The sequence below is a fragment of the Carettochelys insculpta genome, chromosome 2 (assembly GCF_033958435.1).
Source record: "Carettochelys insculpta isolate YL-2023 chromosome 2, ASM3395843v1, whole genome shotgun sequence".
Lineage (NCBI taxonomy): Eukaryota > Metazoa > Chordata > Testudines > Carettochelyidae > Carettochelys > Carettochelys insculpta.
Window position 1 is genome coordinate 128,501,389 of NC_134138.1, and position 121,896 is coordinate 128,623,284.

General features: G+C 54.2%; 21 non-coding genes across 21 annotated transcripts; all 21 read left to right on the forward strand.

Annotated features, from left to right (window-relative positions):
- The first annotated feature begins 42,186 nt into the window (after positions 1–42,186).
- Positions 42,187–42,275, forward strand: TRNAY-GUA (transfer RNA tyrosine (anticodon GUA)). The gene is given in 2 exon segments: positions 42,187–42,223; positions 42,240–42,275. It is a non-coding gene; the product is annotated as a tRNA-Tyr (tRNA).
- A 3,875-nt stretch (positions 42,276–46,150) lies between these two features.
- On the forward strand, positions 46,151–46,239 carry TRNAY-GUA (transfer RNA tyrosine (anticodon GUA)). The gene is given in 2 exon segments: positions 46,151–46,187; positions 46,204–46,239. It is a non-coding gene; the product is annotated as a tRNA-Tyr (tRNA).
- Positions 46,240–50,114: 3,875 nt separating this feature from the next.
- Positions 50,115–50,203, forward strand: TRNAY-GUA (transfer RNA tyrosine (anticodon GUA)). The gene is given in 2 exon segments: positions 50,115–50,151; positions 50,168–50,203. It is a non-coding gene; the product is annotated as a tRNA-Tyr (tRNA).
- A 3,875-nt stretch (positions 50,204–54,078) lies between these two features.
- Positions 54,079–54,167, forward strand: TRNAY-GUA (transfer RNA tyrosine (anticodon GUA)). The gene is given in 2 exon segments: positions 54,079–54,115; positions 54,132–54,167. It is a non-coding gene; the product is annotated as a tRNA-Tyr (tRNA).
- A 3,875-nt stretch (positions 54,168–58,042) lies between these two features.
- On the forward strand, positions 58,043–58,131 carry TRNAY-GUA (transfer RNA tyrosine (anticodon GUA)). The gene is given in 2 exon segments: positions 58,043–58,079; positions 58,096–58,131. It is a non-coding gene; the product is annotated as a tRNA-Tyr (tRNA).
- Positions 58,132–62,006: 3,875 nt separating this feature from the next.
- Positions 62,007–62,095, forward strand: TRNAY-GUA (transfer RNA tyrosine (anticodon GUA)). The gene is given in 2 exon segments: positions 62,007–62,043; positions 62,060–62,095. It is a non-coding gene; the product is annotated as a tRNA-Tyr (tRNA).
- Positions 62,096–65,970: 3,875 nt separating this feature from the next.
- Positions 65,971–66,059, forward strand: TRNAY-GUA (transfer RNA tyrosine (anticodon GUA)). Its single transcript is given in 2 exon segments — positions 65,971–66,007; positions 66,024–66,059. It is a non-coding gene; the product is annotated as a tRNA-Tyr (tRNA).
- Positions 66,060–69,934: 3,875 nt separating this feature from the next.
- Positions 69,935–70,023, forward strand: TRNAY-GUA (transfer RNA tyrosine (anticodon GUA)). Its single transcript is given in 2 exon segments — positions 69,935–69,971; positions 69,988–70,023. It is a non-coding gene; the product is annotated as a tRNA-Tyr (tRNA).
- A 3,875-nt stretch (positions 70,024–73,898) lies between these two features.
- Positions 73,899–73,987, forward strand: TRNAY-GUA (transfer RNA tyrosine (anticodon GUA)). Its single transcript is given in 2 exon segments — positions 73,899–73,935; positions 73,952–73,987. It is a non-coding gene; the product is annotated as a tRNA-Tyr (tRNA).
- Positions 73,988–77,862: 3,875 nt separating this feature from the next.
- TRNAY-GUA (transfer RNA tyrosine (anticodon GUA)) lies at positions 77,863–77,951 on the forward strand. Its single transcript is given in 2 exon segments — positions 77,863–77,899; positions 77,916–77,951. It is a non-coding gene; the product is annotated as a tRNA-Tyr (tRNA).
- Positions 77,952–81,809: 3,858 nt separating this feature from the next.
- Positions 81,810–81,898, forward strand: TRNAY-GUA (transfer RNA tyrosine (anticodon GUA)). Its single transcript is given in 2 exon segments — positions 81,810–81,846; positions 81,863–81,898. It is a non-coding gene; the product is annotated as a tRNA-Tyr (tRNA).
- Positions 81,899–85,756: 3,858 nt separating this feature from the next.
- On the forward strand, positions 85,757–85,845 carry TRNAY-GUA (transfer RNA tyrosine (anticodon GUA)). The gene is given in 2 exon segments: positions 85,757–85,793; positions 85,810–85,845. It is a non-coding gene; the product is annotated as a tRNA-Tyr (tRNA).
- A 3,858-nt stretch (positions 85,846–89,703) lies between these two features.
- TRNAY-GUA (transfer RNA tyrosine (anticodon GUA)) lies at positions 89,704–89,792 on the forward strand. The gene is given in 2 exon segments: positions 89,704–89,740; positions 89,757–89,792. It is a non-coding gene; the product is annotated as a tRNA-Tyr (tRNA).
- Positions 89,793–93,667: 3,875 nt separating this feature from the next.
- Positions 93,668–93,756, forward strand: TRNAY-GUA (transfer RNA tyrosine (anticodon GUA)). Its single transcript is given in 2 exon segments — positions 93,668–93,704; positions 93,721–93,756. It is a non-coding gene; the product is annotated as a tRNA-Tyr (tRNA).
- A 3,875-nt stretch (positions 93,757–97,631) lies between these two features.
- On the forward strand, positions 97,632–97,720 carry TRNAY-GUA (transfer RNA tyrosine (anticodon GUA)). Its single transcript is given in 2 exon segments — positions 97,632–97,668; positions 97,685–97,720. It is a non-coding gene; the product is annotated as a tRNA-Tyr (tRNA).
- Positions 97,721–101,595: 3,875 nt separating this feature from the next.
- TRNAY-GUA (transfer RNA tyrosine (anticodon GUA)) lies at positions 101,596–101,684 on the forward strand. The gene is given in 2 exon segments: positions 101,596–101,632; positions 101,649–101,684. It is a non-coding gene; the product is annotated as a tRNA-Tyr (tRNA).
- Positions 101,685–105,559: 3,875 nt separating this feature from the next.
- TRNAY-GUA (transfer RNA tyrosine (anticodon GUA)) lies at positions 105,560–105,648 on the forward strand. The gene is given in 2 exon segments: positions 105,560–105,596; positions 105,613–105,648. It is a non-coding gene; the product is annotated as a tRNA-Tyr (tRNA).
- Positions 105,649–109,523: 3,875 nt separating this feature from the next.
- TRNAY-GUA (transfer RNA tyrosine (anticodon GUA)) lies at positions 109,524–109,612 on the forward strand. The gene is given in 2 exon segments: positions 109,524–109,560; positions 109,577–109,612. It is a non-coding gene; the product is annotated as a tRNA-Tyr (tRNA).
- A 3,875-nt stretch (positions 109,613–113,487) lies between these two features.
- Positions 113,488–113,576, forward strand: TRNAY-GUA (transfer RNA tyrosine (anticodon GUA)). Its single transcript is given in 2 exon segments — positions 113,488–113,524; positions 113,541–113,576. It is a non-coding gene; the product is annotated as a tRNA-Tyr (tRNA).
- A 3,875-nt stretch (positions 113,577–117,451) lies between these two features.
- On the forward strand, positions 117,452–117,540 carry TRNAY-GUA (transfer RNA tyrosine (anticodon GUA)). Its single transcript is given in 2 exon segments — positions 117,452–117,488; positions 117,505–117,540. It is a non-coding gene; the product is annotated as a tRNA-Tyr (tRNA).
- A 3,875-nt stretch (positions 117,541–121,415) lies between these two features.
- TRNAY-GUA (transfer RNA tyrosine (anticodon GUA)) lies at positions 121,416–121,504 on the forward strand. Its single transcript is given in 2 exon segments — positions 121,416–121,452; positions 121,469–121,504. It is a non-coding gene; the product is annotated as a tRNA-Tyr (tRNA).
- Positions 121,505–121,896: the final 392 nt, after the last annotated feature.

Sequence of the window (121,896 nt, forward strand, 5' to 3'; positions counted from 1 at the left end):
TGAAATGACTTATAACAAGGCAACTTATAACGGGAACCCCCTGTATATGGATACCTATATATTCTGACTAGGGAATCAAACGTTAGCATTCAGACATGAATTTTTATGGTTTTATCAGAAAAGTTTGTTTCATCACAGACAATTGCGATTCCTGAAAATTACTGTAAGAACTGCTACCAGTTCTTACCTATCAGTCTACTAAGGTGAAAAAGCAAAGACTAAGCAAAACAACACGAAAATGTGTATTTTCAACTGGACCCAAGATTCACTGTCTATCTGGAAGACTGTGCCCCATATACCTCTTTAGTACCTCTTGAGAATTAGATAAGAGTTCCAGATTTGAAATTACTTTTGATATTTGGATAATTAAATTAGTGTGTGAGAAATTTATGCTAACACTTGTAAATTTAGATGCTGATACATTACAGATTTAAACTGAAACATGAGAAACATTTATAGGCTTAGAAACACAAATTACAAGAGTACTGCATTTTCATTACAGTGGGGCCTGACCACAAGAGAACTGTTTCCTTCAATACCTAGTTCTGTTATGTAAAGCATAAGTGAGTAGAAGTACCTACAGTAATTTAAAAGTGTAATAATGGCCTTAGTTTATTACCAGTCTCAGTGAGGCATTCATGGATTCCCTTCTACCCCTTTATACTGTATGAATTCGAACTACAGTATCACAAGGGAATTTGCAGAATGAAATGCATTCTAATAAATGCCTCTGAAATCCTGTATGGAAGGCTGTCACTGGGTCCACTCACTACTAGTGACTACTCGCTACTGCTTCTAGATTCTCTGGAGATCAGCTCCTTCCAGGTGCTGCATCTTCCTCTTGTGTTCTCCCCATAGGTACGGACTTGCCCTCTAGCTGCTCAACCACCCTCCCTGACGAAGAGGGTCTTTACCCACGGAAACTTGTGCTCCAAAATATCTGTTAGTCTATAAGGTGCCACAGGACTTCTTGTTGTTCTTAAAGATACAGACTAACACAGCTACCTCTCTGATACAAGTCTGCTGTTGTTTCACTATAATATCACACATCTTGTTTGCAGTGCTGTTGTACCCACGCTGGTCCCAGGACATGAGAAAGACAAGTGGTAATAATATCTTTTATTGGATCACCATCTATTGGTGAAAGAGACAAGCTTTTTAGCTTCCCAGAGTTCTTAGCCAGTTACTTGAAGACAGCATCTTGTGGAGTTTGAAAGTTTCTCTCTTTCAGCAACAGAAGTTGGCCCAATAAAAGCTATTACATCACCCACCTTATATTCATAATATCAAAATAGTTTTAAAAGCAGTTATCTTGGTCACCGACTGAATTACATCTGTTAGAAGTCTTTCCTCATTACTTGAGCTGAGCCACAGTGTGGGTCAAGATCTGAGTTTGCCTCAAAAATCAGGGTAGTTTGGATCCAAGGTTCTGATTTAGATCCATGGTTGAAAGAGATCTTCTTCCCTGTGCAGCAGGTTTGCTTAAAACAAGGACTGTATCCACCATCCAATTTCCTGTATCAAGTTTCCATAGGAAACAGTTTCATATCTGAAGGGCTCTAACAGGCCAGAATCCATATCTATTGTTCCGTAGTAATTTTATATATTTCGTTTTTATTGGTACAGAAATCAATTAACTATCGGTTCCTACTGATCAATTGCGAATGATAAATGCTAGTTATGGAATATAAGAAAGCAAGAAAATGTCACGGTTGTGATGTACAGTTTTAAAAGTAAAAAGTATTCTGAGGAAGCTTGCCCAACACTTCCATTATAAAAGGATTTTTTGAATATTTTTGACATGCTCTGAAACCTCCATTGTTTGCAGCTGGCCTTTGAAATGTGCTGGGCAGAAAGCCTCCGGGCTAGAGAGCTGCCTTTCCTTTGTCACATTAAATTCTGTTCAGGTTTTGCTGAGATTTAAACTGTAGCAAATCGCAGCTCCCTTTTCTCCCTTTTGTGCTGCAGGACACACTCTAAGAGCCTGGGCATGCACTGCCACTGGCAAAACCGCAGCAGGATCCATAGGCACCAACTTCTCTTCTTGCTGGGGAGGATGGCCCGTATCTGAGACATTACGGAGGCGTTGTTGAGGATTATCAGGCCCTCTGACTACCATCCCATACTTCTCATCCATATGGGCACTAATGATACTGTGAGGTATGATGCTGAGCAGGTCAAGAGTGACTTCAGGGCTCTGGGGGCACTGGTGAAGGAGTTTGGGGCGCAGGTGGTATTCTCCTCAATCCTGCCTGTCAGTGGTAGGGGCGCAGGCAGAGACAGGTGCATCCTAGAGGTGAATGCCTGACTTCATAGATGGTGTCGCCAGAAAGGCTTTGGCTTCCTTGACCACGGGATGCTATTCCAGGAAGCACTGCTGGGCAGAGATGGCATTCACCTTTTGAGGAGGGGAAAGACCGTATTTGGACACAGACTGGCTAACCTAGTGAGGAGGGCTTTAAACTAAGGTCGACGGGGGCAGGGGAGCAAAGCCCACAGGTAAGTGGAGAACATGGAAACCTGGGTGAAGGGTCAGAAATGGGAGGCAGCATGGGCAACAATGTCAGAGTAAAAAGAGGGTCAGGGCAAAACAGGGAGGCAAGATCAAATCAATATCTTAGATGCCTATATACAAATGCAAGAAGTATGAGTAATAAGCAGGAAGAACTGGAAGTGCTAGTAAATAAATACAACGATGACATCGTTGGCATCACAGAAACTTGGTGGGATAATACACATGATTGGAATGTTGGTATTGAAGGGTACAGCCTGCTTAGGAAGTATAGACAGGGGAGAAAGGGGGGAGGTGTTGCTTTATATTTTAAAAATGTACACACTTGGACTGAGGTGGAGATGGACGTAGGAGATGGACGTGTTGAGAGTCTCTGGGTTAGACTAAGAGGGGTAAAAAACAAGGGTGATATCCTGCGAGGCGTCTACTACAGGCCACCTAGCCAGGTGGAAGAGGTGGATGAGGCTTTTTTTAAACAACTAACACAGTCAAGCAGGGCCCCAGATTTGGTGGTGATGGGGGACTTCAACTATCCAGATATATGTTGGGAAATTAATACAGCAGGGCACAGACTATCCAGCAAGTTCTTGGAGTGTATTGGAGACAATTTTTTATTCCAAAAGGTTGAAAAAGCTACCGGGGGGAAGCTGTTTTAGATTTAATTTTAACAAATAGGGAGGAATTGGTAGAGAACTTGAAGGTGGAAGGCAGCTTGGGTGAAAGTGATCATGAAATCATAGAGTTCACAATCCTGAGGAAGGGTAGAACAGAAAACAGCAAAATAGAGATAATGGCTTTCAGGAGGGCAGATTTTGGTAAACTCAGAGAGCTGGTAGGTAAGGTCCCATGGGAAGCAAAACTGAGGGGAAAAACAACTGAGGAGAGTTGGCAGTTTTTCAAAGGGACATTATTAAGGACCCAAAAGCAAGCTATCCTGCTGTGTAGGAAGGATAGAAAATATGGAAAAAGACTGCCTTGACTTAACCAGGAGATCTTGCATGATCTCAAAATAAAAAAGGAATTGTATAAAAAATGGAAACAAGGAAAAATTACAAAGGATGAATATAGGCAAACAACACAAGAATGCAGGAGAAAGATTAGAAAGGCTAAGGCACAAAATGAGCTCAAACTAGCTACAGGCATAAAGGGAAACAAGAAGGCTTTTTATAAATATATTAGAAACAAGAGGAAGACCAGGGACAGAGTAGGGCCATTGCTCAGTGAGGAGGGAGAAACAGTAACAGGGAACTTGGAAATGGCAGAGATGCTTAATGACTTCTTTGTTTCAGTCTTCACTGAGAAGTCTGATGAAGGAATGCCCAACATAGTGAATGCTAGTGGGAAACGGGTAGGGTTAGAAGTTGAAATAAAAAAAGAACAAGTTAAAAATCACTTAGGAAAATTAGATGTCTGCAAGTCACCAGGGCCTGATGAAATGCATCCTAGAATACTCAAGGAGCTGATAGAGGAAGTATCTGAGCCTCTATCTATCATCTTTGGAAAATCATGGGAGACGGGAGAGATTCCAGAAGACTGAAAAAGGGCAAATATAGTGCCCATCTATAAAAAGGGGAATAAGAATAACCCAGGAAACTACAGGCCAGTCAGCTTAACTTCAGTGCCAGGAAAGATAATGGAGCAGTTAATTAAAGAAATCATCTGCCAGCACTTGGAAGGTGATAAGGTAATAGGAAACAGCCAGCATGGGTTTGTAAAGCATAAATCTTGTCAAACGAAACTGATAGCTTTCTTTGATAGGATAACGAGCCTTGTGGATAGGGGAGAAGCGGTAGATGTGGTATACCTAAACTTTAGTAAAGCATTTGATACAGTCTCGCATGATATTCTTATAAAAAAAACTAGGCAAATACAATTTAGATGAGGCTACTATAAGGTGGGTGAATAACTGGCTGGATAACCGTACCCAGAGAGTAGTTCTTAATGGTTCTCAATCCTTCTGGAAAAGTATAACTAGTGGGGTTGCGCAGGGGTCTGTGTTAGGACCGGTTCTGTTCAATGTCTTCATCAATGATTTAGATATTGGCATAGAAAGTACGCTTATTAAGTTTGCAGATGATGCCAAGTTGGGAGAGGTTGCAACTGCTTTGGAGGATAGGGTCATAACTCAAAATGATCTGGATAAATTGGAGAAATGGTCTGAGGTAAACAGGATGAAGTTTAATGAGGACAAATGCAAAGTGCTCCAGTTGGGAAGGAACAATCAGTTTCACACATACAGAATGGGGAGAGACTGTCTAGGAACGACTACAGCAGAAAGGGATCTAGGGATTATAGTGGACCACAAGTTAAATATGAGTCAACAGTGTGATGCTGTTGCAAAAAAAGCAAACATGATTCTGGGAAGCATTAACAGGTGTGTTGTGAACAAGACACGAGAAGTCATTCTTCCACTCTACTCTGCGCTGGTTAGGCCTCAGCTGGAGTATTGTGTCCAGTTCTGGGCACTGCAGTTCAAAAAAGATGTGGAGAAACTAGAGAGGGTCCAGAAAAGAGCTACAAGAATGATTAAAGGTGTAGGGAATGTGACCTATGAAAAAAGGTTGAAAGAATTGGGCTTGTTTAGTTTGGAAAAGAGAAGATTGAGGGGAGACATGATAGCGGTTTTCAGGTATCTAAAAGGGAGTCATAAGGAGGAAGGAGAAAACTTGTTCTTCTTGGCCTCTGAGGATAGAACAAGAGGCAACAGGCTCACACTGCAGCAAGGGAGGTTTAGGTTGGACATTAGGAAAAAGTTCCTAACTGCCAGGGTGGTCAAACAGTGGAATAAATTGCCAAGGGAGGTTGTAGAATCTCCATCGCTGGAGATATTTAAGAACAGGTTAGATAGATGTCTATCACGGATGGTTAAGACAGTACTTGGTCTTGCCATTGGGGCAGGGGGCTGTACTCGATGGCCTCTCGAGGTCCCTTCCAGTCCTAGTTTTCTATGATTCTATGATTCTATGATGTTCACACACCCCTCCAGGCCCCACCCTAGTCCACCCCTTCCCCCAAACTCCTCCCCCCACCCTGCCTCTTCCTTGCCTTCCCCTCCAAGCATGCCCTGTTCTGGCTCCTCCCCTTCCCTCCGGGAACTGGAATGATGCGAATCAACTGTTTGTGGTGCACCAAAGGCACTGGGAGGCAAGAGGATAAGCTGATCAGCAGGGCTGCCAGTGTGTGACAGGCACAGGGAAGTTGAGAGGAAGTGCTTTGCAACCAGTATATTTCCCTGTGAGTGCGTCACTTCTAGAGTATCTACAGTCAATGCCAATGGCAGGGCCAATTGAATCAACAGGGAGGGGCAGATGCAGCCTTGCGTACATCTAAAGTGCCCCCCTCAGCCCAAGGGAGAGAGTCACTGGACCTAGGTGTCAAAAGAGTCAGGAAGGCAACAAATGTTAAAACAGGCATAGGAGCATGGCCGTAAGGTCAAAATCAGGAAACTAGAGGGCAGTGTCAAGCAAAGAACCCCAAACAGCTCCTCTGCTGCTCCTCAAAGGCCGCCAGGGAGCCAGTGGACCTGGACCAGAGGGACTCTGCTCAGAGACATGACCAAAGGGAGGATAGGTAATATGCCCCAAAGTCAACAGCAGAACTTTGCATAGCAAAACCTACAGGCCCACCAATGGGGGAAAGGAGGAGCAAAGAGGGCGGTTGCACTGGGGCCCTGCACCTGGCCCTGTTGATTTGGTTTTTTACTTCTCCCGGTGGGTAATTACAACAAGATCCATTGTTTACAGTCAAGTCCTTAGATACAATCGCATTTGCTCTGATCCTACTGACAGAGACCAAAAACTACAAGATTTCTACCAAATATTCATAAACCTGACTTATCTACCGGGAGAAATAAAAAAACAAATCGACAGGGCCAGATGAATACCCAGAGACCAGCTACTCCAAGATAGGCCCAAAAAAGCCAAGAACAGAACACTACGGGTCATTACGTTCAACCCCCAACTTCAACCACTGCAACGAATTATTAAAGACCTACAACCTATCCTAAATCAGGATGCCACACTCCAAAAGGCCCTAGGTGACAGGCCTGTTCTCTCCTACAGACAACCTCCCAACCTTGTGAGGATTCTCAGCAACAGCCACAGTCTATACTGCAGGAACATCAATCCTGGAACTTTTCCTTGCAACAAAGCCTGTTGCCAGCTTTGTCCATGTATCTATTCTGGAGATACCATCACTGGACCTAACCAGTAACAGAGAGTAAGCCGTGCTAGTCTAGACACTATCAAAACAAAAAGCAGTCAAGTAGCACTTTAAAGACTAGCAAAATAGTTTATTAGGTGAGCTTTCGTGGGACAGACCCACTTCTTCAGACCAACCAGGTTATTCACAGAATCAAGGGCACATTCTCATGCTCCTCAACTAACATTATATATGCCAGCATGTGCCACAATGCCCAGTTGCTTTATACATTGGACAGACTTCAAACTCTCTTAGACAAAGAATTAATGGGCATAAAACAGATGTAAAAACACTCCTGATTCACAAACTTGTCAGCCACCACTTTAATGGAGTGGGCCATTCCGTTAATAACCTGAAAGTCTGTGTTTTACTGAAGAAGAATTTTCACAACAGCTTGGAAAGAGAGACTGCTGAACTATCTTTTATATTCAAATTTGATACATTAACATGTGGTTTGAACCAGGATGGGAATTTTCTAGCTCATTATAGGGGCTCTTTTGCATATTTTGCTTTATCTAATTCTTGACTCCCTTCCCCCCCCACCGATGCCTCTGCTCTCTGATTTGCTCACCTTGATAACATTTTTCTGATTTGTCAAACTTGATTACTGTTTTTGGTTCTCTGTGCTTAAATATTGAGTCTGTTCTGGTATGGTTATGATCTGAAGAAGTGGGTCTGTCCCACAAAACCTCATCACCTAATAAATTATTTTGTTAGTCTTTAAAGTGCTAGTGGACTGCTTGTTTGTTTTGATAGTATATAGACTAGCACGGCTATCTCTCTGTTACTATCAAACTCTCAGGACAAGATTATTATTAATTTACCAAATTAATTTGGTAAATTACCAAATTTACCAAATAGATTATGGCTGCAAAAAAGCATGCACTTATGAAAAGAACAGATTTTTTCCTCCTTTGCTTAAAATAAATACATTTCATTATTCAGATATAATCTGAAGTTACAATCAAAAGAATTTCTTAAACAAGAAAAATTAGGTATAGGTATAGAAAGTGACTACAAGGGCAGGACATTAAGGCCAAGTCTACACGTGCACATGACTTCGAAGTAGCGGCGCCAACTCCGAAATAGCGCCCGTCACGGCTACACATGTTGGGCGCTATTTCGAAGTTGAAATCGACGTTAGGCGGCGAGACATCGAAGCCGCTAACCCCGTGAGGGGATGGGAATAGCTCCCTACTTCGAAGTTGAACGTCGAAGTAGGGCACATGTAGACGATCCGCGTCCCGCAACATCGAAATAGCGGGGTCCTCCATGGAAGCCATCAGCTGAGGGGTTGAGAGACGCTCTCTCTCCAGCCCCTGCGGGGCTCTATGGTCACCGTGTGCAGCAGCCCTTAGCCCAGGGCTTCTGGCTGCTGCTGCGGCAGCTGGGGATCCATGCTGCAGGCACAGGGTCTGCAACCAGTTGTCGGCTCTGTGGATCTTGTGTTGTTTAGTGCAAGTGTGTCTGGGAGGGGCCCTTTAAGGGAGCGGCTTGCTGTTGAGTCCGCCCTGTGACCCTGTCTGCAGCTGTGCCTGGCACCCTTATTTCGATGTGTGCTACTTTGGCGTGTAGACGTACCCTCGCAGCGCCTATTTCGATGTGGTGCCGCGCAACGTCGAAGTTGAACATCGACGTTGCCAGCCCTGGAGGACGTGTAGACGTTATTCATCGAAATAGCCTATTTCGATGTTGCTACATCGAAATAAGCTATTTCGATGTTGGCTTCACGTGTAGACGTAGCCTAAAAGTTGTAATTATAGTAATGAACAAGATCCTTTTCATTGAAGTATTTTTGTTTAAGTTATGTAATGTGGGGGGATAATTTGGAAAGGAAGTGGGGTTGTTTTCCCCCCCCCCTTCCAATAAATATAACACACATCACTACTACTTGTTGTTAAACAGACATCATTACAGAACCTGATTAATGCCTGTATCAGCAGGCACTGCCACTGAGTAGCATGAAATTAATACTCTCACCAGAGAGGTTAAGGCTACGTCTACACTATGAGATAAACTGGAATTTTGATAAATTAAATTTTTTAACCTCGCTCTTATGAGTTTGAATTTAAGTGTCCACAAACCTTCATGAATTTTGACCCATCATTTTTCTGTGTCAAGTTTCTGCATCTCCATTACCCTATGCAAGTTTGACAGCATGAGCAGTGCATTGTGGTACCTGCCACACAGTGCCTTAGCTCTGGTTGCTTGTCGGTCTTTCATGTTAGAATCCCAGAATGCAAAGCACTGTCCCAGAATTCAGAGCACCCAGTAACAGAATTCAGACTTCCCCCTAATCCGCCCAGGTTCCCTGTGCCGTGTGTCCTCTGTGGATGTTGGCGTAGTGGCGGGCACCCCCTGTCACCCGATTCCATCAGCTGCACGTCCAGACCTTTATATTTGCAGGTCTGGGCACTGCAGAATTCAAATTCAAATTCTAATTCAATAAAAAATTCACAGGTTTCCCGTGACCTTCTTCCTGTGCACCTGGATGGAGAGCAGCAGAGAAGGAAGAGGCCATACATGGAGGGTCACCATGTAGATTTGTGGGATACATATGGAACACTTCTGGAGGCTAATAAATTTGAATTAAAGACTTGGCATTTCCACATTAGCTTTTATTCAAAAATTTAAATTTGAAATGGACACTATACCCATCCCGTAACACCGACATTTTGCTATCTGTATTAGGGCTTGCTAATTCGAGCTATTGGTATTTACAATGAAGACAGTGACATTTTAATATTGAGCTAACTCCTTTAAATTAGATTTTCTCTCATAGTGTAGACATGGCCTAAGTTTCTCACCTCTGAAGTAGAGCACAAAGGGGCGGAAATGCTCTGAGAATGGGAACAGTAGTTTTAAAAGCAATTCTGCAATGACAGTCCCCAACACCAGAGACTTTAAACTTCTAAGGGGGAGCGTTTCACTAGGATTGTACTTCTTTGGGTGAAAAATCTTTTGTTCCTTCAGTGACTTTATTAAAATTAGAATACCTGAGGAAGAACAAAATCAATTATTCCCTCCTTTCAGTCACGGCTTTGCAATGTGTAAGCAGGAACAAAACAAAACTGGCTTCCCTTGTTTCCCACGTTGCTTGCTCACATCACATCATATTTTGTGTGTCATGTGAAGCACTGTTCTTAATAGAGTTAATGGAGCAAAGAAGGCTGAACACACAAAAACTGAGATGAGATAGAGAGGCAGAGAGAGACAAAGCAGCTGTAAGGCCAAAGCACAGTGTGGCCATGGACAACAAGCTAGAGAGAGACCTTTTGGGTTTGCTGGTTAAAGAAGCTTTAACTATAAGCTAAGGCCTTGTCTACATTTACCAGAAGATTAGTGGTGCAGGGATCAATTCCCCAGGGGTCAATTTAGTGGGGCTAGTGCTAAATGGACTACTGATCGTACTCTTGTTGACTCTAGTACTCCAATGGAATGAGAAACATAAGGGGAGTTGATGGGAGAGTTTCTCCCATCGACTCCCTGCGGTGGAGATGCTGTGGTAACTCAGTCTAAGGTACACTGACTCCAGCTACACTCTTCATGTAGCTGGAGTTGCATATGTTCGTTATCTACTTAGTGTAAACTTGGCCTAAGAAACTGCTCCTTTCGTTCTTAGTTCCTCCTGAAGTTAGAGACACAGGGCTTTGTATTTTCTTTGTAAACAAAATTGCATCGAAAATATCCATCACCATTTGGATTTGCCATTGGGGATATCAAAAAGGAGCAACAGCACTACTAAATACTGTGCTGTATAATGAATTTGTGATGGTTATTTGCTCAATTTATTGTACATCAAGCAAAACCATTGTAGCTGTAGAACTATATACTCAGGGCCTATAATTATGTGTCTGAAAAGCAGTGCTTTTTTTCCAGACCAAATGGTGCTGGAACTCAAGTCTGATGACCCTCATAGGGATTAGGGTGTTCAGTTTTAAAACCCTGGTCCCCCTCCACTCACTGGAGCCAGGAAACTGACCAGGGCTGCTGCTGTCATCAGTTTCCTGGCTCCTCCGAGTTGCACACAAAATTTGACTCCTGTGGGGGTTGTGAGAACGCAACCCCACGTAAGTCAGAGGTCTACTGTAGTGTCCTTTGAATTTTCACTTTCCACACATTTTATGTGAAACAGTACATCTAGCTTTAGGGCTTGTTTATACCAACATTTATGTGAATATAAGTTATGTTGCTCAAGGGTATTAAAAAACATGTTCCTGAGTGACATAACTTACATCGACTTAAAGTGATGTCTACACTGTGGTATGTGGGCAGGAGATGCTCTCCTTTTGACATAGCTTCCGTCTCTCATTGAAGTGGAGTAATTGTGTTGATTAGTGAGCCCTCTACCATCTGCATAATGTGACTTCCCCAGACTGCTCTTGGGACGAAAACCACGGTGTGCACAACACTCCCTCTGTCACAGCCCCATCCCCATTCTTTATGAAAACTGGTTTCTGACAAGGTGAATATCTATAACTCAAAGATGCTTTATGTGAAGTACATCATGTGACATATTTTAAATGTTGTAATCTGCTGAATTTGTATATCCTACTTCTGTATATGTATGCGAAATTAGAAATATTAATTGGGAGCCTGTTTTATTAGTCCAGGCATGCTAGTAAAAGCCATTAGTGATACTGAATGGCTGGGTAATCAAGTTGGTCTGTGAATGGTTTTGTTTTTCCTGTAAGTGTGGTTGGTCCCAGAGAGACTTGTGGCCAGGCCACCTAATGTTAGATTCCATTTTGCATCTAGTACTTTTCCACTCAAGGTGAGAAAAATTTGAACTGAGCACAGATAATTCCAGCCTTGGGAAAAAGAGATAAATAAGGGAAAACCAAACAATAGGGGAGTGACCAGATGCCAGGAGACCCTCTCTGATCACCCAAGATGCCTGCTGGAAACAGATGCATCTGAGCAGCAGAGCTGGGTAGCTCAGTGGTTTGAGCATTGCCCTGCTAAATCCAGGGTTGTGTGCTCTATCTTCAATGGGGCCATTTAGGCATCAGGAGCCAGTAAATTGAAAGAGGGGGAAAAAAAACAAAATTGCCAGCATGGTAGCTCTTGCTGTGAGTGCAGGGAACTGACTCAGTGACCTCTTAAGGTCCCTTCCAGCTCTATGAGATGGGCATATCTCCTTATATTTACCGGGGGGAATGGACTAGACCCAAGCTAGGAGGCTGCCAAGCTGGTGGAAGAGATGATTAGAACAACTTCTAGGATAAGGTCATTTATGGAAAATGCCCATAGACCTCACACCCCAAGCATTCACAAAGATTTCTTCCATGCTCAGACTAGGGTGATCCACATTCAGGCACAAACATTTGTGAAGTGCCTTAAGTAGCACAGTCATATTACTGAACAAATGTGACAACATGACTTTAATGTTTTATGTAGGATGACACACTTAAATAGCATGTTAAGTTTGAAAAGAAGTTCTCCTTTTGCCATGTAAAATACAATACTACATAGACTTACCAGGAAGTTAATTAGCTGACCTCTGTCTAATTCCTAGTGAACAGGTGTCCAAATCATGTGTATTGTCATCACAATTTGTAATCCTCACTGGCAGTCTCAGTAGATTAGCAAAGTTTTGAACAGATCTGGAGAGTAAATGGTACACCCACCTCTACACAGGGGAAAGAGAAAGAGAAAGAGAAAGAGCTTCCGCTATTCAAAGAAAAGAAAAGAGGAGGAAAATGCTGAAAGGATGAGAGTTGAAAAGGTTAAGCTTTCAAGAGAGAGAGAAAAGGAATAATGAAAGAAGGGAATAAGCAAGAAAAGACTGAAAGTAATCCATTTATGTGCCTTTACCTTATGGGATTTCTTTGTTTTTGTTTTGTTTTGTTTTGTTTTGCCTGGTGCAGTATTTGCAATAAATTTAGTCTAGCACCTGCTTGAGTTTGTGTCATAAAGAAATATTATTTATTCATTTATTTTTTCTAAATAACTTGTTATCTGGCAATATATTTCAGACTCTTGGTGGCCTGAAAATGATTTGAAACAAACATTGCTTTGAATAGTTTGTGTTCATCGGTATGCTAGTCATGCTCTGTGATTGATCACCTTGTTACATGTGACTAAATGCTACATTATATAGCCAAACACTGCAATTAGTCCAAACTAGGACATAGAGGCATATTCTAACACCACCTATTTAAAGTGTTCTAAATGTCTAGTGTGGGCAAGACAATTTAGACTTTAACGTGTCGTCTAGTTGGAGCATTCCTTACTACATGTCAAAGTCTACACTGCTTTGTCTATACTTGACTGTTAGAATGCATTAGTTAAGAGGTGTTCTAACACCACATCTTTAACAAGACAAACATAGAGACAGAAGGGGCCTTTGTAGACTCCATCCCTCCATGTTTTGAGACATTTTACTTGAAATTAAATATAAATGTATATTTGTAACTTTTGATCAGATCTGAAGAAGTGGGTCTGTCCCACGAAAGTTCATCACCTAATAAATGATTTTGTTAGTCTTTAAAGTGCTACAAGACTGCTTTTTTGTTTTGCACATATATTTGTACCTGCGCATGGACCCCAGCACAAGCAGCTGGACTCCACTTACACTGCATTCGCTGAAGTAGATGGCTGCCTACAGTAATACTTAGTTCTTATATCGTGCTTTTCATCAGTAAATTTTGAAGTGCTTTAAGAGGAATGAATAAAGAAATAAATAAAATTGGTTAAATTTTGGAGACAGGAGCCTTGTCTAGACTTCCCTTTGCAGGTGGTGTGGGCCATCAACACGATCCTGCTCCAGAGGCTCATCCACATAACCAACTTGGATGCCCTCGTGGCCAGCTTTGATGCCCTCAGTTTCCCCAACTGTTTTGGGGCACTGGACAGGACACACATTTCCATCTGGGCCCTGGACCAAAGCACCAGACACTATATCAACCACAAGGGCTATCACTCTGTGGTCGTGCAGGCCCTGGTGGACCACTGCTGACAGTTCCTGGATGTCTATGTTGAGTGGTTGGGTCACACCCAAAACACCAGGGTTTTACAGAACTCCAGCCTGTGCCAGAGGATGGTGGCAGGAACCCTTGTCTCCTGCTGGGAAGTGGCCATTGGGGATGTGGACATGCCCTTGTGCATGGAGGGGGATGTGGCCTAACCACTGTTCCCGTGGCTCATGAGGCCCTACACTGGGTATCTGGACCCTACTCAAGAACCGTTTAACATCCACCTCACCTGGGCACAGAACCCAGTGGTATGCACCTTTGGGTGCTTGAAGGGGGAGGCTCCGATGTTTCCTGATGCAGCTGGACATGGGGGAGTGGAATGTCCTCCACATGGTGGGAGCATGCTGTGCTCTCTACAACCTAATAGAGCAGAAGAGGACTTTTGACAAGGGTGGGCAGTGGACAGCAGAGGTGCCTATGAGCAGCTGGGCATGGCTCCCATCTGCCAAGTGCACAGGGGTGGGGTGTGCATCTGGGATCCGTATGTGAGAGCTTCACCTGTGTCCCCCAATGAACACCCAGGGTACCCCTGGGGGGGCACCCCAGGCCCACAGCCCTACTCTTTCCCCACTGAGACCCCTTCCCTCACTCACTCACCCTCCTGATCCCCACCCAATAAGGAGGAATGGGAGGGGTGCTCCAAAAACCATTTGCTTAACAAAATATAAATGTATATAAAATACAGTTCTGAAAAACAAGTATTTACACTATGCTATTTGACTACGTATAAGGGGGCTTGGGACAGGAGTGGGGGGTATCTCAACCTGGAGAAGAAGGCTGGGGGGGCATTAGTCCAGTGAGAGGGTGGACGGCTGTGAGCCACATCAACTGTGGGATCCCCTCCTGCCCTGGGGTAGCAGTCCCCATCAGGGCTGGGATGGGACCAGGAGCATGGGGAGGTATGACAGTGGGAGGGGTATGGCGGGGTTAGGCTTGGCAGAGGGAGAAGGAGGGGCAGTGGGAGCAGTGGGAGAAGCAGAGATGGGGGCAGGGGAAACGGGGATAGGGGCATGGGGAGCAATGGTGGCGGGGGAAGGGGAGTGGCAGAGACCATGGGTGTGGTGGCCCAGGCCACTCTGGCTTCCAAGACGTCCAGGAGGCAGTCAATCTGGGCCACCCACTGGTCCAAGGCCTGCACCTGGTCCCAGTGTGACTCTTCCTCCAGCCATAGCCACTGCTTGGTGATTTCATTTTGCCACTGTAAAGCGTCTGCCACTGCTTGTTGGCTGTCATCATCCAGTCGACAATGGACCCTCCAGCTGAGGGCATGCCCTGGAGGTGGAGGGGTACACTTCCTCCATGGTGCTGCTCCTGGGTCACCCATCTCCAGCTCCTCTCTGGGGCTGCCTGGCTGGGTCGTGGGCCAGGCTAGGCCCTTGAAAAGTGCAGCTGTAAGGAGAGAAGGGGAGACGGTGAATACTTTCAGTGGCATGGCCCTCAAGTCCCACCCCCTGCCCCCAACAGTCCTCCTCTCAAGCCTTGAGTCCGGGTTGTCCTGCATATGTGCACCTGTCCCCCTGTACAGTGGACCTTGCCGCATGGGGACTCTATAGTGTCATGGGGACCAGGCTGGCTGCTGTACCTCCTTCCCCCCACCCAACAGGCTAGTGGCCCAGGGGGCACATCTGGCCATGGAGGGGTCCCTGCATGGGTGATGGGTGAGCCAGGTTCAGCCAGGCCTTCCCCGGCCCCCTCTCCCCCATGTACATGATTGTCAGCACAGTCTGCAGCAGCAGGTGATGCTTGTTGGCTGTGGGCATCCCCTCCAGCAGGTATTCCACAGTCCTCAGTAGTGTGTCCAGGGTTGGGTTATTGAATGTGCGACCGGCCCACTCCCAGCCTTGTCTGGGGCAGGGCCACTTTTCCCCAGGTCCCTGTGGCTCGTGTAGTCTCTGGTGGCACTGGCAGCAGGTCATGCTTGTGTCCAAGGGTCACCTGCAAGGTCCAGGTGGGACACATTGCCATGTACATGGGTGTATGTGTCAGGCCCATGGTGTGTGTTCCCAGCCAAGCCATCCTGATGAGGCCCACAACATGCCCAGTCTGCACCACCTTGACCTGGGGTGTGTGACCCATGTGGTACTCACCAGCGGGTCCCCTGAACAGGTCTGGACACACCATACTGAGGTCTTTGCACTGGACGGGCCTGATTCCAGGGCGATGATGAGGGTCCCCATGCTGGATTTGGGGTCCAAGGGCTGGTTCTCATGCGGCTCCAGAGGGGAGACCTTGGACACTGGCTGTGTTGGGGGGGACCTCCTCCCCAGTGTCCAAGGTCTTGCGGCTAGGGGGACTGTCACTGCCCCCCAGCAATTGGTCCAACTCCCTGTAATAGGAGCAGCTGGCCATTGATGCCCCCAACCTCTGCCATTCATCCTGGGCCCATGTGTAGCCATGGAGGAGCTCTTTCATTTTTGCCCACACCTGCTCCAGGGTGCGGTTGGGGTGGCCATGCTCCTCCAGGGGTGTGATGAGTTTATGTCACTTGGCTGTGGGGTTGAGGAGGATGGCCTCCTTTGTCCCAGAGGGCCAGGAGGTCCCAGATCTCCAGGCTAGAGCAAAAGCGGGATTTCTTCCTGGACCACCGGGGTGGACCCTGGGAGCCCTCCCCAGTGTCTCACAAGAGTCTGGGGGGGTCACGGGCAGCCTGCGACATTTTTTAAAACTCCTGGGTGTGGCTGCTGAAGTGTGGTGCTGCAAGCCTGCAGCCACACCCCCAACTTCCTGCCCTGGGGTTTCTGGGGCTGTCTGTGCTGTTAAAAGCAGCCGGCAGCAAGTATCATAGAGCCCTGCTTGTGGTGGAGAGGGCACCTCCCAGCTCCAGCTGGCCTGCGCCATGGAGGACCCCTCTGTTGACAAAGGGTCCCCGAAGCATCTACACAGCATTTTTGTTGACAAAACGCTGTCGACAAAGGCGGTACACGTGAACATGGAGAGGAATAATGCTGCTTGCAGATGTGCCGAGTTTTGTCGACAGACTGTCAACAAAGCACATTTTGCATGTAGACGCTCCACAGGTTTTTCTGACAAAAGCCCAGTTTTGCCAGAAACCCCCTCTCATCTAAACATAGCCCAAGTGATCCATCCCCCATTACCCATTCTTAGCTTCTTAGCATGTAGGCTATGGACACCATCCCTGCCCATCCTGTTTAATAGTCATTGTTGCACCTGTCCTCCATGAACTTATCTAATTCTTTTTTAATCCTGTTTTAGTCCTGGCCTTCATGACATCCTCTGGTAAGGAATTCCATATGTAGACTGTGTGCTGTATGAAGAAATACTTCCTTTTGTTTTACCTCTGTTGCTTATAAAATTCATGTGGTGACTCTTAGTTCTTGTCTTATGAGGAAGAGTAAATAACATTTCCACATTTACTTTCTCCACACCAGTCATGATTTTATATACCTCTATCTTGTCCTCCCTTAGTTGTCCCAGTGTTATTAATGTCTCCTCATATGAATAATATTCTATGCTCTTAATAATTTTTGTTGCCCTTTTCAACCTTTTACAATTCCGACATACAATTTTTGAGATGGGGCCACAACATCTGCATGCAATATTCAAGATGTGGGCATACTATGGATTGATACAGAGGCAGTATGTTATTTTCTTTCTTATTAGCTATTCCTTTCTTAATGATTCCCTATGGCTACGTCTACACTAGAAAGTTTTGCTGACAAAACCAAGGTTTTGTTGACAAAACTCATGGAGCTTTTACACACAAATTGCTACCCATTAGGCTTTGCCTGAAAGGTATCACACATGCACACCTTTGCGTTCTTATGCAAATGATCTCTGGGAGACACATTCCTCCCAGCCTCAGTATTGCACATGCACCCCTTTGCATTCTCATGCAAATGATCTCTGGGAGACACATTCTTCCCAGCCTTCAGCAGCATTGTGTTCCTGCTGCCACATTCCTTACATCAACATACTGTGACCAAAACTTGGCACTTCTTCTGACAACATTCTGCCTCTATGCAATGAGGAATAATGTCTTTGTTCACAATTTGTGTCAACAAAAAAAGTCATGTGGATGCTCCGGGGGGGGGGGGGGGGGAGGAGCCTCTGTCAACAGACAGAGCTTGCAGTTCACTGGGCAGCCTTGTTTGCTAAGCTTCTGGTTCATCATTGTGTTGAGAGAGTGGCCAGGCAGGTTGGCTGCTTTCTGTTGTGTGTGGACATGATTTGTCAAAAGAAGTTTTTCTGGAAGATCTCTTCCAACATTAACTTCTGTAGACAGATTGCAATAGTGTAGACATAGCCTGGGAATAATCATTTTTAAGCCTGTCACTCTCATTTCAATGGTGATAAGCCTCAAAATAGCAAAACAAAATGAAAAACAGATTGAGGCAAGTAGGTACATGCCAGATAATATAGAAATAGCCATGAATTAAAATGAGAGAAAATATGTATAAATATTAGAAAAATTAAACAAAGTTTATGGAAAAAGACATAGGAAACTATGAGAGGAAACAGCATAGTATAGTTTTCAATGTAGAGTTCAAAAGAGGCTGTGTCTATATAACCCATGCACCTAATAGGGAGCTGGCTCTTTAAGAGACCCCGGTTGGGGATGTAAGAGTGTTAGGCTGTGGCCACACTAGCCCCTCCCTTCAGAGGCTTTGGTAATGTGGCACTTCGAGATATGCTAATGAGGAGCTGCTATGAATATGCAGTGCCTCATTAGCATAATGGCTGCCGTGCGTGCTTGGAAACTGCCAGTTTCGAAATGCAGCTGCCTGTGTAGCTGGGGGGCTTTTCAAAACGACCCCCTGATTTTGAAAGCCCCTTATTCCCATCTGGTTTTGGAATAAGGGGCTTTTGAAATAAGGGGTCTGTTTCGAAAGGCCCCTGGCTACACGGGCAGTGTCGTTTTGAAATCAGCAGTTTTGAAGCACGTGCAGCTGCTGTAATGCTAATGAGGTTCTGCATATTCATAACAGCACCTCATTAGCATATCTCAAAGTGCCACATTAGAATAGCCGCTCTGAAAGGAGGGGACAGTGTGGCCACAGCCTTACTGTTGCTGGGCAGACTTACCACTCCATCCAGAAGTTTCTGGAGTTGGGTCCAATAATTTGGGATCAGATTTCATGAGCAAGCAGGCAGGGTAGAAGCTTTGCTAAGGCCTGTGTGAGTTGGGAGGGTGAGCCACAGCAGAGACCAGACTGTTTCTCATTCTGCAGCACTTTGCAGCAGGTTGTTAACCCTCTACCAGGGATCATGGGGAATGCTACTTAGGAGCAAGGAGAACCTGGGAGGAAAAATACTTTCTTCTGTGTTGATTGTCTGTTTGAATGATGTTTTGACTTTAGCCAAACTTTTAGTTACTTTTCTCAGTATGATTCTTCAGCTTTTCTGTAAATATAGTAATGGGGAAAGAATCCTTTCTACTTTGTTATTCTCAGGGGCTATGTCTACACTTGCATTCTTCTTTCAAAAGAGGCATAAAAATGAGGGAAATCAAAAATGCAAATGAGGTGCAGATTTACATACCTGATGCCTCATTTGCATGTTCTTCTTTTGAAAAGCTTCTTTCAAAAGAAGAAAAGCAGTGTATATGGAGCTCTTTCAGAAATAAACCCCATCTTCAAAAGAACCCTTCTTCTATTTTCTTTCAGTGTAATCACAGTGTAACCATAGCCCTATATTTAACACATCTTCATGCAGATGTAACTTGGGCAAACCAAAGTATGTAATGTAGACATGGTCTACTACTTTAAGAAGAACAAAAAAGCAGTCAAGTAGCACTTCAAAGACTAACAAAAATTCATTAGGTGAGCTTTCATGGAACAGACCCACTTCTTCAGACCATAGCCACACCAGAACAGACTCAATATTTAAGGCACAGAGAATCAAAAACAGTAATCAGGGAGGACAAATCAGAAAAAAAATGATCAAGGCGAGCAAATCAGAGAGTAGAGGGGAAGAAAGGGTGGTGGTCAAGAATTAGATTAAACCAGGTAGAATTAGATTAAGAATTAGATTAAGCCAACCTCCCCCGCCTTCTACCTCTCTACTCTCTGATTTGCCCACCTTGATCATTTTTTTCTGATTTGTCCTCCTTGATTACTGTTTTTGGTTCTCTGTGCCTTATATATTGAGCCTGTTCTGGTCTGGCTATGGTCTGAAAAAGTGGGTCTGTCCCACGAAAGCTCACCTAATAAATTATTTTGTTAGTCTTTAAAGTGCTACATGACTGCTTTTTTGTTTTGATAGTGTATAGACTAGCACGGCTCCCTCTCTGTTACTACTTTAGGAAGAAATGTGTAAGCAGATTGGTATATTTGGAAGAAGAAAAAAATCTGAAGATGTACCATATTGAAATAAATTAAATGGAGATGTACATGCAACAATTAAAAAAGAAGCTGGAAAAATACAACCATCTTTGACTCATCATTAACATAGAGTGGCAATAAAACTTTAGAGGAGGACATTGCCAAGTCATTTGGGACTTATCTGACAAATAATAAACCTAGGGCAACTTACCAAATGAGCTCAGGCTGGTCTCTCTAGACAGTCTTATAGCTTCATTACATCAGGGCTGACTGTCCTGCAACAGTGAACACTATATTAGTGTGTCATTATATTACGTTTCTCATGATCAAGTTGTTGGCTATTTCAGATTGTACCAGCTTTAAACTAGCTGTAACAACAGACTCCTATTTAACCAAAAAATTAATATCTTTGAACCAAAATCTCTACACATATGTGTGCTGAGGGCTCTTACTGGCTTCAAAGGAGAGCCTGCCATGCATATTAAAGGATAAAATTTGTCCTTGTGAATCCATGTGTTATTTTAGAGATCAAAAATCTGTCTCACAGTTTCATGTAAAAGCTGGTGACAAACTTTATGTTGCAGGCAGTGGAAACAAGATATATTTGATACAATTTTTCTATTGATTGTGTAAATGCTTACTATTATTTCTAACTTGATATTATTATAATAATTATTACACATTTTCAAGGGCTTGCAGAGGATTTATCTATACACCCCGTTATAGAAGTTGTGTAGCTGAATCCAATATAACTCATTATTTCAAAATTCAGCCAAAATTCTAAAGTCCTTAGGGAAAACTCCCACTGACTTCAATAGAATTATTCAAGTGATTAAATGCATTGTCAGATTACATCTACATCTTGCAGAATAGAGTCCAGAATTTATACCCTGATTTAACAAAGCATTTAAATACACTCATATAACACCATTCCTTTTAAACGAGATACTTGTTCATGTCCTTAAATTTAAACACATCAGTAATTCCATTAAAATTCAATGGGACAACTCACCTACGTACCATTAAACTGAGTTGTGCTTTCGCTGAACAAGGCTTTCAGGATTTAAAGCCTGATTCTGAGACTTGCAAAGTACTCACAACTTGCTCTCAGTCGTGGATGTGTGTACTCCTCACTTCTCAGAAACGAAGCTTTACTTAATAATGGGTGAAGTTCTACAGCTGAGTGGCAGCAGAAAATGCTTGAGTTCCAGCAAGAGCAAGCAGCAAAGCTCGTAATGGCAGTGAGTGATGAAACCAAGGTCCTGTGCTCCATGCTGCAGCTGCAGAGGGACTCCCAATGCAGCACTGCAGGTTCTGTTCAATGCTGCCTGGAGTCCCCTGAAAAGAGGTTGCCCACCCCCTCATCATCACAGTCCCTGAATGGGGAGGGAGGACAAGGCTATTCCACTACGCTTGACAACATTTCTTTTCTCTGACACTTAAACCTCTCTTCCCCACAAAATAAACTTATTCTTTTGAGCTCAGTGTGATTTTTTGGCATACACGAGCGATAGGGGGAACAAATCAATGCAGGGAATTGGGTGGGAGGTGAAGCAGGCTGAAAGCACAGGTGCCCACCGCTAAGTCAAGGTCTGCAGAGGACTCACATCAGATAGAAACAGGCATGGGGGGTGTTAGTGGGCTGAAAGAATAAGTGTCCTTTTTTAGGAAAATAACCCTCCTTCCACATCCGTTCTTCTTCCTGCAACTTGACTCCCTCCCACCAAGTAAAAGTATTCTTTCAGTAGGACATGGTCTGATTCATTGATTCACATTTGGTGGGGAGCACAAATCAGTTGGGGAGTGGGGCTCGGCTGGCATTACAACAGAGAAATACATCATTGTCATGAGTGTGACAGATCATTCTTGAAGCTATTGTTTAAAGCATCTTTGATTGCTGGTGCCTCGGCGTGGTAATTGATGAATGGCTGTGTACACAGCTGTAAGTAAGCCCTGCTCATGATCTCTGCCTCAGAATTCCAAGTAAACAGGCAATTCTCCTGCTTGGATTCACAAATGTTATGCAAAATAACACATGCTGTAATCACGGTGGGGACATTAGTTTCAGAAAGATCCAAACAAGTCAAAAGGCATCTGAACCTTGCTTTTCAATGGCCAAAGACACATTCCACCAGCATTCTGCACTTGCTGAGTCTGTGATTGAAATTTTCCTTGCTGCAGTCCAGGGGTCCTATGTAGGGCTTCATAAGACAAGGGAGCAGAGCGTAGGCAGGGTCACCCAATATTACAATATGCATCTCCTCATTGCCAATCCCCATCCAGAAGCTTTCTGTACAGACCAGAATTTCTGAAGATGCACGTGCTGTGAACCCTCAGTGATCATCCCACGTTGATGTCGGTGAAATGACATTTGTGATCTACCAGTGCCTGCAAAACCAACGAGAAGTATCCCTTTTGGTTTATATACTCAGAGACGAGGTGGTCTGGGGCCATGCTGGGGATGTGCATGCCATCTATTGCTCCATCTCTGTCAGGAAACCGCATGGCAAAAAAGCCATCCACAATGACCTGTAAATCTCCCAGGGTCACAGTCTACCTGACGAAATACTGACAGATTGCATGGGTCACCTGCATCACACGGACCCCACTGTAGATCTGCCCACCCCAAATTGATTTGCTACTGACTGGTTGTTGCAAACTTCCACAAAGTGATTGACACTCACTTCTGAACCATGAAAGCAAACCTCATTCTTGTGTTGCTGTGCTTCAGGGCAGGGGCCCACACATCACAAAATTCCTTAAAAGTGGACTTATACATGCAAAAGTTCTGCACCTACTGCTGGTCTTCCCAGGAGTCCAAAACAATATGGTCCCACCACTGCATGCTCGTCTCACGCATGCAAAATCACTGCTTCACTGTCATCAATGGATTCTGGGCAGCCAGCATTTCTGAGTTCTTGGACTGCAGTTCAAAACCATCATCTTCATCATCATACTGAACCATCACTGTGCTTTTTAAAAGAAAACAAAATTGCATGACAGTCTAGGAAGTTGCTGTAATGGTATATGAATTGACTTGAAGCATTTGGGGATTGATGTTTGTGCTAGCACTGTGCCAGAGAAAACGCTGCAGGAAATGGCATGATCTCCAGTTCGCTTTTGTGCAGTTACTGGGTGCTCTGAATTCTGGGACAGTGCTTTGCATTTTGGGATTCTGATATGAAACACCCACAAGCAACCAGGGCTAAGGCACTGTGGGATAGGCATCTGCAATGCATTGGTCCTGCAGTCAAACTTGTATGAGTAAAGGGGGACGTGGAAACTTGAAAGGGAACAACAGCGGGCAGAATTTCCAAAAGGTTTGCGGACACAAATTCAAATTGAGAAGAACAAGGTTAAAAAATCGAATTTATTAAATGTTGAATTTATCTCATCGTGTAGACTCAGCCTATTTGTCCAGACATGCTACTTTGAAATAGCTGCATGCTATTTCAAAATGCATTTTGGCTATATCTACACCACAGAGCTTTTGAAAGAAGCCCTTCTGTAAGAGTTCTTCTGAAAGAACTTCTTTCGAAAGAGTGCATCCACACACACAAAAAAATGAATTAAAAAGAGTGATCAGTTCTTTCTAAAGAGTGTCCACATAGCTCCTGCTCTTTGGAAAGAATGGGCCAAGGATCAAAAGATCAGGTGCTATGAGGACTGCTCTTTTGAAAAAAGGGCCAGTGGAGTGTCTGCATGTGTTTTCTTTCAAAAGAAACTTTCGAAAGAAGGTGTTCTTCCTGAAACAGAAATGGAAGAGTGTTTTCGAAAGGAGCACCACATTCTTTTGATTTACTTTTGAAAGAATGCTTTTTGTGCGTAGATGCTCCATGGGATCTTTTGAAAGAGCCCCCTTCTTTTGAAAAAGCTTTCAAGGGAATTTGCTAGTGTAGACACAGCCTTTGGCTATATCTACGCTACAGAGATCTTTTCAAAGAAGCCCTTCCGGAAGATCTCTTCTGAAAGAACTTCTTTCAAAAGAGTGGGTCCACACACAAAAAAGCAGCTGAAAGGAGTGATCTGCTCTTTCAAAAGAGAGTGTCCACAGAGCCCCCAATCTTTTGAAAGAACAAGCCAGGTATCAAAAAATCAGGCCGCGTGAGGACTGCTCTTTTGAAAAAAAGGGCCTGAGGAGCATCTACACACATTTTCTTTCAAAAGAAACTTTTGAAAGTGGTTGATCTTCCTGAAACAAGAAAGGAACAGTGATGTTGAAAGGAGTGCTGCATTCTTTCAATTTACTTTTAAAAGAATGTTTTTTCTGTGTAGACACTCCATGATATCTTTCAAATGAGCCCCCTTCTTTTGAAAAATCTTTCTAAAGAACTTGCTGCTGTAGACACAACCTTTGTGTGTAGCTGTGTTATTTTGAAATAAGATGTTTAAAAATAGCTGTTTCAAAACACATTATTTCAAAATAACTCTGCTCTGTAGAGGTAGCCATTATGAACCACTAGATTATACTTTATGCATCTGAAGTGTTATGTACAATTTTGGAAAACTTTAAAGATGTAGTTCCATATATTAGAGAAAACAGAGAAAATAGTTTCATAATTAATTAACAGTATCAAAGGGCAGTCTCATGAAGGAAAATTCAAAATTTTGAATATATTGAGTTTGAGAAGAGAAAGAGAGTCAGACAGAGAAACAGAGAGAGAGAGAAAGAGAGAGAGAGAGAGACATTTTAGCCATCACAATTTTCAAGTACCTAATGGAACACAAAAGTAATCTATTCTATCATCCAGGAAGAGTTAAAATGTATAGTCATGAGCTGAAGCTACAAGAAGAAAAGTTTAACAACAGATATTAAAACTTTTTTTCTCTTCAATTTATATTTTAAACTCTTTTATTGTTTGTTTACACTGTGGCAAGTACAGTGGGGCCTCAATCATTAGTAGGGGTCTACAGACACTATGGCTGGGTCTACAGTAGAGAGTTTTGTTGACAGAAGGGGGCTTCTGTTGACATAGCTCAGGGAGAGTCTACACACTTAAAGCATTCTGTTGACGGATTATCGACAGAACTCTGCATTTTCCTCGACAGTATTATCCCTCAAAAACTTGAGGCAAAACAAATTTATAAAACACACTTCCACTTTCTACAAAAAAGAAAAGAGAATAAATTTTCTACATTACTTCATACCTCAGGATACTTCAACCAGAATAACAACAGCTCAACTAACAATATTGTTGACCTGTCCAGCTACCAACTCCGCCCAGCAGAGGAGTCTCTCTTATCCCGGGGTCTTTCCTTCTGCCCTACTTCCTCCATGAACTTAATACAATTATGTGGTGACCTTGAAGCCTTCTTTCACTGCCTCCATCTAAAGGAATTTTTCCAGCACACCTATGAACAACAGTCTGACTCTCTCGACCCCCCCACCAACAACAAAAGAAGAAGAACTCTGTGTGGACTCCCTCTGAGGGTCATAGTGAAAGTCTGGATTTCTATGTACAATGCTTCCGCAACTATGCTCAGGCTGACATTATACACAAACAATGTCAAATGAGACACAATCTCAACTATGCTGAACGCCACGCTGTCCACAGTCTCAAAAATAACCCAGACATCATAATCAAACCAGCTGACAAAGGGAGTGCTGTTGTCATCATGAATAAGTCAGACTATGAACAGGCGGTAGGCAGACAACTCTCCAACACCACATTTTACAGACCTCTCTCCAATGAGCCCACTTTGAAATTCCAAAGGAAATTACAACAACTACTTAAAGAACTCCCTGCTGCTACTCGGGACCGCATTCACTCAGACACACCATCTGAGCCCCAGCCTGGATTATTCTATTTACTTCCCAAAATCCACAAACCTGGAAACCCTGGACACCCTATCATTTCGAGTATTGGCACCCTTACCACCAGACTATCCAGTTACGTGGAATCCCTCCTCAAACCCTATGCCACCAACACTCCCAGCTGTCTCCGAGATACCACCGACTTCCTGAGGAAATTACAAAAATTCAGAAAAGTTCCTGATAATGCCATCCTTGCCACAATGGATGTAGAGGCTCTGTACACTAATATTCCACATAAAAACGGATTACAAGCAATCAGGAATACCATCCCTGATGTCACCACAGCCAATCTGGTGTCTGACCTCTGTAATTTTTTCTGACACACAATTATTTCTGATGTGGGGACAATTTATACCTCCAAATTAGTGGAACTGCTATGGGCATCCGCATGGCCACACAATATGCTAATATATTTATGGCTGACCTGGAACAATGATTCCTCAGCTCTCGTCCCCTATTATCCGTCCTCTACTTAAGATACATTGATGACATCTTTATGATTTGGACCCATGGTATAGAAACTCTAGAAGAATTCCACAGAGACTTTAACAATCTACACCCCACCATCAACTTATGCCTCGATTACTCCACGCAAGAGATACATTTCCTGGACACTACGTACTAATCAAAGATGGCCTGATAAATACCACACTGAACCGAAAACCTACTGATCACTATACTTACCTACACCCTTCTAGCTTCCATCCTGCACACATAACTAGATCCATTGTATACAGTCAAGCTCTTAGATACAATCGCATTTGCTCTGATCCAGCTGACAGAGACCAAAAACAAGAAGATCTTTACCAAATATTCATAAACCTGAATTACCCACCAGGAGAAGTAAAAAAACAAATTGACAGGGCCAGACGAATACCCAGAGACCAGCTACTCCAAGATCGGCCCAAAAAAGCTAAGAACAGAACACCACTGGTCATCACCTACAGCACCCAACTCAAACCACTGCAACAAATTATTGAAGACCTACAACCTATCCTTAATCAGGATGCCACACTCCAGAAGGCCCTGGGTGACATGCCTGTTCTCTCCTACAGACAACCTCCCAACCTTATGAGGATCCTCAGGAACAGCCAGAGTCTTTACCCCAGGAATACCAGTCCTGGAACCTTTCCTTGCAACAAAGCCTGCTGCCCGCTTTGTCCACATATCTTCTCTGGAAATACCATCACTGGACCTAACCAGGTTATTCACAGAATCACGGGCACTTTCTTACGCTCCTCAACTAACATCATATCTGACATCATGTGCCAACAATGCCCAGATGCTTTGTATATTGGACAGACTTCTAACTCCCTTAGACAAAAGGTTAATGGGCACAAAACAGACATCAAAACACTCCAGATCCACAAACCAGTTAGTCAACATTTTAATGGCATGGACCATTCTGTTAATGACTTAAGAGCATGCGTGTTACTGAAAAAAAATTTTCACACTGCTATTCAAAGGGAAACGGCCGAGCTGTCTTTTATATTCAAATTCGGCACATTTACACATGGTTTGAACTGGGATGGGAATTTTCTGAGTCACTATAGGGGCTCGTCTGCATACTTGGCTTAAATCTAATTCTTGACTTCCCCCCCCCCACCCCTCCACTCTCTGATTTGCTCACTTTGGTCATTTTTTTCTGATTTGTCCTCCTTGATTACTGTTTTTGGTTCTCTGTGCCTTAAATATAGAGTCTGTTCTGGTATGGCTGTGGTCTGAAGAAGTGGGTCGCACTTTAAAGCTCACCTAATACATTATTTTGTTAGTCTTTAAAGTGCTACTTGACTGCTTTTTGTTTTGAAGCATCTGTCTACAGAGTACTGTCAACAGGGCTACATCTTCACTAGCTCCCTTTTCAAAAGGGGGATGCTAATGAGACACTTCAGGATATGCTGATGAAGCACTGCAATGAATATGCAGCATCTCACTAGCATTTGGTTACAGGAATGAGGGGATTTCAAAGTGTGTGAGTTCCTTTAGAAAAGGACCCTGTGCAGACGAGCCGTCATGATCGAAAGCGGCACTTTCAAAGTGTTACGGCTGCCATTATGCGAATGAGGCATTGCATATTTATTGCAGCACCTCGTCAGCATATCCCAAAGTGTCTCATTAGCATCCCCCTTTCGAAGATGGGGGGGCTAGTGTAGCCCCCGTGTAGCCAAGCTGCGCACGAACAAAATGTTACACTTTCAAAGTGCCGTGGCCAACTGCAGGCTAATGAGGCATTGAATATGTATTTCAGTGCCTCATTAGTATTCTTCGATTTGGTTATTAGCATGGCCATTTCTGAATTTTGGCCAAGTGTGACCACAGCCCAGTTCAGTGTAGACACTTTTGTCGACAGAGAGGGCTTCCAGTTGCCGGGCAGCCCTTTTTGCAGAGCTGCTATTCTGCTTTCTGGCACCAGAGGGCAGTGCAGTCTGGAAGTTCTCTGTCGACAGAGCAAATTGTGTGTGAAAGCAATTTGTTGGCAGGTGTTCTGTTGAGATTTCCCTCTCGACAGCAACTTCTGTCAACAGATGCTTCTAGTCCAGACATAGCCTATTGTAATAAAGATAGTTCACTTTGGCTACATGTACATAACAGTGATCTTTCAAAAGAAGTTCTTCTGGAAGATCTCTTCTGAAAAAACTTCTTTTGAAAGACTGTCTCCACACAAAAAAAAAAGCAGATAAAAAAATCATTCTGCTCTTTCAATACAGAGCATCCACACAGCCCCCACTCTTTCAAAAGCATGGGCTGGAGATTGAATATATGGCGCCATAAGGACTGCTCTTTTGAAAAACTGTTCCCTGTGGTATCCAAACGTGTGTTTTTTCCCAAAAGACTCTTTTGAAAAAAGGTGTTGTTCCTCATCTGGGAGAGAAGAGAGGCCGCTGGAAAAAGTGCTGCATTCTTTTGATTTCAGAATGAAAGAGCGCATTTTGTTTGCAGACACTCCGTGGGTTCTTTCAGAAAAGGCATTTTTTTTCAAAAGAACTTGCTAATGTAGATGCAGCCTATTATAATATTAAAGAATTATTGGAATATGAAAAACTGTGCCCTATGATCTGTCAGACAGACAGCATAAATGTGCTTAAGGTACAGTAAGTGCACTTTAAATAATGTAATGTATAGGTCATGAAATACTGCAACACGTTAAATGGACCACTACTTATTCTCCATTGGGGAATTCTGTTTATTTTTACATTCACAATTACTTTATACAACCATATCATCCCATACCTAAGCTTTTAGTAATACCCGCAGCATTAAAAACAAAACAAAACAAAACAAACAAAAACAAAAACGACAGCTGGCAGAATGCATTGCAGTTAGCACAATGTATACTTTTATGTTCTGCAAACCTATGCATTTTTAACAGAGGTCCCAGTTTCATTCTGCTCTCTGAGTAACAGCTTCTGCTCTTAGCTGTAGTATAGGTTGATGGGATTATGAACCAACGAGGCTGGTTCTTTAGTTAGATAATATGCTGATAAAAAGATGGGTTGAATTTTCATTCATTACTCATTCATTCCCTAATTGTTGATAAAGGTGAATTCTGTAACCCAGAAGTGTAGTTACCATTGGGAACTGAAAGATAATAGGTACCACTTGGAAATAATCATGCCATTATGTTCATGAAGCAGAAAAGGCAACTGAAAGCTTTCGTTCTCCTAAGATTAGATTATTTCATTGAAAGTATACCCACTCATTTTTTTGTTTGGGTAAAAAAAGACCTATTTTCATATTTCTGCCCTCTATTTATAGAACTGCACTGCCACAAGTGAGAGAAAAGATAAGAAAGATAATTTAGAAAAGAAAGCCTATGATGCCTTTGACTTCAGCAATATCCTGTGTGCATTTTATAGTGGTATCTGTATAATACTGCTCCAGATATGCAGACATTTCAAACAAGTGAAATTTGGCATTTGATATCTGTGGAATGCTGTTATTTCTTCTAGAGATGTAGCTGTTTTAATAAGTAAGTCAGTCATGTATTTTAGATGGGAGTGTAAATTTACTGTTTGACTTCTTCTATTTGTGGTAAAAACATTATTATAGTTCTTCACAGGGTACAAAAGCATGTTTGATGTTTGCTCAGACCCATCAAATATTTATCACTGTTCCTGCAAGACTACTTAAAATTATATTCAGGTGCTGCCTTTTCTCTAAATGTATTATCTCAAGGGAGGAGGAGTGGGGTTAGGGGAGGGAAATAACGCACACATATTGTTCTCTATTTAGTGCTGGAGAACCATATACGAACAGCAGACTCTTCAATTTTCTTCCTGTATAAATGTCTACATAATTAGTGTACTCCTCATTGTTCCCTTTACAGAACGAGAAACGTTTGAGACCTCATACATTTTCATAACTATGTATATTTATAGTTGGGAGTATATTGATAATTTTGCTAATTCATTTTTAGCCATGTGACTGTGATACATTACACTTGCAGTGCCATTCTACAGGGGATGCAAGACCCAGGGCAAATCGGTCTCTATGGATCCCTCTCTGTAAATATTTTTATACAAGTGATATCTTGTGTGGGGAGGAGGCACCAATGCTGGGGGGAATGAGGGACACAGGGTGGCACCTGTGCTAGAGTTGAGCGGGCACCCTGTGCTGGGAGGTCCCAGAAAATGGAGGGATCTGGGGCAGAAGGGAAATAGCTGGTGTCAGCCAGTCAGTGGCATGTCCTGCAGTGCTAGGATGCTAGCAGCCAATGTGGCACTGGGTGACACCAGGAGCCAGTGGAGCAGAGGAGTCCAGGGCTGGCTAGGGTTGTTGCAGCTGCTGCTGGAAACTGAGTCTGAGCCCCATACAGCACATACACACTGATGTGCAGGGGCCCTCAAAGCACTGTGGACTCTTCACCCAATTCAACATATTCTAGGAACAGCTCTGTATACTTTATCCATTGGATAAACATCCAAACAAAAAAGGCTTTAAAAAACCCCTCACACATTGCAAAATTTGAATGTATCCTTCTATATATTACCAGTCCTCTCTCTGCCCCCGTAAGCTGAGAACAGTAAAGGAGCAAGCTGTTGTCATATGTGGGAATGGAGGGACTTGAGAAATTCCACAGCTCCATCCCCTCAGAGTTTGGGGAAAGTATACGATGGAAAAAGTCATAAGAAAAGCCAGTGGCTGGAAGTTAAAGCCTGGCAAATTCAAGTTAGAAATAAAGGGCATGGTTTATCTGAGAGAGTGACTGATCACTGAAACAAACTACCAAGCAAAAAGATAAATTCTCCATCTCTTGATGTCTTCGGATCCAAACTAAATATTTTTCTATAAGATATGCTTTGTTCAAACACAAGTTATTGGACTCACCATGAGTATAACTGGATGGAATTCAAAGGCCTGTGTTGTAGAAGAGGTTAACTAAAAAATCTAGTGGTCTCTTTCTAAAATGCAGGAATTTATGTAGCCTGTGACTGGTTCAGTCAGAAAGATACCCTTAAGACTGTCACTTCATGTGCTGATTTACTACTGAGCCCACCCAGCTGCCCTCCAAGGTGACCCACTACCATGCCATGCTGAGTCAGACACTCCAGTCTCCTCCACCAAAAGGCACGGAGTCGGGGTCACAGCTGAACAAAATGGATACTGAGATCAGATCAGCGCTGAGAAGGCTCAGCCACAGGGACTTGATACAACACCAAGGTGCAGAGCCCCAGTGGGACCAAAACCCCAAATAAACCCATCTTACTATGTCTACATGAGAAGATTTTTCTGGCAAAGCTGGGCTTTTGTCAGAAATACCCATGGAGTATGTACACGCAAAGTGTGCTTTGTCAACAGTCTGTCGACAAAACTCAGCACAACCATCTACAGTGTTATATCTCTCTGCATTCAGGTTTAACACCTTTCTCTACAGTTTTCTGTTGACGAGAAAGCTGTGTAGATGCAACAGGGGCCCTCTGTCAACAGGCAGGGCTTCTGGTTCACTGGGTAGCCCTGTGCAATTTGCAGTTTCCAGTTGGCCATTCTGTCAAGAGAGGGATGGGCAGTATGGCTGCTCTCTGTCGACAGAGCGGATTGTTCTTTCGATCCACTTTTATGTGTAGACACAATCTGTCAACAGAAGTTTTGCCGGGAAATCCCTTCCAACAAGTCACTTCTGGCAACAGATGCTTCTTGTGTGGATGTAGCCACCGTGTATAAAAATGTTACAGAGAAAAAGCTCATAAATTGTTCATCTTCTTTAACTATGAAAGAGAGATATGCATAGCTGTTGCTCCCCACTGCCTGCCACTTTCCAAATAACAATTATTTACACTGGTTTTAATAATAAAAATGATTTTATTAAGTATAAGAAGTAGAATTTAAGTGATTACAAGTGATAGCAGACAGATCAAATGTCAGCGATGTCCTTTCTGAAATGGGTCCAGCTGTTCTACTGGCATCATTATTATCAACAACCATGGGCTCAGCGCCTGTTGGTGTCCAATGCCTCCCTCACTATTTCCTTCCATCCTTTCCTGTCCAGTGCAGGGTGGATTAGCTTCTGTAGACTAGCTCCCCACCAATCTACTACATCATGTTCTACTGTCATTACTGTTATTTTGTTTCCAGGTGTTTTCATGCATCCTCTCAGGTGGTGAGGCAGTCTGTAAAGCAAGCTGAGGGCAAGTATTGTTTATTTCTCTTGCATTATATAGAATATCCCTAGGGCAAGGGGTCTGTGTTCAATTCCCTAACACTTCTTTGGAAAAGTACAAAATTCAAGGTGGATTTCAGCATCAGGTGACATAGGCTACATCTACACTAGGACACTACGTCGAAGTAGTTTATTTAGAAGTAAGAACATCGAAATAGGCTACTTCAATGATTATCATCTACATGTCCTCCAGGGCTGGCAACGTAGACGTTCAACATCGAAGTAGCACCGGGGAATGTCGAAAAGAGCTGCCCCGGAAGGAAACGTGGACAGTCCACACATACCAGCCCCCTCTTTCAAAATGAGGGGCCAGGAAAGCCCGCGGACCGGGTCACAGAGCACACAAGCCCTTCTGGGGCAGCTGCAAGCTGTTCCCTTAAAGGGCCCCTCCCAGACACACTCGGCGTGCACCATATGAGCAGCCCTGCGTTGGTGATACAAGCCTCGCAGACCTCGAGCCTGCAGACATGGACGTCCAGCAGCAGCTGGAAGCCCTCCCAGCCGCCTCCCGTGGAGCAGGCACCCTCCTAGATGCTGCCTGGGCAGCCGCCCAGCAGCTTCTGGAATGGGAGCCCTCCCCAGGAGCACCAGGAGACACCCCGACCATCGGGCCCTCCTCCTCCCCCCATCCGCCGGGTGCCCTGCTGACTTTGGAGCTACCCCTCCAGCACCGAGTGGTGGGAGCACCTGGTTATGGGGGAATGGAATGATGACCAGTGGCTGCGGAACTTCCACATGAGCCGGCAGACCTTCCTGGAGCTCTGCCAGTGGCTCACCCCCGCACTCAGGCACCACAACACCCGGATGCGGCGCACCCTCCTCGTCGAGAAGAGGGTCGCAATAGCTATCTGGAAGCTGGGCACTCCAGACAGATACCAGTCCATGGGACAGCAGTTTGGAGTGGGAAAGGCCACAGTTGGGGCTGTCCTCATGGAGGTGAGGAGGCCTGGGGCTGAACCGCCTGGGGAGGGGGGCCTGGGTAGGGGGGCCTGGGTGAGGGGGGTCACACTCTGCAAATCCTCACAGGCACCCATGTTCCCTCCCCAAAGGTGGTGGGTGCACTCAGTGCCCTGCTGCTGAAGAGGGTTGTCCGAGTTGGGGACCTGGATGTGGCCGTCAAGGGATTCACCGCCATGGGATTCCCCAGCTGTTTGGAGCCCTTGATGGGACCCACATCCCCATCCATGCCCCAGACCACAGTGGTGGCCGCTACATCAACAGGAAGGGCTACCACTCTATGGTCCTGGAGGCCATGGTCGACAGCCGTGGCCGCTTCCAGGATATCTACGTGGGCTGGCCTGGCTCTACCCACGATGCCCATGTTTTCCGGAATTTGGGACTATGCCACTGACTGCAGGTGGGGACCTACATCGTACCCCTCTGCCTTGTGGGGGATGTGGCATACCCCCTCCAGCCCTGGCTTATGCGGCCCTATACAGGCCACCTCACTGATAGCCAGGAGCACTACAATGCCCGACTCAACCATGCCCGACAAGTGGTCGAGCGAGCCTTCAGGCACCTGAAAGGCCGCTGGCGTTGCCTCCTGGCACTCCTAGACCTGGGCCTCCCAAACATCCCCCAGGTTGTGGGGGCCTGCTGCACACTCCACAACCTGGTGGAAAGCAAGGGGGAGGCCTTCATGCAGGGCTGGGCACAGGAGGCCTCAATAGCCTACCCCCCAGCCAGCCGCCGCCTCGAGCTGCCAGGCCCACCAGGATGGGGTCTGGGTCTGGGAGGCCCTAAGGGAGTACTTTGACCAGGGGGCCCAGTGAGCGACCCCCTGGCCATCCCTGCACCCCACCCCAGCACCCACACGCCACCCTCGCCAAAAGCACATGGGGGACAGGTTTTTGGAAAAATAAAACTATAATTATTTACAGGAACAAAAATGTCACCTCTTTTCAGCATATAATATTAGCAAATAAAACAGATTAAATGAAAATAATAACTATATACAAGTGGGGACATCTCTAATAAACTATGTACAGGGGGGTCAACTATAAATAACTATATAAAGGGTGGGTACAACTATGTACAGGGGGGAGATGTGGGGAGGCCACACATCGGCCCATCATTCTGGGGCGGGGGTGGAAAGGAACGAGCCCCGCCGCGTTCAGCTGGCTGGTCCCCCTCTCAGCTGGGGTCCCCAGCGAGGCCGGCTGGGGGCCGGGAGGATGGGGAGGTATGGCTAAGGCGGGTTCTCGGCCCTGGGTGGCTTCTGCCCTGAGGAGCTGGTGGGTGGGGCAGCAGGTGGGACATCAGGTGGGGCAGCAGGCAGGACATCAGCAGGCGGGGTGGTGGGGAGGGCAGCAGGGAGGACATCGGGGAGGGCAGATGGGCCACCAGCTCCTCAAAGGTGTCAGCCACCCAGTTGAAGGTGGCCATAAACTCCCTCCAGGCCTCCCAGCACCAGGCGGCCTCCCGCTCCTCAAATTGGAGCCTCTGCTCCATGAGGTCTGCCTGGCACCAAAGGGCCGCAGCCACCTCGGGGTCATATGTGGTGTGGTGGTGGCCCCGGCAGGGGTGGGCCTGTCCCAGGGCAGGCGGTGACCCCCGGTGTTGGTGGTCCAGTGGTCTCGGAGGGCTGTCTGTGACCACGGATGGTGTGGCTGCAGAAATAGGGGGAAAGGGGGAAGGGAGGCTGTGAGTACCCAGCCTTGACCCGTGACCCACCCCCCCCATTCCCCCAAGGGCCTGTGTCCCCCCGCATCCATCCCCCATTGGTGCGTGCAGTGATCCTGTGGGTGGCCCCTTCCAGTGGTCTGCCCCACTCCCCTCCCACCGGGGGTGGGGCACGGCACTGTCCATGGGTGGAGGTGCTGCTGGGCACTGGTGGCTGTGGCACCGTCCCTGTGCCGTGGTGTGCCCGGGCCATGGCAGGCTGGGGTGTTGTGGGGATGTGTGGGGACGCCGGTCAAGTGGTGCCCTCGCCCCATGCTCAGGAGGTCTGTGCCCTGTGGGGTAAGTACCTGACTGTGCACTGCCAGGATCAGGAGATGCCCATCTAGCAGACACCCAGCTGGAGCTGTGGGATGGGATGTCCAGCATGAGTTCCCCCTCCTCATTGGACCACTCGGTGTCTGGGGTGGAGGGTCCCGGCTCTAGCCCTGCGGGGGGCAGGGCTGGCCTCCAGACCTGACCCTGGCTCCGAGGCCGGCTGGGGCTCGTCGGCCGTGGTGTCAAGGGTGGCTTGGGGATGGGGTGAGGAGGAGGTGCCCCGGGGGCCCAGGATAGCCCTGAGCTCCCGGTAATAGGGGCAAGCGGCAGGGGCAGCCCCAGACCGGCTGGCTGAGTCCTGGGCCCGGGCGTAACCCTGCCGCAACTCCTTGACCTTACTCCTGACATGGTCAGGCACGCGGGCAGGGTGATCCTGAGCAGCCAGGCCCTCAGCCAGCCGGGCGAACACCTCCACATTCCGCCGCTTGCTCCCCATGATGTACAGCACCTCCTCCTCACCCCAGAGCCCCAGCAGGTCACGGAGCTCAGGGTCAGTCCAGGAGGGGCCCCGCTTCCTACCCCGCTAGCTGGAGGCCTGGGATCCCTGGGACGGCCTGGAGGGGGAGCTCTGGGGGTGCTCAGGAGGCTGGCTGGTTGCCATGGTGTCCCTCTGGGCTGTGCAGGGACACCTCGTGGCACGGCTGCTGCGTCCACGCTGTCAGCTTCCTGCTACGGGGTTTCCGGGTAGCTTTAGGAAGCTTTAGGAGCCACTGGGCACAGAGATCATAGAGCCCCGCAGGGGATGACCAGCACATCTCAACCCCTCAGCTGATTTGCACCATGGTGGACCCTGCTATTTCAAAGTAGCGGGACGCGGATCGTCTACATACACCCTCCTTCGATGTTCAACGTCGAAGTAGGGCGCTATTCCCATCTTCTGATGGGAATAGCAATTTTGACATCTCGCTGCTTAATGTTGATTTGAACGTTGAAATAGCACACGGCGCGTGTAGACGCGACGCATGCTATTTCGGCGTTGTGCTGGCAACTTCAAAGTAGCCGGCTAGTGTAGGTGGAGCCATAGGCCGCATCTACACATGCATGCTACTTCGAAGTAGCAGCGCCAACTTCAAAATAGCGCCCGTCACGGCTACACATGTTGGGCGCTATTTCGAAGTTGAAATCGACGTTAGGCAGCAAGATGTCGAAGTCGCTAACCCCATGAGGGGATGGGAATAGTGCCCTACTTCAAAGCTGAACGTCGAAGTAGGGCATGTGTCGACAATCTGTGTCCCGCAACATCGAAATAGCGGGGTCTGCCATGGCAGCCATCAGCTGAGGGGTTGAGAGACGCTCTCTCTCCAGCCCCTGCGGGGCTCTATGGTCACCGTGTGCAGCAGCCCTTAGCCCAGGGCTTCTGGCTGCTGCTGTGGCAGGTGGGGATCCATGCTGCATGCACAGGGTCTGCAACCAGTTGTCGGCTCTGTGGATCTTGTGTTGTTTAGTGCAACTGTGTCTGGGAGGGGCCCTTTAAGGGAGCGGCTTACTGTTGAGTCCGCTCTGTGACCCTGTCTGCAGCTGTTCCTGGATCCCTTATTTCGATGTGTGCTACTCTGGCATGTAGACGTTCCCTCGCAGCGCCTATTTCGATGTGGTGCTGCCCAACGTCAAAGTTGAACGTCGACGTTGCCAGCCCTGGAGGACGTGTAGACGTTATTCATCGAAATAGACTATTTCGATGTCGCTACATCGAAATAAGATATTTCGATGTAGTGTGCACGTGTAGACGTAGCAACTGACACATATCTTTGTTGCATTCAGCAAGAAGACAGTTCTCCCCGCCCTCAATTTTCTCTTGCTAATGGGTTATTAGCTACATGTCTGGCTTCTTCATGGTTCTTGAGGAGCTGAAAATAGGTCATTCCCAACACGAATACATTGATAATAAAGAGTCAATATCACTTATTTCAGATACAGTAATGGTACACGTATACAAATAGAATATATACATTCAGTGGATTACAAGTTTTACAATAATGTTATATGAACTATTTTGCATAAAGCATATTACGTGATATTCACGGGTATATTTCTACAAAGAATGTGGGGTGTAAGTCACTTATCCGTTTCCACTTAAATCTCTCTAGAGCTGATCTGCTGTGATAGAACAGCATACACCTCTACAATCTTTGCTAAAGTCTTTGGCTATGTGTACATGAGAAGCATCTGTCCACGGAAATTACTGTCAGGAGAGATTTTCTGACAAACTTCTGTTGACATACTGTGAGTACACATAAAACTTGATAAATCTTTTGATCTGCTCTGTCAACAGAAGCGCCCCCACCCCCCACCCCCCAGTGTCTACACAGATTTTTTGGCAAAAGTTTCTGTCAACAAAATGCATTTTGTGTGTAAATGCTCCGTGAGTTTTAATCGACAAAGCCTGTTTGGGCTACAAAACTCTCAAGTGTAGGTGTAGCCTTTGTCAAGAGCTTATTGCCTTCCGAGATGAGTATACAGACAAATATATCAAAAATTTTCAGCCCAGGTGGTTCAAAATTTTACAAACAATGGCCTCTGTTGTTGGGTTCTTCCTCAAGATTTTTTAAAATTGTTTGCAGTGAAGGTGAAAGCTGAAGATTTTTTTCATTTTCCCTCCCTTCTCTGAAGTCACACTGGTTTTAGCTAACATAGAGATGCCATGTGCTTCCTTTAGTTTTTGGCCTGTCTCATAGACTTCATCCACAATTTTTCATGCCACAAAATGTTCAATCTTGTCTACACACCCATTCTCACAATTGCTACAACTTCTGAAGATGTTCCCATCATAATATAATGATGGAGAGCAACTAAAATTAATTGTGAGGCCAGATAATACGTAATTCTCTTAAATAAACATGAAAACTACTTGAATGTGAACCACTGAGTCCTCAAAAGATAATGGAACAAATAATCAAGAAATCAGTTTGAAAATACAAAGAAAATAGTAAAACAATATGGAAGAGTCCAGATAGATTTGTGAAGTACAAACCATGTCAAACAACCTAACCATATTTTTTGACAGGATAACATGGAACAAGCAGGGGGTTCCGTGGCACTTCTGTGGGAAGGCACTTGTGTGGGATAGCTGACATCCTCAAGGACCCACTGCCAACACTACAAAGAATAAACTAGAAAATCACCTTTCAAAAGAGTGAAACTGACATTTAAAGTCACTTTTATATTATTATCTATGCCAAATATTCAAAAATCATGCATTCCACCACCACAAGTAATGAGTTTGCCTTTAAAACCAGGTAATTATGGATCAGAGCACAGTAAAAGGAGCAGTGTGAGGGAGCAGTTCCATTTGTGTCAGTCTGGGGCTTTGATCCATCACATTTGGGCTATGTCTACACTACAGCAATTATTTGAAAGAAGATCTTCGAGAAAATCTCTTCTGAAAAAGCTTCTTTCAATATTGTAGCCACACACAAAAAGTGGGTTGAAAAGGCAATCTGTTCTTTTGATAGAGAGTGGCCACACAGCCTTGGCTGCTCTTTCGAAAGAATGGGCCAGGAGACTTCATGGATGGGGTTGCATAGGCAGCCAGCCCTTCCAGGAACTCCCAGCCAGGTGCTCCCTTAAAAGGCCCTTCCCAAACGCCCGCTCCCTGCACTTGCTGAGGCCAGCCTTGCTGCACAAAGCACAGTAGAGCTGGTGCAGGGACCAGAAGCTGTGAGCTATAGACCCACAATAGCTCCCAGGCTGGCACCAGACCCACACTGTGATCAGACTGCTGGCAATGGTGATTTCAGATGCCCTCCATCTCCTCTGATTGCAGAGACCTCCCACTGGTGCCAAGGAGCCCAACCCCCGCTCCCAGGGCCCTGGCTGCACCCCACCCACCTCCCCAGGAGATCAGGCACTTTTGGAGCAACCCTACCAGTTCTGAATGGTGGGACTGGTGATGGGTGAGTGGGACAACATGCAGATGGGTGAGTGGGACAACTCCAGAACTTCTGCATAAGGAAGGAGACATTTCTGGAGCTCTGCACCTGGTTCATCCCTGCCTTCCAACACCAGGACACCTGCATGTGGCCCACTCCACCCCAACGAAAAGTGGGTTGCCATCACAATGTGGAAGCTGGCATCCATGGACAGCTGCCACTCTTTGAGACAACAATTCAAGGTGGGCAAGTCGACAGTCAGGGCTGTCCTCATGGAGGTATGGCACACTGGGCTCACAGTCCCAGCAAAAAGAGAGGAGAGGAGGCTCCTGAGCAAGGGGGACCCTCAGGGCCAGGGTTGGAGGTGCAAGGGGTTAGGTCAAGGGTCAGAGCCAGGCCTATCCTACAGAGAACAAACTGCCCCAACCCCACACAAGCCTCTTGCTTGGGGGACAGCCTCATGGTTGGAGGAAAAGGGGGCCAGGAGAGCTTGCTGGGGCAAGGGACACTGCTTCATCCACTCATGAGTGTGTTCACCCTCCACCCCATGCAGGTGGTGAGCGTAATCAACAAAATCCTCTTCTGGAGGGTCATCCTTGTTGGAGACCTGGATGAGTCTGTCACCTGGTTCACTGGCCCTGCCTTCCCTACTTTTTTGGCACCATTGACAGCACCTATATGAGCATCTGTGCACTGGGTCGTAGAGCAGACTTCCATATTAACAAGAAGAGCTAGGAACTGAACATGCTGCAGCCCCTGGTGGACCATTGGGAATACTTAATGGACATCTACATGAACTGGTTGGGAAAGCCCAATAACACACTGGCCTTCCACAACACCACACTCTGCCACTGGAAGGAGGCAAGAACTTACATTCTCCCAATAGGAGCCTGAGGTCGAGGACATCAAAATTCCGCTGTCTATGGTGGTGAATGTGGCCTACTACTGCCAACACCAGTTCATAAGTCTGCACACTTTCGACCAGAATCAAACCCAGGTATTGGTACATCACATTTGCAGATCTGGGATTTCCTGGACCTCCCTGCCCCACCATCAGCCTTGCACACTCACCCCCATCATCATCCACAGGAGACCCCACCTTTCACCGCTGCTGGACGGGCAGCTGCAAAGCAAGCATGAGGCCAGCATTAGGACTCACGTGTACACATGGAAGGGGAGAGACAGAAAATACAGGGCAAGTTGGGACACCCGCAGGAGGGCTCACATACAAGACCGACCCTTTCAAAACGCGATATCTGGTCACCCTAGCTAAAACACAGTGTCCGCACGTAACGCCCAAAGCTCCCTTTGCAGGAGCGGATGCTAGGGGGCAGATGCGCCGGGGAGGACTTTCTTTCAGGTGGCAAGCAGGAGGGGAACACAGGGGGAGTAGAAACGGCCCTTCCGTCCCTGACAGTCCCTTCTCCTTCGAGGTCAAACGAGCGTCTCCGGTGCTGATGGCGGGCTCTTATGTTTGACGGAGAAGCAACGTCCGCGTTTCTGCGGTTTGCTCACTTTTCGGCCGTCCTTCCTCAGCGTCGTAGAGCACAGTTCAAGGAGCAGCGTGAGTGAGCAGTTCCATTTCTGTCACCTTGGGCCTTTGGTCCATCACATTTGGAGAGCTGCGATTTCTTTAGGCAAGCGTGACTGCACATAGCACGTAACAGGCTTCTGGCGCAGAACTGCTACCATCCGAATCTGGTGGAATTTCTCAGAAGGACCTGCAGGGTTCTCTGCAGACAGCGTGAACCTTTGCTTTTCTTAGCCCGCGCCCCCAACAGGCGGGCAGGGAGGCGACGCGTCCCCTTTACTTGCCTGCTTTTCTTCTTCTTGCGGTCACGATATCAGGCGCTAGGGATGTGTGGGTCCGCAAGGCAGGGGGCATGTTTGAATTTCTCTGCTGGGCTCAGGAAAGATGTATTTTGTTTACACAAAAGAAACGGAGAAGGGTAGTTTGCCACGTCACCTGTCCGCGTTGGGTGCAGGTCATGTCCCAAGTGCTCTGCAAGGCCAAAGGTAATCTTTTTAGGGGTGCGAAGAGATGTGCGGACAGGGGTTTGCGCTGAGTTCACAGTTTGTGTCTGAGAGGGGAAGGAAGCAACAGAAAAGGCATGGGGGATGAGCTCAAATGCTACTGTGCTCGCTGTGCATGTGAGAAGTAGCAGGATGGATGCCTGCATCCTCCAAACAGCCGTGTCTTTCTTCTCCACCCACATCCGTCACAGACTTATGACTGTGCAGAACGGGGCGCTGCCGGACGCTTTAGGGTGAGGATTCTGCTCGGAGGGAGTAAAAGGAGCAGCTTCCCTTCCAGGAGAGCGCAAGCCTGAGTTCTTATCATTTCAAAGGCTCCTTGTGTGTGTTGTCCTCAGGTAGAGGCCTGGGAAGCCGAGTCAGCTGTGAAAGCAGGAATGTGTCGGTCACACAGGAAGGCGAAGGGCAATGGACTGAAAAAATGTCATGACTTCAAGCGTCCTTTCGAGCCGGGCAGAAGGATCCGGCGTCAGACACGTTTGCCGTTGCTCCTACTTCCCTCTTCTGCGCCAGAATGGGGGGCGCGGAGGGGTGGGGCGGTGCGTACAGTGTGCTGCGCCTGCTCGAGACGATCTCAGGGCCCTTGCGGGTCAGCGAGGGCCGGGGCAAGAAGTTGCGGTATCCCAGCCAGCAGGCAGGGCTGGCGTCACCCACCCTTGGCTTCCCTTCTTCCTAGGCAGCTGCCCACAGCTGAGGCAGCCATGAGGATGGGAGAGCTACGTGTCTGTGGCTCGTTCCTGTCCGAGGGCGGGGCACAGGCAAGCCTATAATTAGCTCTTAGTGCCAGAGGGACTTCTTCCTCCCTGGCACTTTGAGTCACTTGGACAGCCTCCTTGCTGGGCTCCTTCGATAGCTCAGCTGGTAGAGCGGAGGACTGTAGTCTTCTTTCCTTGGCTATCCTTAGGTCGCTGGTTCAACTCCGGCTCGAAGGAGTGGGCTTTTGTTTCCGTCAGTACAGCCTCTTCTTTAGGCCTTCTCTTCATCGCGCGGTGGATCAACGCTGCAGCGATCGCTCTGCCGGCGCTGGATTTATCCCGTTTCCTTAGGCGCGATAAATTGATCTCCGAGCGCTCTCCCGTCGCCTCCGATACTCCACCAGGGTGAGAAAACTAGCCAGAGTCAATGGGAGAGCAGCCCCCGCTGGCCTTACTGCACACACCATAGGGCGGCAAGTACGCCGACCTCAGCTACGCCATTTGCGCAGCTGAGCTTCCGTAGGTTCCATTGGAGGTGGGGACTGAGCGTGGACAAGGCCTTAGAGCTCCCCTGCTGGCCACTGCCATGTTTGACTCCGCGCGTGCAAGGCTGGCCGCTGGTAATGTGCTCTATTGGAAGCACCACTTCCTACTACTTTCATCCACCACACCTGCTTCCAAATACCAAGGCCACTGTTTATCGCTTGATCGGCACACTTCCTTTTCTTCACCTCCCGCGCTCCCTGCCTACGCATCCAGCTGTCGACCTCGGGCCTCACAAGTACCATTTAGCCCCCTGCTGGCAGGGCGCCTTCCACATAACACTAGCGTGACCGTATTTCCCTCTGCTGAATATGGGACACCTGCTCCAGTTACTTCTAATCAAGCAAGTTCAACAGCAAGCAGTACTATGCGGTACAAAAGTTCAAATTAACATCGAGTTCACCGAGACCCTATTAAAAAGAAAAGCTGAGCAGCTGGAGCCTCTTTCTTTACCTTCTGATCTCTACGGCTGGCGCAGGGAGGGGCCTCACACACGCATACAAACACACACGCACTCCCGTACACCTCTCGCACATCAAGATGCGGCTCGCCGACTGGCCTGACCCAACCCTCCCTGTCCAGTGCTCTTCACCCTCCATGCCCACCTGGGCTCCCAGGACAGACCCGCCTCTCTAGGACCTGGTGCTGCGTCTTCTTGAGACAACATGTGGGCGGCACGTAGGGTCACAGGCCTCTCTCCCCAGATTTCTGTCAAGGTTCACACCACAACATGGCCAGCCGTAGCCTTCTTCCACTGCGCGGGAGTTAAGGCAACAGGGGAGGGCTTCCAGATGCAGGCGGGCGGAGGGGGACGACAGGCATGACTCGGCTCACGGCTTTCAAGAGGTCGTCTCTTCCCCTTACTCTCCCTCCTCCCGCTAGCCTGTGGCCGGAACCAGCCGGTCCCTTCCTGCCCGTAGAAAGGCAGCTATCCTCTCCAAGATGCTGCTGGCCACCGACATAACCCAGCCACCTCTTGTCCCCTGGCCACACGGTGCACAGGCAGGGGTTAAGCACACGTGGTGAACTGTGCATCACGGCCCTGCGGGGGAGCCTGCCTACAGAGTCTGCAGTGCACCTGTCCACAGAGGTGGCTCAGCAGGGGAGGATGCCTCGGACACAGAGAAGTCCTCAACTTCCTGGGGGCAAGACTTAGGCAGGGCTGGCACATGAAGTGGGTGCTAAGACCCTGCCCGGGGGGCTACCGCAAAGCCTGTGGAGGCGGAGCGTGAACAGGCTGCAAAGAGCTCCCAGCGCTCCAGAGCTTAGCCGAGGAGCACAGACTCTTCCTGTGGCTAGGCTCTGGCGCGTGCAGAGATTGGCTCTTCCTGGACAGCCCCCTCAGGCCAGCGGGTCTTCAGCTCTTCACCACGCCGGCAGAGGCAGTGGGGGAAAGGAAAGGGTCTGCCTGCCTGCCAGCCTGCCCGACTAGTGGTTAACTGATTGCTCCGAACGGGGGCTGATCCTCTGCACAAGCGCTGGGCGCAGAACGCATCCTGCTGCAGACGCCTGGGGAGGATGTGGATGAGCAGCAGGGATGGGACACAGCTGGAGAGGAAGAGCATGTAAACATCAGGTGGGCGGGCAGCACAGGTGCCACATAACCGGCCACCTCCTCTCCACACTCACCACTGCTGCTTGGAAACGGGGCAGGGATGAGGAGCCTGCTGGCACACACCAGGCACTGCACTGATGGACCGGCAGGGGGAACGGCCAGCCCTGCACGCCGCAGCTTTGCCCAACCGTCAGCCTTGCACACTCGCCCCCATCATCATCCACAGGACACCCCACCTTTCACCGCTGCTGGATGGGCAGCTGCAAAGCAAGCATGAGGCCAGCATTAGGACTCACGTGTACACATGGAAGGGGAGAGACAGAAAATACAGGGCAAGTCGGGACACCCGCAGGACGGCTCACATGCAGGACCGACCCTTTCAAAACGCGGTATCTGGTCACCCTAGCTAAAACACAGTGTCCGCACGTAACTCCCAAAGCTCCCTTTGCAGGAGCGGATGCTAGGGGGCAGATGCGCCGGGGAGGACTTTCTTTCAGGTGGCAAGCAGGAGGGGAACACAGGGGGAGTAGAAACGGCCCTTCCGTCCCCGACAGTCCCTTCTCCTTCGAGGTCAAACGAGCGTCTCCGGTGCTGATGGCGGGCTCTTACGTTTGACGGAGAAGCAACGTCCGCGTTTCTGCGGTTTGCTCACTTTTCGGCCGTCCTTCCTCAGCGTCGTAGAGCACAGTTCAAGGAGCAGCGTGAGCGAGCAGTTCCATTTCTGTCACCTTGGGCCTTTGGTCCATCACATTTGGAGAGCTGCGATTTCTTTAGGCAAGCGTGACTGCACATAGCACGTAACAGGCTTCTGGCGCAGAACTGCTACCATCCGAATCTGGTGGAATTTCTCAGAAGGACCTGCAGGGTTCTCCGCAGACAGCGTGAACCTTTGCTTTTCTTGGCCCACGCCCCCAACAGGCGGGCAGGGAGGCGACGCGTCCCCTTTACTTGCCTGCTTTTCTTCTTCTTGCGGTCACGATATCAGGCGCTAGGGATGTGTGGGTCCGCAAGGCAGGGGGCATGCTTGAATTTCTCTGATGGGCTCAGGAAAGACGTATTTTGTTTACACACAAGAAAGGGAGCGGGGTAGTTTGCCGCGTCACCTGTCCGCGTTGGGTGCAGGTCATGTCCCAAGTGCTCTGCAAGGCCAAAGGCAATCTTTTTAGGGGTGCGAAGAGATGTGCGGACAGGGGTTTGCGCTGAGTTGACAGTTTGTGTCGGAGAGGGGAAGGAAGCAACAGAAAAGGCATGGGGGATGAGCTCAAATGCTACTGTGCTCGCTGTGCATGTGAGAAGTAGCAGGATGGATGCCTGCATCCTCCAAACAGCCGTGTCTTTCTTCTCCACCCACATCCGTCACAGACTTATGACTGTGCAGAACGGGGCGCTGCCGGACGCTTTAGGGTGAGGATTCTGCTCGGAGGGAGTAAAAGGAGCAGCTTCCCTTCCAGGAGAGCGCAAGCCTGAGTTCTTATCATTTCAAAGGCTCCTTGTGTGTGTTGTCCTCAGGTAGAGGCCTGGGAAGCCGAGTCAGCTGTGAAAGCAGGAATGTGTCGGTCACACAGGAAGGCGAAGGGCAATGGACTGAAAAAATGTCATGACTTCAAGCGTCCTTTCGAGCCGGGCAGAAGGATCCGGCGTCAGACACGTTTGCCGTTGCTCCTACTTCCCTCTTCTGCGCCAGAATGGGGGGCGCGGAGGGGTGGGGCGGTGCGTACAGTGTGCTGCGCCTGCTCGAGACGATCTCAGGGCCCTTGCGGGTCAGCGAGGGCCGGGGCAAGAAGTTGCGGTATCCCAGCCAGCAGGCAGGGCTGGCGTCACCCACCCTTGGCTTCCCTTCTTCCTAGGCAGCTGCCCACAGCTGAGGCAGCCATGAGGAAGGGAGAGCTACGTGTCTGTGGCTCGTTCCTGTCCGAGGGTGGGGCACAGGCAAGCCTATAATTAGCTCTTAGTGCCAGAGGGACTTCTTCCTCCCTGGCACTTTGAGTCACTTGGACAGCCTCCTTGCTGGGCTCCTTCGATAGCTCAGCTGGTAGAGTGGAGGACTGTAGTCTTCTTTCCTTGGCTATCCTTAGGTCGCTGGATCAACTCCGGCTCGAAGGAGTGGGCTTTTGTTTCCGTCAGTACAGCCTCTTCTTTAGGCCTTCTCTTCATCGCGCGGTGGATCAACGCTGCAGCGATCGCTCTGCCGGCGCTGGATTTATCCCGTTTCCTTAGGCGCGATAAATTGATCTCCGAGCGCTCTCCCGTCGCCTCCGATACTCCACCAGGGTGAGAAAACTAGCCAGAGTCAATGGGAGAGCAGCCCCCGCTGGCCTTACTGCACACACCATAGGGCGGCAAGTACGCCGACCTCAGCTACGCCATTTGCGCAGCTGAGCTTCCGTAGGTTCCATTGGAGGTGGGGACTGAGCGTGGACAAGGCCTTAGAGCTCCCCTGCTGGCCACTGCCATGTTTGACTCCGCGCGTGCAAGGCTGGCCGCTGGTAATGTGCTCTATTGGAAGCACCACTTCCTACTACTTTCATCCACCACACCTGCTTCCAAATACCAAGGCCACTGTTTATCGCTTGATCGGCACACTTCCTTTTCTTCACCTCCCGCGCTCCCTGCCTACGCATCCAGCTGTCGACCTCGGGCCTCACAAGTACCATTTAGCCCCCTGCTGGCAGGGCGCCTTCCACATAACACTAGCGTGACCGTATTTCCCTCTGCTGAATATGGGACACCTGCTCCAGTTACTTCTAATCAAGCAAGTTCAACAGCAAGCAGTACTATGCGGTACAAAAGTTCAAATTAACATCGAGTTCACCGAGACCCTATTAAAAAGAAAAGCTGAGCAGCTGGAGCCTCTTTCTTTACCTTCTGATCTCTACGGCTGGCGCAGGGAGGGGCCTCACACACGCATACAAACACACACGCACTCCCGTACACCTCTCGCACATCAAGATGCGGCTCGCCGACTGGCCTGACCCAACCCTCCCTGTCCAGTGCTCTTCACCCTCCATGCCCACCTGGGCTCCCAGGACAGACCCGCCTCTCTAGGACCTGGTGCTGCGTCTTCTTGAGACAACATGTGGGCGGCACGTAGGGTCACAGGCCTCTCTCCCCAGATTTCTGTCAAGGTTCACACCACAACATGGCCAGCCGTAGCCTTCTTCCACTGCGCGGGAGTTAAGGCAACAGGGGAGGGCTTCCAGATGCAGGCGGGCGGAGGGGGACGACAGGCATGACTCGGCTCACGGCTTTCAAGAGGTCGTCTCTTCCCCTTACTCTCCCTCCTCCCGCTAGCCTGTGGCCGGAACCAGCCGGTCCCTTCCTGCCCGTAGAAAGGCAGCTATCCTCTCCAAGATGCTGCTGGCCACCGACATAACCCAGCCACCTCTTGTCCCCTGGCCACACGGTGCACAGGCAGGGGTTAAGCACACGCGGTGAACTGTGCATCACGGCCCTGCGGGGGAGCCTGCCTACAGAGTCTGCAGTGCACCTGTCCACAGAGGTGGCTCAGCAGGGGAGGATGCCTCGGACACAGAGAAGTCCTCAACTTCCTGGGGGCAAGACTTAGGCAGGGCTGGCACATGAAGTGGGTGCTAAGACCCTGCCCGGGGGGCTACCGCAAAGCCTGTGGAGGCGGAGCGTGAACAGGCTGCAAAGAGCTCCCAGCGCTCCAGAGCTTAGCCGAGGAGCACAGACTCTTCCTGTGGCTAGGCTCTGGCGCGTGCAGAGATTGGCTCTTCCTGGACAGCCCCCTCAGGCCAGCGGGTCTTCAGCTCTTCACCACGCCGGCAGAGGCAGTGGGGGAAAGGAAAGGGTCTGCCTGCCTGCCAGCCTGCCCGACTAGTGGTTAACTGATTGCTCCGAACGGGGGCTGATCCTCTGCACAAGCGCTGGGCGCAGAACGCATCCTGCTGCAGACGCCTGGGGAGGATGTGGATGAGCAGCAGGGATGGGACACAGCTGGAGAGGAAGAGCATGTAAACATCAGGTGGGCGGGCAGCACAGGTGCCACATAACCGGCCACCTCCTCTCCACACTCACCACTGCTGCTTGGAAACGGGGCAGGGATGAGGAGCCTGCTGGCACACACCAGGCACTGCACTGATGGACCGGCAGGGGGAACGGCCAGCCCTGCACGCCGCAGCTTTGCCCAACCGTCAGCCTTGCACACTCGCCCCCATCATCATCCACAGGACACCCCACCTTTCACCGCTGCTGGATGGGCAGCTGCAAAGCAAGCATGAGGCCAGCATTAGGACTCACGTGTACACATGGAAGGGGAGAGACAGAAAATACAGGGCAAGTCGGGACACCCGCAGGACGGCTCACATGCAGGACCGACCCTTTCAAAACGCGGTATCTGGTCACCCTAGCTAAAACACAGTGTCCGCACGTAACTCCCAAAGCTCCCTTTGCAGGAGCGGATGCTAGGGGGCAGATGCGCCGGGGAGGACTTTCTTTCAGGTGGCAAGCAGGAGGGGAACACAGGGGGAGTAGAAACGGCCCTTCCGTCCCCGACAGTCCCTTCTCCTTCGAGGTCAAACGAGCGTCTCCGGTGCTGATGGCGGGCTCTTACGTTTGACGGAGAAGCAACGTCCGCGTTTCTGCGGTTTGCTCACTTTTCGGCCGTCCTTCCTCAGCGTCGTAGAGCACAGTTCAAGGAGCAGCGTGAGCGAGCAGTTCCATTTCTGTCACCTTGGGCCTTTGGTCCATCACATTTGGAGAGCTGCGATTTCTTTAGGCAAGCGTGACTGCACATAGCACGTAACAGGCTTCTGGCGCAGAACTGCTACCATCCGAATCTGGTGGAATTTCTCAGAAGGACCTGCAGGGTTCTCCGCAGACAGCGTGAACCTTTGCTTTTCTTGGCCCGCGCCCCCAACAGGCGGGCAGGGAGGCGACGCGTCCCCTTTACTTGCCTGCTTTTCTTCTTCTTGCGGTCACGATATCAGGCGCTAGGGATGTGTGGGTCCGCAAGGCAGGGGGCATGCTTGAATTTCTCTGATGGGCTCAGGAAAGACGTATTTTGTTTACACACAAGAAAGGGAGCGGGGTAGTTTGCCGCGTCACCTGTCCGCGTTGGGTGCAGGTCATGTCCCAAGTGCTCTGCAAGGCCAAAGGCAATCTTTTTAGGGGTGCGAAGAGATGTGCGGACAGGGGTTTGCGCTGAGTTGACAGTTTGTGTCGGAGAGGGGAAGGAAGCAACAGAAAAGGCATGGGGGATGAGCTCAAATGCTACTGTGCTCGCTGTGCATGTGAGAAGTAGCAGGATGGATGCCTGCATCCTCCAAACAGCCGTGTCTTTCTTCTCCACCCACATCCGTCACAGACTTATGACTGTGCAGAACGGGGCGCTGCCGGACGCTTTAGGGTGAGGATTCTGCTCGGAGGGAGTAAAAGGAGCAGCTTCCCTTCCAGGAGAGCGCAAGCCTGAGTTCTTATCATTTCAAAGGCTCCTTGTGTGTGTTGTCCTCAGGTAGAGGCCTGGGAAGCCGAGTCAGCTGTGAAAGCAGGAATGTGTCGGTCACACAGGAAGGCGAAGGGCAATGGACTGAAAAAATGTCATGACTTCAAGCGTCCTTTCGAGCCGGGCAGAAGGATCCGGCGTCAGACACGTTTGCCGTTGCTCCTACTTCCCTCTTCTGCGCCAGAATGGGGGGCGCGGAGGGGTGGGGCGGTGCGTACAGTGTGCTGCGCCTGCTCGAGACGATCTCAGGGCCCTTGCGGGTCAGCGAGGGCCGGGGCAAGAAGTTGCGGTATCCCAGCCAGCAGGCAGGGCTGGCGTCACCCACCCTTGGCTTCCCTTCTTCCTAGGCAGCTGCCCACAGCTGAGGCAGCCATGAGGATGGGAGAGCTACGTGTCTGTGGCTCGTTCCTGTCCGAGGGCGGGGCACAGGCAAGCCTATAATTAGCTCTTAGTGCCAGAGGGACTTCTTCCTCCCTGGCACTTTGAGTCACTTGGACAGCCTCCTTGCTGGGCTCCTTCGATAGCTCAGCTGGTAGAGCGGAGGACTGTAGTCTTCTTTCCTTGGCTATCCTTAGGTCGCTGGTTCAACTCCGGCTCGAAGGAGTGGGCTTTTGTTTCCGTCAGTACAGCCTCTTCTTTAGGCCTTCTCTTCATCGCGCGGTGGATCGACGCTGCAGCGATCGCTCTGCCGGCGCTGGATTTATCCCGTTTCCTTAGGCGCGATAAATTGATCTCCGAGCGCTCTCCCGTCGCCTCCGATACTCCACCAGGGTGAGAAAACTAGCCAGAGTCAATGGGAGAGCAGCCCCCGCTGGCCTTACTGCACACACCATAGGGCGGCAAGTACGCCGACCTCAGCTACGCCATTTGCGCAGCTGAGCTTCCGTAGGTTCCATTGGAGGTGGGGACTGAGCGTGGACAAGGCCTTAGAGCTCCCCTGCTGGCCACTGCCATGTTTGACTCCGCGCGTGCAAGGCTGGCCGCTGGTAATGTGCTCTATTGGAAGCACCACTTCCTACTACTTTCATCCACCACACCTGCTTCCAAATACCAAGGCCACTGTTTATCGCTTGATCGGCACACTTCCTTTTCTTCACCTCCCGCGCTCCCTGCCTACGCATCCAGCTGTCGACCTCGGGCCTCACAAGTACCATTTAGCCCCCTGCTGGCAGGGCGCCTTCCACATAACACTAGCGTGACCGTATTTCCCTCTGCTGAATATGGGACACCTGCTCCAGTTACTTCTAATCAAGCAAGTTCAACAGCAAGCAGTACTATGCGGTACAAAAGTTCAAATTAACATCGAGTTCACCGAGACCCTATTAAAAAGAAAAGCTGAGCAGCTGGAGCCTCTTTCTTTACCTTCTGATCTCTACGGCTGGCGCAGGGAGGGGCCTCACACACGCATACAAACACACACGCACTCCCGTACACCTCTCGCACATCAAGATGCGGCTCGCCGACTGGCCTGACCCAACCCTCCCTGTCCAGTGCTCTTCACCCTCCATGCCCACCTGGGCTCCCAGGACAGACCCGCCTCTCTAGGACCTGGTGCTGCGTCTTCTTGAGACAACATGTGGGCGGCACGTAGGGTCACAGGCCTCTCTCCCCAGATTTCTGTCAAGGTTCACACCACAACATGGCCAGCCGTAGCCTTCTTCCACTGCGCGGGAGTTAAGGCAACAGGGGAGGGCTTCCAGATGCAGGCGGGCGGAGGGGGACGACAGGCATGACTCGGCTCACGGCTTTCAAGAGGTCGTCTCTTCCCCTTACTCTCCCTCCTCCCGCTAGCCTGTGGCCGGAACCAGCCGGTCCCTTCCTGCCCGTAGAAAGGCAGCTATCCTCTCCAAGATGCTGCTGGCCACCGACATAACCCAGCCACCTCTTGTCCCCTGGCCACACGGTGCACAGGCAGGGGTTAAGCACACGCGGTGAACTGTGCATCACGGCCCTGCGGGGGAGCCTGCCTACAGAGTCTGCAGTGCACCTGTCCACAGAGGTGGCTCAGCAGGGGAGGATGCCTCGGACACAGAGAAGTCCTCAACTTCCTGGGGGCAAGACTTAGGCAGGGCTGGCACATGAAGTGGGTGCTAAGACCCTGCCCGGGGGGCTACCGCAAAGCCTGTGGAGGCGGAGCGTGAACAGGCTGCAAAGAGCTCCCAGCGCTCCAGAGCTTAGCCGAGGAGCACAGACTCTTCCTGTGGCTAGGCTCTGGCGCGTGCAGAGATTGGCTCTTCCTGGACAGCCCCCTCAGGCCAGCGGGTCTTCAGCTCTTCACCACGCCGGCAGAGGCAGTGGGGGAAAGGAAAGGGTCTGCCTGCCTGCCAGCCTGCCCGACTAGTGGTTAACTGATTGCTCCGAACGGGGGCTGATCCTCTGCACAAGCGCTGGGCGCAGAACGCATCCTGCTGCAGACGCCTGGGGAGGATGTGGATGAGCAGCAGGGATGGGACACAGCTGGAGAGGAAGAGCATGTAAACATCAGGTGGGCGGGCAGCACAGGTGCCACATAACCGGCCACCTCCTCTCCACACTCACCACTGCTGCTTGGAAACGGGGCAGGGATGAGGAGCCTGCTGGCACACACCAGGCACTGCACTGATGGACCGGCAGGGGGAACGGCCAGCCCTGCACGCCGCAGCTTTGCCCAACCGTCAGCCTTGCACACTCGCCCCCATCATCATCCACAGGACACCCCACCTTTCACCGCTGCTGGATGGGCAGCTGCAAAGCAAGCATGAGGCCAGCATTAGGACTCACGTGTACACATGGAAGGGGAGAGACAGAAAATACAGGGCAAGTCGGGACACCCGCAGGACGGCTCACATGCAGGACCGACCCTTTCAAAACGCGGTATCTGGTCACCCTAGCTAAAACACAGTGTCCGCACGTAACTCCCAAAGCTCCCTTTGCAGGAGCGGATGCTAGGGGGCAGATGCGCCGGGGAGGACTTTCTTTCAGGTGGCAAGCAGGAGGGGAACACAGGGGGAGTAGAAACGGCCCTTCCGTCCCCGACAGTCCCTTCTCCTTCGAGGTCAAACGAGCGTCTCCGGTGCTGATGGCGGGCTCTTACGTTTGACGGAGAAGCAACGTCCGCGTTTCTGCGGTTTGCTCACTTTTCGGCCGTCCTTCCTCAGCGTCGTAGAGCACAGTTCAAGGAGCAGCGTGAGCGAGCAGTTCCATTTCTGTCACCTTGGGCCTTTGGTCCATCACATTTGGAGAGCTGCGATTTCTTTAGGCAAGCGTGACTGCACATAGCACGTAACAGGCTTCTGGCGCAGAACTGCTACCATCCGAATCTGGTGGAATTTCTCAGAAGGACCTGCAGGGTTCTCCGCAGACAGCGTGAACCTTTGCTTTTCTTGGCCCGCGCCCCCAACAGGCGGGCAGGGAGGCGACGCGTCCCCTTTACTTGCCTGCTTTTCTTCTTCTTGCGGTCACGATATCAGGCGCTAGGGATGTGTGGGTCCGCAAGGCAGGGGGCATGCTTGAATTTCTCTGATGGGCTCAGGAAAGACGTATTTTGTTTACACACAAGAAAGGGAGCGGGGTAGTTTGCCGCGTCACCTGTCCGCGTTGGGTGCAGGTCATGTCCCAAGTGCTCTGCAAGGCCAAAGGCAATCTTTTTAGGGGTGCGAAGAGATGTGCGGACAGGGGTTTGCGCTGAGTTGACAGTTTGTGTCGGAGAGGGGAAGGAAGCAACAGAAAAGGCATGGGGGATGAGCTCAAATGCTACTGTGCTCGCTGTGCATGTGAGAAGTAGCAGGATGGATGCCTGCATCCTCCAAACAGCCGTGTCTTTCTTCTCCACCCACATCCGTCACAGACTTATGACTGTGCAGAACGGGGCGCTGCCGGACGCTTTAGGGTGAGGATTCTGCTCGGAGGGAGTAAAAGGAGCAGCTTCCCTTCCAGGAGAGCGCAAGCCTGAGTTCTTATCATTTCAAAGGCTCCTTGTGTGTGTTGTCCTCAGGTAGAGGCCTGGGAAGCCGAGTCAGCTGTGAAAGCAGGAATGTGTCGGTCACACAGGAAGGCGAAGGGCAATGGACTGAAAAAATGTCATGACTTCAAGCGTCCTTTCGAGCCGGGCAGAAGGATCCGGCGTCAGACACGTTTGCCGTTGCTCCTACTTCCCTCTTCTGCGCCAGAATGGGGGGCGCGGAGGGGTGGGGCGGTGCGTACAGTGTGCTGCGCCTGCTCGAGACGATCTCAGGGCCCTTGCGGGTCAGCGAGGGCCGGGGCAAGAAGTTGCGGTATCCCAGCCAGCAGGCAGGGCTGGCGTCACCCACCCTTGGCTTCCCTTCTTCCTAGGCAGCTGCCCACAGCTGAGGCAGCCATGAGGATGGGAGAGCTACGTGTCTGTGGCTCGTTCCTGTCCGAGGGCGGGGCACAGGCAAGCCTATAATTAGCTCTTAGTGCCAGAGGGACTTCTTCCTCCCTGGCACTTTGAGTCACTTGGACAGCCTCCTTGCTGGGCTCCTTCGATAGCTCAGCTGGTAGAGCGGAGGACTGTAGTCTTCTTTCCTTGGCTATCCTTAGGTCGCTGGTTCAACTCCGGCTCGAAGGAGTGGGCTTTTGTTTCCGTCAGTACAGCCTCTTCTTTAGGCCTTCTCTTCATCGCGCGGTGGATCGACGCTGCAGCGATCGCTCTGCCGGCGCTGGATTTATCCCGTTTCCTTAGGCGCGATAAATTGATCTCCGAGCGCTCTCCCGTCGCCTCCGATACTCCACCAGGGTGAGAAAACTAGCCAGAGTCAATGGGAGAGCAGCCCCCGCTGGCCTTACTGCACACACCATAGGGCGGCAAGTACGCCGACCTCAGCTACGCCATTTGCGCAGCTGAGCTTCCGTAGGTTCCATTGGAGGTGGGGACTGAGCGTGGACAAGGCCTTAGAGCTCCCCTGCTGGCCACTGCCATGTTTGACTCCGCGCGTGCAAGGCTGGCCGCTGGTAATGTGCTCTATTGGAAGCACCACTTCCTACTACTTTCATCCACCACACCTGCTTCCAAATACCAAGGCCACTGTTTATCGCTTGATCGGCACACTTCCTTTTCTTCACCTCCCGCGCTCCCTGCCTACGCATCCAGCTGTCGACCTCGGGCCTCACAAGTACCATTTAGCCCCCTGCTGGCAGGGCGCCTTCCACATAACACTAGCGTGACCGTATTTCCCTCTGCTGAATATGGGACACCTGCTCCAGTTACTTCTAATCAAGCAAGTTCAACAGCAAGCAGTACTATGCGGTACAAAAGTTCAAATTAACATCGAGTTCACCGAGACCCTATTAAAAAGAAAAGCTGAGCAGCTGGAGCCTCTTTCTTTACCTTCTGATCTCTACGGCTGGCGCAGGGAGGGGCCTCACACACGCATACAAACACACACGCACTCCCGTACACCTCTCGCACATCAAGATGCGGCTCGCCGACTGGCCTGACCCAACCCTCCCTGTCCAGTGCTCTTCACCCTCCATGCCCACCTGGGCTCCCAGGACAGACCCGCCTCTCTAGGACCTGGTGCTGCGTCTTCTTGAGACAACATGTGGGCGGCACGTAGGGTCACAGGCCTCTCTCCCCAGATTTCTGTCAAGGTTCACACCACAACATGGCCAGCCGTAGCCTTCTTCCACTGCGCGGGAGTTAAGGCAACAGGGGAGGGCTTCCAGATGCAGGCGGGCGGAGGGGGACGACAGGCATGACTCGGCTCACGGCTTTCAAGAGGTCGTCTCTTCCCCTTACTCTCCCTCCTCCCGCTAGCCTGTGGCCGGAACCAGCCGGTCCCTTCCTGCCCGTAGAAAGGCAGCTATCCTCTCCAAGATGCTGCTGGCCACCGACATAACCCAGCCACCTCTTGTCCCCTGGCCACACGGTGCACAGGCAGGGGTTAAGCACACGCGGTGAACTGTGCATCACGGCCCTGCGGGGGAGCCTGCCTACAGAGTCTGCAGTGCACCTGTCCACAGAGGTGGCTCAGCAGGGGAGGATGCCTCGGACACAGAGAAGTCCTCAACTTCCTGGGGGCAAGACTTAGGCAGGGCTGGCACATGAAGTGGGTGCTAAGACCCTGCCCGGGGGGCTACCGCAAAGCCTGTGGAGGCGGAGCGTGAACAGGCTGCAAAGAGCTCCCAGCGCTCCAGAGCTTAGCCGAGGAGCACAGACTCTTCCTGTGGCTAGGCTCTGGCGCGTGCAGAGATTGGCTCTTCCTGGACAGCCCCCTCAGGCCAGCGGGTCTTCAGCTCTTCACCACGCCGGCAGAGGCAGTGGGGGAAAGGAAAGGGTCTGCCTGCCTGCCAGCCTGCCCGACTAGTGGTTAACTGATTGCTCCGAACGGGGGCTGATCCTCTGCACAAGCGCTGGGCGCAGAACGCATCCTGCTGCAGACGCCTGGGGAGGATGTGGATGAGCAGCAGGGATGGGACACAGCTGGAGAGGAAGAGCATGTAAACATCAGGTGGGCGGGCAGCACAGGTGCCACATAACCGGCCACCTCCTCTCCACACTCACCACTGCTGCTTGGAAACGGGGCAGGGATGAGGAGCCTGCTGGCACACACCAGGCACTGCACTGATGGACCGGCAGGGGGAACGGCCAGCCCTGCACGCCGCAGCTTTGCCCAACCGTCAGCCTTGCACACTCGCCCCCATCATCATCCACAGGACACCCCACCTTTCACCGCTGCTGGATGGGCAGCTGCAAAGCAAGCATGAGGCCAGCATTAGGACTCACGTGTACACATGGAAGGGGAGAGACAGAAAATACAGGGCAAGTCGGGACACCCGCAGGACGGCTCACATGCAGGACCGACCCTTTCAAAACGCGGTATCTGGTCACCCTAGCTAAAACACAGTGTCCGCACGTAACTCCCAAAGCTCCCTTTGCAGGAGCGGATGCTAGGGGGCAGATGCGCCGGGGAGGACTTTCTTTCAGGTGGCAAGCAGGAGGGGAACACAGGGGGAGTAGAAACGGCCCTTCCGTCCCCGACAGTCCCTTCTCCTTCGAGGTCAAACGAGCGTCTCCGGTGCTGATGGCGGGCTCTTACGTTTGACGGAGAAGCAACGTCCGCGTTTCTGCGGTTTGCTCACTTTTCGGCCGTCCTTCCTCAGCGTCGTAGAGCACAGTTCAAGGAGCAGCGTGAGCGAGCAGTTCCATTTCTGTCACCTTGGGCCTTTGGTCCATCACATTTGGAGAGCTGCGATTTCTTTAGGCAAGCGTGACTGCACATAGCACGTAACAGGCTTCTGGCGCAGAACTGCTACCATCCGAATCTGGTGGAATTTCTCAGAAGGACCTGCAGGGTTCTCCGCAGACAGCGTGAACCTTTGCTTTTCTTGGCCCGCGCCCCCAACAGGCGGGCAGGGAGGCGACGCGTCCCCTTTACTTGCCTGCTTTTCTTCTTCTTGCGGTCACGATATCAGGCGCTAGGGATGTGTGGGTCCGCAAGGCAGGGGGCATGCTTGAATTTCTCTGATGGGCTCAGGAAAGACGTATTTTGTTTACACACAAGAAAGGGAGCGGGGTAGTTTGCCGCGTCACCTGTCCGCGTTGGGTGCAGGTCATGTCCCAAGTGCTCTGCAAGGCCAAAGGCAATCTTTTTAGGGGTGCGAAGAGATGTGCGGACAGGGGTTTGCGCTGAGTTGACAGTTTGTGTCGGAGAGGGGAAGGAAGCAACAGAAAAGGCATGGGGGATGAGCTCAAATGCTACTGTGCTCGCTGTGCATGTGAGAAGTAGCAGGATGGATGCCTGCATCCTCCAAACAGCCGTGTCTTTCTTCTCCACCCACATCCGTCACAGACTTATGACTGTGCAGAACGGGGCGCTGCCGGACGCTTTAGGGTGAGGATTCTGCTCGGAGGGAGTAAAAGGAGCAGCTTCCCTTCCAGGAGAGCGCAAGCCTGAGTTCTTATCATTTCAAAGGCTCCTTGTGTGTGTTGTCCTCAGGTAGAGGCCTGGGAAGCCGAGTCAGCTGTGAAAGCAGGAATGTGTCGGTCACACAGGAAGGCGAAGGGCAATGGACTGAAAAAATGTCATGACTTCAAGCGTCCTTTCGAGCCGGGCAGAAGGATCCGGCGTCAGACACGTTTGCCGTTGCTCCTACTTCCCTCTTCTGCGCCAGAATGGGGGGCGCGGAGGGGTGGGGCGGTGCGTACAGTGTGCTGCGCCTGCTCGAGACGATCTCAGGGCCCTTGCGGGTCAGCGAGGGCCGGGGCAAGAAGTTGCGGTATCCCAGCCAGCAGGCAGGGCTGGCGTCACCCACCCTTGGCTTCCCTTCTTCCTAGGCAGCTGCCCACAGCTGAGGCAGCCATGAGGATGGGAGAGCTACGTGTCTGTGGCTCGTTCCTGTCCGAGGGCGGGGCACAGGCAAGCCTATAATTAGCTCTTAGTGCCAGAGGGACTTCTTCCTCCCTGGCACTTTGAGTCACTTGGACAGCCTCCTTGCTGGGCTCCTTCGATAGCTCAGCTGGTAGAGCGGAGGACTGTAGTCTTCTTTCCTTGGCTATCCTTAGGTCGCTGGTTCAACTCCGGCTCGAAGGAGTGGGCTTTTGTTTCCGTCAGTACAGCCTCTTCTTTAGGCCTTCTCTTCATCGCGCGGTGGATCGACGCTGCAGCGATCGCTCTGCCGGCGCTGGATTTATCCCGTTTCCTTAGGCGCGATAAATTGATCTCCGAGCGCTCTCCCGTCGCCTCCGATACTCCACCAGGGTGAGAAAACTAGCCAGAGTCAATGGGAGAGCAGCCCCCGCTGGCCTTACTGCACACACCATAGGGCGGCAAGTACGCCGACCTCAGCTACGCCATTTGCGCAGCTGAGCTTCCGTAGGTTCCATTGGAGGTGGGGACTGAGCGTGGACAAGGCCTTAGAGCTCCCCTGCTGGCCACTGCCATGTTTGACTCCGCGCGTGCAAGGCTGGCCGCTGGTAATGTGCTCTATTGGAAGCACCACTTCCTACTACTTTCATCCACCACACCTGCTTCCAAATACCAAGGCCACTGTTTATCGCTTGATCGGCACACTTCCTTTTCTTCACCTCCCGCGCTCCCTGCCTACGCATCCAGCTGTCGACCTCGGGCCTCACAAGTACCATTTAGCCCCCTGCTGGCAGGGCGCCTTCCACATAACACTAGCGTGACCGTATTTCCCTCTGCTGAATATGGGACACCTGCTCCAGTTACTTCTAATCAAGCAAGTTCAACAGCAAGCAGTACTATGCGGTACAAAAGTTCAAATTAACATCGAGTTCACCGAGACCCTATTAAAAAGAAAAGCTGAGCAGCTGGAGCCTCTTTCTTTACCTTCTGATCTCTACGGCTGGCGCAGGGAGGGGCCTCACACACGCATACAAACACACACGCACTCCCGTACACCTCTCGCACATCAAGATGCGGCTCGCCGACTGGCCTGACCCAACCCTCCCTGTCCAGTGCTCTTCACCCTCCATGCCCACCTGGGCTCCCAGGACAGACCCGCCTCTCTAGGACCTGGTGCTGCGTCTTCTTGAGACAACATGTGGGCGGCACGTAGGGTCACAGGCCTCTCTCCCCAGATTTCTGTCAAGGTTCACACCACAACATGGCCAGCCGTAGCCTTCTTCCACTGCGCGGGAGTTAAGGCAACAGGGGAGGGCTTCCAGATGCAGGCGGGCGGAGGGGGACGACAGGCATGACTCGGCTCACGGCTTTCAAGAGGTCGTCTCTTCCCCTTACTCTCCCTCCTCCCGCTAGCCTGTGGCCGGAACCAGCCGGTCCCTTCCTGCCCGTAGAAAGGCAGCTATCCTCTCCAAGATGCTGCTGGCCACCGACATAACCCAGCCACCTCTTGTCCCCTGGCCACACGGTGCACAGGCAGGGGTTAAGCACACGCGGTGAACTGTGCATCACGGCCCTGCGGGGGAGCCTGCCTACAGAGTCTGCAGTGCACCTGTCCACAGAGGTGGCTCAGCAGGGGAGGATGCCTCGGACACAGAGAAGTCCTCAACTTCCTGGGGGCAAGACTTAGGCAGGGCTGGCACATGAAGTGGGTGCTAAGACCCTGCCCGGGGGGCTACCGCAAAGCCTGTGGAGGCGGAGCGTGAACAGGCTGCAAAGAGCTCCCAGCGCTCCAGAGCTTAGCCGAGGAGCACAGACTCTTCCTGTGGCTAGGCTCTGGCGCGTGCAGAGATTGGCTCTTCCTGGACAGCCCCCTCAGGCCAGCGGGTCTTCAGCTCTTCACCACGCCGGCAGAGGCAGTGGGGGAAAGGAAAGGGTCTGCCTGCCTGCCAGCCTGCCCGACTAGTGGTTAACTGATTGCTCCGAACGGGGGCTGATCCTCTGCACAAGCGCTGGGCGCAGAACGCATCCTGCTGCAGACGCCTGGGGAGGATGTGGATGAGCAGCAGGGATGGGACACAGCTGGAGAGGAAGAGCATGTAAACATCAGGTGGGCGGGCAGCACAGGTGCCACATAACCGGCCACCTCCTCTCCACACTCACCACTGCTGCTTGGAAACGGGGCAGGGATGAGGAGCCTGCTGGCACACACCAGGCACTGCACTGATGGACCGGCAGGGGGAACGGCCAGCCCTGCACGCCGCAGCTTTGCCCAACCGTCAGCCTTGCACACTCGCCCCCATCATCATCCACAGGACACCCCACCTTTCACCGCTGCTGGATGGGCAGCTGCAAAGCAAGCATGAGGCCAGCATTAGGACTCACGTGTACACATGGAAGGGGAGAGACAGAAAATACAGGGCAAGTCGGGACACCCGCAGGACGGCTCACATGCAGGACCGACCCTTTCAAAACGCGGTATCTGGTCACCCTAGCTAAAACACAGTGTCCGCACGTAACTCCCAAAGCTCCCTTTGCAGGAGCGGATGCTAGGGGGCAGATGCGCCGGGGAGGACTTTCTTTCAGGTGGCAAGCAGGAGGGGAACACAGGGGGAGTAGAAACGGCCCTTCCGTCCCCGACAGTCCCTTCTCCTTCGAGGTCAAACGAGCGTCTCCGGTGCTGATGGTGGGCTCTTACGTTTGACGGAGAAGCAACGTCCGCGTTTCTGCGGTTTGCTCACTTTTCGGCCGTCCTTCCTCAGCGTCGTAGAGCACAGTTCAAGGAGCAGCGTGAGCGAGCAGTTCCATTTCTGTCACCTTGGGCCTTTGGTCCATCACATTTGGAGAGCTGCGATTTCTTTAGGCAAGCGTGACTGCACATAGCACGTAACAGGCTTCTGGCGCAGAACTGCTACCATCCGAATCTGGTGGAATTTCTCAGAAGGACCTGCAGGGTTCTCCGCAGACAGCGTGAACCTTTGCTTTTCTTGGCCCGCGCCCCCAACAGGCGGGCAGGGAGGCGACGCGTCCCCTTTACTTGCCTGCTTTTCTTCTTCTTGCGGTCACGATATCAGGCGCTAGGGATGTGTGGGTCCGCAAGGCAGGGGGCATGCTTGAATTTCTCTGATGGGCTCAGGAAAGACGTATTTTGTTTACACACAAGAAAGGGAGCGGGGTAGTTTGCCGCGTCACCTGTCCGCGTTGGGTGCAGGTCATGTCCCAAGTGCTCTGCAAGGCCAAAGGCAATCTTTTTAGGGGTGCGAAGAGATGTGCGGACAGGGGTTTGCGCTGAGTTGACAGTTTGTGTCGGAGAGGGGAAGGAAGCAACAGAAAAGGCATGGGGGATGAGCTCAAATGCTACTGTGCTCGCTGTGCATGTGAGAAGTAGCAGGATGGATGCCTGCATCCTCCAAACAGCCGTGTCTTTCTTCTCCACCCACATCCGTCACAGACTTATGACTGTGCAGAACGGGGCGCTGCCGGACGCTTTAGGGTGAGGATTCTGCTCGGAGGGAGTAAAAGGAGCAGCTTCCCTTCCAGGAGAGCGCAAGCCTGAGTTCTTATCATTTCAAAGGCTCCTTGTGTGTGTTGTCCTCAGGTAGAGGCCTGGGAAGCCGAGTCAGCTGTGAAAGCAGGAATGTGTCGGTCACACAGGAAGGCGAAGGGCAATGGACTGAAAAAATGTCATGACTTCAAGCGTCCTTTCGAGCCGGGCAGAAGGATCCGGCGTCAGACACGTTTGCCGTTGCTCCTACTTCCCTCTTCTGCGCCAGAATGGGGGGCGCGGAGGGGTGGGGCGGTGCGTACAGTGTGCTGCGCCTGCTCGAGACGATCTCAGGGCCCTTGCGGGTCAGCGAGGGCCGGGGCAAGAAGTTGCGGTATCCCAGCCAGCAGGCAGGGCTGGCGTCACCCACCCTTGGCTTCCCTTCTTCCTAGGCAGCTGCCCACAGCTGAGGCAGCCATGAGGATGGGAGAGCTACGTGTCTGTGGCTCGTTCCTGTCCGAGGGCGGGGCACAGGCAAGCCTATAATTAGCTCTTAGTGCCAGAGGGACTTCTTCCTCCCTGGCACTTTGAGTCACTTGGACAGCCTCCTTGCTGGGCTCCTTCGATAGCTCAGCTGGTAGAGCGGAGGACTGTAGTCTTCTTTCCTTGGCTATCCTTAGGTCGCTGGTTCAACTCCGGCTCGAAGGAGTGGGCTTTTGTTTCCGTCAGTACAGCCTCTTCTTTAGGCCTTCTCTTCATCGCGCGGTGGATCGACGCTGCAGCGATCGCTCTGCCGGCGCTGGATTTATCCCGTTTCCTTAGGCGCGATAAATTGATCTCCGAGCGCTCTCCCGTCGCCTCCGATACTCCACCAGGGTGAGAAAACTAGCCAGAGTCAATGGGAGAGCAGCCCCCGCTGGCCTTACTGCACACACCATAGGGCGGCAAGTACGCCGACCTCAGCTACGCCATTTGCGCAGCTGAGCTTCCGTAGGTTCCATTGGAGGTGGGGACTGAGCGTGGACAAGGCCTTAGAGCTCCCCTGCTGGCCACTGCCATGTTTGACTCCGCGCGTGCAAGGCTGGCCGCTGGTAATGTGCTCTATTGGAAGCACCACTTCCTACTACTTTCATCCACCACACCTGCTTCCAAATACCAAGGCCACTGTTTATCGCTTGATCGGCACACTTCCTTTTCTTCACCTCCCGCGCTCCCTGCCTACGCATCCAGCTGTCGACCTCGGGCCTCACAAGTACCATTTAGCCCCCTGCTGGCAGGGCGCCTTCCACATAACACTAGCGTGACCGTATTTCCCTCTGCTGAATATGGGACACCTGCTCCAGTTACTTCTAATCAAGCAAGTTCAACAGCAAGCAGTACTATGCGGTACAAAAGTTCAAATTAACATCGAGTTCACCGAGACCCTATTAAAAAGAAAAGCTGAGCAGCTGGAGCCTCTTTCTTTACCTTCTGATCTCTACGGCTGGCGCAGGGAGGGGCCTCACACACGCATACAAACACACACGCACTCCCGTACACCTCTCGCACATCAAGATGCGGCTCGCCGACTGGCCTGACCCAACCCTCCCTGTCCAGTGCTCTTCACCCTCCATGCCCACCTGGGCTCCCAGGACAGACCCGCCTCTCTAGGACCTGGTGCTGCGTCTTCTTGAGACAACATGTGGGCGGCACGTAGGGTCACAGGCCTCTCTCCCCAGATTTCTGTCAAGGTTCACACCACAACATGGCCAGCCGTAGCCTTCTTCCACTGCGCGGGAGTTAAGGCAACAGGGGAGGGCTTCCAGATGCAGGCGGGCGGAGGGGGACGACAGGCATGACTCGGCTCACGGCTTTCAAGAGGTCGTCTCTTCCCCTTACTCTCCCTCCTCCCGCTAGCCTGTGGCCGGAACCAGCCGGTCCCTTCCTGCCCGTAGAAAGGCAGCTATCCTCTCCAAGATGCTGCTGGCCACCGACATAACCCAGCCACCTCTTGTCCCCTGGCCACACGGTGCACAGGCAGGGGTTAAGCACACGCGGTGAACTGTGCATCACGGCCCTGCGGGGGAGCCTGCCTACAGAGTCTGCAGTGCACCTGTCCACAGAGGTGGCTCAGCAGGGGAGGATGCCTCGGACACAGAGAAGTCCTCAACTTCCTGGGGGCAAGACTTAGGCAGGGCTGGCACATGAAGTGGGTGCTAAGACCCTGCCCGGGGGGCTACCGCAAAGCCTGTGGAGGCGGAGCGTGAACAGGCTGCAAAGAGCTCCCAGCGCTCCAGAGCTTAGCCGAGGAGCACAGACTCTTCCTGTGGCTAGGCTCTGGCGCGTGCAGAGATTGGCTCTTCCTGGACAGCCCCCTCAGGCCAGCGGGTCTTCAGCTCTTCACCACGCCGGCAGAGGCAGTGGGGGAAAGGAAAGGGTCTGCCTGCCTGCCAGCCTGCCCGACTAGTGGTTAACTGATTGCTCCGAACGGGGGCTGATCCTCTGCACAAGCGCTGGGCGCAGAACGCATCCTGCTGCAGACGCCTGGGGAGGATGTGGATGAGCAGCAGGGATGGGACACAGCTGGAGAGGAAGAGCATGTAAACATCAGGTGGGCGGGCAGCACAGGTGCCACATAACCGGCCACCTCCTCTCCACACTCACCACTGCTGCTTGGAAACGGGGCAGGGATGAGGAGCCTGCTGGCACACACCAGGCACTGCACTGATGGACCGGCAGGGGGAACGGCCAGCCCTGCACGCCGCAGCTTTGCCCAACCGTCAGCCTTGCACACTCGCCCCCATCATCATCCACAGGACACCCCACCTTTCACCGCTGCTGGATGGGCAGCTGCAAAGCAAGCATGAGGCCAGCATTAGGACTCACGTGTACACATGGAAGGGGAGAGACAGAAAATACAGGGCAAGTCGGGACACCCGCAGGACGGCTCACATGCAGGACCGACCCTTTCAAAACGCGGTATCTGGTCACCCTAGCTAAAACACAGTGTCCGCACGTAACTCCCAAAGCTCCCTTTGCAGGAGCGGATGCTAGGGGGCAGATGCGCCGGGGAGGACTTTCTTTCAGGTGGCAAGCAGGAGGGGAACACAGGGGGAGTAGAAACGGCCCTTCCGTCCCCGACAGTCCCTTCTCCTTCGAGGTCAAACGAGCGTCTCCGGTGCTGATGGCGGGCTCTTACGTTTGACGGAGAAGCAACGTCCGCGTTTCTGCGGTTTGCTCACTTTTCGGCCGTCCTTCCTCAGCGTCGTAGAGCACAGTTCAAGGAGCAGCGTGAGCGAGCAGTTCCATTTCTGTCACCTTGGGCCTTTGGTCCATCACATTTGGAGAGCTGCGATTTCTTTAGGCAAGCGTGACTGCACATAGCACGTAACAGGCTTCTGGCGCAGAACTGCTACCATCCGAATCTGGTGGAATTTCTCAGAAGGACCTGCAGGGTTCTCCGCAGACAGCGTGAACCTTTGCTTTTCTTGGCCCGCGCCCCCAACAGGCGGGCAGGGAGGCGACGCGTCCCCTTTACTTGCCTGCTTTTCTTCTTCTTGCGGTCACGATATCAGGCGCTAGGGATGTGTGGGTCCGCAAGGCAGGGGGCATGCTTGAATTTCTCTGATGGGCTCAGGAAAGACGTATTTTGTTTACACACAAGAAAGGGAGCGGGGTAGTTTGCCGCGTCACCTGTCCGCGTTGGGTGCAGGTCATGTCCCAAGTGCTCTGCAAGGCCAAAGGCAATCTTTTTAGGGGTGCGAAGAGATGTGCGGACAGGGGTTTGCGCTGAGTTGACAGTTTGTGTCGGAGAGGGGAAGGAAGCAACAGAAAAGGCATGGGGGATGAGCTCAAATGCTACTGTGCTCGCTGTGCATGTGAGAAGTAGCAGGATGGATGCCTGCATCCTCCAAACAGCCGTGTCTTTCTTCTCCACCCACATCCGTCACAGACTTATGACTGTGCAGAACGGGGCGCTGCCGGACGCTTTAGGGTGAGGATTCTGCTCGGAGGGAGTAAAAGGAGCAGCTTCCCTTCCAGGAGAGCGCAAGCCTGAGTTCTTATCATTTCAAAGGCTCCTTGTGTGTGTTGTCCTCAGGTAGAGGCCTGGGAAGCCGAGTCAGCTGTGAAAGCAGGAATGTGTCGGTCACACAGGAAGGCGAAGGGCAATGGACTGAAAAAATGTCATGACTTCAAGCGTCCTTTCGAGCCGGGCAGAAGGATCCGGCGTCAGACACGTTTGCCGTTGCTCCTACTTCCCTCTTCTGCGCCAGAATGGGGGGCGCGGAGGGGTGGGGCGGTGCGTACAGTGTGCTGCGCCTGCTCGAGACGATCTCAGGGCCCTTGCGGGTCAGCGAGGGCCGGGGCAAGAAGTTGCGGTATCCCAGCCAGCAGGCAGGGCTGGCGTCACCCACCCTTGGCTTCCCTTCTTCCTAGGCAGCTGCCCACAGCTGAGGCAGCCATGAGGATGGGAGAGCTACGTGTCTGTGGCTCGTTCCTGTCCGAGGGCGGGGCACAGGCAAGCCTATAATTAGCTCTTAGTGCCAGAGGGACTTCTTCCTCCCTGGCACTTTGAGTCACTTGGACAGCCTCCTTGCTGGGCTCCTTCGATAGCTCAGCTGGTAGAGCGGAGGACTGTAGTCTTCTTTCCTTGGCTATCCTTAGGTCGCTGGTTCAACTCCGGCTCGAAGGAGTGGGCTTTTGTTTCCGTCAGTACAGCCTCTTCTTTAGGCCTTCTCTTCATCGCGCGGTGGATCGACGCTGCAGCGATCGCTCTGCCGGCGCTGGATTTATCCCGTTTCCTTAGGCGCGATAAATTGATCTCCGAGCGCTCTCCCGTCGCCTCCGATACTCCACCAGGGTGAGAAAACTAGCCAGAGTCAATGGGAGAGCAGCCCCCGCTGGCCTTACTGCACACACCATAGGGCGGCAAGTACGCCGACCTCAGCTACGCCATTTGCGCAGCTGAGCTTCCGTAGGTTCCATTGGAGGTGGGGACTGAGCGTGGACAAGGCCTTAGAGCTCCCCTGCTGGCCACTGCCATGTTTGACTCCGCGCGTGCAAGGCTGGCCGCTGGTAATGTGCTCTATTGGAAGCACCACTTCCTACTACTTTCATCCACCACACCTGCTTCCAAATACCAAGGCCACTGTTTATCGCTTGATCGGCACACTTCCTTTTCTTCACCTCCCGCGCTCCCTGCCTACGCATCCAGCTGTCGACCTCGGGCCTCACAAGTACCATTTAGCCCCCTGCTGGCAGGGCGCCTTCCACATAACACTAGCGTGACCGTATTTCCCTCTGCTGAATATGGGACACCTGCTCCAGTTACTTCTAATCAAGCAAGTTCAACAGCAAGCAGTACTATGCGGTACAAAAGTTCAAATTAACATCGAGTTCACCGAGACCCTATTAAAAAGAAAAGCTGAGCAGCTGGAGCCTCTTTCTTTACCTTCTGATCTCTACGGCTGGCGCAGGGAGGGGCCTCACACACGCATACAAACACACACGCACTCCCGTACACCTCTCGCACATCAAGATGCGGCTCGCCGACTGGCCTGACCCAACCCTCCCTGTCCAGTGCTCTTCACCCTCCATGCCCACCTGGGCTCCCAGGACAGACCCGCCTCTCTAGGACCTGGTGCTGCGTCTTCTTGAGACAACATGTGGGCGGCACGTAGGGTCACAGGCCTCTCTCCCCAGATTTCTGTCAAGGTTCACACCACAACATGGCCAGCCGTAGCCTTCTTCCACTGCGCGGGAGTTAAGGCAACAGGGGAGGGCTTCCAGATGCAGGCGGGCGGAGGGGGACGACAGGCATGACTCGGCTCACGGCTTTCAAGAGGTCGTCTCTTCCCCTTACTCTCCCTCCTCCCGCTAGCCTGTGGCCGGAACCAGCCGGTCCCTTCCTGCCCGTAGAAAGGCAGCTATCCTCTCCAAGATGCTGCTGGCCACCGACATAACCCAGCCACCTCTTGTCCCCTGGCCACACGGTGCACAGGCAGGGGTTAAGCACACGCGGTGAACTGTGCATCACGGCCCTGCGGGGGAGCCTGCCTACAGAGTCTGCAGTGCACCTGTCCACAGAGGTGGCTCAGCAGGGGAGGATGCCTCGGACACAGAGAAGTCCTCAACTTCCTGGGGGCAAGACTTAGGCAGGGCTGGCACATGAAGTGGGTGCTAAGACCCTGCCCGGGGGGCTACCGCAAAGCCTGTGGAGGCGGAGCGTGAACAGGCTGCAAAGAGCTCCCAGCGCTCCAGAGCTTAGCCGAGGAGCACAGACTCTTCCTGTGGCTAGGCTCTGGCGCGTGCAGAGATTGGCTCTTCCTGGACAGCCCCCTCAGGCCAGCGGGTCTTCAGCTCTTCACCACGCCGGCAGAGGCAGTGGGGGAAAGGAAAGGGTCTGCCTGCCTGCCAGCCTGCCCGACTAGTGGTTAACTGATTGCTCCGAACGGGGGCTGATCCTCTGCACAAGCGCTGGGCGCAGAACGCATCCTGCTGCAGACGCCTGGGGAGGATGTGGATGAGCAGCAGGGATGGGACACAGCTGGAGAGGAAGAGCATGTAAACATCAGGTGGGCGGGCAGCACAGGTGCCACATAACCGGCCACCTCCTCTCCACACTCACCACTGCTGCTTGGAAACGGGGCAGGGATGAGGAGCCTGCTGGCACACACCAGGCACTGCACTGATGGACCGGCAGGGGGAACGGCCAGCCCTGCACGCCGCAGCTTTGCCCAACCGTCAGCCTTGCACACTCGCCCCCATCATCATCCACAGGACACCCCACCTTTCACCGCTGCTGGATGGGCAGCTGCAAAGCAAGCATGAGGCCAGCATTAGGACTCACGTGTACACATGGAAGGGGAGAGACAGAAAATACAGGGCAAGTCGGGACACCCGCAGGACGGCTCACATGCAGGACCGACCCTTTCAAAACGCGGTATCTGGTCACCCTAGCTAAAACACAGTGTCCGCACGTAACTCCCAAAGCTCCCTTTGCAGGAGCGGATGCTAGGGGGCAGATGCGCCGGGGAGGACTTTCTTTCAGGTGGCAAGCAGGAGGGGAACACAGGGGGAGTAGAAACGGCCCTTCCGTCCCCGACAGTCCCTTCTCCTTCGAGGTCAAACGAGCGTCTCCGGTGCTGATGGCGGGCTCTTACGTTTGACGGAGAAGCAACGTCCGCGTTTCTGCGGTTTGCTCACTTTTCGGCCGTCCTTCCTCAGCGTCGTAGAGCACAGTTCAAGGAGCAGCGTGAGCGAGCAGTTCCATTTCTGTCACCTTGGGCCTTTGGTCCATCACATTTGGAGAGCTGCGATTTCTTTAGGCAAGCGTGACTGCACATAGCACGTAACAGGCTTCTGGCGCAGAACTGCTACCATCCGAATCTGGTGGAATTTCTCAGAAGGACCTGCAGGGTTCTCCGCAGACAGCGTGAACCTTTGCTTTTCTTGGCCCGCGCCCCCAACAGGCGGGCAGGGAGGCGACGCGTCCCCTTTACTTGCCTGCTTTTCTTCTTCTTGCGGTCACGATATCAGGCGCTAGGGATGTGTGGGTCCGCAAGGCAGGGGGCATGCTTGAATTTCTCTGATGGGCTCAGGAAAGACGTATTTTGTTTACACACAAGAAAGGGAGCGGGGTAGTTTGCCGCGTCACCTGTCCGCGTTGGGTGCAGGTCATGTCCCAAGTGCTCTGCAAGGCCAAAGGCAATCTTTTTAGGGGTGCGAAGAGATGTGCGGACAGGGGTTTGCGCTGAGTTGACAGTTTGTGTCGGAGAGGGGAAGGAAGCAACAGAAAAGGCATGGGGGATGAGCTCAAATGCTACCGTGCTCGCTGTGCATGTGAGAAGTAGCAGGATGGATGCCTGCATCCTCCAAACAGCCGTGTCTTTCTTCTCCACCCACATCCGTCACAGACTTATGACTGTGCAGAACGGGGCGCTGCCGGACGCTTTAGGGTGAGGATTCTGCTCGGAGGGAGTAAAAGGAGCAGCTTCCCTTCCAGGAGAGCGCAAGCCTGAGTTCTTATCATTTCAAAGGCTCCTTGTGTGTGTTGTCCTCAGGTAGAGGCCTGGGAAGCCGAGTCAGCTGTGAAAGCAGGAATGTGTCGGTCACACAGGAAGGCGAAGGGCAATGGACTGAAAAAATGTCATGACTTCAAGCGTCCTTTCGAGCCGGGCAGAAGGATCCGGCGTCAGACACGTTTGCCGTTGCTCCTACTTCCCTCTTCTGCGCCAGAATGGGGGGCGCGGAGGGGTGGGGCGGTGCGTACAGTGTGCTGCGCCTGCTCGAGACGATCTCAGGGCCCTTGCGGGTCAGCGAGGGCCGGGGCAAGAAGTTGCGGTATCCCAGCCAGCAGGCAGGGCTGGCGTCACCCACCCTTGGCTTCCCTTCTTCCTAGGCAGCTGCCCACAGCTGAGGCAGCCATGAGGATGGGAGAGCTACGTGTCTGTGGCTCGTTCCTGTCCGAGGGCGGGGCACAGGCAAGCCTATAATTAGCTCTTAGTGCCAGAGGGACTTCTTCCTCCCTGGCACTTTGAGTCACTTGGACAGCCTCCTTGCTGGGCTCCTTCGATAGCTCAGCTGGTAGAGCGGAGGACTGTAGTCTTCTTTCCTTGGCTATCCTTAGGTCGCTGGTTCAACTCCGGCTCGAAGGAGTGGGCTTTTGTTTCCGTCAGTACAGCCTCTTCTTTAGGCCTTCTCTTCATCGCGCGGTGGATCGACGCTGCAGCGATCGCTCTGCCGGCGCTGGATTTATCCCGTTTCCTTAGGCGCGATAAATTGATCTCCGAGCGCTCTCCCGTCGCCTCCGATACTCCACCAGGGTGAGAAAACTAGCCAGAGTCAATGGGAGAGCAGCCCCCGCTGGCCTTACTGCACACACCATAGGGCGGCAAGTACGCCGACCTCAGCTACGCCATTTGCGCAGCTGAGCTTCCGTAGGTTCCATTGGAGGTGGGGACTGAGCGTGGACAAGGCCTTAGAGCTCCCCTGCTGGCCACTGCCATGTTTGACTCCGCGCGTGCAAGGCTGGCCGCTGGTAATGTGCTCTATTGGAAGCACCACTTCCTACTACTTTCATCCACCACACCTGCTTCCAAATACCAAGGCCACTGTTTATCGCTTGATCGGCACACTTCCTTTTCTTCACCTCCCGCGCTCCCTGCCTACGCATCCAGCTGTCGACCTCGGGCCTCACAAGTACCATTTAGCCCCCTGCTGGCAGGGCGCCTTCCACATAACACTAGCGTGACCGTATTTCCCTCTGCTGAATATGGGACACCTGCTCCAGTTACTTCTAATCAAGCAAGTTCAACAGCAAGCAGTACTATGCGGTACAAAAGTTCAAATTAACATCGAGTTCACCGAGACCCTATTAAAAAGAAAAGCTGAGCAGCTGGAGCCTCTTTCTTTACCTTCTGATCTCTACGGCTGGCGCAGGGAGGGGCCTCACACACGCATACAAACACACACGCACTCCCGTACACCTCTCGCACATCAAGATGCGGCTCGCCGACTGGCCTGACCCAACCCTCCCTGTCCAGTGCTCTTCACCCTCCATGCCCACCTGGGCTCCCAGGACAGACCCGCCTCTCTAGGACCTGGTGCTGCGTCTTCTTGAGACAACATGTGGGCGGCACGTAGGGTCACAGGCCTCTCTCCCCAGATTTCTGTCAAGGTTCACACCACAACATGGCCAGCCGTAGCCTTCTTCCACTGCGCGGGAGTTAAGGCAACAGGGGAGGGCTTCCAGATGCAGGCGGGCGGAGGGGGACGACAGGCATGACTCGGCTCACGGCTTTCAAGAGGTCGTCTCTTCCCCTTACTCTCCCTCCTCCCGCTAGCCTGTGGCCGGAACCAGCCGGTCCCTTCCTGCCCGTAGAAAGGCAGCTATCCTCTCCAAGATGCTGCTGGCCACCGACATAACCCAGCCACCTCTTGTCCCCTGGCCACACGGTGCACAGGCAGGGGTTAAGCACACGCGGTGAACTGTGCATCACGGCCCTGCGGGGGAGCCTGCCTACAGAGTCTGCAGTGCACCTGTCCACAGAGGTGGCTCAGCAGGGGAGGATGCCTCGGACACAGAGAAGTCCTCAACTTCCTGGGGGCAAGACTTAGGCAGGGCTGGCACATGAAGTGGGTGCTAAGACCCTGCCCGGGGGGCTACCGCAAAGCCTGTGGAGGCGGAGCGTGAACAGGCTGCAAAGAGCTCCCAGCGCTCCAGAGCTTAGCCGAGGAGCACAGACTCTTCCTGTGGCTAGGCTCTGGCGCGTGCAGAGATTGGCTCTTCCTGGACAGCCCCCTCAGGCCAGCGGGTCTTCAGCTCTTCACCACGCCGGCAGAGGCAGTGGGGGAAAGGAAAGGGTCTGCCTGCCTGCCAGCCTGCCCGACTAGTGGTTAACTGATTGCTCCGAACGGGGGCTGATCCTCTGCACAAGCGCTGGGCGCAGAACGCATCCTGCTGCAGACGCCTGGGGAGGATGTGGATGAGCAGCAGGGATGGGACACAGCTGGAGAGGAAGAGCATGTAAACATCAGGTGGGCGGGCAGCACAGGTGCCACATAACCGGCCACCTCCTCTCCACACTCACCACTGCTGCTTGGAAACGGGGCAGGGATGAGGAGCCTGCTGGCACACACCAGGCACTGCACTGATGGACCGGCAGGGGGAACGGCCAGCCCTGCACGCCGCAGCTTTGCCCAACCGTCAGCCTTGCACACTCGCCCCCATCATCATCCACAGGACACCCCACCTTTCACCGCTGCTGGATGGGCAGCTGCAAAGCAAGCATGAGGCCAGCATTAGGACTCACGTGTACACATGGAAGGGGAGAGACAGAAAATACAGGGCAAGTCGGGACACCCGCAGGACGGCTCACATGCAGGACCGACCCTTTCAAAACGCGGTATCTGGTCACCCTAGCTAAAACACAGTGTCCGCACGTAACTCCCAAAGCTCCCTTTGCAGGAGCGGATGCTAGGGGGCAGATGCGCCGGGGAGGACTTTCTTTCAGGTGGCAAGCAGGAGGGGAACACAGGGGGAGTAGAAACGGCCCTTCCATCCCCGACAGTCCCTTCTCCTTCGAGGTCAAACGAGCGTCTCCGGTGCTGATGGCGGGCTCTTACGTTTGACGGAGAAGCAACGTCCGCGTTTCTGCGGTTTGCTCACTTTTCGGCCGTCCTTCCTCAGCGTCGTAGAGCACAGTTCAAGGAGCAGCGTGAGCGAGCAGTTCCATTTCTGTCACCTTGGGCCTTTGGTCCATCACATTTGGAGAGCTGCGATTTCTTTAGGCAAGCGTGACTGCACATAGCACGTAACAGGCTTCTGGCGCAGAACTGCTACCATCCGAATCTGGTGGAATTTCTCAGAAGGACCTGCAGGGTTCTCCGCAGACAGCGTGAACCTTTGCTTTTCTTGGCCCGCGCCCCCAACAGGCGGGCAGGGAGGCGACGCGTCCCCTTTACTTGCCTGCTTTTCTTCTTCTTGCGGTCACGATATCAGGCGCTAGGGATGTGTGGGTCCGCAAGGCAGGGGGCATGCTTGAATTTCTCTGATGGGCTCAGGAAAGACGTATTTTGTTTACACACAAGAAAGGGAGCGGGGTAGTTTGCCGCGTCACCTGTCCGCGTTGGGTGCAGGTCATGTCCCAAGTGCTCTGCAAGGCCAAAGGCAATCTTTTTAGGGGTGCGAAGAGATGTGCGGACAGGGGTTTGCGCTGAGTTGACAGTTTGTGTCGGAGAGGGGAAGGAAGCAACAGAAAAGGCATGGGGGATGAGCTCAAATGCTACCGTGCTCGCTGTGCATGTGAGAAGTAGCAGGATGGATGCCTGCATCCTCCAAACAGCCGTGTCTTTCTTCTCCACCCACATCCGTCACAGACTTATGACTGTGCAGAACGGGGCGCTGCCGGACGCTTTAGGGTGAGGATTCTGCTCGGAGGGAGTAAAAGGAGCAGCTTCCCTTCCAGGAGAGCGCAAGCCTGAGTTCTTATCATTTCAAAGGCTCCTTGTGTGTGTTGTCCTCAGGTAGAGGCCTGGGAAGCCGAGTCAGCTGTGAAAGCAGGAATGTGTCGGTCACACAGGAAGGCGAAGGGCAATGGACTGAAAAAATGTCATGACTTCAAGCGTCCTTTCGAGCCGGGCAGAAGGATCCGGCGTCAGACACGTTTGCCGTTGCTCCTACTTCCCTCTTCTGCGCCAGAATGGGGGGCGCGGAGGGGTGGGGCGGTGCGTACAGTGTGCTGCGCCTGCTCGAGACGATCTCAGGGCCCTTGCGGGTCAGCGAGGGCCGGGGCAAGAAGTTGCGGTATCCCAGCCAGCAGGCAGGGCTGGCGTCACCCACCCTTGGCTTCCCTTCTTCCTAGGCAGCTGCCCACAGCTGAGGCAGCCATGAGGATGGGAGAGCTACGTGTCTGTGGCTCGTTCCTGTCCGAGGGCGGGGCACAGGCAAGCCTATAATTAGCTCTTAGTGCCAGAGGGACTTCTTCCTCCCTGGCACTTTGAGTCACTTGGACAGCCTCCTTGCTGGGCTCCTTCGATAGCTCAGCTGGTAGAGCGGAGGACTGTAGTCTTCTTTCCTTGGCTATCCTTAGGTCGCTGGTTCAACTCCGGCTCGAAGGAGTGGGCTTTTGTTTCCGTCAGTACAGCCTCTTCTTTAGGCCTTCTCTTCATCGCGCGGTGGATCGACGCTGCAGCGATCGCTCTGCCGGCGCTGGATTTATCCCGTTTCCTTAGGCGCGATAAATTGATCTCCGAGCGCTCTCCCGTCGCCTCCGATACTCCACCAGGGTGAGAAAACTAGCCAGAGTCAATGGGAGAGCAGCCCCCGCTGGCCTTACTGCACACACCATAGGGCGGCAAGTACGCCGACCTCAGCTACGCCATTTGCGCAGCTGAGCTTCCGTAGGTTCCATTGGAGGTGGGGACTGAGCGTGGACAAGGCCTTAGAGCTCCCCTGCTGGCCACTGCCATGTTTGACTCCGCGCGTGCAAGGCTGGCCGCTGGTAATGTGCTCTATTGGAAGCACCACTTCCTACTACTTTCATCCACCACACCTGCTTCCAAATACCAAGGCCACTGTTTATCGCTTGATCGGCACACTTCCTTTTCTTCACCTCCCGCGCTCCCTGCCTACGCATCCAGCTGTCGACCTCGGGCCTCACAAGTACCATTTAGCCCCCTGCTGGCAGGGCGCCTTCCACATAACACTAGCGTGACCGTATTTCCCTCTGCTGAATATGGGACACCTGCTCCAGTTACTTCTAATCAAGCAAGTTCAACAGCAAGCAGTACTATGCGGTACAAAAGTTCAAATTAACATCGAGTTCACCGAGACCCTATTAAAAAGAAAAGCTGAGCAGCTGGAGCCTCTTTCTTTACCTTCTGATCTCTACGGCTGGCGCAGGGAGGGGCCTCACACACGCATACAAACACACACGCACTCCCGTACACCTCTCGCACATCAAGATGCGGCTCGCCGACTGGCCTGACCCAACCCTCCCTGTCCAGTGCTCTTCACCCTCCATGCCCACCTGGGCTCCCAGGACAGACCCGCCTCTCTAGGACCTGGTGCTGCGTCTTCTTGAGACAACATGTGGGCGGCACGTAGGGTCACAGGCCTCTCTCCCCAGATTTCTGTCAAGGTTCACACCACAACATGGCCAGCCGTAGCCTTCTTCCACTGCGCGGGAGTTAAGGCAACAGGGGAGGGCTTCCAGATGCAGGCGGGCGGAGGGGGACGACAGGCATGACTCGGCTCACGGCTTTCAAGAGGTCGTCTCTTCCCCTTACTCTCCCTCCTCCCGCTAGCCTGTGGCCGGAACCAGCCGGTCCCTTCCTGCCCGTAGAAAGGCAGCTATCCTCTCCAAGATGCTGCTGGCCACCGACATAACCCAGCCACCTCTTGTCCCCTGGCCACACGGTGCACAGGCAGGGGTTAAGCACACGCGGTGAACTGTGCATCACGGCCCTGCGGGGGAGCCTGCCTACAGAGTCTGCAGTGCACCTGTCCACAGAGGTGGCTCAGCAGGGGAGGATGCCTCGGACACAGAGAAGTCCTCAACTTCCTGGGGGCAAGACTTAGGCAGGGCTGGCACATGAAGTGGGTGCTAAGACCCTGCCCGGGGGGCTACCGCAAAGCCTGTGGAGGCGGAGCGTGAACAGGCTGCAAAGAGCTCCCAGCGCTCCAGAGCTTAGCCGAGGAGCACAGACTCTTCCTGTGGCTAGGCTCTGGCGCGTGCAGAGATTGGCTCTTCCTGGACAGCCCCCTCAGGCCAGCGGGTCTTCAGCTCTTCACCACGCCGGCAGAGGCAGTGGGGGAAAGGAAAGGGTCTGCCTGCCTGCCAGCCTGCCCGACTAGTGGTTAACTGATTGCTCCGAACGGGGGCTGATCCTCTGCACAAGCGCTGGGCGCAGAACGCATCCTGCTGCAGACGCCTGGGGAGGATGTGGATGAGCAGCAGGGATGGGACACAGCTGGAGAGGAAGAGCATGTAAACATCAGGTGGGCGGGCAGCACAGGTGCCACATAACCGGCCACCTCCTCTCCACACTCACCACTGCTGCTTGGAAACGGGGCAGGGATGAGGAGCCTGCTGGCACACACCAGACACTGCACTGATGGACCGGCAGGGGGAACGGCCAGCCCTGCACGCCGCAGCTTTGCCCAACCGTCAGCCTTGCACACTCGCCCCCATCATCATCCACAGGACACCCCACCTTTCACCGCTGCTGGATGGGCAGCTGCAAAGCAAGCATGAGGCCAGCATTAGGACTCACGTGTACACATGGAAGGGGAGAGACAGAAAATACAGGGCAAGTCGGGACACCCGCAGGACGGCTCACATGCAGGACCGACCCTTTCAAAACGCGGTATCTGGTCACCCTAGCTAAAACACAGTGTCCGCACGTAACTCCCAAAGCTCCCTTTGCAGGAGCGGATGCTAGGGGGCAGATGCGCCGGGGAGGACTTTCTTTCAGGTGGCAAGCAGGAGGGGAACACAGGGGGAGTAGAAACGGCCCTTCCGTCCCCGACAGTCCCTTCTCCTTCGAGGTCAAACGAGCGTCTCCGGTGCTGATGGCGGGCTCTTACGTTTGACGGAGAAGCAACGTCCGCGTTTCTGCGGTTTGCTCACTTTTCGGCCGTCCTTCCTCAGCGTCGTAGAGCACAGTTCAAGGAGCAGCGTGAGCGAGCAGTTCCATTTCTGTCACCTTGGGCCTTTGGTCCATCACATTTGGAGAGCTGCGATTTCTTTAGGCAAGCGTGACTGCACATAGCACGTAACAGGCTTCTGGCGCAGAACTGCTACCATCCGAATCTGGTGGAATTTCTCAGAAGGACCTGCAGGGTTCTCCGCAGACAGCGTGAACCTTTGCTTTTCTTGGCCCGCGCCCCCAACAGGCGGGCAGGGAGGCGACGCGTCCCCTTTACTTGCCTGCTTTTCTTCTTCTTGCGGTCACGATATCAGGCGCTAGGGATGTGTGGGTCCGCAAGGCAGGGGGCATGCTTGAATTTCTCTGATGGGCTCAGGAAAGACGTATTTTGTTTACACACAAGAAAGGGAGCGGGGTAGTTTGCCGCGTCACCTGTCCGCGTTGGGTGCAGGTCATGTCCCAAGTGCTCTGCAAGGCCAAAGGCAATCTTTTTAGGGGTGCGAAGAGATGTGCGGACAGGGGTTTGCGCTGAGTTGACAGTTTGTGTCGGAGAGGGGAAGGAAGCAACAGAAAAGGCATGGGGGATGAGCTCAAATGCTACCGTGCTCGCTGTGCATGTGAGAAGTAGCAGGATGGATGCCTGCATCCTCCAAACAGCCGTGTCTTTCTTCTCCACCCACATCCGTCACAGACTTATGACTGTGCAGAACGGGGCGCTGCCGGACGCTTTAGGGTGAGGATTCTGCTCGGAGGGAGTAAAAGGAGCAGCTTCCCTTCCAGGAGAGCGCAAGCCTGAGTTCTTATCATTTCAAAGGCTCCTTGTGTGTGTTGTCCTCAGGTAGAGGCCTGGGAAGCCGAGTCAGCTGTGAAAGCAGGAATGTGTCGGTCACACAGGAAGGCGAAGGGCAATGGACTGAAAAAATGTCATGACTTCAAGCGTCCTTTCGAGCCGGGCAGAAGGATCCGGCGTCAGACACGTTTGCCGTTGCTCCTACTTCCCTCTTCTGCGCCAGAATGGGGGGCGCGGAGGGGTGGGGCGGTGCGTACAGTGTGCTGCGCCTGCTCGAGACGATCTCAGGGCCCTTGCGGGTCAGCGAGGGCCGGGGCAAGAAGTTGCGGTATCCCAGCCAGCAGGCAGGGCTGGCGTCACCCACCCTTGGCTTCCCTTCTTCCTAGGCAGCTGCCCACAGCTGAGGCAGCCATGAGGATGGGAGAGCTACGTGTCTGTGGCTCGTTCCTGTCCGAGGGCGGGGCACAGGCAAGCCTATAATTAGCTCTTAGTGCCAGAGGGACTTCTTCCTCCCTGGCACTTTGAGTCACTTGGACAGCCTCCTTGCTGGGCTCCTTCGATAGCTCAGCTGGTAGAGCGGAGGACTGTAGTCTTCTTTCCTTGGCTATCCTTAGGTCGCTGGTTCAACTCCGGCTCGAAGGAGTGGGCTTTTGTTTCCGTCAGTACAGCCTCTTCTTTAGGCCTTCTCTTCATCGCGCGGTGGATCGACGCTGCAGCGATCGCTCTGCCGGCGCTGGATTTATCCCGTTTCCTTAGGCGCGATAAATTGATCTCCGAGCGCTCTCCCGTCGCCTCCGATACTCCACCAGGGTGAGAAAACTAGCCAGAGTCAATGGGAGAGCAGCCCCCGCTGGCCTTACTGCACACACCATAGGGCGGCAAGTACGCCGACCTCAGCTACGCCATTTGCGCAGCTGAGCTTCCGTAGGTTCCATTGGAGGTGGGGACTGAGCGTGGACAAGGCCTTAGAGCTCCCCTGCTGGCCACTGCCATGTTTGACTCCGCGCGTGCAAGGCTGGCCGCTGGTAATGTGCTCTATTGGAAGCACCACTTCCTACTACTTTCATCCACCACACCTGCTTCCAAATACCAAGGCCACTGTTTATCGCTTGATCGGCACACTTCCTTTTCTTCACCTCCCGCGCTCCCTGCCTACGCATCCAGCTGTCGACCTCGGGCCTCACAAGTACCATTTAGCCCCCTGCTGGCAGGGCGCCTTCCACATAACACTAGCGTGACCGTATTTCCCTCTGCTGAATATGGGACACCTGCTCCAGTTACTTCTAATCAAGCAAGTTCAACAGCAAGCAGTACTATGCGGTACAAAAGTTCAAATTAACATCGAGTTCACCGAGACCCTATTAAAAAGAAAAGCTGAGCAGCTGGAGCCTCTTTCTTTACCTTCTGATCTCTACGGCTGGCGCAGGGAGGGGCCTCACACACGCATACAAACACACACGCACTCCCGTACACCTCTCGCACATCAAGATGCGGCTCGCCGACTGGCCTGACCCAACCCTCCCTGTCCAGTGCTCTTCACCCTCCCAGGACAGACCCGCCTCTCTAGGACCTGGTGCTGCGTCTTCTTGAGACAACATGTGGGCGGCACGTAAGGTCACAGGCCTCTCTCCCCAGATTTCTGTCAAGGTTCACACCACAACATGGCCAGCCGTAGCCTTCTTCCACTGCGCGGGAGTTAAGGCAACAGGGGAGGGCTTCCAGATGCAGGCGGGCGGAGGGGGACGACAGGCATGACTCGGCTCACGGCTTTCAAGAGGTCGTCTCTTCCCCTTACTCTCCCTCCTCCCGCTAGCCTGTGGCCGGAACCAGCCGGTCCCTTCCTGCCCGTAGAAAGGCAGCTATCCTCTCCAAGATGCTGCTGGCCACCGACATAACCCAGCCACCTCTTGTCCCCTGGCCACACGGTGCACAGGCAGGGGTTAAGCACACGCGGTGAACTGTGCATCACGGCCCTGCGGGGGAGCCTGCCTACAGAGTCTGCAGTGCACCTGTCCACAGAGGTGGCTCAGCAGGGGAGGATGCCTCGGACACAGAGAAGTCCTCAACTTCCTGGGGGCAAGACTTAGGCAGGGCTGGCACATGAAGTGGGTGCTAAGACCCTGCCCGGGGGGCTACCGCAAAGCCTGTGGAGGCGGAGCGTGAACAGGCTGCAAAGAGCTCCCAGCGCTCCAGAGCTTAGCCGAGGAGCACAGACTCTTCCTGTGGCTAGGCTCTGGCGCGTGCAGAGATTGGCTCTTCCTGGACAGCCCCCTCAGGCCAGCGGGTCTTCAGCTCTTCACCACGCCGGCAGAGGCAGTGGGGGAAAGGAAAGGGTCTGCCTGCCTGCCAGCCTGCCCGACTAGTGGTTAACTGATTGCTCCGAACGGGGGCTGATCCTCTGCACAAGCGCTGGGCGCAGAACGCATCCTGCTGCAGACGCCTGGGGAGGATGTGGATGAGCAGCAGGGATGGGACACAGCTGGAGAGGAAGAGCATGTAAACATCAGGTGGGCGGGCAGCACAGGTGCCACATAACCGGCCACCTCCTCTCCACACTCACCACTGCTGCTTGGAAACGGGGCAGGGATGAGGAGCCTGCTGGCACACACCAGGCACTGCACTGATGGACCGGCAGGGGGAACGGCCAGCCCTGCACGCCGCAGCTTTGCCCAACCGTCAGCCTTGCACACTCGCCCCCATCATCATCCACAGGACACCCCACCTTTCACCGCTGCTGGATGGGCAGCTGCAAAGCAAGCATGAGGCCAGCATTAGGACTCACGTGTACACATGGAAGGGGAGAGACAGAAAATACAGGGCAAGTCGGGACACCCGCAGGACGGCTCACATGCAGGACCGACCCTTTCAAAACGCGGTATCTGGTCACCCTAGCTAAAACACAGTGTCCGCACGTAACTCCCAAAGCTCCCTTTGCAGGAGCGGATGCTAGGGGGCAGATGCGCCGGGGAGGACTTTCTTTCAGGTGGCAAGCAGGAGGGGAACACAGGGGGAGTAGAAACGGCCCTTCCGTCCCCGACAGTCCCTTCTCCTTCGAGGTCAAACGAGCGTCTCCGGTGCTGATGGCGGGCTCTTACGTTTGACGGAGAAGCAACGTCCGCGTTTCTGCGGTTTGCTCACTTTTCGGCCGTCCTTCCTCAGCGTCGTAGAGCACAGTTCAAGGAGCAGCGTGAGCGAGCAGTTCCATTTCTGTCACCTTGGGCCTTTGGTCCATCACATTTGGAGAGCTGCGATTTCTTTAGGCAAGCGTGACTGCACATAGCACGTAACAGGCTTCTGGCGCAGAACTGCTACCATCCGAATCTGGTGGAATTTCTCAGAAGGACCTGCAGGGTTCTCCGCAGACAGCGTGAACCTTTGCTTTTCTTGGCCCGCGCCCCCAACAGGCGGGCAGGGAGGCGACGCGTCCCCTTTACTTGCCTGCTTTTCTTCTTCTTGCGGTCACGATATCAGGCGCTAGGGATGTGTGGGTCCGCAAGGCAGGGGGCATGCTTGAATTTCTCTGATGGGCTCAGGAAAGACGTATTTTGTTTACACACAAGAAAGGGAGCGGGGTAGTTTGCCGCGTCACCTGTCCGCGTTGGGTGCAGGTCATGTCCCAAGTGCTCTGCAAGGCCAAAGGCAATCTTTTTAGGGGTGCGAAGAGATGTGCGGACAGGGGTTTGCGCTGAGTTGACAGTTTGTGTCGGAGAGGGGAAGGAAGCAACAGAAAAGGCATGGGGGATGAGCTCAAATGCTACCGTGCTCGCTGTGCATGTGAGAAGTAGCAGGATGGATGCCTGCATCCTCCAAACAGCCGTGTCTTTCTTCTCCACCCACATCCGTCACAGACTTATGACTGTGCAGAACGGGGCGCTGCCGGACGCTTTAGGGTGAGGATTCTGCTCGGAGGGAGTAAAAGGAGCAGCTTCCCTTCCAGGAGAGCGCAAGCCTGAGTTCTTATCATTTCAAAGGCTCCTTGTGTGTGTTGTCCTCAGGTAGAGGCCTGGGAAGCCGAGTCAGCTGTGAAAGCAGGAATGTGTCGGTCACACAGGAAGGCGAAGGGCAATGGACTGAAAAAATGTCATGACTTCAAGCGTCCTTTCGAGCCGGGCAGAAGGATCCGGCGTCAGACACGTTTGCCGTTGCTCCTACTTCCCTCTTCTGCGCCAGAATGGGGGGCGCGGAGGGGTGGGGCGGTGCGTACAGTGTGCTGCGCCTGCTCGAGACGATCTCAGGGCCCTTGCGGGTCAGCGAGGGCCGGGGCAAGAAGTTGCGGTATCCCAGCCAGCAGGCAGGGCTGGCGTCACCCACCCTTGGCTTCCCTTCTTCCTAGGCAGCTGCCCACAGCTGAGGCAGCCATGAGGATGGGAGAGCTACGTGTCTGTGGCTCGTTCCTGTCCGAGGGCGGGGCACAGGCAAGCCTATAATTAGCTCTTAGTGCCAGAGGGACTTCTTCCTCCCTGGCACTTTGAGTCACTTGGACAGCCTCCTTGCTGGGCTCCTTCGATAGCTCAGCTGGTAGAGCGGAGGACTGTAGTCTTCTTTCCTTGGCTATCCTTAGGTCGCTGGTTCAACTCCGGCTCGAAGGAGTGGGCTTTTGTTTCCGTCAGTACAGCCTCTTCTTTAGGCCTTCTCTTCATCGCGCGGTGGATCGACGCTGCAGCGATCGCTCTGCCGGCGCTGGATTTATCCCGTTTCCTTAGGCGCGATAAATTGATCTCCGAGCGCTCTCCCGTCGCCTCCGATACTCCACCAGGGTGAGAAAACTAGCCAGAGTCAATGGGAGAGCAGCCCCCGCTGGCCTTACTGCACACACCATAGGGCGGCAAGTACGCCGACCTCAGCTACGCCATTTGCGCAGCTGAGCTTCCGTAGGTTCCATTGGAGGTGGGGACTGAGCGTGGACAAGGCCTTAGAGCTCCCCTGCTGGCCACTGCCATGTTTGACTCCGCGCGTGCAAGGCTGGCCGCTGGTAATGTGCTCTATTGGAAGCACCACTTCCTACTACTTTCATCCACCACACCTGCTTCCAAATACCAAGGCCACTGTTTATCGCTTGATCGGCACACTTCCTTTTCTTCACCTCCCGCGCTCCCTGCCTACGCATCCAGCTGTCGACCTCGGGCCTCACAAGTACCATTTAGCCCCCTGCTGGCAGGGCGCCTTCCACATAACACTAGCGTGACCGTATTTCCCTCTGCTGAATATGGGACACCTGCTCCAGTTACTTCTAATCAAGCAAGTTCAACAGCAAGCAGTACTATGCGGTACAAAAGTTCAAATTAACATCGAGTTCACCGAGACCCTATTAAAAAGAAAAGCTGAGCAGCTGGAGCCTCTTTCTTTACCTTCTGATCTCTACGGCTGGCGCAGGGAGGGGCCTCACACACGCATACAAACACACACGCACTCCCGTACACCTCTCGCACATCAAGATGCGGCTCGCCGACTGGCCTGACCCAACCCTCCCTGTCCAGTGCTCTTCACCCTCCCAGGACAGACCCGCCTCTCTAGGACCTGGTGCTGCGTCTTCTTGAGACAACATGTGGGCGGCACGTAAGGTCACAGGCCTCTCTCCCCAGATTTCTGTCAAGGTTCACACCACAACATGGCCAGCCGTAGCCTTCTTCCACTGCGCGGGAGTTAAGGCAACAGGGGAGGGCTTCCAGATGCAGGCGGGCGGAGGGGGACGACAGGCATGACTCGGCTCACGGCTTTCAAGAGGTCGTCTCTTCCCCTTACTCTCCCTCCTCCCGCTAGCCTGTGGCCGGAACCAGCCGGTCCCTTCCTGCCCGTAGAAAGGCAGCTATCCTCTCCAAGATGCTGCTGGCCACCGACATAACCCAGCCACCTCTTGTCCCCTGGCCACACGGTGCACAGGCAGGGGTTAAGCACACGCGGTGAACTGTGCATCACGGCCCTGCGGGGGAGCCTGCCTACAGAGTCTGCAGTGCACCTGTCCACAGAGGTGGCTCAGCAGGGGAGGATGCCTCGGACACAGAGAAGTCCTCAACTTCCTGGGGGCAAGACTTAGGCAGGGCTGGCACATGAAGTGGGTGCTAAGACCCTGCCCGGGGGGCTACCGCAAAGCCTGTGGAGGCGGAGCGTGAACAGGCTGCAAAGAGCTCCCAGCGCTCCAGAGCTTAGCCGAGGAGCACAGACTCTTCCTGTGGCTAGGCTCTGGCGCGTGCAGAGATTGGCTCTTCCTGGACAGCCCCCTCAGGCCAGCGGGTCTTCAGCTCTTCACCACGCCGGCAGAGGCAGTGGGGGAAAGGAAAGGGTCTGCCTGCCTGCCAGCCTGCCCGACTAGTGGTTAACTGATTGCTCCGAACGGGGGCTGATCCTCTGCACAAGCGCTGGGCGCAGAACGCATCCTGCTGCAGACGCCTGGGGAGGATGTGGATGAGCAGCAGGGATGGGACACAGCTGGAGAGGAAGAGCATGTAAACATCAGGTGGGCGGGCAGCACAGGTGCCACATAACCGGCCACCTCCTCTCCACACTCACCACTGCTGCTTGGAAACGGGGCAGGGATGAGGAGCCTGCTGGCACACACCAGGCACTGCACTGATGGACCGGCAGGGGGAACGGCCAGCCCTGCACGCCGCAGCTTTGCCCAACCGTCAGCCTTGCACACTCGCCCCCATCATCATCCACAGGACACCCCACCTTTCACCGCTGCTGGATGGGCAGCTGCAAAGCAAGCATGAGGCCAGCATTAGGACTCACGTGTACACATGGAAGGGGAGAGACAGAAAATACAGGGCAAGTCGGGACACCCGCAGGACGGCTCACATGCAGGACCGACCCTTTCAAAACGCGGTATCTGGTCACCCTAGCTAAAACACAGTGTCCGCACGTAACTCCCAAAGCTCCCTTTGCAGGAGCGGATGCTAGGGGGCAGATGCGCCGGGGAGGACTTTCTTTCAGGTGGCAAGCAGGAGGGGAACACAGGGGGAGTAGAAACGGCCCTTCCGTCCCCGACAGTCCCTTCTCCTTCGAGGTCAAACGAGCGTCTCCGGTGCTGATGGCGGGCTCTTACGTTTGACGGAGAAGCAACGTCCGCGTTTCTGCGGTTTGCTCACTTTTCGGCCGTCCTTCCTCAGCGTCGTAGAGCACAGTTCAAGGAGCAGCGTGAGCGAGCAGTTCCATTTCTGTCACCTTGGGCCTTTGGTCCATCACATTTGGAGAGCTGCGATTTCTTTAGGCAAGCGTGACTGCACATAGCACGTAACAGGCTTCTGGCGCAGAACTGCTACCATCCGAATCTGGTGGAATTTCTCAGAAGGACCTGCAGGGTTCTCCGCAGACAGCGTGAACCTTTGCTTTTCTTGGCCCGCGCCCCCAACAGGCGGGCAGGGAGGCGACGCGTCCCCTTTACTTGCCTGCTTTTCTTCTTCTTGCGGTCACGATATCAGGCGCTAGGGATGTGTGGGTCCGCAAGGCAGGGGGCATGCTTGAATTTCTCTGATGGGCTCAGGAAAGACGTATTTTGTTTACACACAAGAAAGGGAGCGGGGTAGTTTGCCGCGTCACCTGTCCGCGTTGGGTGCAGGTCATGTCCCAAGTGCTCTGCAAGGCCAAAGGCAATCTTTTTAGGGGTGCGAAGAGATGTGCGGACAGGGGTTTGCGCTGAGTTGACAGTTTGTGTCGGAGAGGGGAAGGAAGCAACAGAAAAGGCATGGGGGATGAGCTCAAATGCTACTGTGCTCGCTGTGCATGTGAGAAGTAGCAGGATGGATGCCTGCATCCTCCAAACAGCCGTGTCTTTCTTCTCCACCCACATCCGTCACAGACTTATGACTGTGCAGAACGGGGCGCTGCCGGACGCTTTAGGGTGAGGATTCTGCTCGGAGGGAGTAAAAGGAGCAGCTTCCCTTCCAGGAGAGCGCAAGCCTGAGTTCTTATCATTTCAAAGGCTCCTTGTGTGTGTTGTCCTCAGGTAGAGGCCTGGGAAGCCGAGTCAGCTGTGAAAGCAGGAATGTGTCGGTCACACAGGAAGGCGAAGGGCAATGGACTGAAAAAATGTCATGACTTCAAGCGTCCTTTCGAGCCGGGCAGAAGGATCCGGCGTCAGACACGTTTGCCGTTGCTCCTACTTCCCTCTTCTGCGCCAGAATGGGGGGCGCGGAGGGGTGGGGCGGTGCGTACAGTGTGCTGCGCCTGCTCGAGACGATCTCAGGGCCCTTGCGGGTCAGCGAGGGCCGGGGCAAGAAGTTGCGGTATCCCAGCCAGCAGGCAGGGCTGGCGTCACCCACCCTTGGCTTCCCTTCTTCCTAGGCAGCTGCCCACAGCTGAGGCAGCCATGAGGATGGGAGAGCTACGTGTCTGTGGCTCGTTCCTGTCCGAGGGCGGGGCACAGGCAAGCCTATAATTAGCTCTTAGTGCCAGAGGGACTTCTTCCTCCCTGGCACTTTGAGTCACTTGGACAGCCTCCTTGCTGGGCTCCTTCGATAGCTCAGCTGGTAGAGCGGAGGACTGTAGTCTTCTTTCCTTGGCTATCCTTAGGTCGCTGGTTCAACTCCGGCTCGAAGGAGTGGGCTTTTGTTTCCGTCAGTACAGCCTCTTCTTTAGGCCTTCTCTTCATCGCGCGGTGGATCAACGCTGCAGCGATCGCTCTGCCGGCGCTGGATTTATCCCGTTTCCTTAGGCGCGATAAATTGATCTCCGAGCGCTCTCCCGTCGCCTCCGATACTCCACCAGGGTGAGAAAACTAGCCAGAGTCAATGGGAGAGCAGCCCCCGCTGGCCTTACTGCACACACCATAGGGCGGCAAGTACGCCGACCTCAGCTACGCCATTTGCGCAGCTGAGCTTCCGTAGGTTCCATTGGAGGTGGGGACTGAGCGTGGACAAGGCCTTAGAGCTCCCCTGCTGGCCACTGCCATGTTTGACTCCGCACGTGCAAGGCTGGCCGCTGGTAATGTGCTCTATTGGAAGCACCACTTCCTACTACTTTCATCCACCACACCTGCTTCCAAATACCAAGGCCACTGTTTATCGCTTGATCGGCACACTTCCTTTTCTTCACCTCCCGCGCTCCCTGCCTACGCATCCAGCTGTCGACCTCGGGCCTCACAAGTACCATTTAGCCCCCTGCTGGCAGGGCGCCTTCCACATAACACTAGCGTGACCGTATTTCCCTCTGCTGAATATGGGACACCTGCTCCAGTTACTTCTAATCAAGCAAGTTCAACAGCAAGCAGTACTATGCGGTACAAAAGTTCAAATTAACATCGAGTTCACCGAGACCCTATTAAAAAGAAAAGCTGAGCAGCTGGAGCCTCTTTCTTTACCTTCTGATCTCTACGGCTGGCGCAGGGAGGGGCCTCACACACGCATACAAACACACACGCACTCCCGTACACCTCTCGCACATCAAGATGCGGCTCGCCGACTGGCCTGACCCAACCCTCCCTGTCCAGTGCTCTTCACCCTCCCAGGACAGACCCGCCTCTCTAGGACCTGGTGCTGCGTCTTCTTGAGACAACATGTGGGCGGCACGTAGGGTCACAGGCCTCTCTCCCCAGATTTCTGTCAAGGTTCACACCACAACATGGCCAGCCGTAGCCTTCTTCCACTGCGCGGGAGTTAAGGCAACAGGGGAGGGCTTCCAGATGCAGGCGGGCGGAGGGGGACGACAGGCATGACTCGGCTCACGGCTTTCAAGAGGTCGTCTCTTCCCCTTACTCTCCCTCCTCCCGCTAGCCTGTGGCCGGAACCAGCCGGTCCCTTCCTGCCCGTAGAAAGGCAGCTATCCTCTCCAAGATGCTGCTGGCCACCGACATAACCCAGCCACCTCTTGTCCCCTGGCCACACGGTGCACAGGCAGGGGTTAAGCACACGCGGTGAACTGTGCATCACGGCCCTGCGGGGGAGCCTGCCTACAGAGTCTGCAGTGCACCTGTCCACAGAGGTGGCTCAGCAGGGGAGGATGCCTCGGACACAGAGAAGTCCTCAACTTCCTGGGGGCAAGACTTAGGCAGGGCTGGCACATGAAGTGGGTGCTAAGACCCTGCCCGGGGGGCTACCGCAAAGCCTGTGGAGGCGGAGCGTGAACAGGCTGCAAAGAGCTCCCAGCGCTCCAGAGCTTAGCCGAGGAGCACAGACTCTTCCTGTGGCTAGGCTCTGGCGCGTGCAGAGATTGGCTCTTCCTGGACAGCCCCCTCAGGCCAGCGGGTCTTCAGCTCTTCACCACGCCGGCAGAGGCAGTGGGGGAAAGGAAAGGGTCTGCCTGCCTGCCAGCCTGCCCGACTAGTGGTTAACTGATTGCTCCGAACGGGGGCTGATCCTCTGCACAAGCGCTGGGCGCAGAACGCATCCTGCTGCAGACGCCTGGGGAGGATGTGGATGAGCAGCAGGGATGGGACACAGCTGGAGAGGAAGAGCATGTAAACATCAGGTGGGCGGGCAGCACAGGTGCCACATAACCGGCCACCTCCTCTCCACACTCACCACTGCTGCTTGGAAACGGGGCAGGGATGAGGAGCCTGCTGGCACACACCAGGCACTGCACTGATGGACCGGCAGGGGGAACGGCCAGCCCTGCACGCCGCAGCTTTGCCCAACCGTCAGCCTTGCACACTCGCCCCCATCATCATCCACAGGACACCCCACCTTTCACCGCTGCTGGATGGGCAGCTGCAAAGCAAGCATGAGGCCAGCATTAGGACTCACGTGTACACATGGAAGGGGAGAGACAGAAAATACAGGGCAAGTCGGGACACCCGCAGGACGGCTCACATGCAGGACCGACCCTTTCAAAACGCGGTATCTGGTCACCCTAGCTAAAACACAGTGTCCGCACGTAACTCCCAAAGCTCCCTTTGCAGGAGCGGATGCTAGGGGGCAGATGCGCCGGGGAGGACTTTCTTTCAGGTGGCAAGCAGGAGGGGAACACAGGGGGAGTAGAAACGGCCCTTCCGTCCCCGACAGTCCCTTCTCCTTCGAGGTCAAACGAGCGTCTCCGGTGCTGATGGCGGGCTCTTACGTTTGACGGAGAAGCAACGTCCGCGTTTCTGCGGTTTGCTCACTTTTCGGCCGTCCTTCCTCAGCGTCGTAGAGCACAGTTCAAGGAGCAGCGTGAGCGAGCAGTTCCATTTCTGTCACCTTGGGCCTTTGGTCCATCACATTTGGAGAGCTGCGATTTCTTTAGGCAAGCGTGACTGCACATAGCACGTAACAGGCTTCTGGCGCAGAACTGCTACCATCCGAATCTGGTGGAATTTCTCAGAAGGACCTGCAGGGTTCTCCGCAGACAGCGTGAACCTTTGCTTTTCTTGGCCCGCGCCCCCAACAGGCGGGCAGGGAGGCGACGCGTCCCCTTTACTTGCCTGCTTTTCTTCTTCTTGCGGTCACGATATCAGGCGCTAGGGATGTGTGGGTCCGCAAGGCAGGGGGCATGCTTGAATTTCTCTGATGGGCTCAGGAAAGACGTATTTTGTTTACACACAAGAAAGGGAGCGGGGTAGTTTGCCGCGTCACCTGTCCGCGTTGGGTGCAGGTCATGTCCCAAGTGCTCTGCAAGGCCAAAGGCAATCTTTTTAGGGGTGCGAAGAGATGTGCGGACAGGGGTTTGCGCTGAGTTGACAGTTTGTGTCGGAGAGGGGAAGGAAGCAACAGAAAAGGCATGGGGGATGAGCTCAAATGCTACTGTGCTCGCTGTGCATGTGAGAAGTAGCAGGATGGATGCCTGCATCCTCCAAACAGCCGTGTCTTTCTTCTCCACCCACATCCGTCACAGACTTATGACTGTGCAGAACGGGGCGCTGCCGGACGCTTTAGGGTGAGGATTCTGCTCGGAGGGAGTAAAAGGAGCAGCTTCCCTTCCAGGAGAGCGCAAGCCTGAGTTCTTATCATTTCAAAGGCTCCTTGTGTGTGTTGTCCTCAGGTAGAGGCCTGGGAAGCCGAGTCAGCTGTGAAAGCAGGAATGTGTCGGTCACACAGGAAGGCGAAGGGCAATGGACTGAAAAAATGTCATGACTTCAAGCGTCCTTTCGAGCCGGGCAGAAGGATCCGGCGTCAGACACGTTTGCCGTTGCTCCTACTTCCCTCTTCTGCGCCAGAATGGGGGGCGCGGAGGGGTGGGGCGGTGCGTACAGTGTGCTGCGCCTGCTCGAGACGATCTCAGGGCCCTTGCGGGTCAGCGAGGGCCGGGGCAAGAAGTTGCGGTATCCCAGCCAGCAGGCAGGGCTGGCGTCACCCACCCTTGGCTTCCCTTCTTCCTAGGCAGCTGCCCACAGCTGAGGCAGCCATGAGGATGGGAGAGCTACGTGTCTGTGGCTCGTTCCTGTCCGAGGGCGGGGCACAGGCAAGCCTATAATTAGCTCTTAGTGCCAGAGGGACTTCTTCCTCCCTGGCACTTTGAGTCACTTGGACAGCCTCCTTGCTGGGCTCCTTCGATAGCTCAGCTGGTAGAGCGGAGGACTGTAGTCTTCTTTCCTTGGCTATCCTTAGGTCGCTGGTTCAACTCCGGCTCGAAGGAGTGGGCTTTTGTTTCCGTCAGTACAGCCTCTTCTTTAGGCCTTCTCTTCATCGCGCGGTGGATCGACGCTGCAGCGATCGCTCTGCCGGCGCTGGATTTATCCCGTTTCCTTAGGCGCGATAAATTGATCTCCGAGCGCTCTCCCGTCGCCTCCGATACTCCACCAGGGTGAGAAAACTAGCCAGAGTCAATGGGAGAGCAGCCCCCGCTGGCCTTACTGCACACACCATAGGGCGGCAAGTACGCCGACCTCAGCTACGCCATTTGCGCAGCTGAGCTTCCGTAGGTTCCATTGGAGGTGGGGACTGAGCGTGGACAAGGCCTTAGAGCTCCCCTGCTGGCCACTGCCATGTTTGACTCCGCGCGTGCAAGGCTGGCCGCTGGTAATGTGCTCTATTGGAAGCACCACTTCCTACTACTTTCATCCACCACACCTGCTTCCAAATACCAAGGCCACTGTTTATCGCTTGATCGGCACACTTCCTTTTCTTCACCTCCCGCGCTCCCTGCCTACGCATCCAGCTGTCGACCTCGGGCCTCACAAGTACCATTTAGCCCCCTGCTGGCAGGGCGCCTTCCACATAACACTAGCGTGACCGTATTTCCCTCTGCTGAATATGGGACACCTGCTCCAGTTACTTCTAATCAAGCAAGTTCAACAGCAAGCAGTACTATGCGGTACAAAAGTTCAAATTAACATCGAGTTCACCGAGACCCTATTAAAAAGAAAAGCTGAGCAGCTGGAGCCTCTTTCTTTACCTTCTGATCTCTACGGCTGGCGCAGGGAGGGGCCTCACACACGCATACAAACACACACGCACTCCCGTACACCTCTCGCACATCAAGATGCGGCTCGCCGACTGGCCTGACCCAACCCTCCCTGTCCAGTGCTCTTCACCCTCCATGCCCACCTGGGCTCCCAGGACAGACCCGCCTCTCTAGGACCTGGTGCTGCGTCTTCTTGAGACAACATGTGGGCGGCACGTAGGGTCACAGGCCTCTCTCCCCAGATTTCTGTCAAGGTTCACACCGCAACATGGCCAGCCGTAGCCTTCTTCCACTGCGCGGGAGTTAAGGCAACAGGGGAGGGCTTCCAGATGCAGGCGGGCGGAGGGGGACGACAGGCATGACTCGGCTCACGGCTTTCAAGAGGTCGTCTCTTCCCCTTACTCTCCCTCCTCCCGCTAGCCTGTGGCCGGAACCAGCCGGTCCCTTCCTGCCCGTAGAAAGGCAGCTATCCTCTCCAAGATGCTGCTGGCCACCGACATAACCCAGCCACCTCTTGTCCCCTGGCCACACGGTGCACAGGCAGGGGTTAAGCACACGCGGTGAACTGTGCATCACGGCCCTGCGGGGGAGCCTGCCTACAGAGTCTGCAGTGCACCTGTCCACAGAGGTGGCTCAGCAGGGGAGGATGCCTCGGACACAGAGAAGTCCTCAACTTCCTGGGGGCAAGACTTAGGCAGGGCTGGCACATGAAGTGGGTGCTAAGACCCTGCCCGGGGGGCTACCGCAAAGCCTGTGGAGGCGGAGCGTGAACAGGCTGCAAAGAGCTCCCAGCGCTCCAGAGCTTAGCCGAGGAGCACAGACTCTTCCTGTGGCTAGGCTCTGGCGCGTGCAGAGATTGGCTCTTCCTGGACAGCCCCCTCAGGCCAGCGGGTCTTCAGCTCTTCACCACGCCGGCAGAGGCAGTGGGGGAAAGGAAAGGGTCTGCCTGCCTGCCAGCCTGCCCGACTAGTGGTTAACTGATTGCTCCGAACGGGGGCTGATCCTCTGCACAAGCGCTGGGCGCAGAACGCATCCTGCTGCAGACGCCTGGGGAGGATGTGGATGAGCAGCAGGGATGGGACACAGCTGGAGAGGAAGAGCATGTAAACATCAGGTGGGCGGGCAGCACAGGTGCCACATAACCGGCCACCTCCTCTCCACACTCACCACTGCTGCTTGGAAACGGGGCAGGGATGAGGAGCCTGCTGGCACACACCAGGCACTGCACTGATGGACCGGCAGGGGGAACGGCCAGCCCTGCACGCCGCAGCTTTGCCCAACCGTCAGCCTTGCACACTCGCCCCCATCATCATCCACAGGACACCCCACCTTTCACCGCTGCTGGATGGGCAGCTGCAAAGCAAGCATGAGGCCAGCATTAGGACTCACGTGTACACATGGAAGGGGAGAGACAGAAAATACAGGGCAAGTCGGGACACCCGCAGGACGGCTCACATGCAGGACCGACCCTTTCAAAACGCGGTATCTGGTCACCCTAGCTAAAACACAGTGTCCGCACGTAACTCCCAAAGCTCCCTTTGCAGGAGCGGATGCTAGGGGGCAGATGCGCCGGGGAGGACTTTCTTTCAGGTGGCAAGCAGGAGGGGAACACAGGGGGAGTAGAAACGGCCCTTCCGTCCCCGACAGTCCCTTCTCCTTCGAGGTCAAACGAGCGTCTCCGGTGCTGATGGCGGGCTCTTACGTTTGACGGAGAAGCAACGTCCGCGTTTCTGCGGTTTGCTCACTTTTCGGCCGTCCTTCCTCAGCGTCGTAGAGCACAGTTCAAGGAGCAGCGTGAGCGAGCAGTTCCATTTCTGTCACCTTGGGCCTTTGGTCCATCACATTTGGAGAGCTGCGATTTCTTTAGGCAAGCGTGACTGCACATAGCACGTAACAGGCTTCTGGCGCAGAACTGCTACCATCCGAATCTGGTGGAATTTCTCAGAAGGACCTGCAGGGTTCTCCGCAGACAGCGTGAACCTTTGCTTTTCTTGGCCCGCGCCCCCAACAGGCGGGCAGGGAGGCGACGCGTCCCCTTTACTTGCCTGCTTTTCTTCTTCTTGCGGTCACGATATCAGGCGCTAGGGATGTGTGGGTCCGCAAGGCAGGGGGCATGCTTGAATTTCTCTGATGGGCTCAGGAAAGACGTATTTTGTTTACACACAAGAAAGGGAGCGGGGTAGTTTGCCGCGTCACCTGTCCGCGTTGGGTGCAGGTCATGTCCCAAGTGCTCTGCAAGGCCAAAGGCAATCTTTTTAGGGGTGCGAAGAGATGTGCGGACAGGGGTTTGCGCTGAGTTGACAGTTTGTGTCGGAGAGGGGAAGGAAGCAACAGAAAAGGCATGGGGGATGAGCTCAAATGCTACTGTGCTCGCTGTGCATGTGAGAAGTAGCAGGATGGATGCCTGCATCCTCCAAACAGCCGTGTCTTTCTTCTCCACCCACATCCGTCACAGACTTATGACTGTGCAGAACGGGGCGCTGCCGGACGCTTTAGGGTGAGGATTCTGCTCGGAGGGAGTAAAAGGAGCAGCTTCCCTTCCAGGAGAGCGCAAGCCTGAGTTCTTATCATTTCAAAGGCTCCTTGTGTGTGTTGTCCTCAGGTAGAGGCCTGGGAAGCCGAGTCAGCTGTGAAAGCAGGAATGTGTCGGTCACACAGGAAGGCGAAGGGCAATGGACTGAAAAAATGTCATGACTTCAAGCGTCCTTTCGAGCCGGGCAGAAGGATCCGGCGTCAGACACGTTTGCCGTTGCTCCTACTTCCCTCTTCTGCGCCAGAATGGGGGGCGCGGAGGGGTGGGGCGGTGCGTACAGTGTGCTGCGCCTGCTCGAGACGATCTCAGGGCCCTTGCGGGTCAGCGAGGGCCGGGGCAAGAAGTTGCGGTATCCCAGCCAGCAGGCAGGGCTGGCGTCACCCACCCTTGGCTTCCCTTCTTCCTAGGCAGCTGCCCACAGCTGAGGCAGCCATGAGGATGGGAGAGCTACGTGTCTGTGGCTCGTTCCTGTCCGAGGGCGGGGCACAGGCAAGCCTATAATTAGCTCTTAGTGCCAGAGGGACTTCTTCCTCCCTGGCACTTTGAGTCACTTGGACAGCCTCCTTGCTGGGCTCCTTCGATAGCTCAGCTGGTAGAGCGGAGGACTGTAGTCTTCTTTCCTTGGCTATCCTTAGGTCGCTGGTTCAACTCCGGCTCGAAGGAGTGGGCTTTTGTTTCCGTCAGTACAGCCTCTTCTTTAGGCCTTCTCTTCATCGCGCGGTGGATCGACGCTGCAGCGATCGCTCTGCCGGCGCTGGATTTATCCCGTTTCCTTAGGCGCGATAAATTGATCTCCGAGCGCTCTCCCGTCGCCTCCGATACTCCACCAGGGTGAGAAAACTAGCCAGAGTCAATGGGAGAGCAGCCCCCGCTGGCCTTACTGCACACACCATAGGGCGGCAAGTACGCCGACCTCAGCTACGCCATTTGCGCAGCTGAGCTTCCGTAGGTTCCATTGGAGGTGGGGACTGAGCGTGGACAAGGCCTTAGAGCTCCCCTGCTGGCCACTGCCATGTTTGACTCCGCGCGTGCAAGGCTGGCCGCTGGTAATGTGCTCTATTGGAAGCACCACTTCCTACTACTTTCATCCACCACACCTGCTTCCAAATACCAAGGCCACTGTTTATCGCTTGATCGGCACACTTCCTTTTCTTCACCTCCCGCGCTCCCTGCCTACGCATCCAGCTGTCGACCTCGGGCCTCACAAGTACCATTTAGCCCCCTGCTGGCAGGGCGCCTTCCACATAACACTAGCGTGACCGTATTTCCCTCTGCTGAATATGGGACACCTGCTCCAGTTACTTCTAATCAAGCAAGTTCAACAGCAAGCAGTACTATGCGGTACAAAAGTTCAAATTAACATCGAGTTCACCGAGACCCTATTAAAAAGAAAAGCTGAGCAGCTGGAGCCTCTTTCTTTACCTTCTGATCTCTACGGCTGGCGCAGGGAGGGGCCTCACACACGCATACAAACACACACGCACTCCCGTACACCTCTCGCACATCAAGATGCGGCTCGCCGACTGGCCTGACCCAACCCTCCCTGTCCAGTGCTCTTCACCCTCCATGCCCACCTGGGCTCCCAGGACAGACCCGCCTCTCTAGGACCTGGTGCTGCGTCTTCTTGAGACAACATGTGGGCGGCACGTAGGGTCACAGGCCTCTCTCCCCAGATTTCTGTCAAGGTTCACACCACAACATGGCCAGCCGTAGCCTTCTTCCACTGCGCGGGAGTTAAGGCAACAGGGGAGGGCTTCCAGATGCAGGCGGGCGGAGGGGGACGACAGGCATGACTCGGCTCACGGCTTTCAAGAGGTCGTCTCTTCCCCTTACTCTCCCTCCTCCCGCTAGCCTGTGGCCGGAACCAGCCGGTCCCTTCCTGCCCGTAGAAAGGCAGCTATCCTCTCCAAGATGCTGCTGGCCACCGACATAACCCAGCCACCTCTTGTCCCCTGGCCACACGGTGCACAGGCAGGGGTTAAGCACACGCGGTGAACTGTGCATCACGGCCCTGCGGGGGAGCCTGCCTACAGAGTCTGCAGTGCACCTGTCCACAGAGGTGGCTCAGCAGGGGAGGATGCCTCGGACACAGAGAAGTCCTCAACTTCCTGGGGGCAAGACTTAGGCAGGGCTGGCACATGAAGTGGGTGCTAAGACCCTGCCCGGGGGGCTACCGCAAAGCCTGTGGAGGCGGAGCGTGAACAGGCTGCAAAGAGCTCCCAGCGCTCCAGAGCTTAGCCGAGGAGCACAGACTCTTCCTGTGGCTAGGCTCTGGCGCGTGCAGAGATTGGCTCTTCCTGGACAGCCCCCTCAGGCCAGCGGGTCTTCAGCTCTTCACCACGCCGGCAGAGGCAGTGGGGGAAAGGAAAGGGTCTGCCTGCCTGCCAGCCTGCCCGACTAGTGGTTAACTGATTGCTCCGAACGGGGGCTGATCCTCTGCACAAGCGCTGGGCGCAGAACGCATCCTGCTGCAGACGCCTGGGGAGGATGTGGATGAGCAGCAGGGATGGGACACAGCTGGAGAGGAAGAGCATGTAAACATCAGGTGGGCGGGCAGCACAGGTGCCACATAACCGGCCACCTCCTCTCCACACTCACCACTGCTGCTTGGAAACGGGGCAGGGATGAGGAGCCTGCTGGCACACACCAGGCACTGCACTGATGGACCGGCAGGGGGAACGGCCAGCCCTGCACGCCGCAGCTTTGCCCAACCGTCAGCCTTGCACACTCGCCCCCATCATCATCCACAGGACACCCCACCTTTCACCGCTGCTGGATGGGCAGCTGCAAAGCAAGCATGAGGCCAGCATTAGGACTCACGTGTACACATGGAAGGGGAGAGACAGAAAATACAGGGCAAGTCGGGACACCCGCAGGACGGCTCACATGCAGGACCGACCCTTTCAAAACGCGGTATCTGGTCACCCTAGCTAAAACACAGTGTCCGCACGTAACTCCCAAAGCTCCCTTTGCAGGAGCGGATGCTAGGGGGCAGATGCGCCGGGGAGGACTTTCTTTCAGGTGGCAAGCAGGAGGGGAACACAGGGGGAGTAGAAACGGCCCTTCCGTCCCCGACAGTCCCTTCTCCTTCGAGGTCAAACGAGCGTCTCCGGTGCTGATGGCGGGCTCTTACGTTTGACGGAGAAGCAACGTCCGCGTTTCTGCGGTTTGCTCACTTTTCGGCCGTCCTTCCTCAGCGTCGTAGAGCACAGTTCAAGGAGCAGCGTGAGCGAGCAGTTCCATTTCTGTCACCTTGGGCCTTTGGTCCATCACATTTGGAGAGCTGCGATTTCTTTAGGCAAGCGTGACTGCACATAGCACGTAACAGGCTTCTGGCGCAGAACTGCTACCATCCGAATCTGGTGGAATTTCTCAGAAGGACCTGCAGGGTTCTCCGCAGACAGCGTGAACCTTTGCTTTTCTTGGCCCGCGCCCCCAACAGGCGGGCAGGGAGGCGACGCGTCCCCTTTACTTGCCTGCTTTTCTTCTTCTTGCGGTCACGATATCAGGCGCTAGGGATGTGTGGGTCCGCAAGGCAGGGGGCATGCTTGAATTTCTCTGATGGGCTCAGGAAAGACGTATTTTGTTTACACACAAGAAAGGGAGCGGGGTAGTTTGCCGCGTCACCTGTCCGCGTTGGGTGCAGGTCATGTCCCAAGTGCTCTGCAAGGCCAAAGGCAATCTTTTTAGGGGTGCGAAGAGATGTGCGGACAGGGGTTTGCGCTGAGTTGACAGTTTGTGTCGGAGAGGGGAAGGAAGCAACAGAAAAGGCATGGGGGATGAGCTCAAATGCTACTGTGCTCGCTGTGCATGTGAGAAGTAGCAGGATGGATGCCTGCATCCTCCAAACAGCCGTGTCTTTCTTCTCCACCCACATCCGTCACAGACTTATGACTGTGCAGAACGGGGCGCTGCCGGACGCTTTAGGGTGAGGATTCTGCTCGGAGGGAGTAAAAGGAGCAGCTTCCCTTCCAGGAGAGCGCAAGCCTGAGTTCTTATCATTTCAAAGGCTCCTTGTGTGTGTTGTCCTCAGGTAGAGGCCTGGGAAGCCGAGTCAGCTGTGAAAGCAGGAATGTGTCGGTCACACAGGAAGGCGAAGGGCAATGGACTGAAAAAATGTCATGACTTCAAGCGTCCTTTCGAGCCGGGCAGAAGGATCCGGCGTCAGACACGTTTGCCGTTGCTCCTACTTCCCTCTTCTGCGCCAGAATGGGGGGCGCGGAGGGGTGGGGCGGTGCGTACAGTGTGCTGCGCCTGCTCGAGACGATCTCAGGGCCCTTGCGGGTCAGCGAGGGCCGGGGCAAGAAGTTGCGGTATCCCAGCCAGCAGGCAGGGCTGGCGTCACCCACCCTTGGCTTCCCTTCTTCCTAGGCAGCTGCCCACAGCTGAGGCAGCCATGAGGATGGGAGAGCTACGTGTCTGTGGCTCGTTCCTGTCCGAGGGCGGGGCACAGGCAAGCCTATAATTAGCTCTTAGTGCCAGAGGGACTTCTTCCTCCCTGGCACTTTGAGTCACTTGGACAGCCTCCTTGCTGGGCTCCTTCGATAGCTCAGCTGGTAGAGCGGAGGACTGTAGTCTTCTTTCCTTGGCTATCCTTAGGTCGCTGGTTCAACTCCGGCTCGAAGGAGTGGGCTTTTGTTTCCGTCAGTACAGCCTCTTCTTTAGGCCTTCTCTTCATCGCGCGGTGGATCAACGCTGCAGCGATCGCTCTGCCGGCGCTGGATTTATCCCGTTTCCTTAGGCGCGATAAATTGATCTCCGAGCGCTCTCCCGTCGCCTCCGATACTCCACCAGGGTGAGAAAACTAGCCAGAGTCAATGGGAGAGCAGCCCCCGCTGGCCTTACTGCACACACCATAGGGCGGCAAGTACGCCGACCTCAGCTACGCCATTTGCGCAGCTGAGCTTCCGTAGGTTCCATTGGAGGTGGGGACTGAGCGTGGACAAGGCCTTAGAGCTCCCCTGCTGGCCACTGCCATGTTTGACTCCGCGCGTGCAAGGCTGGCCGCTGGTAATGTGCTCTATTGGAAGCACCACTTCCTACTACTTTCATCCACCACACCTGCTTCCAAATACCAAGGCCACTGTTTATCGCTTGATCGGCACACTTCCTTTTCTTCACCTCCCGCGCTCCCTGCCTACGCATCCAGCTGTCGACCTCGGGCCTCACAAGTACCATTTAGCCCCCTGCTGGCAGGGCGCCTTCCACATAACACTAGCGTGACCGTATTTCCCTCTGCTGAATATGGGACACCTGCTCCAGTTACTTCTAATCAAGCAAGTTCAACAGCAAGCAGTACTATGCGGTACAAAAGTTCAAATTAACATCGAGTTCACCGAGACCCTATTAAAAAGAAAAGCTGAGCAGCTGGAGCCTCTTTCTTTACCTTCTGATCTCTACGGCTGGCGCAGGGAGGGGCCTCACACACGCATACAAACACACACGCACTCCCGTACACCTCTCGCACATCAAGATGCGGCTCGCCGACTGGCCTGACCCAACCCTCCCTGTCCAGTGCTCTTCACCCTCCATGCCCACCTGGGCTCCCAGGACAGACCCGCCTCTCTAGGACCTGGTGCTGCGTCTTCTTGAGACAACATGTGGGCGGCACGTAGGGTCACAGGCCTCTCTCCCCAGATTTCTGTCAAGGTTCACACCGCAACATGGCCAGCCGTAGCCTTCTTCCACTGCGCGGGAGTTAAGGCAACAGGGGAGGGCTTCCAGATGCAGGCGGGCGGAGGGGGACGACAGGCATGACTCGGCTCACGGCTTTCAAGAGGTCGTCTCTTCCCCTTACTCTCCCTCCTCCCGCTAGCCTGTGGCCGGAACCAGCCGGTCCCTTCCTGCCCGTAGAAAGGCAGCTATCCTCTCCAAGATGCTGCTGGCCACCGACATAACCCAGCCACCTCTTGTCCCCTGGCCACACGGTGCACAGGCAGGGGTTAAGCACACGCGGTGAACTGTGCATCACGGCCCTGCGGGGGAGCCTGCCTACAGAGTCTGCAGTGCACCTGTCCACAGAGGTGGCTCAGCAGGGGAGGATGCCTCGGACACAGAGAAGTCCTCAACTTCCTGGGGGCAAGACTTAGGCAGGGCTGGCACATGAAGTGGGTGCTAAGACCCTGCCCGGGGGGCTACCGCAAAGCCTGTGGAGGCGGAGCGTGAACAGGCTGCAAAGAGCTCCCAGCGCTCCAGAGCTTAGCCGAGGAGCACAGACTCTTCCTGTGGCTAGGCTCTGGCGCGTGCAGAGATTGGCTCTTCCTGGACAGCCCCCTCAGGCCAGCGGGTCTTCAGCTCTTCACCACGCCGGCAGAGGCAGTGGGGGAAAGGAAAGGGTCTGCCTGCCTGCCAGCCTGCCCGACTAGTGGTTAACTGATTGCTCCGAACGGGGGCTGATCCTCTGCACAAGCGCTGGGCGCAGAACGCATCCTGCTGCAGACGCCTGGGGAGGATGTGGATGAGCAGCAGGGATGGGACACAGCTGGAGAGGAAGAGCATGTAAACATCAGGCGGGCGGGCAGCACAGGTGCCACATAACCGGCCACCTCCTCTCCACACTCACCACTGCTGCTTGGAAACGGGGCAGGGATGAGGAGCCTGCTGGCACACACCAGGCACTGCACTGATGGACCGGCAGGGGGAACGGCCAGCCCTGCACGCCGCAGCTTTGCCCAACCGTCAGCCTTGCACACTCGCCCCCATCATCATCCACAGGACACCCCACCTTTCACCGCTGCTGGATGGGCAGCTGCAAAGCAAGCATGAGGCCAGCATTAGGACTCACGTGTACACATGGAAGGGGAGAGACAGAAAATACAGGGCAAGTCGGGACACCCGCAGGACGGCTCACATGCAGGACCGACCCTTTCAAAACGCGGTATCTGGTCACCCTAGCTAAAACACAGTGTCCGCACGTAACTCCCAAAGCTCCCTTTGCAGGAGCGGATGCTAGGGGGCAGATGCGCCGGGGAGGACTTTCTTTCAGGTGGCAAGCAGGAGGGGAACACAGGGGGAGTAGAAACGGCCCTTCCGTCCCCGACAGTCCCTTCTCCTTCGAGGTCAAACGAGCGTCTCCGGTGCTGATGGCGGGCTCTTACGTTTGACGGAGAAGCAACGTCCGCGTTTCTGCGGTTTGCTCACTTTTCGGCCGTCCTTCCTCAGCGTCGTAGAGCACAGTTCAAGGAGCAGCGTGAGCGAGCAGTTCCATTTCTGTCACCTTGGGCCTTTGGTCCATCACATTTGGAGAGCTGCGATTTCTTTAGGCAAGCGTGACTGCACATAGCACGTAACAGGCTTCTGGCGCAGAACTGCTACCATCCGAATCTGGTGGAATTTCTCAGAAGGACCTGCAGGGTTCTCCGCAGACAGCGTGAACCTTTGCTTTTCTTGGCCCGCGCCCCCAACAGGCGGGCAGGGAGGCGACGCGTCCCCTTTACTTGCCTGCTTTTCTTCTTCTTGCGGTCACGATATCAGGCGCTAGGGATGTGTGGGTCCGCAAGGCAGGGGGCATGCTTGAATTTCTCTGATGGGCTCAGGAAAGACGTATTTTGTTTACACACAAGAAAGGGAGCGGGGTAGTTTGCCGCGTCACCTGTCCGCGTTGGGTGCAGGTCATGTCCCAAGTGCTCTGCAAGGCCAAAGGCAATCTTTTTAGGGGTGCGAAGAGATGTGCGGACAGGGGTTTGCGCTGAGTTGACAGTTTGTGTCGGAGAGGGGAAGGAAGCAACAGAAAAGGCATGGGGGATGAGCTCAAATGCTACTGTGCTCGCTGTGCATGTGAGAAGTAGCAGGATGGATGCCTGCATCCTCCAAACAGCCGTGTCTTTCTTCTCCACCCACATCCGTCACAGACTTATGACTGTGCAGAACGGGGCGCTGCCGGACGCTTTAGGGTGAGGATTCTGCTCGGAGGGAGTAAAAGGAGCAGCTTCCCTTCCAGGAGAGCGCAAGCCTGAGTTCTTATCATTTCAAAGGCTCCTTGTGTGTGTTGTCCTCAGGTAGAGGCCTGGGAAGCCGAGTCAGCTGTGAAAGCAGGAATGTGTCGGTCACACAGGAAGGCGAAGGGCAATGGACTGAAAAAATGTCATGACTTCAAGCGTCCTTTCGAGCCGGGCAGAAGGATCCGGCGTCAGACACGTTTGCCGTTGCTCCTACTTCCCTCTTCTGCGCCAGAATGGGGGGCGCGGAGGGGTGGGGCGGTGCGTACAGTGTGCTGCGCCTGCTCGAGACGATCTCAGGGCCCTTGCGGGTCAGCGAGGGCCGGGGCAAGAAGTTGCGGTATCCCAGCCAGCAGGCAGGGCTGGCGTCACCCACCCTTGGCTTCCCTTCTTCCTAGGCAGCTGCCCACAGCTGAGGCAGCCATGAGGATGGGAGAGCTACGTGTCTGTGGCTCGTTCCTGTCCGAGGGCGGGGCACAGGCAAGCCTATAATTAGCTCTTAGTGCCAGAGGGACTTCTTCCTCCCTGGCACTTTGAGTCACTTGGACAGCCTCCTTGCTGGGCTCCTTCGATAGCTCAGCTGGTAGAGCGGAGGACTGTAGTCTTCTTTCCTTGGCTATCCTTAGGTCGCTGGTTCAACTCCGGCTCGAAGGAGTGGGCTTTTGTTTCCGTCAGTACAGCCTCTTCTTTAGGCCTTCTCTTCATCGCGCGGTGGATCAACGCTGCAGCGATCGCTCTGCCGGCGCTGGATTTATCCCGTTTCCTTAGGCGCGATAAATTGATCTCCGAGCGCTCTCCCGTCGCCTCCGATACTCCACCAGGGTGAGAAAACTAGCCAGAGTCAATGGGAGAGCAGCCCCCGCTGGCCTTACTGCACACACCATAGGGCGGCAAGTACGCCGACCTCAGCTACGCCATTTGCGCAGCTGAGCTTCCGTAGGTTCCATTGGAGGTGGGGACTGAGCGTGGACAAGGCCTTAGAGCTCCCCTGCTGGCCACTGCCATGTTTGACTCCGCGCGTGCAAGGCTGGCCGCTGGTAATGTGCTCTATTGGAAGCACCACTTCCTACTACTTTCATCCACCACACCTGCTTCCAAATACCAAGGCCACTGTTTATCGCTTGATCGGCACACTTCCTTTTCTTCACCTCCCGCGCTCCCTGCCTACGCATCCAGCTGTCGACCTCGGGCCTCACAAGTACCATTTAGCCCCCTGCTGGCAGGGCGCCTTCCACATAACACTAGCGTGACCGTATTTCCCTCTGCTGAATATGGGACACCTGCTCCAGTTACTTCTAATCAAGCAAGTTCAACAGCAAGCAGTACTATGCGGTACAAAAGTTCAAATTAACATCGAGTTCACCGAGACCCTATTAAAAAGAAAAGCTGAGCAGCTGGAGCCTCTTTCTTTACCTTCTGATCTCTACGGCTGGCGCAGGGAGGGGCCTCACACACGCATACAAACACACACGCACTCCCGTACACCTCTCGCACATCAAGATGCGGCTCGCCGACTGGCCTGACCCAACCCTCCCTGTCCAGTGCTCTTCACCCTCCATGCCCACCTGGGCTCCCAGGACAGACCCGCCTCTCTAGGACCTGGTGCTGCGTCTTCTTGAGACAACATGTGGGCGGCACGTAGGGTCACAGGCCTCTCTCCCCAGATTTCTGTCAAGGTTCACACCGCAACATGGCCAGCCGTAGCCTTCTTCCACTGCGCGGGAGTTAAGGCAACAGGGGAGGGCTTCCAGATGCAGGCGGGCGGAGGGGGACGACAGGCATGACTCGGCTCACGGCTTTCAAGAGGTCGTCTCTTCCCCTTACTCTCCCTCCTCCCGCTAGCCTGTGGCCGGAACCAGCCGGTCCCTTCCTGCCCGTAGAAAGGCAGCTATCCTCTCCAAGATGCTGCTGGCCACCGACATAACCCAGCCACCTCTTGTCCCCTGGCCACACGGTGCACAGGCAGGGGTTAAGCACACGCGGTGAACTGTGCATCACGGCCCTGCGGGGGAGCCTGCCTACAGAGTCTGCAGTGCACCTGTCCACAGAGGTGGCTCAGCAGGGGAGGATGCCTCGGACACAGAGAAGTCCTCAACTTCCTGGGGGCAAGACTTAGGCAGGGCTGGCACATGAAGTGGGTGCTAAGACCCTGCCCGGGGGGCTACCGCAAAGCCTGTGGAGGCGGAGCGTGAACAGGCTGCAAAGAGCTCCCAGCGCTCCAGAGCTTAGCCGAGGAGCACAGACTCTTCCTGTGGCTAGGCTCTGGCGCGTGCAGAGATTGGCTCTTCCTGGACAGCCCCCTCAGGCCAGCGGGTCTTCAGCTCTTCACCACGCCGGCAGAGGCAGTGGGGGAAAGGAAAGGGTCTGCCTGCCTGCCAGCCTGCCCGACTAGTGGTTAACTGATTGCTCCGAACGGGGGCTGATCCTCTGCACAAGCGCTGGGCGCAGAACGCATCCTGCTGCAGACGCCTGGGGAGGATGTGGATGAGCAGCAGGGATGGGACACAGCTGGAGAGGAAGAGCATGTAAACATCAGGTGGGCGGGCAGCACAGGTGCCACATAACCGGCCACCTCCTCTCCACACTCACCACTGCTGCTTGGAAACGGGGCAGGGATGAGGAGCCTGCTGGCACACACCAGGCACTGCACTGATGGACCGGCAGGGGGAACGGCCAGCCCTGCACGCCGCAGCTTTGCCCAACCGTCAGCCTTGCACACTCGCCCCCATCATCATCCACAGGACACCCCACCTTTCACCGCTGCTGGATGGGCAGCTGCAAAGCAAGCATGAGGCCAGCATTAGGACTCACGTGTACACATGGAAGGGGAGAGACAGAAAATACAGGGCAAGTCGGGACACCCGCAGGACGGCTCACATGCAGGACCGACCCTTTCAAAACGCGGTATCTGGTCACCCTAGCTAAAACACAGTGTCCGCACGTAACTCCCAAAGCTCCCTTTGCAGGAGCGGATGCTAGGGGGCAGATGCGCCGGGGAGGACTTTCTTTCAGGTGGCAAGCAGGAGGGGAACACAGGGGGAGTAGAAACGGCCCTTCCGTCCCCGACAGTCCCTTCTCCTTCGAGGTCAAACGAGCGTCTCCGGTGCTGATGGCGGGCTCTTACGTTTGACGGAGAAGCAACGTCCGCGTTTCTGCGGTTTGCTCACTTTTCGGCCGTCCTTCCTCAGCGTCGTAGAGCACAGTTCAAGGAGCAGCGTGAGCGAGCAGTTCCATTTCTGTCACCTTGGGCCTTTGGTCCATCACATTTGGAGAGCTGCGATTTCTTTAGGCAAGCGTGACTGCACATAGCACGTAACAGGCTTCTGGCGCAGAACTGCTACCATCCGAATCTGGTGGAATTTCTCAGAAGGACCTGCAGGGTTCTCCGCAGACAGCGTGAACCTTTGCTTTTCTTGGCCCGCGCCCCCAACAGGCGGGCAGGGAGGCGACGCGTCCCCTTTACTTGCCTGCTTTTCTTCTTCTTGCGGTCACGATATCAGGCGCTAGGGATGTGTGGGTCCGCAAGGCAGGGGGCATGCTTGAATTTCTCTGATGGGCTCAGGAAAGACGTATTTTGTTTACACACAAGAAAGGGAGCGGGGTAGTTTGCCGCGTCACCTGTCCGCGTTGGGTGCAGGTCATGTCCCAAGTGCTCTGCAAGGCCAAAGGCAATCTTTTTAGGGGTGCGAAGAGATGTGCGGACAGGGGTTTGCGCTGAGTTGACAGTTTGTGTCGGAGAGGGGAAGGAAGCAACAGAAAAGGCATGGGGGATGAGCTCAAATGCTACTGTGCTCGCTGTGCATGTGAGAAGTAGCAGGATGGATGCCTGCATCCTCCAAACAGCCGTGTCTTTCTTCTCCACCCACATCCGTCACAGACTTATGACTGTGCAGAACGGGGCGCTGCCGGACGCTTTAGGGTGAGGATTCTGCTCGGAGGGAGTAAAAGGAGCAGCTTCCCTTCCAGGAGAGCGCAAGCCTGAGTTCTTATCATTTCAAAGGCTCCTTGTGTGTGTTGTCCTCAGGTAGAGGCCTGGGAAGCCGAGTCAGCTGTGAAAGCAGGAATGTGTCGGTCACACAGGAAGGCGAAGGGCAATGGACTGAAAAAATGTCATGACTTCAAGCGTCCTTTCGAGCCGGGCAGAAGGATCCGGCGTCAGACACGTTTGCCGTTGCTCCTACTTCCCTCTTCTGCGCCAGAATGGGGGGCGCGGAGGGGTGGGGCGGTGCGTACAGTGTGCTGCGCCTGCTCGAGACGATCTCAGGGCCCTTGCGGGTCAGCGAGGGCCGGGGCAAGAAGTTGCGGTATCCCAGCCAGCAGGCAGGGCTGGCGTCACCCACCCTTGGCTTCCCTTCTTCCTAGGCAGCTGCCCACAGCTGAGGCAGCCATGAGGATGGGAGAGCTACGTGTCTGTGGCTCGTTCCTGTCCGAGGGCGGGGCACAGGCAAGCCTATAATTAGCTCTTAGTGCCAGAGGGACTTCTTCCTCCCTGGCACTTTGAGTCACTTGGACAGCCTCCTTGCTGGGCTCCTTCGATAGCTCAGCTGGTAGAGCGGAGGACTGTAGTCTTCTTTCCTTGGCTATCCTTAGGTTGCTGGTTCAACTCCGGCTCGAAGGAGTGGGCTTTTGTTTCCGTCAGTACAGCCTCTTCTTTAGGCCTTCTCTTCATCGCGCGGTGGATCAACGCTGCAGCGATCGCTCTGCCGGCGCTGGATTTATCCCGTTTCCTTAGGCGCGATAAATTGATCTCCGAGCGCTCTCCCGTCGCCTCCGATACTCCACCAGGGTGAGAAAACTAGCCAGAGTCAATGGGAGAGCAGCCCCCGCTGGCCTTACTGCACACACCATAGGGCGGCAAGTACGCCGACCTCAGCTACGCCATTTGCGCAGCTGAGCTTCCGTAGGTTCCATTGGAGGTGGGGACTGAGCGTGGACAAGGCCTTAGAGCTCCCCTGCTGGCCACTGCCATGTTTGACTCCGCGCGTGCAAGGCTGGCCGCTGGTAATGTGCTCTATTGGAAGCACCACTTCCTACTACTTTCATCCACCACACCTGCTTCCAAATACCAAGGCCACTGTTTATCGCTTGATCGGCACACTTCCTTTTCTTCACCTCCCGCGCTCCCTGCCTACGCATCCAGCTGTCGACCTCGGGCCTCACAAGTACCATTTAGCCCCCTGCTGGCAGGGCGCCTTCCACATAACACTAGCGTGACCGTATTTCCCTCTGCTGAATATGGGACACCTGCTCCAGTTACTTCTAATCAAGCAAGTTCAACAGCAAGCAGTACTATGCGGTACAAAAGTTCAAATTAACATCGAGTTCACCGAGACCCTATTAAAAAGAAAAGCTGAGCAGCTGGAGCCTCTTTCTTTACCTTCTGATCTCTACGGCTGGCGCAGGGAGGGGCCTCACACACGCATACAAACACACACGCACTCCCGTACACCTCTCGCACATCAAGATGCGGCTCGCCGACTGGCCTGACCCAACCCTCCCTGTCCAGTGCTCTTCACCCTCCATGCCCACCTGGGCTCCCAGGACAGACCCGCCTCTCTAGGACCTGGTGCTGCGTCTTCTTGAGACAACATGTGGGCGGCACGTAGGGTCACAGGCCTCTCTCCCCAGATTTCTGTCAAGGTTCACACCGCAACATGGCCAGCCATAGCCTTCTTCCACTGCGCGGGAGTTAAGGCAACAGGGGAGGGCTTCCAGATGCAGGCGGGCGGAGGGGGACGACAGGCATGACTCGGCTCACGGCTTTCAAGAGGTCGTCTCTTCCCCTTACTCTCCCTCCTCCCGCTAGCCTGTGGCCGGAACCAGCCGGTCCCTTCCTGCCCGTAGAAAGGCAGCTATCCTCTCCAAGATGCTGCTGGCCACCGACATAACCCAGCCACCTCTTGTCCCCTGGCCACACGGTGCACAGGCAGGGGTTAAGCACACGCGGTGAACTGTGCATCACGGCCCTGCGGGGGAGCCTGCCTACAGAGTCTGCAGTGCACCTGTCCACAGAGGTGGCTCAGCAGGGGAGGATGCCTCGGACACAGAGAAGTCCTCAACTTCCTGGGGGCAAGACTTAGGCAGGGCTGGCACATGAAGTGGGTGCTAAGACCCTGCCCGGGGGGCTACCGCAAAGCCTGTGGAGGCGGAGCGTGAACAGGCTGCAAAGAGCTCCCAGCGCTCCAGAGCTTAGCCGAGGAGCACAGACTCTTCCTGTGGCTAGGCTCTGGCGCGTGCAGAGATTGGCTCTTCCTGGACAGCCCCCTCAGGCCAGCGGGTCTTCAGCTCTTCACCACGCCGGCAGAGGCAGTGGGGGAAAGGAAAGGGTCTGCCTGCCTGCCAGCCTGCCCGACTAGTGGTTAACTGATTGCTCCGAACGGGGGCTGATCCTCTGCACAAGCGCTGGGCGCAGAACGCATCCTGCTGCAGACGCCTGGGGAGGATGTGGATGAGCAGCAGGGATGGGACACAGCTGGAGAGGAAGAGCATGTAAACATCAGGTGGGCGGGCAGCACAGGTGCCACATAACCGGCCACCTCCTCTCCACACTCACCACTGCTGCTTGGAAACGGGGCAGGGATGAGGAGCCTGCTGGCACACACCAGGCACTGCACTGATGGACCGGCAGGGGGAACGGCCAGCCCTGCACGCCGCAGCTTTGCCCAACCGTCAGCCTTGCACACTCGCCCCCATCATCATCCACAGGACACCCCACCTTTCACCGCTGCTGGATGGGCAGCTGCAAAGCAAGCATGAGGCCAGCATTAGGACTCACGTGTACACATGGAAGGGGAGAGACAGAAAATACAGGGCAAGTCGGGACACCCGCAGGACGGCTCACATGCAGGACCGACCCTTTCAAAACGCGGTATCTGGTCACCCTAGCTAAAACACAGTGTCCGCACGTAACTCCCAAAGCTCCCTTTGCAGGAGCGGATGCTAGGGGGCAGATGCGCCGGGGAGGACTTTCTTTCAGGTGGCAAGCAGGAGGGGAACACAGGGGGAGTAGAAACGGCCCTTCCGTCCCCGACAGTCCCTTCTCCTTCGAGGTCAAACGAGCGTCTCCGGTGCTGATGGCGGGCTCTTACGTTTGACGGAGAAGCAACGTCCGCGTTTCTGCGGTTTGCTCACTTTTCGGCCGTCCTTCCTCAGCGTCGTAGAGCACAGTTCAAGGAGCAGCGTGAGCGAGCAGTTCCATTTCTGTCACCTTGGGCCTTTGGTCCATCACATTTGGAGAGCTGCGATTTCTTTAGGCAAGCGTGACTGCACATAGCACGTAACAGGCTTCTGGCGCAGAACTGCTACCATCCGAATCTGGTGGAATTTCTCAGAAGGACCTGCAGGGTTCTCCGCAGACAGCGTGAACCTTTGCTTTTCTTGGCCCGCGCCCCCAACAGGCGGGCAGGGAGGCGACGCGTCCCCTTTACTTGCCTGCTTTTCTTCTTCTTGCGGTCACGATATCAGGCGCTAGGGATGTGTGGGTCCGCAAGGCAGGGGGCATGCTTGAATTTCTCTGATGGGCTCAGGAAAGACGTATTTTGTTTACACACAAGAAAGGGAGCGGGGTAGTTTGCCGCGTCACCTGTCCGCGTTGGGTGCAGGTCATGTCCCAAGTGCTCTGCAAGGCCAAAGGCAATCTTTTTAGGGGTGCGAAGAGATGTGCGGACAGGGGTTTGCGCTGAGTTGACAGTTTGTGTCGGAGAGGGGAAGGAAGCAACAGAAAAGGCATGGGGGATGAGCTCAAATGCTACTGTGCTCGCTGTGCATGTGAGAAGTAGCAGGATGGATGCCTGCATCCTCCAAACAGCCGTGTCTTTCTTCTCCACCCACATCCGTCACAGACTTATGACTGTGCAGAACGGGGCGCTGCCGGACGCTTTAGGGTGAGGATTCTGCTCGGAGGGAGTAAAAGGAGCAGCTTCCCTTCCAGGAGAGCGCAAGCCTGAGTTCTTATCATTTCAAAGGCTCCTTGTGTGTGTTGTCCTCAGGTAGAGGCCTGGGAAGCCGAGTCAGCTGTGAAAGCAGGAATGTGTCGGTCACACAGGAAGGCGAAGGGCAATGGACTGAAAAAATGTCATGACTTCAAGCGTCCTTTCGAGCCGGGCAGAAGGATCCGGCGTCAGACACGTTTGCCGTTGCTCCTACTTCCCTCTTCTGCGCCAGAATGGGGGGCGCGGAGGGGTGGGGCGGTGCGTACAGTGTGCTGCGCCTGCTCGAGACGATCTCAGGGCCCTTGCGGGTCAGCGAGGGCCGGGGCAAGAAGTTGCGGTATCCCAGCCAGCAGGCAGGGCTGGCGTCACCCACCCTTGGCTTCCCTTCTTCCTAGGCAGCTGCCCACAGCTGAGGCAGCCATGAGGATGGGAGAGCTACGTGTCTGTGGCTCGTTCCTGTCCGAGGGCGGGGCACAGGCAAGCCTATAATTAGCTCTTAGTGCCAGAGGGACTTCTTCCTCCCTGGCACTTTGAGTCACTTGGACAGCCTCCTTGCTGGGCTCCTTCGATAGCTCAGCTGGTAGAGCGGAGGACTGTAGTCTTCTTTCCTTGGCTATCCTTAGGTCGCTGGTTCAACTCCGGCTCGAAGGAGTGGGCTTTTGTTTCCGTCAGTACAGCCTCTTCTTTAGGCCTTCTCTTCATCGCGCGGTGGATCAACGCTGCAGCGATCGCTCTGCCGGCGCTGGATTTATCCCGTTTCCTTAGGCGCGATAAATTGATCTCCGAGCGCTCTCCCGTCGCCTCCGATACTCCACCAGGGTGAGAAAACTAGCCAGAGTCAATGGGAGAGCAGCCCCCGCTGGCCTTACTGCACACACCATAGGGCGGCAAGTACGCCAACCTCAGCTACGCCATTTGCGCAGCTGAGCTTCGGTAGGTTCCATTGGAGGTGGGGACTGAGCGTGGACAAGGCCTTAGAGCTCCCCTGCTGGCCACTGCCATGTTTGACTCCGCGCGTGCAAGGCTGGCCGCTGGTAATGTGCTCTATTGGAAGCACCACTTCCTACTACTTTCATCCACCACACCTGCTTCCAAATACCAAGGCCACTGTTTATCGCTTGATCGGCACACTTCCTTTTCTTCACCTCCCGCGCTCCCTGCCTACGCATCCAGCTGTCGACCTCGGGCCTCACAAGTACCATTTAGCCCCCTGCTGGCAGGGCGCCTTCCACATAACACTAGCGTGACCGTATTTCCCTCTGCTGAATATGGGACACCTGCTCCAGTTACTTCTAATCAAGCAAGTTCAACAGCAAGCAGTACTATGCGGTACAAAAGTTCAAATTAACATCGAGTTCACCGAGACCCTATTAAAAAGAAAAGCTGAGCAGCTGGAGCCTCTTTCTTTACCTTCTGATCTCTACGGCTGGCGCAGGGAGGGGCCTCACACACGCATACAAACACACACGCACTCCCGTACACCTCTCGCACATCAAGATGCGGCTCGCCGACTGGCCTGACCCAACCCTCCCTGTCCAGTGCTCTTCACCCTCCATGCCCACCTGGGCTCCCAGGACAGACCCGCCTCTCTAGGACCTGGTGCTGCGTCTTCTTGAGACAACATGTGGGCGGCACGTAGGGTCACAGGCCTCTCTCCCCAGATTTCTGTCAAGGTTCACACCGCAACATGGCCAGCCGTAGCCTTCTTCCACTGCGCGGGAGTTAAGGCAACAGGGGAGGGCTTCCAGATGCAGGCGGGCGGAGGGGGACGACAGGCATGACTCGGCTCACGGCTTTCAAGAGGTCGTCTCTTCCCCTTACTCTCCCTCCTCCCGCTAGCCTGTGGCCGGAACCAGCCGGTCCCTTCCTGCCCGTAGAAAGGCAGCTATCCTCTCCAAGATGCTGCTGGCCACCGACATAACCCAGCCACCTCTTGTCCCCTGGCCACACGGTGCACAGGCAGGGGTTAAGCACACGCGGTGAACTGTGCATCACGGCCCTGCGGGGGAGCCTGCCTACAGAGTCTGCAGTGCACCTGTCCACAGAGGTGGCTCAGCAGGGGAGGATGCCTCGGACACAGACAAGTCCTCAACTTCCTGGGGGCAAGACTTAGGCAGGGCTGGCACATGAAGTGGGTGCTAAGACCCTGCCCGGGGGGCTACCGCAAAGCCTGTGGAGGCGGAGCGTGAACAGGCTGCAAAGAGCTCCCAGCGCTCCAGAGCTTAGCCGAGGAGCACAGACTCTTCCTGTGGCTAGGCTCTGGCGCGTGCAGAGATTGGCTCTTCCTGGACAGCCCCCTCAGGCCAGCGGGTCTTCAGCTCTTCACCACGCCGGCAGAGGCAGTGGGGGAAAGGAAAGGGTCTGCCTGCCTGCCAGCCTGCCCGACTAGTGGTTAACTGATTGCTCCGAACGGGGGCTGATCCTCTGCACAAGCGCTGGGCGCAGAACGCATCCTGCTGCAGACGCCTGGGGAGGATGTGGATGAGCAGCAGGGATGGGACACAGCTGGAGAGGAAGAGCATGTAAACATCAGGTGGGCGGGCAGCACAGGTGCCACATAACCGGCCACCTCCTCTCCACACTCACCACTGCTGCTTGGAAACGGGGCAGGGATGAGGAGCCTGCTGGCACACACCAGGCACTGCACTGATGGACCGGCAGGGGGAACGGCCAGCCCTGCACGCCGCAGCTTTGCCCAACCGTCAGCCTTGCACACTCGCCCCCATCATCATCCACAGGACACCCCACCTTTCACCGCTGCTGGATGGGCAGCTGCAAAGCAAGCATGAGGCCAGCATTAGGACTCACGTGTACACATGGAAGGGGAGAGACAGAAAATACAGGGCAAGTCGGGACACCCGCAGGACGGCTCACATGCAGGACCGACCCTTTCAAAACGCGGTATCTGGTCACCCTAGCTAAAACACAGTGTCCGCACGTAACTCCCAAAGCTCCCTTTGCAGGAGCGGATGCTAGGGGGCAGATGCGCCGGGGAGGACTTTCTTTCAGGTGGCAAGCAGGAGGGGAACACAGGGGGAGTAGAAACGGCCCTTCCGTCCCCGACAGTCCCTTCTCCTTCGAGGTCAAACGAGCGTCTCCGGTGCTGATGGCGGGCTCTTACGTTTGACGGAGAAGCAACGTCCGCGTTTCTGCGGTTTGCTCACTTTTCGGCCGTCCTTCCTCAGCGTCGTAGAGCACAGTTCAAGGAGCAGCGTGAGCGAGCAGTTCCATTTCTGTCACCTTGGGCCTTTGGTCCATCACATTTGGAGAGCTGCGATTTCTTTAGGCAAGCGTGACTGCACATAGCACGTAACAGGCTTCTGGCGCAGAACTGCTACCATCCGAATCTGGTGGAATTTCTCAGAAGGACCTGCAGGGTTCTCCGCAGACAGCGTGAACCTTTGCTTTTCTTGGCCCGCGCCCCCAACAGGCGGGCAGGGAGGCGACGCGTCCCCTTTACTTGCCTGCTTTTCTTCTTCTTGCGGTCACGATATCAGGCGCTAGGGATGTGTGGGTCCGCAAGGCAGGGGGCATGCTTGAATTTCTCTGATGGGCTCAGGAAAGACGTATTTTGTTTACACACAAGAAAGGGAGCGGGGTAGTTTGCCGCGTCACCTGTCCGCGTTGGGTGCAGGTCATGTCCCAAGTGCTCTGCAAGGCCAAAGGCAATCTTTTTAGGGGTGCGAAGAGATGTGCGGACAGGGGTTTGCGCTGAGTTGACAGTTTGTGTCGGAGAGGGGAAGGAAGCAACAGAAAAGGCATGGGGGATGAGCTCAAATGCTACTGTGCTCGCTGTGCATGTGAGAAGTAGCAGGATGGATGCCTGCATCCTCCAAACAGCCGTGTCTTTCTTCTCCACCCACATCCGTCACAGACTTATGACTGTGCAGAACGGGGCGCTGCCGGACGCTTTAGGGTGAGGATTCTGCTCGGAGGGAGTAAAAGGAGCAGCTTCCCTTCCAGGAGAGCGCAAGCCTGAGTTCTTATCATTTCAAAGGCTCCTTGTGTGTGTTGTCCTCAGGTAGAGGCCTGGGAAGCCGAGTCAGCTGTGAAAGCAGGAATGTGTCGGTCACACAGGAAGGCGAAGGGCAATGGACTGAAAAAATGTCATGACTTCAAGCGTCCTTTCGAGCCGGGCAGAAGGATCCGGCGTCAGACACGTTTGCCGTTGCTCCTACTTCCCTCTTCTGCGCCAGAATGGGGGGCGCGGAGGGGTGGGGCGGTGCGTACAGTGTGCTGCGCCTGCTCGAGACGATCTCAGGGCCCTTGCGGGTCAGCGAGGGCCGGGGCAAGAAGTTGCGGTATCCCAGCCAGCAGGCAGGGCTGGCGTCACCCACCCTTGGCTTCCCTTCTTCCTAGGCAGCTGCCCACAGCTGAGGCAGCCATGAGGATGGGAGAGCTACGTGTCTGTGGCTCGTTCCTGTCCGAGGGCGGGGCACAGGCAAGCCTATAATTAGCTCTTAGTGCCAGAGGGACTTCTTCCTCCCTGGCACTTTGAGTCACTTGGACAGCCTCCTTGCTGGGCTCCTTCGATAGCTCAGCTGGTAGAGCGGAGGACTGTAGTCTTCTTTCCTTGGCTATCCTTAGGTCGCTGGTTCAACTCCGGCTCGAAGGAGTGGGCTTTTGTTTCCGTCAGTACAGCCTCTTCTTTAGGCCTTCTCTTCATCGCGCGGTGGATCAACGCTGCAGCGATCGCTCTGCCGGCGCTGGATTTATCCCGTTTCCTTAGGCGCGATAAATTGATCTCCGAGCGCTCTCCCGTCGCCTCCGATACTCCACCAGGGTGAGAAAACTAGCCAGAGTCAATGGGAGAGCAGCCCCCGCTGGCCTTACTGCACACACCATAGGGCGGCAAGTACGCCGACCTCAGCTACGCCATTTGCGCAGCTGAGCTTCCGTAGGTTCCATTGGAGGTGGGGACTGAGCGTGGACAAGGCCTTAGAGCTCCCCTGCTGGCCACTGCCATGTTTGACTCCGCGCGTGCAAGGCTGGCCGCTGGTAATGTGCTCTATTGGAAGCACCACTTCCTACTACTTTCATCCACCACACCTGCTTCCAAATACCAAGGCCACTGTTTATCGCTTGATCGGCACACTTCCTTTTCTTCACCTCCCGCGCTCCCTGCCTACGCATCCAGCTGTCGACCTCGGGCCTCACAAGTACCATTTAGCCCCCTGCTGGCAGGGCGCCTTCCACATAACACTAGCGTGACCGTATTTCCCTCTGCTGAATATGGGACACCTGCTCCAGTTACTTCTAATCAAGCAAGTTCAACAGCAAGCAGTACTATGCGGTACAAAAGTTCAAATTAACATCGAGTTCACCGAGACCCTATTAAAAAGAAAAGCTGAGCAGCTGGAGCCTCTTTCTTTACCTTCTGATCTCTACGGCTGGCGCAGGGAGGGGCCTCACACACGCATACAAACACACACGCACTCCCGTACACCTCTCGCACATCAAGATGCGGCTCGCCGACTGGCCTGACCCAACCCTCCCTGTCCAGTGCTCTTCACCCTCCATGCCCACCTGGGCTCCCAGGACAGACCTGCCTCTCTAGGACCTGGTGCTGCGTCTTCTTGAGACAACATGTGGGCGGCACGTAGGGTCACAGGCCTCTCTCCCCAGATTTCTGTCAAGGTTCACACCACAACATGGCCAGCCGTAGCCTTCTTCCACTGCGCGGGAGTTAAGGCAACAGGGGAGGGCTTCCAGATGCAGGCGGGCGGAGGGGGACGACAGGCATGACTCGGCTCACGGCTTTCAAGAGGTCGTCTCTTCCCCTTACTCTCCCTCCTCCCGCTAGCCTGTGGCCGGAACCAGCCGGTCCCTTCCTGCCCGTAGAAAGGCAGCTATCCTCTCCAAGATGCTGCTGGCCACCGACATAACCCAGCCACCTCTTGTCCCCTGGCCACACGGTGCACAGGCAGGGGTTAAGCACACGCGGTGAACTGTGCATCACGGCCCTGCGGGGGAGCCTGCCTACAGAGTCTGCAGTGCACCTGTCCACAGAGGTGGCTCAGCAGGGGAGGATGCCTCGGACACAGAGAAGTCCTCAACTTCCTGGGGGCAAGACTTAGGCAGGGCTGGCACATGAAGTGGGTGCTAAGACCCTGCCCGGGGGGCTACCGCAAAGCCTGTGGAGGCGGAGCGTGAACAGGCTGCAAAGAGCTCCCAGCGCTCCAGAGCTTAGCCGAGGAGCACAGACTCTTCCTGTGGCTAGGCTCTGGCGCGTGCAGAGATTGGCTCTTCCTGGACAGCCCCCTCAGGCCAGCGGGTCTTCAGCTCTTCACCACGCCGGCAGAGGCAGTGGGGGAAAGGAAAGGGTCTGCCTGCCTGCCAGCCTGCCCGACTAGTGGTTAACTGATTGCTCCGAACGGGGGCTGATCCTCTGCACAAGCGCTGGGCGCAGAACGCATCCTGCTGCAGACGCCTGGGGAGGATGTGGATGAGCAGCAGGGATGGGACACAGCTGGAGAGGAAGAGCATGTAAACATCAGGTGGGCGGGCAGCACAGGTGCCACATAACCGGCCACCTCCTCTCCACACTCACCACTGCTGCTTGGAAACGGGGCAGGGATGAGGAGCCTGCTGGCACACACCAGGCACTGCACTGATGGACCGGCAGGGGGAACGGCCAGCCCTGCACGCCGCAGCTTTGCCCAACCGTCAGCCTTGCACACTCGCCCCCATCATCATCCACAGGACACCCCACCTTTCACCGCTGCTGGATGGGCAGCTGCAAAGCAAGCATGAGGCCAGCATTAGGACTCACGTGTACACATGGAAGGGGAGAGACAGAAAATACAGGGCAAGTCGGGACACCCGCAGGACGGCTCACATGCAGGACCGACCCTTTCAAAACGCGGTATCTGGTCACCCTAGCTAAAACACAGTGTCCGCACGTAACTCCCAAAGCTCCCTTTGCAGGAGCGGATGCTAGGGGGCAGATGCGCCGGGGAGGACTTTCTTTCAGGTGGCAAGCAGGAGGGGAACACAGGGGGAGTAGAAACGGCCCTTCCGTCCCCGACAGTCCCTTCTCCTTCGAGGTCAAACGAGCGTCTCCGGTGCTGATGGCGGGCTCTTACGTTTGACGGAGAAGCAACGTCCGCGTTTCTGCGGTTTGCTCACTTTTCGGCCGTCCTTCCTCAGCGTCGTAGAGCACAGTTCAAGGAGCAGCGTGAGCGAGCAGTTCCATTTCTGTCACCTTGGGCCTTTGGTCCATCACATTTGGAGAGCTGCGATTTCTTTAGGCAAGCGTGACTGCACATAGCACGTAACAGGCTTCTGGCGCAGAACTGCTACCATCCGAATCTGGTGGAATTTCTCAGAAGGACCTGCAGGGTTCTCCGCAGACAGCGTGAACCTTTGCTTTTCTTGGCCCGCGCCCCCAACAGGCGGGCAGGGAGGCGACGCGTCCCCTTTACTTGCCTGCTTTTCTTCTTCTTGCGGTCACGATATCAGGCGCTAGGGATGTGTGGGTCCGCAAGGCAGGGGGCATGCTTGAATTTCTCTGATGGGCTCAGGAAAGACGTATTTTGTTTACACACAAGAAAGGGAGCGGGGTAGTTTGCCGCGTCACCTGTCCGCGTTGGGTGCAGGTCATGTCCCAAGTGCTCTGCAAGGCCAAAGGCAATCTTTTTAGGGGTGCGAAGAGATGTGCGGACAGGGGTTTGCGCTGAGTTGACAGTTTGTGTCGGAGAGGGGAAGGAAGCAACAGAAAAGGCATGGGGGATGAGCTCAAATGCTACTGTGCTCGCTGTGCATGTGAGAAGTAGCAGGATGGATGCCTGCATCCTCCAAACAGCCGTGTCTTTCTTCTCCACCCACATCCGTCACAGACTTATGACTGTGCAGAACGGGGCGCTGCCGGACGCTTTAGGGTGAGGATTCTGCTCGGAGGGAGTAAAAGGAGCAGCTTCCCTTCCAGGAGAGCGCAAGCCTGAGTTCTTATCATTTCAAAGGCTCCTTGTGTGTGTTGTCCTCAGGTAGAGGCCTGGGAAGCCGAGTCAGCTGTGAAAGCAGGAATGTGTCGGTCACACAGGAAGGCGAAGGGCAATGGACTGAAAAAATGTCATGACTTCAAGCGTCCTTTCGAGCCGGGCAGAAGGATCCGGCGTCAGACACGTTTGCCGTTGCTCCTACTTCCCTCTTCTGCGCCAGAATGGGGGGCGCGGAGGGGTGGGGCGGTGCGTACAGTGTGCTGCGCCTGCTCGAGACGATCTCAGGGCCCTTGCGGGTCAGCGAGGGCCGGGGCAAGAAGTTGCGGTATCCCAGCCAGCAGGCAGGGCTGGCGTCACCCACCCTTGGCTTCCCTTCTTCCTAGGCAGCTGCCCACAGCTGAGGCAGCCATGAGGATGGGAGAGCTACGTGTCTGTGGCTCGTTCCTGTCCGAGGGCGGGGCACAGGCAAGCCTATAATTAGCTCTTAGTGCCAGAGGGACTTCTTCCTCCCTGGCACTTTGAGTCACTTGGACAGCCTCCTTGCTGGGCTCCTTCGATAGCTCAGCTGGTAGAGCGGAGGACTGTAGTCTTCTTTCCTTGGCTATCCTTAGGTCGCTGGTTCAACTCCGGCTCGAAGGAGTGGGCTTTTGTTTCCGTCAGTACAGCCTCTTCTTTAGGCCTTCTCTTCATCGCGCGGTGGATCAACGCTGCAGCGATCGCTCTGCCGGCGCTGGATTTATCCCGTTTCCTTAGGCGCGATAAATTGATCTCCGAGCGCTCTCCCGTCGCCTCCGATACTCCACCAGGGTGAGAAAACTAGCCAGAGTCAATGGGAGAGCAGCCCCCGCTGGCCTTACTGCACACACCATAGGGCGGCAAGTACGCCGACCTCAGCTACGCCATTTGCGCAGCTGAGCTTCCGTAGGTTCCATTGGAGGTGGGGACTGAGCGTGGACAAGGCCTTAGAGCTCCCCTGCTGGCCACTGCCATGTTTGACTCCGCGCGTGCAAGGCTGGCCGCTGGTAATGTGCTCTATTGGAAGCACCACTTCCTACTACTTTCATCCACCACACCTGCTTCCAAATACCAAGGCCACTGTTTATCGCTTGATCGGCACACTTCCTTTTCTTCACCTCCCGCGCTCCCTGCCTACGCATCCAGCTGTCGACCTCGGGCCTCACAAGTACCATTTAGCCCCCTGCTGGCAGGGCGCCTTCCACATAACACTAGCGTGACCGTATTTCCCTCTGCTGAATATGGGACACCTGCTCCAGTTACTTCTAATCAAGCAAGTTCAACAGCAAGCAGTACTATGCGGTACAAAAGTTCAAATTAACATCGAGTTCACCGAGACCCTATTAAAAAGAAAAGCTGAGCAGCTGGAGCCTCTTTCTTTACCTTCTGATCTCTACGGCTGGCGCAGGGAGGGGCCTCACACACACATACAAACACACACGCACTCCCGTACACCTCTCGCACATCAAGATGCGGCTCGCCGACTGGCCTGACCCAACCCTCCCTGTCCAGTGCTCTTCACCCTCCATGCCCACCTGGGCTCCCAGGACAGACCCGCCTCTCTAGGACCTGGTGCTGCGTCTTCTTGAGACAACATGTGGGCGGCACGTAGGGTCACAGGCCTCTCTCCCCAGATTTCTGTCAAGGTTCACACCACAACATGGCCAGCCGTAGCCTTCTTCCACTGCGCGGGAGTTAAGGCAACAGGGGAGGGCTTCCAGATGCAGGCGGGCGGAGGGGGACGACAGGCATGACTCGGCTCACGGCTTTCAAGAGGTCGTCTCTTCCCCTTACTCTCCCTCCTCCCGCTAGCCTGTGGCCGGAACCAGCCGGTCCCTTCCTGCCCGTAGAAAGGCAGCTATCCTCTCCAAGATGCTGCTGGCCACCGACATAACCCAGCCACCTCTTGTCCCCTGGCCACACGGTGCACAGGCAGGGGTTAAGCACACGCGGTGAACTGTGCATCACGGCCCTGCGGGGGAGCCTGCCTACAGAGTCTGCAGTGCACCTGTCCACAGAGGTGGCTCAGCAGGGGAGGATGCCTCGGACACAGAGAAGTCCTCAACTTCCTGGGGGCAAGACTTAGGCAGGGCTGGCACATGAAGTGGGTGCTAAGACCCTGCCCGGGGGGCTACCGCAAAGCCTGTGGAGGCGGAGCGTGAACAGGCTGCAAAGAGCTCCCAGCGCTCCAGAGCTTAGCCGAGGAGCACAGACTCTTCCTGTGGCTAGGCTCTGGCGCGTGCAGAGATTGGCTCTTCCTGGACAGCCCCCTCAGGCCAGCGGGTCTTCAGCTCTTCACCACGCCGGCAGAGGCAGTGGGGGAAAGGAAAGGGTCTGCCTGCCTGCCAGCCTGCCCGACTAGTGGTTAACTGATTGCTCCGAACGGGGGCTGATCCTCTGCACAAGCGCTGGGCGCAGAACGCATCCTGCTGCAGACGCCTGGGGAGGATGTGGATGAGCAGCAGGGATGGGACACAGCTGGAGAGGAAGAGCATGTAAACATCAGGTGGGCGGGCAGCACAGGTGCCACATAACCGGCCACCTCCTCTCCACACTCACCACTGCTGCTTGGAAACGGGGCAGGGATGAGGAGCCTGCTGGCACACACCAGGCACTGCACTGATGGACCGGCAGGGGGAACGGCCAGCCCTGCACGCCGCAGCTTTGCCCAACCGTCAGCCTTGCACACTCGCCCCCATCATCATCCACAGGACACCCCACCTTTCACCGCTGCTGGATGGGCAGCTGCAAAGCAAGCATGAGGCCAGCATTAGGACTCACGTGTACACATGGAAGGGGAGAGACAGAAAATACAGGGCAAGTCGGGACACCCGCAGGACGGCTCACATGCAGGACCGACCCTTTCAAAACGCGGTATCTGGTCACCCTAGCTAAAACACAGTGTCCGCACGTAACTCCCAAAGCTCCCTTTGCAGGAGCGGATGCTAGGGGGCAGATGCGCCGGGGAGGACTTTCTTTCAGGTGGCAAGCAGGAGGGGAACACAGGGGGAGTAGAAACGGCCCTTCCGTCCCCGACAGTCCCTTCTCCTTCGAGGTCAAACGAGCGTCTCCGGTGCTGATGGCGGGCTCTTACGTTTGACGGAGAAGCAACGTCCGCGTTTCTGCGGTTTGCTCACTTTTCGGCCGTCCTTCCTCAGCGTCGTAGAGCACAGTTCAAGGAGCAGCGTGAGCGAGCAGTTCCATTTCTGTCACCTTGGGCCTTTGGTCCATCACATTTGGAGAGCTGCGATTTCTTTAGGCAAGCGTGACTGCACATAGCACGTAACAGGCTTCTGGCGCAGAACTGCTACCATCCGAATCTGGTGGAATTTCTCAGAAGGACCTGCAGGGTTCTCCGCAGACAGCGTGAACCTTTGCTTTTCTTGGCCCGCGCCCCCAACAGGCGGGCAGGGAGGCGACGCGTCCCCTTTACTTGCCTGCTTTTCTTCTTCTTGCGGTCACGATATCAGGCGCTAGGGATGTGTGGGTCCGCAAGGCAGGGGGCATGCTTGAATTTCTCTGATGGGCTCAGGAAAGACGTATTTTGTTTACACACAAGAAAGGGAGCGGGGTAGTTTGCCGCGTCACCTGTCCGCGTTGGGTGCAGGTCATGTCCCAAGTGCTCTGCAAGGCCAAAGGCAATCTTTTTAGGGGTGCGAAGAGATGTGCGGACAGGGGTTTGCGCTGAGTTGACAGTTTGTGTCGGAGAGGGGAAGGAAGCAACAGAAAAGGCATGGGGGATGAGCTCAAATGCTACTGTGCTCGCTGTGCATGTGAGAAGTAGCAGGATGGATGCCTGCATCCTCCAAACAGCCGTGTCTTTCTTCTCCACCCACATCCGTCACAGACTTATGACTGTGCAGAACGGGGCGCTGCCGGACGCTTTAGGGTGAGGATTCTGCTCGGAGGGAGTAAAAGGAGCAGCTTCCCTTCCAGGAGAGCGCAAGCCTGAGTTCTTATCATTTCAAAGGCTCCTTGTGTGTGTTGTCCTCAGGTAGAGGCCTGGGAAGCCGAGTCAGCTGTGAAAGCAGGAATGTGTCGGTCACACAGGAAGGCGAAGGGCAATGGACTGAAAAAATGTCATGACTTCAAGCGTCCTTTCGAGCCGGGCAGAAGGATCCGGCGTCAGACACGTTTGCCGTTGCTCCTACTTCCCTCTTCTGCGCCAGAATGGGGGGCGCGGAGGGGTGGGGCGGTGCGTACAGTGTGCTGCGCCTGCTCGAGACGATCTCAGGGCCCTTGCGGGTCAGCGAGGGCCGGGGCAAGAAGTTGCGGTATCCCAGCCAGCAGGCAGGGCTGGCGTCACCCACCCTTGGCTTCCCTTCTTCCTAGGCAGCTGCCCACAGCTGAGGCAGCCATGAGGATGGGAGAGCTACGTGTCTGTGGCTCGTTCCTGTCCGAGGGCGGGGCACAGGCAAGCCTATAATTAGCTCTTAGTGCCAGAGGGACTTCTTCCTCCCTGGCACTTTGAGTCACTTGGACAGCCTCCTTGCTGGGCTCCTTCGATAGCTCAGCTGGTAGAGCGGAGGACTGTAGTCTTCTTTCCTTGGCTATCCTTAGGTCGCTGGTTCAACTCCGGCTCGAAGGAGTGGGCTTTTGTTTCCGTCAGTACAGCCTCTTCTTTAGGCCTTCTCTTCATCGCGCGGTGGATCAACGCTGCAGCGATCGCTCTGCCGGCGCTGGATTTATCCCGTTTCCTTAGGCGCGATAAATTGATCTCCGAGCGCTCTCCCGTCGCCTCCGATACTCCACCAGGGTGAGAAAACTAGCCAGAGTCAATGGGAGAGCAGCCCCCGCTGGCCTTACTGCACACACCATAGGGCGGCAAGTACGCCGACCTCAGCTACGCCATTTGCGCAGCTGAGCTTCCGTAGGTTCCATTGGAGGTGGGGACTGAGCGTGGACAAGGCCTTAGAGCTCCCCTGCTGGCCACTGCCATGTTTGACTCCGCGCGTGCAAGGCTGGCCGCTGGTAATGTGC